The sequence below is a fragment of the Tachypleus tridentatus genome, chromosome 4 (genome assembly GCF_004210375.1).
Source record: "Tachypleus tridentatus isolate NWPU-2018 chromosome 4, ASM421037v1, whole genome shotgun sequence".
NCBI lineage: Eukaryota > Metazoa > Arthropoda > Merostomata > Xiphosura > Limulidae > Tachypleus > Tachypleus tridentatus.
In genome coordinates, this window is record NC_134828.1 from 82,699,657 (window position 1) to 82,813,123 (window position 113,467).

At 33.6% G+C, this 113,467-nt stretch overlaps 2 protein-coding genes and 1 pseudogene across 6 annotated transcripts; 2 read left to right on the forward strand and 1 right to left on the reverse strand.

The window, feature by feature from the left end:
• Nucleotides 1-2,288: 2,288 nt before the first annotated feature.
• On the reverse strand, nucleotides 2,289-38,898 carry LOC143249570 (uncharacterized; annotated as a pseudogene). The gene is made up of 13 exons (XR_013027839.1): nucleotides 38,762-38,898; nucleotides 20,620-20,776; nucleotides 18,543-18,950; nucleotides 17,255-17,546; nucleotides 16,763-16,828; nucleotides 13,235-13,321; nucleotides 11,945-11,995; nucleotides 9,926-10,088; nucleotides 8,159-8,324; nucleotides 7,546-7,730; nucleotides 3,613-3,724; nucleotides 3,117-3,183; nucleotides 2,289-2,549 (listed from the first exon to the last, which is right to left on the reverse strand). The product of XR_013027839.1 is annotated as an uncharacterized LOC143249570 (transcript).
• Nucleotides 38,899-42,201: 3,303 nt separating this feature from the next.
• RpL15 (ribosomal protein L15) lies at nucleotides 42,202-69,124 on the forward strand. 3 transcript variants are annotated; one of them, XM_076499670.1, is made up of 5 exons: nucleotides 42,322-42,346; nucleotides 53,384-53,490; nucleotides 61,250-61,439; nucleotides 68,107-68,243; nucleotides 68,775-69,124. In XM_076499670.1, the coding sequence occupies exons 3-5, from the start codon at nucleotides 61,268-61,270 to the stop codon at nucleotides 69,078-69,080; spliced, it is 615 nt and encodes a 204-aa protein (XP_076355785.1). In that variant the 5' UTR covers nucleotides 42,322-42,346; nucleotides 53,384-53,490; nucleotides 61,250-61,267; the 3' UTR covers nucleotides 69,081-69,124. The 3 variants fall into 3 exon arrangements, with proteins under 3 accessions (XP_076355784.1, XP_076355785.1, XP_076355786.1); XM_076499671.1 differs by having other exon boundaries at nucleotides 42,330-42,506; XM_076499669.1 differs by lacking the exon at nucleotides 53,384-53,490 and having other exon boundaries at nucleotides 42,202-42,346.
• An 8,391-nt stretch (nucleotides 69,125-77,515) lies between these two features.
• Nucleotides 77,516-108,898, forward strand: LOC143249572 (metal cation symporter ZIP8-like). 2 transcript variants are annotated; one of them, XM_076499672.1, is made up of 8 exons: nucleotides 77,533-78,334; nucleotides 96,315-96,471; nucleotides 96,822-96,991; nucleotides 97,318-97,443; nucleotides 97,974-98,180; nucleotides 100,185-100,380; nucleotides 101,213-101,400; nucleotides 105,036-108,898. In XM_076499672.1, the coding sequence occupies exons 1-8, from the start codon at nucleotides 78,050-78,052 to the stop codon at nucleotides 105,195-105,197; spliced, it is 1,491 nt and encodes a 496-aa protein (XP_076355787.1). In that variant the 5' UTR covers nucleotides 77,533-78,049; the 3' UTR covers nucleotides 105,198-108,898. The 2 variants fall into 2 exon arrangements, with proteins under 2 accessions (XP_076355788.1, XP_076355787.1); XM_076499673.1 differs by lacking the exon at nucleotides 105,036-108,898 and having other exon boundaries at nucleotides 77,516-78,334; nucleotides 101,200-101,400.
• The last annotated feature ends 4,569 nt before the right edge of the window (nucleotides 108,899-113,467 follow it).

The window sequence follows — 113,467 nt, forward strand, 5'->3', positions numbered from 1 at the left end:
AAGTTCTAGTGCACGTAAATTACATGCTACTTTCTACAAAGATCAATTCTAAACCAGGCAATGTCTTCATTTTCAGTGCTCATCATTGATTTCTGGTTACTGCACCAGGATCACACTAAGTCTATTATTTGCCTTGGAAATCCTATATCATTAAGCAAACATCATAACCTGTCATGTACTCAATCTAGCTTTGTAGTAGTTCATGAATAAAACACAGTAATTTCTATCACCTTCTTGAATATCTATCTAATGTTTGCAATCTCTTGGGTAGAGTTGGGCAATTAATTTGATTACTCATGTACAATAATTAATCAAAAGTAGTCTTTCTTATTATTCTAACTATCCAAGACATCAAAATATTGCTATTGTGATTTGTCATTAACTGATTAATGAATTACATTAATTTCCCAGCTCTGCTCTAGGATTTCTCCCTTCTCAAATCTTTCTTGTTCTCTTTTTCCATATCTTGTCATATCCTCTCAATCTACATGCATAAAACAATCTTAGTTGGATGTGATACGAGATCTATTGTTCTTTCTTTTTTGTTGCCTTTCTTCAGAAGTGTAATAAAAACTATTATCATTCACTCAGTAAATCACTTTTTCTTTACTTTTCTAAAACTTGTTTCAGAGTTTATGTAATGGTTGGATGGTTTCTTGCCTAGTTGCCTTTTGCTAATTCAGTAGAACTTCTTGCCTCACTTCTTTCTTCTCGTATAAATTATAATTTCTAACAATACTCTCTTTTGGTTTCTCCTCCTTCCATTTAGAGGTTACATCATGATCTTTAACTATATTTAGTTTTCGTGAAACCTTTTTTTTTTTCAGATCATTTACAATTCTAAACAAATGTTTTAACATAAGACTATTTTCATTTAACTGCTTGCATTTTTCATTAATGAAGGCCTGCCTACCTACTCTGGTTTGTTTTTGAATTATTTTATTCAGATATCACATGTCCTTTTTTTCAATAGCATAAACACCTGAATATTTTAGCTTTCTTTTCACATTTGCTATCTTAACTACTGTATAGAAAGTTATCCTATTGATTTATTGACTCTTTGTTTAGGTATTTCATTTTGAGAGTATTCTTAATCATCCATAGCTTTTCTAGGGTTTGTTTTTGATACTTTTTCAGAATCTCTTATATGCTTTACTTAAGTTCAAAACTACAGATCGCATTAAAAATATAAGTTCTATAACTAAATCTCTCAGTGTGCATTATAAATTAATATACCACCACATGGACCATAGAAATCAAACATATCTCTAGCAATGTGGTTTAGTTTCCTTTATACATCATTTTATAATGGTTAATTCCATTACAAGCTTAGTCATTTGTTTGCGTAAGAGTTTCTGAGGGCATCAATGAATAGGAAAGTGTTTTTAATTCAAGTTTCTAAAGATTTCTTCCAATTTTAAAATTCAAATGCATAATTACTCTGAAAAAAACCTGAAACTTCAGCAATCTATAAATCTTAAATTAAAATATTCATTTTGAAAATGGAGTCCTACGTTACTAAGTAAGAAAAGACACTACTTCGATACAATATTGACAACTTCCTAACAAGGACATTACCAATCTCAACAATACTGAAAATTTTGACTAAAACATTACTTATCTCCATAATACTGACAAGATCTTGACTAAAACATTACTTATCTCCATAACACTAGCAACATTCTGATAAAAAAATTACTTATCTTCATGATACTAGCAACATCCTGACTAAGAAATTACTTATCTCCATAGTCCTAACACCTTAACTGAGACATTACTGATCTCCATAATACTAACATCTTGAATAAGACACTACTTATCTCCATAATACTGACATCCTGACTAAGACATTACTTATCTCCATAATACTGACAACATCCTGACTAAGACATTACTGATCTCCATAATACTGACAAAGGTTTGACTAGGATATCACTTATCTTCACAATACTAACAACTTCTTGAAAGTTAGAATGTATTCTATAAATATCATAAAGTTTTTTGAAAGCATTTAACCATAAAGTACCATCCTGAATGAAGGCCATAATATCATTAGTTCAAAAAGTATTTTGCAGTTTATTTTTAAAATTAGTACATACACAAAATTTTTACCACTAGGAAAAGGAAGTATATCATAATACAGGTTACAAGATATTACTCGAAAGATGTATATATATAACTCACAGTCCTACATCTAAATATTTGAGATGTTTTGATATTGTGTTTCACAAAATGGATGAACAAAACTGTTCAATGCCAAGTGTAGGATAAATTAGACCTGAAATATCTATAGCTTTAATTTTTTTATTTGAAGAATAAAAAAAAGATTGACAGTGCTCTTTTGTTATATTTTGAAATCATGATTTATAAGGTATGAATAATGCTGTAAGAACACAATCAAAATTAGTTGATACATTTAAAACATATAGAAAAAACAACATAGGGCTATTCTTCCTATCATCAGTCTTACATCCTGAAGGACTTATCTTGATCTCTTCTTTCCATTTCAGAAATTTTTCCAATTTCTTCAATCTTTCTTTGAACAATTCCTGGAAACAGAATATCAAACATTTATTAAATATGTTGGTATTAGTCGTGTGAGTTCATATATCAATAATCTTATTTAAACAACAGTGGTGAAAGTGATTTTAATTACTTATCAGTATAGTAGTATTGTTTCACCCACACATTCTTATTAATTTACTTGGACAGAAGTTTCAAGATTTGAATATACAGTTAATATTATCAGCTAGTACAATCAGTAAAAGGAAAAATGTAGTTCCAATAAGTTTGATTTTAAGACATTTTTCATGTTAGAATGGAATCAAAAATAGGACCAAAATCATGTATGATGAGGCGTACAGCCTCATGTGTAGCATTTTTTTTTTCAGTAATGTACATAACACCTAATGATACTGGTAGAAAGTGTTTTGACAAGTTTAACATAAAATGGTTCTGCTAATACTGTGTCTTAGTACTGCATTTCTTATTGGTATGCTGTATTGGACCGCTTCATGTCTTTGGAATATTCATTATATGCATCAGACAGCCAAATTTTTAAATTTAACCACATTATAAATTAGGTGTAATTAGTGAGAGAGATAACATCTGATTACCTGAGTTCTGTTCAATCCACTGCAGAGCATCCATATGAACACTAAGAATCTTTGATATCTGTTGCATCTAAAAACAAAGATAAACATTTGCACAGCAAAATTCTTGTATTTATTCAGTAGTTCACTTTTTAGTATGTCTCATATTTATACCTATAATCTGTTTACATATAGTTTTCAAAACCCAATCGGAACACTGAAAATGAGGAAAAATGATTCAGAAAAAGCAAATGTAAAAACAACAAAAGTATATTATAAATTACCTAAAATGTTCAATTTCTTGATGCATACAAAACCTGCTAAAAAATTCAACCATTATTAAGCATAATAGATGTGTTACATAATCTGATTCTTAATTTACAGTTTAAACATAAATTATGTTGAGCAGTCTAACATTTCAAAGTTCTTTACATTCATCTATAGAGGCACTGAAAACACAAGAGATCAAGTTTATTTACAGCATTTATTTATCAATTAAAATGTATCAGGAACTACTTACAGGATCAACTTCTTCCTGGCTTTTATTGGAAGTGTTCAATCGTTCAATTATTTCTTTAATATCCTCAGCCATTCTCTTTAGTTGACCATCAATGTTTTCAGCAAGATGGTATCTGTGAAATAACACAAGTCTATTGGTTTGTATCTAAAGTTAAAACCATTGAAATCAAAGACTAAAATTAACGTTTTACAGTTTCATGGTACCAAATGGTTTATAAATAACTTATTAGTTTAAATTTTTTAAATATAATTTTGTACATGTTCATTATTACACACTTAGCAACACTGTTTAACAGGTTATTTTTTAATAATGTCTTGAAAGAAAGAAAGAACTTCTTGGAATGATTACCTGATGCATAAGATGATTCACAATTTTGTCATTGTACATGCATGTACATATGCAAGCACACACACACACACACACACACACACACAAAATGATAACAAATAAATATAGAAGGAAGTGCTCTGTCTATCATGGGTATTGAAAACCAATTTCTAGAGTTGCAAATCTTCAGACATACAGCTGTGTCAGTGGGGAGAATAAAGGTTAGTAAACAATGACATTAAATGTAAGATTAAAATATAAAATCAAGTGTTTTTTGGTGATGACAGTAGAAAAACACATGACTAACGATTTAGTTATAAAACTTTAATATCTGATGTGACAATATAGTGTGAATTCAAAAGTTTTAAGCTTTTCTTACATATCACCTTATAGACTTTCAAGCAGGCATAAACATAAAGGCTCTTTAGTGTTTAAGTAGAATCTGTGAAGACTGTACAAGGATTTTTCAGATCCCTATAACTGTGCATTGATAGAATACTTATGGAATAAAAAAAACTATCATACATTATAGCATACAAGGTCTACAAAATGCTAATTCTTTCATTGTTATTGACCTATCATGAAATTTTTCAGAGTGAGGGACAGTCAAATCTTGGTTTGAAAAGTGATTCAGAATATGATGGTTTCTTTTTGTGGCCAAGTTCCTTATTGCCTTTTTTATTGTTCATTTTTATATAATCATTTCCCCTGTCTCTTTGCTGAAACTAGCTTGTCAACTGTACTTGTGTTACTGTACTATTCATTCCTTCCTGTTTTCTAACCATTGGCTATCCATTTATCTTGTGGCTATTCACCTCCAATGTGGTTGTTTCTGTTCTAAAGACAATTATTTTTGTGAAACTTAGGCCAAATATTCTTTCTTTTCAACTTTTCTGTTCTGCCATCATATTATAACTTTGCATGAATAAAATATAAGAACTGAGAGCTTTATTTTTAGAGACAGCTCATAGACATTGTATTTAGTTTTACTGTTTGTGAGGGTCATTTCTGTATTATTCAATGTTGGTGAGGAAAATGGACAATGCTTGGTATTGGCTAACAAATTAGTAACACAAGCAACAGTGACCAATTTTCCCTAATCTTGTACATTACCAGCAGGTAAAAAGACATTTCACTGTGACAGTTTGTCACATATTGGAAATGCAACTAAAATAAAAGGAAAATTTCCCAGTAAAAAACAAAGTAATTATAAGTGTATTAAAAAAAATTACAAAAACAAAACAAAGGTAGATGAGCTGCAAAACTTTTATAAAAGTATTACAGAAGAAAGCATATTGTCAGATGTAGCAGAGGATTTTAATTTACAAATAAACCTGATTATCCACAAAGATCAGACTTCACTTCAGAAAAGCATGTTTAGGTAAATCAATGTGTAAATTAATGCATGTATACAAATATACATCAACGTAAAGTTGTTTATTACTAAGGTAACCTCATTATATATATATATATTTCTTTATTACTTCTTAGTTTGAATGATACCCAAAAACTAATATATGTGACATAAAGACAATCATAATATGGCATCAATGATCCTGGTGTAGAGAGACTCGTGGAAAGACAGATTGTTAAAATTGCACATTTCAGTATAAAAGTGACAAGGTTATCATATTATTTATTCAGCTGCCCATAAAACAGTGCTCTTTAATTTCACCATCAGCTTCATAGAGGACCCAAAAGTGTTTTAGTAGCACGTGTATGCAGTGAGAATGTGACAATTCAAAGAGATAATAGACAAAAAGAAGGACATTATAATGTCAATGTTTTTGCTGTTTAGGGTATCACTGCTATAGGTATTGAAGATTCAAATATGAAAACGTTTGCTTTATTATAAATGTACCCTATTTGAGGTATAACACTTTTCAGAAGTGTGAAGAAAAAGTTGGGAAGGTTAATATCCAGCATGTAAGTGTATGCAACTTTATTGCAATTTAATAAAGTTTATATATGTCAAACCATAGAAGTTCTATTTCAATATTTACAGCTTTTATTTACCCATAAGCCAAATATTGTAATTTCCATGCTGATTTAATGAAGTTGGTTGCACAATATGAGCTTTTACTTTTGACTTTTTTGAGCAACATTGAATATTTTAATATTCATTTTAGTCTTCAAACCAATATTTATTTATTTATTTTCAAAATAATACACACTACATAGATACATTTATAAAACAACCCAATCTTACACTTCAGGCAATACAGATTATATTGTTATGAAATTAAGAATCTTTCTGTGTTGTTTATTAACAGCAATTAATTTGTACTGTTACTAATTTATGTTTCCACCGGTGCAATGGTTGGCTTGTATGCATTTCTAAATACTAGCATGACCAATTGTTAAGAAACATTTGCAACAGCATACAAGTTCTAATACAAAGTATTATTATGTGCATGTCATGTGAAACATTACTGATGTGTCATCTACTAGTTGCAATATGACATATTCATGCATTGATGCCATCTACTGGTGAAAATTAATAATAATTGACTGTGAAGAAAGTCCTTAAGCATCACTTTCATACCAAATCACAAGTAGTGACAACTATCATATACTTAGGGTTTGATGCAAACATATACACATGTACATATACGTTTAACAATAATAAAATCCTGTTAACTGTAGGTAATTTTCAACTTCTATACATATTAAAAAATTACTTGAAACCCACACATACAAACATATATATATAACAAACTTCAAACCAGAGGTAGTTCTACAGGGTCCCCAAAAGTATTCTGTTTCAAGAGTAATTAAAACCAAAATTAAGAGTAACAAATATTTTTATTATTGTTTTTGAATTTTACATGTCATGCTGTGTTGTAGCTTACAGAGTGCACAATTATTCTTGTGACTGATGAAATGCGCTCATTTTACTGACATCATGACAGCACAAATGGTAATGTTAAGTGTCCCTTTTGTGATGCCATTTTAATGGCTACTGACTGATCGACAGACAACACACTGCTGTATAATGGTATGAGTGGTTAAAACAGGTGGCCCCCTCCATGTAGCTTCTGGCTCCATTTTAAGGGAACAATACTTTATTAGAAATCCTAATATAAAAAAATTCATCACTAATTTTTTTTTCACTGATAACTTCATTAAACCAACCAGAACCGAAAGAATAAGATAGAGAGAATTCCATATCTCCTCCAAACAAAATATGGATTTCTTAGTAAACTTAGACCACAATCATTCCTGAACATTGAGGAAAATGTTGCATCATTGATGAAGTTTGCTGCAGTGTGCACATACCTGACTATCAATCATCCAGCTGTAGATGATTAAAAGACTATTTGATCCAAGACAAAAAGAAATCAGTCAATGAGAGCATGGAATTTACAGAATATCAAAAACAACATGGCATTTTCTCAAGATTCTATTATAATTCCAACTAAAAATGCTCATTGTTAGTAACTATTACATCTGTTTATAAATGATAACCATGAAACCTTTTGTTTAGTACCAGATTCTGGCAGTTTTAGTGAAATCATCATAGATAGGAGTATTACATGATAAACATGACTACAAACTTCACTTTTCTAGCATAAAACAGCTGAACAGATACATCTACCAACTCACGTGTGTTCTCTTTCCAGGTCTGCATGCTGTTGAACTGAGAGATGTGGGGAAGACTCTACACTTTTCTCAAGTGGCACCAACAACTCTTCCAATTCTCTTTGTTGGGCTACAATGAAATCTAACTCATGGTCCAACCTTTGTTGATCTAGCTTTACCTTTTCCACTGCTTCATTCAAAGCAGTTATCTGTTGAAATATCAAAATGTTTTATTAGAGCCTGAGCTTATATTGTGGAAAGCTTTTCTTACAAAGTTGAAACCATTACAATTATTACTTCAAAATAAAAGTTATGAGTTTTTAAATGTTTAAACATTTGGTAAAAAGCTTCAATTTTCATTGGTTTTCAGCTTTTAGCAACATCAATCATCCATACAGTAACAATGTCAAGCACTAATACAGTGCAGATTATAATCATCATTTCTAATGACATGCAGATGAATAGCTTATAAATAACTGCTACTTTAGAATATCACTAAAAAAGTATCGCACAACACTGTATACAAGGTACTTCATAATGTTACAACATAAATGTTGTCAGGAAGGAACACTAGAAATTGACTGTCCACAATGCTAAAAACACTTATTAATATAATATTAAACAATCAACTGCTAACCTTTTGACCATTTGAAATAAGTAAACGATCCCATGCATTAACTTGGGTAGCTTGGTTAAGAAATGTTCTTTCAAGTTCTTCAAGTTCCAATGTCCATTTATTGATGGATTCTTCTAATTGCCTGAAGTTCATTGTAGTAGCAGGTGTAGCAGTAGGAACTGCACTTCTGTACATAAAGATTCATCAAAATTATAAATCTTTTTAAATATGTCGACTGGGTAGTATTTGTTTTTTATATATAAGCAATACCTTACACCACTACACCTATTACACATACTTTAGCACAAATGAAACACAGCTCTACAATACACTATTTAAGTAATACTTCACAGAAACAAGGTTATTTCCTGCTGCTTTCACATTTTAAGTCAACCCTATTTATATCAATCATGGTATAGAGATAGTTAAGGTTTCAGAAGTTAGCTTTCACGTGTAAAGGTACTCAACTTACTCTCTCTTGACTTTCATTTTCTTCTGATTAATCAAGGCTCTCAGATTTCACCAGTCCTTATGCATCTCAAGATACCATTGCCTGAGCTTATTTATTATAACTGAAGCACAAGTACTTATACTTTAACCAATGCAGTTTATAACTATCGTGCGACTAAACTTTTGCATTTTTGACTATTTAGTTTATTGATGAGAGAAATAAAACAGTTTTGCAGATTAATTATTACATACCACTTTCTTAGATTCTTCTTTTGATTTGCTGGAAAATAGCTATTTTTATTTAGACCATCATTTTAAGAAGTGTGTGCATGTTTGTGGCCACCTGTAAATGGTGAACTGCTGGCATGTACCTTTAGAGCCTCACAGAGAGTGACATGGGGTGTGTGTGTGTGTGTGTGTGTGTGTGTTTAGATCCAACTCCCCTATATTCCCTATGCATTGAATGGGTATGCCAGCTAGTTATCTTTAAATTATACAAATATTTAAAACAAAAATGTGTCAATTCAACATACCTTTTACAAGCTGGTGATTGCTATTTGACTGTCTGTGCTCAATTATGTAGAAAAGCTTAAGACCTGCAGAGCATCAATATTTTATAAACCAGAATAACTGAAAGCTATAGGATCATGATTTCATTTTCTTAGTGTGCAAATTACAAAAAAATATTTAAATACAAGTACGTACAGCTGCTAATTAAGGTTGGATTATTAAATGTAACAGAAAATCACAGAGAAATAGAAATTATAATATATTCCCCATGCATGTACTTATGAAAAGCAAGACTACACTAGTTCTAAATGTTATATATAACTATGGAGAGTTGTGAATGATTTCCAGAATGACACAAGTACTCTTGTGAGCTGGCATTGGAAAGACCAAAACTGATCAATGCTTGCTCACGTAACACTGCTGGATCCATGTTTTAGAGATTATGAAAATAAAATACGATATTTTTAATCTTAAAATGAAAATCACCTAACACTTGAAATAGCCAAAAAAGACTCAAGATATTCATGAACAAATCTTTTTTTTTAGATGATTAAAAATACCTCACTAAAAACTTGTTTGCATATAAAAGATTTAATGTTTATTGAAAGTCTGCTAAATTTTGTGAAAATACACATACTATACTAAAAGTTAAGGTATCAATACTATAATGACTTTCAACATGTACAAAGTGGCCATATGATTAGTCAACTGACTGAGCCCATGTTGAAAGAATGAACTGTGACTTGCCGATACAAACCTTCTGTTACCAATAGGCCCGTTGAGAAAATACATCTCTGAAATAATTCTACAAGACATAAGAAAACTCACCCTACTGATGTGGAAGTCGTAGCTGTTAGAAGCGAGGAAAAGCCAGATGCTGAGGTTACTGTGCTAGAAGGCTTACTGACTGCTACATTGAAACCATCAGAAGTACTGGTTGTAGTTGTTGAAGTACTACTGAGTAACAAAGGTACTGCACCAAATGAAAAACCTGGAATACACATAAAATCATTGATTAGTATTGAACATAAATCAAGATCACATATGTAACTTTGTGCAATAAGAAAACTGAAAATAAAGTTGGACCACATAATTCAAGTTTAGCATGAGAAAGGAACTGAAAAAAAATAATTTTTATCACCATGCAAAATTTTAGTGGAAATCACTGAAGAAACACAGGAAATCTTAATCACACAACAGTCATATCATAAAGATTTATGGAACTTAGATAACAAACACATCACTGTGGGTTGCATCATGAACAAACCAACATGCTCACAACACACGGTGCTATACCATGAAAAAGTATTAAGTTTCTGAAACTGTAATATGTACTTCAACACGTTTTATAGGGTAGAAAAACCAATTATTTATTTATTATCCTTTCTGCTCTAAAATGCACACAAACAAAAATTTTACACTAATGAAAAACTAAATGTAAAGAAAACATGAAACTGAGCAAATTTACACCAACAACATTCTCATATTTTCAATATATTATCATTGAGCTACTGTTAGTCAAAATGTTTTATATCATTTTGACTAACAGTAGCTCAATGATAATATATTGAAAATATGAGAAAATTGTAATTGCTCATTTCATTTCATTTAGTTTCAAAACATAAAATCATTTTAATGAATACTTAAAAAACCAGCACAGCCATACATATACTAATTACAAATGATACACACACACGTTACACAACTGACAAAACCCATACATTTTTTCAGCTCTCTGAACATGCCTATTTTGTTAAGAAATATCTAATTCAATTAATATTAAGCCCCAAAAAACAATGCTGTAACAAATAAAAGACTCTACTGTCACCAAAATGCTCAATTTTCATAATTGTTTCATGCAAATAGAAGATATTTTTTCTTACTTCTGTAGCTCCACAATGAACATTAATAAACATAAAATACATGAAATTGGTGAACTTCTCAGGAATGTTTTAAAATATTACCTGCTTGATATTATTTCTGCTGTTAATTTATTTCAGCAACAGCATCCAGAAAAAAAACAAAAAAACCTGACTAGTGATTTCCTTTTATTTTCAAGTTTCTAGAACCTCTATTATATCAAAAGCACTTAACTACAAACTAATGTTAGAAAAATATTTTCAGGTGTACATTTTGCACATCGGAATATCATAGATCCAGCTTTTTTTCTCCCCAGTTTTAATCTTCTTATGGTTCCAGAAATTCTCTGCAAACATTTAGATACTTCAATATTCTTTATCTGCAGACCCCTTGCAATAAGAAGCAGAAAGGGATATTGAACTTTTTTATAATCAACTCTTTCTACTTCCTGTTCCCTAGGTTCCTTATATCTATTTCATACTGAGAAATACTTTATTTTGTTACTTGAATTATTATGGTGTACTAATGATGTGAACATTCTATTATGATAGTCTTATTAATATTATAGGAATCTGGTTGATTTGTCTAGCAATCTTCATTTTCTTTCCATAAAGAATCTTATACAAAATAAAAAACAAAACAAAAATTGTCACCTCACAAGAGGTGACAATGATGTTTTTTTTGTATTATGTGGCAAACCACACATCATGTTTAAGGAATATGGATGATTATAAAATCTTTTCTCAGGCTAAACATTTAACTAAAGACAACCTAATTTTGAACTTGAAAGAGCAACTATCATCAAAATTTGGGCTACTCTATTTCAACAGTGGGATCTGTTCATCACTCTTATATAATTCTACTGAAAAAAGGTCAAAAGAACGTTTTCTTAGATGTTTCCTATTGTTAAACAAGTTTATAAATATGTATGTGCATGTTCAACATTGCTGCATATAAACAGGAAACAAATGATTAAAATGTACTTACCTGTACTAGTTGTCTTAGTAACTGAAGTTGTTGCAGGTTGACCAGTAACTCCTGCATGTAAAAAAAACCAAAAAACTTCCTTTTTATATTTCTAGTACAAAATATTACAAAAAACTAAACAAGTAGAAGTGATACACAACAGTAATTAAAAGTATCACAATCAAGATTTTCCTGCATCACATGTTAATTCCCTCCTGTGTGTGAGACATGAAAATGAAAAATAATTTCCTACAAACTTTTTGTATACCAAACGTATACACTTAACTTTACTAGAGGACAATGTACTTTTTCTTCCCTTTTGTTGATCATATGAAATTCTGAAAAAGTTTCCACTGATTTTCAAGCACTTTAAGAGAAACCTCTAACCTTTCAACATATGCTGAAATTTGATAGAATACCAACAGCCATGCTTTTATAGTTGTAGCAACAAAACATCACTGTAATCTTGTATATAATTTTAAATATCAACTAAGTTTCCAAATTAATAATTAGATTATCTCCCAAATGAAATAAGTATGATAATCAGGAGCAGTGATACCCCATTGGGTGCTTGCTCTAATAAGCTAGAGTACTTTTTGGACACTCTAACCCAGCTCTATAAAACACTTACTGCAATATTTCCACAAAATAAACAAACATACATACCAATACACTTGCTAAAAGTCATTCCTACTCTCACAACACTACCGAGCCAGAATCTTTTTTACTGCATGTATAATTCTGTAATAAGTCAACAATCACACTGCACATGTGCCTGACCATTACTAAATGATGCACATTTGGGTCACTTTCAGATAAAACAATTTTTTAAAAAATTAGTAAAATATTAGAACAGGCAACAGTCAAAGTTATGTTGAAAAAAAATCCCTAATTCAAGGGGTCTGTTTGGAGTCTCAAGCTATTGTTTAAGTTTTTCATGCCTACCACAAACACTGACAATTTTCTTGTATCTGCTTATAAAATCTATAAATTCTATAAAATCTATAAATTCTATCTTAAAATGGATAGAAAACTTATTATCTATCCATTCATCTAAATTTCAATTTCAAACAGTCACATTATAGTTTCAGCCTCCCTATTTATAGAAGCATATTCTAGCATTAATAAAAGGGATAACATAAATAAAATAAATTAGAATAACATAGAAAAAATTGAATTGCAAACTATACAATGAATGTTTATTTTTCAAAGCTACTTAAATGTTTTAAAATTTTCAATTTAAGTTTAGAAATAAACCAAAAAACAATGAAATAGGACTAAATTAGATAAATAGTAGAAGGTAAATCCTACCTGATGCAGATGTTTGTATAATCCCAAATCCTGAAGTAGAAGATGCGGTGGTACCAGCAGCCTTTCCAGTTACTCCAAACTGAAGAACTATTTAATTATAAAATTATGTAATACTAGCAAAATTACAAACTCCCTGAACAGGTGTCCAAAGTACTTGAAATAAATATTTAAAGACACAATGAAATTACTTTTAAGAACATTTGTCTAAAGAATTCAACTTTCATAATATTTTAATTTTTATCTAAAACTTTTATTTTCAAAACTACACAATCTTAATATAAACTTAATTTTCCACAATGTAAACAAGATTTTGTTGAGATCTAACCTTTGAACATCATACATAGAATTGACCACATGAAAGATAATGGTGTTTTAAGAATAATCCAGCACCCTTTAATTTCTGACCTGATGTCTTATTAACTGACAGTGCAAAACAAATTGCAACTGGGAATTGTAGTCTTCTAAATTCAAAGGGATAATCACTTGGTAGCAAAAGAACTATGGGAAATGAAGACATTTTCACCTTTGGCATGACCAGTTGTATTTTTTGTTTCAATAACATGTATCAATAACGTTTTAACAACTAAATATGTACCATAATTTTGGAGGATCAAGATTTCTAAACAATATTAGTGGTGAACCAACCTTTAACTACACAATGTGACCTGAGATAATACCTTATAGTTCGAGTGAATTTAAGAATTAATTTGGGTAGTTTACAGCATCAAATGTAACTGGAACACCAATAACTGTGTAAGTGAATTCTTGTCCAAGAACCTTTTGCAATAATTGATCATTTATGTCATGAACAGCATCATTTCAAGGTGCAAAAACTGTTCTTTTACACAACCATTAATAACTTTGACAAATATTAGAGAACATCTTTTCATTTAGCTCTTTTGCATCTTTAACCAAGTTACCACATTCGTCTGGAATAGTAAGGTATTTGATTGATTGGGAACTTTTCAATATTAACTTAAGAAGTTTATGAATTACATTGTTTACTTTTACATCAGAAAAACTACTAAAAACAGAAAAAATAAAACTAAATCACAAACTAACATGCACATGTTTAATATTAAAAACACTGTCAGTCTATCAACAACATTGTGATAGTTTTGTTCCTAAGCAAAGAATATTATCAAAATGGGACATGACATGCAGACAGAAACTGAATTAAAAGACAAAAATTAGATTTTATGAGAAATGAGGTGGGAATTTCACCCTTTTCTGTTACTTTTGGAGAATAGGAGTCATCATATCAAGTTTTGTAGCAATTGATCAAATAGTGTGAGAAAAGTTAGTAAACAGGCAAATGTTCAATTTTGCTTTCATATATATGTATAGATTAAACTACAACAACTAATGTTAAACTTCCTGAATGACAAAGAGGAAGGTTTACTGACATTTCTCCAAGAATAAATTTATAGCATGATGCTGTTATAACAGTTTCAGAACAAGTGTTGAGGTTACACCACAGGAACATAACATGAAACATTTCTAATTTATATATTAACACAATATTTCATAATGTTTAAAGAGTAATCTCCCAATTCTCAAATAATTTTTGTATGACACACTTATTTCAGAAATAGTGTTAGATTAGTACAAACAGGTATAAATGCTTTCCTTCAGAAATAAATTTCACACTAAGCTACACTGTGTATAAAAAAGTTATCTTAAGCAGCATAGTTAACCTGTACAAAAGAAAATATTCAATCCACAAAGAAAAAAATATACTCACAGCTGTTCTTCCACATTTTTAAGAATACTTCAAAGTTGAAATTTATTCAGTTAAAAAGTTTTACCTTTTAATTTTAGAAAAAATTCCAAATTTTGGTTTTTAATTGATTTCAGCATGCTATAAACAAAAACATTAGTGTTTGTAAATTTCTTGCATTTTTCTGAGTATTTGTAGTTTCCTGGGAAGGAAGTGAAAATAGCTTTAATTAAAACTGTCAATTTGAATATATTCAAATATATTCATAAATGAAACGCTTTCACAAAATATTTCATGTCATTTGGTAGATAATTTTTTGCTCTAATAGATGGTGTGTTTGATTTTCATATGTCTTTAATTTTTGCTTTCATTTTCAGCTCAATAAATGGACTGTCAAGTGGACAAAATCGAGCATTTTCGACACCATCTGCTTTTCGCATTTAATTTCTTGCAATTTCGTTTAAAACAATGCATACTATATACCTAGGTATTACATGAAATAAAGTATCATAATAAATGTTTTGGGTGTAATGTGTTCATGCATTGAAGTATTGTATAGTCTTGCATGTAATGCTTGAATGAAATTATTTAAAAACGCTCACAAATTATTCCTCAACCTAATAGTTTCAATACTAGTAGTTTTTATTTTAGCCTATTATTGTTTTTCAACCTGAACTTTCATGGTGTAGATTTCTTAAATATTTGCTTTTGGAAAGTCTTGTTACTGGTCTAAGCATGTAATAAACTGTCTTTTTTGTTCTTTTTAGTGTCAAATGCCAACGACTTTCAATTCAGCAAAGACTCACACAGAGATTAGAACAGTGATAAAACTTAAATTGATAATATACTGCTGCATAAACAGATGTTAAAGAGCTTCTACCACAAGTACAACCAATATATTTTTTTGAAACTTCATTTGATGTATGATATTGCAGTATGACAGGAAATCTGTGTGTAGAAAGATTAGATTGAGAATTTTAGGTTTAATCAGATCATTTTGCACTTGATCATATGTTCTGTTTTATAAACAAGGCTGCTGTATGTTAGGTTCAATGTTTACATTAGACCTTACTGACTTAATACTAGCTTGACTGTACAAAGAAAATGACTGAAAAGAAATTCAAAACATAAATAAATTAATACATAACAGGTTTAAAGCTTAAATATGTTAACAGAGATCTGATTAGGAAATAAACATTATCAGCTTGCTTATCATTTTGTTAAAGTAAAAAAATCAATTGTACACAATCATGAATACAATGATATGTGGGGTTTTGCAAATTAAAACAAAGAATATTTAGCTGTATTGCAATGCTTTACAACAATGGACGAAGACATAAAAGCAAATCATTAAAATGTACAACAATGGTGTTTCTTACTAAAAAACTTTTTTGAATGAGAAAGCTGACAATTTGTACAAAAATCATATATAAAATCAAGATATCTTATTTTACACTAACTAAAGATTATGTCAAAAAGTTATATCAAATTTCAAAGAGTTTCATTCATGTTTTTTTATTGCAATGCAATAAAACAAACCATATGATGTGCAGGAAATTGACACCAGTCAATATTTATGGGTTTTAATAGAAACAAACTGATATACTGGTACTGAAATCTATTACTACTCTATTAAGAAAGAGTGTTGTCATCAGGTTGTTCTGCACTAGTATATTAAAGCATTAAAATTATGTCTGTTAAAAAGTTCATTAATTGCACCTATGCAATCTTTCCCTCTTTATTTACATATAAATCTTTCAAAACAAAAAAAAACCAACAAAAAGAGTAAATTAGTATAGTATGATTACCTGGTGCAGCAGATGTTGTAACTGATGGTGCTGGTCCAGATGAAAGAGGAATCCTAAATGTTAAACCTTTAACAAGAGGAAATGTTCTTGTTTAAATTTTAGGGCATAGATCACAAAACTTGATTCTAGCTTCCACAGCATTTACAATCAACTAATGAATTGTAAGAAGATAAATAATATCTACACTAAAAAAATCCCACAAACCATCAAGATTTAACTTTCAATGTACAGAACGAAATGTAACAACATTTTTTATGACATTACTGAATATTTTTAAAATTTACACTTCATCAGTAAAATTTGTAACACCTACTTCTAAGTCTGAACAAAAAAGCAACTAAAATCAATATAAGAATAAACTAACTTTATATTAAAATGTAACAAAACACACAGTCTGTAATTAAATATACTTGTAATACATTACTGTTACAATACCATAGTTATTAACCAATGATGGCACATTTTGAAACACTCATAATATACAACCTCTACCTGTTGGTTTTGTAGTAGTTGTCACTGTAGTTCCTACTGTTGTAGTTCCTATTTGGGAAGGTGTAGCTCCAAATGTTATTCCTGATGTTCCTCCAAAAATCCCTCCACTAGCAGTAGTAGTTGAAGTGGTTCCAAAAGACAGCCCCAGATGTGGTAGTAGTGGGAAACCCAAAACTAAAACCTCCAGATGGTGTTGATAATGGCAACCCAACTGAAGCAGATGTAACAGCAGTTGTTCCTAAAGAAGCTGTACTAGATGTGGTAGTTGTGTTGGTTCCAAAACTGAAGCCTCCTTGAAGGTATGCAGAAATATGCAAAAAAATAAATAAATCACAATTTAATTTTTTTTCTTACCTTCCATCATTACTTGAAACAAATGTTGATTTACTTAAAAAATAGTTTAGAACTTTTTTTAATATTACAATACTTCTTACACGATATTATAGATTTAAAATGTAGTAGTTTAGTATTACTCCACATTTTTAAGAACAAGTTAGATAAAATTACATTTCAATTATAAATGTTACATTTGCACAAGCGAAACATTTATTTGATTAACATATAAAGCCTGCCAATTAAAACATGTCAACAGCGACATTCAGGTTATTCAGATATATAAGACTGACTTAATGTCACATATAATGACTGTAGGTTGTGCAGAATACACTTGTAAACTTTTAATAATCAACAAAAAGAATCCTCCAAAAAAATTTCCAAACAACCATTTTGCTGACAAACTACAACAGCTTATTGCTTCAAAATATGCAGTTAAAAGTTTTTGAACATTGCTTAAATGATTTTGCATATTATATTTACTAGTTGAATCCACTGTTATTATAAACAAATTGAATCTCAACATGTTTGACTACAAAAAAACCCTGAAAATAAATTGCGTTCTCATTAGAGGCTTCTTCCCATATACTAACAATGCTTTCCAATGCTCTTTGTTCCCCTGTAATTTCATATAACAAGTTATAATTTTCCTGTGCTCTTGTCTACATGGGAAGAGTATCCCATCAAATGCTTATTGTAATTTTTGAGTCTAAGCATGATTACTTACATTTGTTAATTTATATAATTCAAAACTTCTCAGTATTATGTGGACTATTTCTTTTTACATCACTAAACCAAACAATTTTCACAAATATGCAACTAATAATGAACATTGTCATGTTATTGTTAAACATACAAAACTAAAACAACTTACATTTGTATTTTACAAATTTCCACTATTTCTAATCCCCATCAATGACAATACTTGTCAAAATAACACTATTAGGAAAGCTACCTAACATACCACCCCCTGAAGAAGTTGTCTGACTTAAGCTAGTTCCAAAGGTGGGCTGTGCTCCTGAAGTAGCAGGGTTGCTACCAAATGTAAATGTGCTAGCTCCACTTGCTGGAACTCCAGCAACCCTTCCAGTTCCTGAGGCATTCGGAGTTCCTAGGCCAAAAAATCCACTAGCTGCACCAGTGTTTCCAGGTGTAGCACCTGTTCCAAAGGAAAAACCTGTTGATCCACCTGAAGATGGATTAGAGCTTCCAAAACTGAAGCCACCTGAAGTTGGATTAGAGCTTCCAAAGCTGAAGCCACCCGAAGTTGGGTTACTTCCTAAACTAAAGGCAGTCGAGGTTGGATTCCCAAAAGAGAACCCTGAAGAAGGCTGAGATGCTGGTGTGTTTCCAAAGGAGAATCCTACAACAGGGAAAATTGAATAAAAGAGTAATAAGTTACTTAGTCAAACTTAGCAAATGTTGTCTAAAGTTATCAACTATTGATTCATGTAGTCTACAATTCTATGAAATAAAAACAGTGCATTAGAACAGAAAGATTTAGCTGTAAAAAGTCAAAAACCACAGTGAAAGGGAGTTATAAAAGGTTACCAGCACTAAGTATTTGTACAAATTCAACAATAACAGTACTTATAATAATGTATCCATCCAAACCTGCTTGAGCAAAAAATTCAAAATTCTGCTTAATCTTAAGCAGTAGGTGATATCAAATAAATAAAACAATTTGGCATTACATACATTGCATTTTAGCTCCTAATTCACATCTCATTTTGTTCAGTGTATATGATTAATGATTCTTAAGTGAGTTAGGAACCAAATTAAATGAAATTTCTGTTTTACATCACATAAATAACATTATACAATGTGAGTAATGCAAAGTTAATTATTCTGTTATGTTTATGAGGTGCCATCTACTATTTAAGCTAAAGCATAATTTGGACTTTTTTCAGTTCTGAAGAGTTTTTGGATGGATTTCATATAGTTTGTGCATTAAATTGTAATCATTATTTTAAAATAACTGAAACAATGCAGTAATCACATGAATCACGATATTGCTAATATTACACACAATACCAAGTATACTACATGTCACTGGAAACTGTGCTATCTTTATTGATAAGTATGAGAAAGAGCTGGAAGCAGCAGTAACACCAGATGACACTCTCATTTAAAGTTGAGCTACATGAAATGAGTGCTTGGATAAAGCAATCAGATGAAGAAAATGAGTGTATTTTTCATTTTTATCAAACAAGGTTCTTTCTATTTCTCTACTGATGCTGCATACTTTCAAGAATAAATACTTACAACTAAAAGAGAACTAGACAACAGCTTCAGCCAAACAGATGAAGATTCAATTCATTGCTTCATGCACTAGCGCTAGGATTAGGGTGTGTGTGTGTGTGTAAAATAAAATAAACATGAAACAAGAATAATTCTCTGGCTGTGAAGACTAGATGCTCATATGTAATTACTCCATCTCATGTTCAGTACTGCACTTTGTATGCTTATTTTTTTGGAGTTGCTTTCCTTAGTGGCAAGTAACAGTAAAATATTCTTTTGATATCCATTTTATATCAGACATTACATTTTAATAACTAAGCTTTGGAAAAGTGTGCACAATAAACTACCCTCTTCACATTTACATTACTAAAAAAAAAACTTGCACACTTTTTTTATTGTTGGACAATGATTATGGATACTGAAAGTTTTGAAATTTTCTGGAAACCTTTACCTGACACTGGAATGAAAAGTAGGTAAACGAAATTTTTCATTTTTGTTGCAGAGGTGCATAATGTTTGATATAAAACTATACAATTAGCATTTACTCTGAAGAAGTAAAGTGATGATGCATATCTTAAGCCTATTGAGCAAAACATGTAGAAAGAAAACATTATGGTAGTAGTTCTTTTCCTTTTGGCAAGAAAACTGCCATTTTGTTAAATATTACCATAGAAATAAAATGTTTCTAACTTCAAAAAAATATTTGACTTTATTGAAATCAATCTTAAAATAAGTTGAAACAAAAATTATTATGCGAGCCACCAGAAAAATTTCTAGGATGATAACCATACCTGAACTTGTGGTAGTTGCATTAGTTCCAAAAGTGAAACCTGTAGATTGTTGTTGCTGAGGTTGTCCAAAGGTAAATCCTGATGGTGCTTGTGTGGTTTGTTGACCAGATCCAAAAGAAAATGACATTTTTTTTTCTTTTCAGATGAGCAATTCAACCTGGTTTAAAATAAACTCTAAAGGTGAATTAACAGCTGCTTGTTTTTTCTTTAACATAAACAAATTAAATTTTTTATTGTGAATATATTATGCAAGTTACCTTAAACACTGATATGTATAACATCAGTAACCAATTTCAAAATACTTTTAATCAAGGTTAAAGTTTTAGATATATTCATATTCTTAACAGACAAACTCAAGTTATTAGTTGTTTTATTATATACTTCTTCTCATTAATAGATAAAACAGTAACATTTCTTCATTTTGACCTCTGTCCAAATCTAATAGACGTAGTCAACCATCTCTTTAATGTATAACACTATGTAACAAAATGTTTACTTATTCTTGTTCCTGGGCAGAAATTTCCCAATTGCTTATGGTTAAAGTAAATGGAAAAGACTTATTTTTCTCTTAAAACTTTGCTTTTGTGACCTGAATAATGAAATTTTCAAATTACCCATTTTTCCAAAACATTCCAGGTAGATTCAGTGCTGAGTAGCTGAAACAGAATTTTCTCGAACTTACAAAAAGTTTCTAGAATGTTGTACAACCTACAAGAATTTTCAAGAACTGTTTAGAATTTTCTTGAACTTTCCATAGTAATGTATATACAGGGGCTCACCACTTCAGTTTAGTTCTAGCTGCCTAATTGAACACATAAACCAATCTAATTTTATCAGAAATGGCATCAAGAAGCTGCAAGCATTCTCTAGATGCATTCTGCTATGTACATGGCCAATTTATCAAAACAAGAGCGAAAAAGTAACCTATGACAGCATCTGCTAATGTGTGTGAAGCCCACAAGACATATTTCGCCAAGCCTGTCGGGGATCAAGACAAACTCTGGACACATCATTTTATCTGTGAGCATTGCAAAAACAACTCTAGAAGGTAAGATAAACAATTTTTGCTTCCTTGAATAGCAAGATTTTATATTATACAAATTTTAGACCTTTTAAAATTTAATATCTTTCAGTGCACCTTAAAGAGGAATACAACAACATCAAGACCTTGCTAGAAGCCTTGAAGTATGATGAAAATGGCTGGGAGGTTTTTTTTTAATTTCCAATAGTATAGAAAAAATATCTCAAAATATTTTGCATGAACCTCTTACACATAAGTTATGGATGAAATAAATTTATTCTTCATAATATCAATTTTATTTTGCTCTTTTGCAGGATGGTACAGAGAGGAAAAGAGAGCCATGAAGTTTACTGTTCCAAGAATTTGGCATGAATCCCACTGACCACTCAAGCAATTGCTACTTCTGTTGGGCTAGCAAGAATGCATCTGCTATCATGTATTCAGACCTTCTATCATTCATCTTCCCAGTGCCATACTGCCCTGAGCTCTCTGTACTCACTCCGCCAGAGAGAAAGCAGCCATCCTCGAAAGAGAGCAGCAAATCAGAAGAAGAGGTAGATGTTGAAGATCCAGGCTACAATTTCAGAAGTGCAGCTGGTGAGAGAAACCCATACTACCCCAACCAATGAGACCTCAATGACTTGATCAAAGATCTTGGTCTAACAAAGTCGACTGTTGAGCTTTTGACATTCAGGCTTAAGGATTGGGATTTGTTAGATGAAATTATGCAAGTTTCAAGTCAGAGGAGGCATCGCCAATATTTTTCAATCTTTTTCACATGTCAAGATGGGCTCTGCATCTGCCACAATGTATCTGGTCTGTGCGAGGCAAATGGAATTGCCTGTAACCCAAACGAGTGGTACCTCTTCATTTATAGCCCATCCAGAAGTTTCAAAGCTGTGCTGCTTCATAATGGGAATAAATATCTGTCTCTTCCCCTGGCTCATTTGGTGCACCTCAAAGAGGAATAAAACAGCATCAAGACCCTGCTAGAAGCCTTGAAGTATGATGGGTCTCCAAGGAGGCTTTACCAAGTTTCCTTGCTATCTTTGCCTTTGGGACAGTAGGGACACTGCAGCACACTACTACAGGAAGCACTGGCCACAACATACTGAGTTCTCTGTGGGGAGGCACAATATCAAGTTTGACCACTAGTTGACCCCCAGAAGGTGTTGTTCTCACCATTGAACATAAAATTAGGTCTTATGAAACAATTTATCACAGCTCTTGATAAGGAGTCTGTAGCTTCAAGTACCTTTGAGACTTCTTCCCTAAGCTGTCTGAGGCAAAGGTCAAAGCTGGTGTCTTCTTTAAATCACAAATAAAGAAGATCCTGGAGTGCACAGAATTCCCCAAGGAGCTCAATAGGAAGGGGAAAAAAGCTTGGGGGAGCTTTGTCGCAGTGGTTCAATGCTTCTTGGGCAATCACAAGGCAGAAAATTATGTGGAACTGGTTAAGGCTCTGGTGAAGAACTATAGCAAATTGGGCTGCATGATGTCCCTGAAAGTCCATATCCTTGATGCTACTCTTGATAAATTCAAGGAGAATATGGGAACATACTCAGAGAAGCAAAGTGAGCTCTTCCACCGAGATATACTGGACTTTGAATGCCACTACCAAGGAGCGTATAACAAAAACATGATGGGAGACTATGTTTGTAAGCTAATACATGAAAGTGATTTATATTACAGCTGCAAATCTCAAAAAACTACTCACTCCTAAACATTTTTGTTCATTTTTTTTTATAACTTTAGTATAAATACATGTAAATCTTGATTCATATGTTGTTTTTTATATGCAAAAACGGCTCATTTGGGTTGAGAAAATATTTTACATAGAAGAGCGAACAACGTTTTGACCTTCTTCAATCATCGTCAGGTTCACAAAACCTTATTATTTTTTTTTAAACAGAAATTAAACTAGTACTTCTATAGTTTCTTAGGTCCTCAGATCTCATCAGGGATAGCAGTTTAATTCTATGTAAATTTTAACTTTTTGGAAGTTGACTACTTTACAAAAACAAAATTTTAACTTTCAAAGAAACTGGTAAGAAATAGGGATAACTTTAAAACAATCAGGAAACTTTAGTATAATAATTACATCCATACCAATATCATTAATGTAGATATAAAAAACAAAGGTCAAAGCACTGAACACTAAGGTGCACCCACTAATAAGAAAGGTCAAATTTGACTGAACTCCATTAATAAGAACCTTTTGTTTGTTTATATCCAACCACTCAATTTACCGGTCTTTCCCTAACCCAATATAGTGTCATTTTCTTAGTCTTCTGTGTAGCATCTTATTGATTTAATCAAAAGACATTTGAAAATATAATTGGACCAAGTACACATCTTTCTTTCATTAATATTAACAATTAACACCTTAAAGAAAAAAGTTAAAACACCAGTAAGACAAGATATCCTTTTGATTGAATCAATATTTGCTTTAATTTTTAATCTCTCAATCTTTCTAGGAATGTTGACTATGATTCCAAATTTACTATGTATATCTACATCAAATGTGACAAGATTTGAGTAAAATAATGTTTGTTGTACACATAAAATCTTGTGTTACAGAAGCATTTTGTACTCAATATGTGTCTGAAATTGAAAGTGCAAGTCTAACTCAGACTATTGACAAGGGATGCAAGGTAATATTCATGAAAAGAATGAAAATACTTCCATCATAACAGTTTATATAACCTCTGGGACCTTTAATATGCATACTTCCACTTTTTTGTCAAATCAGTATCTATATTCTATTTGATATTTTTTTCCTCTACCATAGACTGTCACTAAATAAGCAACATAAAATCAAGTAAATAATTGATAACTGACATAAAATACAAAATACCATGTTGGATGACACTTTGTGAAAGGTCATGGCATGCAGACTGACATCTATTTGTATATAAAAGCTTAATTAAAGTTTGTTCAGCTTTATCAATTAGTGACATGACTTATGAAAATAACCAACTGATAAAATTAGGCTTTCCAATTATTAGTAATTTTGATTATTCCAACTTTCAAAGTAATTGAAATACTGTCTAAGAACATAGCTACACAATGAGATATCTGTGCTCTACCCACCGTAACTAAACCTGATTTGTAACATAACACTTTTTTGGCCATTTTGAAATAATAAGAGAATGTAACTGAGTGATCCATTAATGATAATAAAAACTTGTATACACAAGTGTATCACAATACAAAAGGTGTGTACAAAAAAAGCATTTAAATTGTAAGTCCTTGTCAAAAATAAATTATATCTGTTGTTAGAACAAAAATAATATGAGTGACATGGTCCTGGAAGTAAACAGACACATTCATAGACAAGGGTAGAAATATTCTAAATTTTCAGCAGGACACGTCCTGCTGGACAGTGAAACTTGCTGGACATTTGAAATTTTAGCAGGATACCTCAAAACTGTCACCGGACATTACCAAAAACAAGAAATCAAGTAGCAACAATTATTATATAAAACAGAATCATTTTATTTATGGCACTGAAACATTATTTCAAAGCAAGTGGCAGCAAGCCTTGTATCCAATAAAAATGACACATTAATCAAACTGGTAGATTCAGTCATCCAGCACTAAGACATCAGCTGATGTAGACTCAGTATCTCTATTGTCTCTACGTGTGTGAGTTCTATGTGAACTCGCAAATTGTCTGGTTTTTTTACTGTCCTTCCACCAGGATTCTACAGACTTGCACAGTAATTCTGTGCTTGCAAGATCACAGGTTTTATTCTTAGCTAATTTTATTGTCATCAAGTCATTAAGAGAATCATTTATTAGTCTGGACTGCCAGTCAACCTTAACAACTACCACCTGGGAAAATCCACATTCTGGTTCAGCAGATGATACGGAAATCACCTGCATGAGGCATACAAAGGCCAACACTGTTGATCCAGGGAAAGATTTACCGTCCTCAACAGTAATTTGACTTAACATGTGGGCCCACAATCCACTTGCACAACTAGCCAGGGACTCATCTGATTTGGAAAATCTTGTGGCTTTGAGCAGTGTCTTGTGAAAGTCAACTTAGCAAATATCAGCTGCAATGTTGAAACCCTTAGCTTCTAGCAGAGCACCAAAGTGGTCTAATAGTGTCTGGAGTTCATTATGGCCATAAGATGACAATGCTTCCTTGCTTTCAGGCCAGTTGCTTGGTTCAAAAATTTGAAAGGCACCAATAAAATCCTTATCAAATTCTTCAAATCTCTCATTCAGATATGTGACAATTTTACCTATGAAGATGGCAGTTTCTTCAGCCATGGATTGAGCAACTGTCTCTTTTGCAGCACTTTTTGAGCCTCTGGCCCTTGTCTGACCACTAATGGCAATCACCTTTCCTCTAAGTAACCACTTGCCAGTTTGTTCACACGTTGTGAGCTCTTTAACAATTTTCTGGGATCTCTCAACATGATTCAGATTACCCAGCTTCTCTTTGCAACTAGCGAGTTTGTCAGAAACAATGTTCACAGTAGCAGAATTGTCTTGCATTTTGAGACTAAGAGATGTCAAAACAGGCAGAACTACCAAGAGTATGTCCATGTACAGGATGAATTTAAGGTTTGTCAAAGTACTGTATAATCCTGCAGCTTTCTGTCCATGTTCCCCTTTGTCATGCAGCTTTACTCGATACAAATGATCTGCTGAAGCTGGCCAGTTATGAGAAACTGACTCCAGAGTGCACTATTTGTAGAACCACCCACTGGGTTCCTGTCCCTTTTGTTGGCTTTCTAACAACAATGTTGTTGGCTTTACCAGCTTCTTTGAGGCCAGCCCAGTTCTGTGGCAAATTGTCATAAAAATTCCATAGGTTTTCTAAAAAGGTTTGGATACTATCAAGGTAAGGGATGTCCTTGATGGTCTTCTTAATTGCAAGTTCCAATCTGTGACTAACACAGTGGATCTCTATCAAATAAGGTTTTTGTGCCTTCAATCTGTTGACAAGTCCTTTATTTGTGCCAAAATTGACAGCTGCCCCATCGGCTATCAGGCGTACAATTGATTCAAGCCAGTTGGGAAACTTGCCATATTTGGACAATGCTGCAAGTACAAAAAAATTAGTACCCAATATTAGTTACTTTTTGTAAAAAAAAAAACAATGTAAATTTGTACTTTGGAAAATTCAATTGCTCCATTATCTATTATGCTAGCTGTGCTAGGTTAAGCTCCAATTCTGTCAGTGGTAAATACATGGTTCTTGGTTTAAATCAACTGAAAATGCTAAAGTTTTCACTAATGTATATTAATAATGGAATGACTATGTAAACCTTAATTAAAACACAAGTGTATGTGAAATATTGTCCATTTTAGTTTTTCTTAATTAGGAATTCAGGATAAATCCAAAAAAATTTTCATCCCAGGTAATTAAGAAACCTTTACCTGAACTAAGTGCCTGTAGCAAGTGTTCAGAATCAGTCTCCTCAACTGACTGCAGACAGGAAGTAACAGTTACTGTCCAAGTATCTTACATAGACTATCTCCTGCTCAATGTTGGCAGTGTCTGTTGAGCCATCAGTTATAATGCCAAAGAATAATGAGGTGTGCAGATGAGATCTGACATTAATTCTAATTGTTTCTGCAATATACTTCGTAAAGATAACTGCTTGTTTGTCATTGGCATAATGTTCTGTTAAGTTGTGCTCCTGCAGCAACAGAAGCTCTTGAAAATCGCTGAATGATTTGGCATTCAAAGCCATATAAAGGGCAGTCCTGAACAGCACAAGCAAACGATCTTTCTCAGTCTGGTTAAGTTTGCTCAATTCTTTCATCATGGGAGTTAAATCAGGTGTTTCTTTTGCTGTTTTCATGCTCCTTAACAGCACTTGCTCTCAGGTTGTAAGATCCTGTTATGAAGGTGTTCTTCTGCCTTCCACTACTTAGGTCATATTCCTGACAAATTGAGCAAAACATCAGTCTGGCAGCATTATTATACTCCAGCCATGGTCGGCTTCTATTCCCTTCATCCTGGAAATGATGAGTAGGCTTAGTGCCAGTACTAGCAGTAACAGTTTTTGCTTTAACACTTGGGCTTGGGTCAACAAGCTTCAGTTTTTTCACTCAAGGTTCTATATTATTGTCTTGTGATTCATTAGTCTTGCTCATGAAGCCAAACTGAAATCATGAGACTTTCCCATTTTTTTACTATCAGACACCATGGTCAAACTGTCGTGAATGTTTGGCAGTCATGTGACTATCAGGGATGGCACGGATAACGCAACCTAAAAAGCGCATTTTGTGAGCATTCACAACCATTTTTTTAAAAATTTCTTTTTTTTTTCTTAAATCTTAAATTTTGCAAGTTATTTTCCACTCATTATAACATATACTTTTTAGCAAAATCTTTGGGCTGTGCATACACATCTTTTGCCTCACTTATTTTATGAGGGGATGATGTATTTATGTCTGATATGTTAGGAATATGACCACCTGTCACAATGTCAGGTGATAGATGGGAAAGTGCTGGTCAAATTTGATTTTTTAATGGACATGTCTGGCTTTAAATAGAAAATTTCGAACCCTATTAGAGGTCTATGTCACTTATTTTTTGAAATTAATAAAAATTATATTTATACCTACTAACCCTTAACATTGCAACAAAATGCTATTCTGTATAAATAATGAAATTAGGCCAAAGCAAAATTCCACAAGTATAACCTCAAGAGCAAATGTGTTGAGGTAACAATAATTACATATTATAGAACCTAAGCCTTTACAAAATGTAAGAAAAATTTGTATATTCATGAGCACAAAGGTGGATTGTTTTAAATACTCTTTTTAGATACTGCTTTTAGGCATTAAGTTGGATTTCAGAGAGTAAGTACTCATTGACCAAAAATCTTATCTAGAGCTCTGAGAATGGGAAAGTTGTAGACTGATCCAGATGAGGAACAAAGTAAAAGACAAGGTCCAGAAAGAAGAAAAACCTTGGAGGATAATGAGAAATAAAACTGTGAAACATCTGTTCAGGCCTCCAGAGAGAAATAAATACTACAGAAGAAGGAAAGCCAAACATTGAACAAGTAGGAGGGAGGTGTACAGTAGAAAAGAACATAACCTGACAAAATGAATTACAACATCAGGGAAACAAAGTCAGAGATGGGATAGAGAAGAAAAAAGCAGAACAGGCTAAGCTGGCAAAGAGAAGGAAACAAACTTCTATAGAAAGTTGGTTGGTTTGATGTTTTGTGGTGCAAAGCAACTAGGCTATCTGCACTAAACATCTGGTAAAAAGTTAAAATTAAAGTAAAATTATTAAAATTCATAAAAAGAAATTAAGGTAAAGCAAAACAAAGTTTAATTTTTGAATTAAAACCACAAATAGCATTAAATCCAATTTTTATATCTAGTCTACAGCACCAAGACAAAAACTACAGTAATATAAGTTGTAAAGGACTTTCTGTAGCATAATTCTGATTATCATAACATGCCAGGATGACTAATGGGTAAGTTGAAAATGCGTTAGTCATCTGAAGTTAGCCTTTCCAGTCCTAGTTTTGAGTTATTTGACTTTAAGGCCATTTTCTAATTTCAAATCAAACTAGATGTACTTAAATTCTTAAAAGGAAATCACATTGAAAAAAGTTCTAATTTGTAAACTAAAAATTTAAATAGCATTAAAATGATTAGTGGCCTTTAAATCACTATCTCCAATAACACTGTTTAACCTTATATCTGTAAAAACGGCTCGTTTGGGTTGAGAAAATATATTACATAGAGGAACCTGACGATGACCAAAGAAGGTTCAAATGTTGTTCGCTCCTCTATGTAAAATATTTTCTCAACCCAAACGAGCCGTTTTTACATATATATTTTTCTCTACAAGTGGGTTTTCTCGACATCACTGATTACTGTCTAACCTTGGGACAAAACATTTAAAATGGTACTGTCGTAATGACAACAAGACAGTAAAATGTGGCTTATTGTGACCTGAGTGTTACACAGACAACACATTGGTGCATCATCCCCAGATAAAAAAAAAACGAGTTAAAAAACTGTGACCAATGTATAGTCTAGTCAGGTCAACTTTCTCTTTCCAATCCTAATGGAAGCAAGATGGCCAAAGTCCAATATAGGGTTTTATTTGGAAAAGCTTGTTTTCACATTGCTCACTCCAAGTTGACTGCCAACTGGCACAGAGCCGAGCCTTGAATACAGGACTGTAGTCCATGTATGAAATGGCACAGCAGTTATAGTGCCAGAGCAGACAGATTTAGCTGTGATGTGGCAAGCCCATTCCCACGAATACCAATGTGGTCTGATATGCAGAAAAACTGGATAGAAGTAGATGTTAAAGAGAAATGGGCCAGTTGGTTTTGAATATCGGCGAGAACAGGGTGTGAACTAACGTGAAGTGATTTCAGGGCTAGTAGAGAACTAAGCGAGTCAATATAAATAGTTCAATTTGAGTACTGCTTAGCTTCTATGTAATCTTGGGCAAGAGAAATGGCATACAGTTGAGCTGTGAACACAGAAGCTATAGAGGGGATTCTGTGTGCAACCACTGAACCACAACATACCATGGCAGAGACCACAAATTCACCTGATTTCGAACCATCTGTACAAACAGGAATGGAAGGATGGTTTGAAAGATGTTCAGCAAATGTTCAATGACTGACATGAGATGTGAATGTGGTTGACAGAGAGCCTGTTTGCAACAGTAAGAGGGAGTTGTTCAGTGATAGCATTAATCTTTATACTGAAAAGTGTGACACTCAAAATACAGCATTGAGGGACTCAAGTTCCTGTAGAAAAGAATGAGAAAGTGTCGAACCCACATGAACTTGGAATTGCCCATCAATTAAAAATTGTTTAATAAAAATGGGCAAATGATCATGTAACCCACATAAATGGAGGTCTTGCAAAATGCCATACCTCAATGTGGTATCAGAAGCCTTCTCAATATCAAAGAATATTGATACAAGATGTTATCGTGTGAGAAAGGCTTCTTTGATTAACTTTTCAAGTCAAGTCAGGTGGTCCATGGTGGGGCTCTGTCACTGGAACCCACACTGGGTGGATGAGAGGAGTTGTTTGATTCCAGAAACCAAACAAAATGAGCATTAACCATCCTCTCTAAGGTCTTACAGAGACAGCTTGTCAAAGCAATTGAATGGTAGTTTGAAGGAATCTTGGAATCCTACCCAAGCTTAGAAAAAAATAGGACAATAGCCCAGCATTAGGCATAAGGAAAAACATTCTCCTGCCAGGTACAGTTAAAAGCAATCAGAAGCAGAAGATAGGTGGAACAACATCTCGTACTGTACATCATTAGGTCCGACCAATGTACTGCCAGATTGATAAAGGGCCAGTTTGAGTTCCATCAGTGTAAAGGGACAATTATAGTCATAGAAACAATCAGCTCGAAAGGAAAGAGGTGATCACTCTGCCCAAGTATTGATGGCTAAGAAGGTGGAGGAAGAATCAGAAGTGCTAGGTGGTATCTGGCAAAAGCGTTCATATACAGTATCAGCAATGCTCCAGGTATCAGTTACTTCCTGGCTGTCAGAGTGCAAGATTGAGAAATGGACAGAATTATATTGCCCACTGACCTTTCAAAACTTGTTCCATATGACTTTGGAACTGGTGGTAGGAGATATGCTGGTTGTGAACTTAATACAAAATTCCTTCTGGCTTTCATGTCTTAGCCACTGAGCATGTGCATGGGCCTGCTGGAAAGCAATGCAGTTTGAGAGTGTGGGATACCTACGGAAAGTATCCCAGGCCCAGTTTTGAGCATTCTATGACATGTGGCAAGCAGAATTCCACCATATACGAGGATATCGTGGAAAACGTCAAGATTTTAAGAATACATTAAGCAGCTGCCTGTATAATACAGTCAGTTACTGCTGCCACACAGTCGTCTATTGATGGCAGGATAAAGTTCTGTAAGAGCAGTGAAAGAGCGCCAGTTGGCTTGATCCAGCTTCCACCAGGGCACATAGGACAGGTGGCATCGATTACTGCCAGTCTCTCTCGAAATTATAGGAAAATGATTACTGCCTCGTGGATTACTGTCAACCCTCCATGAAAAGTGGGAGAATAGTGAAGGGGAGCAAACTGAGAGGTCAATAGCAGTAAAGGACAGACTAGGTGCATGAAAATAAGTGTAAAAACCAATATTAAAAAAGAAATAGATTGTGATCGGAGAGCACATTCTCTACACACATACCCCTCCCATCAATATCAGCACTTCCCCAGAGGAGATGATGTCTATTAAAGTGCCCCAGGATTAGAAAGGGAGACAGCAACTGTTCAACAAGAACATCAAGATCTGATTGATCATAGGTCTCTTCAGTTGACAGTAGAGAGAACAAACAGTGATGGTATGACCCATGGAAACACAGATGGCTATGGCTTCCAATGTTGTGTGTCAAGTGGCAAAGACAGGGTGAGCACATGCTAATCAACCAACAGTGCCACCCCTCCATGCACTCATCCATCACACAGACTTTCATTTCTGTACAAAGAAAACTACCAAAAGGTTACTGTATCAGCAGGTTTCAGAAATGTTTCTTGTGAGGAAAGACATACAGGATGGTATGAAGCAATCAGTGCTTTGATGTTATCCAGATTAGAACAAACCTCAACAGTTTCATTGAATCAAGGTGGCCAATTTTACTTATGTGTAGGCAAATTGGGTGGAGAGCCCTTATGTTTATGACCATGTCTTTTTTCTTTGTTCGAGGAAGGTCTGATGAACTCCATGGATCCTTCCCTGGGTCGATTGGGCATGTCTTTGTTGTTGGAAGAGAACTACAATAACCAAGGACATGAATGGATGATTGTTTTGCATCTTGAGGCAGGAGAAGAAAATGTATCAGAGGAAGTGCCCATATCTGAAACCAAAGGTAGTGGATTTTAGGGTGGGCTGGAATGAATATTAGAAACAGAGATGGGTGTTGACATTGATTCATCAACTTTTTCAACCATGGAAGTCAAAAGACTTTTCATTTGGTTTGAGAATGATTCTTTTGGAGGCACAGAGAGATCTGTCTGCATTCCCACTGTGGTGGTGGAATGAAGTGCAATAGCATATGTCTCAGATGAAGTAGTGAACAGTAACTTTTGAGCCTAAGGGTAAGTGATGGTTTGATTCGTCTTCAAACGCTGCACCTCTTTTTCTTTCAACCGTTTAGGGTAAGAGCCATTGTAACTGACACAATGAGGGTCTGTTTCACACTCATAAGCATCGTAGTTCTTGCCACTGCAACAAGCATAAGTCAAGGAATCATGAGATGATGTCTTCAAGTTACCGAACCGCTGACACTGGAAACATTTGAGAATGTTTGAAACATATGACCATACCTTGCAATTAACATAACCTGTCTTGATGGTGGCAGGTGGACACGATGATGTAAATGTTAAAATAAAGACACTGGTCGGCATCATAAGCCCATCTTTGCGAGTGGAGATTTGCCTCATTGCAGAAACTCCCTGGGTGGAAAAACTAGCTAGAATCTCTAACTCAAGGATGTTCTTCAAATCCCTCTCAACAATAACTCCTCATGACAAATTCAAAGTAGCATGGGGCTTAATCTCAATAGGTATATCCCCAAATCACCTTTGAATGTAAGAAGAGTTCACTGTGTTTAGATGTGGATGTTTCCACCAATATGTCACCAAAGTAAAGTTTTTTGACTGACTTTGGAAAGCCACCAAGTTCCTTCTGAATAAAAAAAAGGGAGATATTTGCCCTAAAGGTTTGTCTGAGAGAGAATGTAATGTAAGAAAATAAGGTACAGGTGTTAGAGATTTTGAAGATTGCTGCTCAGAATCTTCAAGATATGGTCATTTACCCATGGACTGTTTTTCACTATTTTATTTATGTTTTTATTTGGAAGATCCATAATAACAAAAAAGAATTTTTTGTGCCCACTGACCCCACCCATCATGGAGCTCTATGAGAGGACACACTACAATGCCAAACAAGGACACTGCAGCAATGCCAGGGTTTCATAAGCACTATAACCAAACACCAGCATCAGATACAATGTGCATAACACCTGTTGAGAACATCCAACACTGGTACTTGGCTGCCCTAGCCCAACTGGACCAGCCAATTGACAAAGGAATTCAAGGCCAAAGTGATGTGTTAGGGTTGTACCCCTCAAACACCAAGATCCTTTCCTCCCATTCATGGCTCACCACTCACGGCAAACACGTGGTTGGATGTTTAGATCCCAGAGAAGGTAAACTGAAAGAACAGAACCTTCCCTGGGAGGTCCCCTCACCATGTGCAGTAATCCATACCAAGGGGTCTATAAAAAGCCCCTCTAGAGCATGGAGAGGTGCTTCAGACAAATTTTGAGGATAGGAGAAAAAATACCAGAGGGTGGCAATAAAAACTGAAGTTATGAAAATGAAGAATCTACGAGCAAAATAAAAGACAAGGAGCCTAACCTCCATGAAATCTAGGTGACAATGACAAGGAATCAAGAAAGGAAATGAAAGGAAGATAACAAGTCAGGATATAAAGGATCATAAATATGACATGGGTCAAAGCATTCAGGTGTGAGGAACTATAGAGGATGGAAACAGTACAACTCTGATAACAAGCAAAGGAGGAAAATTGAGATAAATCCCAAGAGTGATGATCAAAGAGTAAACAACAAGCAACAATAGAGGGCACAGACAAAAGATAAGGAGAGAAACATACCTGAGAATGAAATTCAGAACAAGGTTGGAAGGTTAAGGTAATTCCTCAAAAGTTAAAGTGCTATCCAAAGCAATTCATTTATAGTCCAACAGATCATTCCCAACTGAGAAAAAAGAGCTTTGAACAAAAAAAAAACAGGAGTAGGAGATGTGGTAATTCATTATTACAATTACAAGAAATTATTATGAGAACAAGTGCACAGGGGGAGTGGGGGAGTTACTGTATATGGAGGTGGAGTCTCCCTCCTTCTGCTATATGGCTTTTGCTGAGTGATAACATTATCATGTTTTAGTGCAGTTCATATCAAATGTGAATTTATGTGCAAGTTACCTCAAACCTAGTGGCATGCAAATCTCAGACAGATAAGCAAGGAGATCAGTTATTGTCTGGGAAGGAAATATTCAAAGCCACTCCTCTAAGAAATTTAGTTAAGTTATAATACTTATAGGACATTATTTGCTTTATGTATATTGTTGTTCTGTTTTCTCAGACACCTTACTTAAGTAATTAAAAATTTAATGTACTAGTACCACCACTGTAAACAAGTAGGCTTTAATTTTATTGGTAAACCACAACAAAAAGACAAGAGATCACACATAAGTGCTGTACTTCTTGTTTTGATTTATATTTTTAATTTAGTGTTATACAAGTAACCAAAATATATAAATTAAGGTTAGATAATGAAAATTAATAAATATTCTTCATGAGGTATGCTTACAAGCAGCTCATGCATTACACCATTCAATATGTTAACCTGTATACTGGGATTATTAATTAGATATGGTTCAAGATTAAAGACCAATAAAAGTAAATAAAAACAGACATAGAAGGTTACAAGCCTTAAGCTATTTAAAACAAACAATTCCATATTTCTGTTACAATCTGTGATAATTCTAGAGAGAGAAAAAGGCTATTTAGATTTATTTCATATTTTTTATGGAGTACAAGGTCAGTCAAATCTGTATAGGGGATATAACAGATCATATGTAAAGTTTTATTACATAATGATGTTTGAGATTTATTTAGGAGGGCTTAAGAAGTTACAAAAAGGAAATTTGAAAATATTTAGATGAAGTATCTTGCACTTGCAAAAGTCAATATTCTGATTCATTTTTCACTGCTGGCCAGAATCTTAAGGCCAATGAACATAAAGAAAAAATATGCTAACAGTTCTTTATTTTTATTTTCCCTTTTCTTATTTTCATCTTTCGAAGCTCTACTCAAATAAGTGGTTGAGTCTGACAATGCAAAATGCATATTTTTTTTTTTTATGTTCATTTGCCTTAAGATTTTGGCCAGCAGTGAATTCATAAAGAAATATTTTATAGATATATTTAAATATAATTGTGTGTGAAACACTTGTGATATTTACTGAAGGGTTTCCACATTTTGCAAAGATGCACTAAACATATTAAAAGTAATAGTATAGAAACTGTGTTTTTGTGGTTACAATGCTTGTCACATCAACTGGCTCTGTTTGGAAAAACGTTAAGCATCCAATCCCAAATTTAGAATTTTGTTTACCTTTAACATTCTTAAAAAAAACCTGACAGTTAATTCTAATATTTTTAGCCAGTTTCTTGTAAGCAATTTTGAATGCTATAATTTTCTTATTCTGAAATGTGTTAACAATAACCCCTCTTACATATATAGTTATTCTTATTCAGTTCTGCCCTCTATATGCAGAAATGTTTAGCACATGCCACAAGCCTTGAAGCTCCCATTTATCTGTAATTGACTGATTCCTATGCATCTCACATGAAAATCAACATCCAACAACTCTCCACATACCCTCTTAATCCATGTTACTCCCTCTATTCAATTCTACCAAACTATCATACTGAGTTTCAGGAGAAAATGCAAGCACTGGTTTACAAGGGGAAAAAAGGGTGGAAAATGTGATGAAAAGGTAAGTTCTTATCAAAAATATATTTTCAGTATGGGAAACTTATAGCTTCCGATACAGTACATTACCTCTTCTCACATAAATAGCTAAAATCCCACATTGAACAGGAAATCTTCAAAGATGATATGTGGGAGACTATACTTCTGTACTAGACATATTTTTTACCCAGTGTAGAACAAGATAAAGGTAGACATAGGGGAGACCTATGGTTAGACAGAGATCCAAACCACGCAATATATAAATTTCAGTGACATAATACATAAATGCTGGTGAGAGTAGAGGTTAGGGCACAACAGACCATAAACAGCAAGCCAACTACGTCCCAAATCTAGAAACTGACATCCACATGAGGGTAGGATGAGGATCATATCTTAAGTAAGTCAAATACAATCCAAAAACTGTCCACCAGGAGCTGATGTCCACACTGAGGTAGGAAAGAGGAGCATACCAGTAGCAAATCTACTACAATCCAAAACTTAGCAATGTGGTGTGGGTAGGAAAGAGAATCATATCATCTTAACCCCAAGTTCATGAGACTAGAGAGAGTCTCATACACCATGACCAAGGAAAGGAACACATAACAATGTGAGAAATCAACTGATTGAGTTAGGAACCTCACATATGGCATTAAAAAAGATTTCCATGTAATGTAAACCATCTCACTGAAAAATGTAGTGAAAGTAACAGTTCCAACCATAGTAACATCCTCAGAATAAGAAAGTCAAGGAATAGTGGAAGAACCATGGTAGTGTACAAGCACCTCCACTGTGACCCACAACGTGAATAGAATGACATGAATAGAAATGAGTAAGGGAATAAATATCTGTAATACATGTACGACAACTTGTGTTGATTGGTTCAACTCTAAACCCAAAACTCAGACACTGAGAACCAATATCAAAGTAGGGGTAGGATGAAGAATCTCAAATGAAAGGGGAAATTCAATTTTGATGAATCATTCCAATGTTATATAGTACAAGACATCTTGTCATCTACACTAGCAGAATATGACAGCTATACCCTCAACTTTAAGGCTTTATCATCATTTATGTATAGATGATATATATTATTTGTATTAACACATTGAGAAGGAAACCTCTGTCGTCTACCATCCCAGTAACTTGGAACTAGAAAGTGGTAAGTGCTCAATCTCCACTAGAAGAAATGTGGTAATAAAGCATGGTAGAGAGTCTGAAGGAACAACACTTGAGACAGTGCAACGAGTGACCAAGAAATCCTATTTTGAAAAGCAGATCATGTTGATTTTTTCAATAAAAGGCATGGCAGGGATGGACAGCTACCCCCTTCTGATTTACCTAATGAAGTCCGTGGGTGAGTGCACTTTGGGATGAATATATTAGTGAAGCAAATATATCCTGAAGATAAACTTACAAGTGATCTTGTAGAACATTCTATCTTAGCAATCTGCATATAGTGGCCATGATATTACGAGTATCAGGTCATCATGATTTTACAGTGTGGATATTACTTGCTAAAGTATACCTGGACAAGCAACATTCACCACAGAGAAAGATTCACATAGAAAAGGAGGAACATACTGCTGAAAAATAAGAGAAATACATACTAAAAGGTAATTCACCCTGTCACAGTCTTATTAAAGAATGAAGGATGTAAACTAGTAGACAATCATATCTTGGCACGGAAGAAACAGCTACTCAAACAGAGAATAGGAGACAAATGTATAGAGGTGTAGTCCTAGTGCTCGAAAGTTGAAGTACTTCCAATGGATGACAGGATTAATGTGCAGGAAAAAGGGAAGGTGCATGATTGAAGACACCAGGAATTGATGGTGGGAAAAAGGATACAAGGAATAAGAGGCCAATTAAATCAACTCAGGGAAGCACATTAAAAACCACAGACAAAGAAGTGAAGTAAGAGAAGAAAACTGAGAGAATGGATTCCACGACAATAAGCTATAAAAACAATTCTTATATTCTCAGGTTCTACTCTGTAGCTAGATTCTTTTTAATAGAATAATAATTAAACTTGATACAAAATATGAAAAAGACAAAACACTTGTAGTCTAAAACTTACAAATACGAACACATAAAACAGAAGCTTTAATACCTAATATTTAGGTTTTATCTAACAAATAATCGTCAAACGTTCTCTTTAACTTAGGACTGGTGGGAGAGCCAAAGATTCTCACGCTGTCGGCTAACTTGCACAGGTTAAATTTCAAACAATTCATTATGACATCAATTTAAGGAGTAAACTAAAGTTCGTTACTCATCACAAGTTCATTGTTCCAACCTGTGTAAGAAATAATAACAGTGTTAGTAATGGAACGATAAGCCTAATTTTAGTTTAGTAGTACTCGTAGTATATTATTATTATTATTTTTATGGATACTTAAGTCGTTGAAGTAGTAGCATAGGCATTTGTTTGAATGTTAAGACCCATTCAGGTTATTATATTCATCATTTTCACTCAAACAACCCAGTTTCATTTGGAAATTCCTTACCGTACATGTAATCCATTTACATTTTAATAATTTCATTTCAAAATATATACTAACCTCCTTTATCAGCAAATAATACCTTACGAAATCATACATTCAACACACTGAAACATATTAAGGCGGCCTCTGGTTAAGTGAGTACTGAATACATGCACAAAATAATTTTAAAATTAATTTGTTTGGTTCACTATTTCATACAATAATCAAATAAAGACATATTCAGTACACAAAAACAGCATGTATTATTTAAACTTATTTATTTTAGTGTTGAGGAAACAGACTGCTATTAAGTATTGAGATGGAACGTAAATTATGGAAATTCGACCTCTTAATTTTTTATTACAAAACATTAACTGAACTAAATGCTTGAAAAACAGTTATAAAACTTTTGTTAAATGAACTGGTATATGAATAACTGAGTTATGCGCAATTACGTTATCATCATTTCTTCCTTCAGATGCATGATTCTGTTAGCAAATAATCCAAACATTACACGGTTTCTAGACCCGGCATGGCCTGGTGGTAAAGGCACTCGACTCGTAATCTGAGGGTCGCGGGTGTGAATCCCCGCCACACCAGACATGCTCGCCTTTTCAGCCGTGAAGGCGTTATAATGTGACGATCAATCCTACTATTCGTTAGTAAAAGAGTAGTTCAAGAGTTGGCAGTGGGTGGCGATGACTAGTTACTTTCTCTCTACTCTTACACTGCTAACTTAGGGACGACTAGCGCACGTGTAGCTTTGCGCGAAATTCATAAAACAAACAAACACACTTTCTTCATCACTCACACACACACACACCTTTTATTGGTAATTACAAGTTTCCTTTTTACCTATTACATTTTGTCAATTTCCTTGTCTAAGGTTTTCCTTCATACAGATTTTGAAAGAATGTTCCATGTGTGTTTTTAGAGATTGATAAATGAAATATTCTAAAAATAACTTCTTGGAAAGTAAAGACGTTAAAGATTTAATTACAGGTTGAAATTAGGCAATGATTAGTTTAGACTAGTTTTATATTAAATGAATTTTTAAAATTCCTTTCCTATCATATAATTCAGTTCTATATAAAAATCACGTGGTTAAAGTGTTAAGCCTTTTGTACATAGTTACTCACCATCATATCTCAGTTGGTTAATCTTTATTGATTTTGGTTTTACAGTGTAATGTTTTTAAATATAATTTTTAATATAAACACGCAGTTTTGTTGTAATTTTAAGATATAAAATAAAATCAGCTGTAAGTAAACTCAAATTATAAAAGATTATCCACTTCAATTACATTTATGATTTACTTTTAAAACGATAAATCTTGTTGAAGATATACATTTTATTTTTGTAAGAGAGATGAACCAAGAAATGCCCATAGAAGATGCACTGAGGCTTAGTTCACATAAAATATCATCGATGGCTACTAGCTCGAGTTTATCAGGTTCTCAATTACAATAATGGTGTTTGGATGTTTTTACTTACAAAGAGTTCTGCACTTCTACCTAGTATTATTAGAGCGATAAATAACTTATGAGTTTGTATTTTAACATAATTTTCTATGCGTTCATAATTATACATTTAGATCAGTATGATGCGATACTGTCTAACAGGTTATTGTTTTACAAGGTCTTGAAAGAAAAATTATTGTAATGATTACTTGATGCTTAAGACGATTAAACAGATTTGTCATTATATATAAGTGTGTATAAGTGTTATATCTTAATTCTTGCCTTTACTATTATAAACGAATGATCGAAATTCCATTCCAAGATTTACTTCCTTTTTGAAAAGCTTTTTCTTTAATTAGTAGCTTTATTCTTATGCCACAGAAAAACCAACGAGGGGAGCACATATCTCCAAATATATAAGAACTTAATTGAAAATATAAAATCAGGCTTCTAAGTGTATTTTAGTTTATCTTTATTGATGAGAGTGAAAGAACAAAGACTAATATTTAGTTATAAAACTTTAATATCCGATACAACACAATAACCTTAATTCAGATTTTCCTAAATATTTGTTATATATCACTTTATACACGTTCATTTGGGCATAAACATAAAGGTTCTTTAGTGTTTATGTAGAATTTGTGGAGACTCTAGAATATTTTCGTTGGATAATTTGATAAAGCTCATCAACGGAAGAACTTTGTAACAACAGCCATATGCCTTGCGCACGGTGTTTATTGTTGACAAGCTTATGACATAGTGTTATGTTAATAAGTGTAAACGTGTGGCATCAGCATATGTTGAGCTGTGGTATATATAAATACTTAACTAGCAAGACAAAAATTGGAGTATTGGTAGTTTCCATCTGTAGGTCTAACACTTACAAATATAATCTACTCACATCTCTCGATATTCTTTGAATTTACTACATTCTTGAAGTTATATTTATTATCTCTAGGTATGCAATACTTAACCTCTTTCAAAATTCTTCGGTAAATATTATCTCGTCTAGATACTTTTTGATGCCCTAAGTCTCCCATGTTTTTCTTAAACTTGGAATCAATGTGATAATTTTGTTCAATCTTGTTTCTTCTTACAAACTATTCAGGTTAAAACATATTGCTTAGAATTAATAACATTTGTCACAAAATTTTATAATAGGTTTATTACACCTTTGTTAAATATAAATGCATTCTAGTCGTTTAATGCAACCCATTATCATAACCGATCTGAAGAGTGTATATTTTTTCTGATACCAAAGCCATATCGGGCTATCTGCAGTGTGCATAGATGAGAATCGAAACCCTGAATATGGCATTGTAAATCCGTAAACTTGCCGCTGTTACAGCGGGAGATCGGTCTGAAGAGCTTTGGTTTGAGTGAAACGTGTCTTCGGTATTGGGTATGACAATATAGTGAGTTTGAAATATTACTATTGAGAACATTGTTCTAATTCTTGGTCCCCTGTTGGGACAGCGGGAATCATACGGATTAACAACGCTACAATCAGGGATTTGATTCCCCTCGGTGGACATAACAGTTAGCCTATGTGACTTTTTTTTATAAGAAATATACACACACTAATTGTTGAAAATCCTTAGAGAAGTAGATTAAGAATGTACTATATTTAAAAATGATACTCCTAACATAATGTCTTATGACAAATATAATGAATTATAATTATTCTTTGCCAGCTTGTTAATGATGTTTATGCCACAATAAATATTATGTAATTTTTATAACCCTTAACGTTATGTTTGAACAAACTATTGTTTTCTTACTATTGACTCTTATTTTTAAATAAACCTTTTTTTCACCCGTATGTTTGTATTTTAAGCTGTATGTGTTTTTACCACTAGTAGGTATCAAAATTTGATTTTTAGCAAGTTTTAATTAATTTAAATAACTAAATGGTAACTTGTAAAGTGGACAAAAAATCTCAAAAATTGTTATGAATATTGCAGTGGTAAATTATCAAGAAAATTATTATGGACAAATAACATTGTTATATGTACTTTGTTACATTTGAACACTTATTCATTGTTTAATTATTTTAAAATATTGATTAAGTAAAATAATTAAATACATAAAAAGACGCAAAAATATTTTATAAAAATAGTTCGAATGTTACATTTCTTCGTTACTCTCTCGTTATGAACGTGATTACACGCGATTATTTCCTTTTAGTTGTGGCGAAAAGGAGGTATGGTGGTTTCAATTTTCTCTCCATAAGTATATCGGTTTGCATCAAAAATTGCAAGCATATATGTACTTTTTAAAAGTTTTTATTTTCCAAATTTAATACTTATTATAGTTAGAATTTTAACTTTTAGAAGGTTTGAATGAGGAATCGTTACTTTTCAGTAAGATAAGTTCATCTCCAATGCAGTTTATATAGTGCTAAGGAACTGATATATATTATTACTACTAATATAGAAATAACAAAGCTTGAAGCTGTTGTTTTTGAGAAACCACACTGATTGTATTAATAGAGGATTATAGGTTTGCGTGTGTAATTATTACTATATTAGTAGTGTATTTGATGTCTATTGCGGAAATGCATTTAGGCAAACTACTGTATATATTGTTAGGCTTAACTAGCATGTGTAACTTGGAAGTAAAACGTAAAAATTAATAAAAATTAACAGTTTTAATTTTCTAAGCAACAGGTGAAATACACAGTGTAATTTTTGTGTAAAACAGTTTGTCGTATGAAAGTGTTATTCATTACTAAACTAACTGCGTGTAACGTGTGTGCTGTTAAAATGCAAAACTTCGATTTCAGTATCTATAATTTAAATTAATATCATTAGGTAAGAAGTTTGAGGCATCTTCGTCACCAAAGAATTTCTATCATGTTCATAGTGTGCTTTTATTAAATTCTTGTACATAGGTGAATATGAATATCTTTGATGTATTTTTCACACCAGAGTAGGTTTTAAGATTTTAGTTAAGGCAGATTACCCAGCAGCAAGATTTCAAATGAGCAATTGGTCCATGTAGAATAGGTTCAAGGATTTTGATTAATAACGATATTTTACTAAAGAATTAAATATTATTGATTGATTCACAGTTACCTTGTCTTTGTAACTGATAAAAGTTGGTGTGTAAATGGTATTATTAGTCTTCCAGAAATTTTCCTTTCATGGCCACCTTGACAAACATTTCTTCAGGGATGGAGAGTTTATCTTCAATGTAAGAAGATTAGTTTACCCTCCATATCAATGTTCTTAAACTTGTTGCAGTACATTGGACAATGATTCAAGGTCTGTTTCTCTTATGGTAAAAAATTTTCATGATACTTGCTGACAGTTCTGCGGTTGAATTTGAGATTTCTTGATAAGGAGGCACAAATTTTTAAGACCTTTGTTTTTGTACCTTTGATGTTCTCATTTTGGATCCCCTCGGTGTGGATTCCTGTACGTGGTGAGGGGACCTCCCAGGGAAGGTTCTGTTCTGTCTGGTTACCTTCTCTGGGATCTAAACATCCACCCACGTGTTTGCCATGTGTGGCGACCCGTGAAGGGGAGGAGAGGATCCTGGTGGTTGAGGGGTCCAACCCTAACACACCACTTTGGCCTCGAATTCCTGTAGACGGGCGGCCTTTGGGTGGCCCCCCCCTTGGGTCAGTCGGCTGGTCCACTTGGGCTAGGGTCAACCAAGTACCAGTGTTGGAAGTTCTCAACGGGTGTTGTGGACATTGTACCTGATGCTGGTGTTTGGGTATAGTGCTCACGAAACCCTGGTGTTGCTGCATTGTCCTTGCATGACTTTGTAGTGCGTCCCCTTGTAGGGCTCCATGGTGGGTGGGGTCAGTGGGTACCAAAATTTTCCTTTTCCTATGGATCCTCCAAAAAATTTAAATAAAATTGTGAAAAAACAATCAATAGGTAAGCGACCTCTTCTTGAAGACTCTGGGCACAATCTGTAACACATGTACCTCATTTTCTTATATTACATTCTCTTTCGGAAAAACCTTTAGGGCAAATGTCCCCTTTTTTTTATTCAGAAGGGACTAGAGGGACTTGCTGGCTCTCCAAAGTCAGTAAAGAAGCTTCGATCTGGTGACATATTGGTTGAAACATTCACATCCCAACACAGTGAACTCCTTGAATTCAAAGGCAATTGGGGATATACCTATTGAAGTTACACCTCATGCTACTTTGAATTCTTCAGGAGGAGTTATTGTTGAAAGGGATTTGAAGAATGTTCTCAAGTCAGAGATTCTTGCTGGTCTCTCCACTCAAGGAGTTTCTGCAGTGAGGCGCATCTCCACTCACAAAGATGGAGTTACACTGCCAACAAATACCCTCGTTTTAACATTTACATCACCACATGCACCTGCCACCATCAAGGCAGATTATCTCATTTGCAGGGTTTGGCCATACATTCCAAACCCTCTTTGATGTTTCCAGTGTCAGAGATTCGGCCACTCAAAGACATTTTGTCGTGGTTCCCTGACATGTGCTCGTTGTGGAGGCAAGGACCACGATGCATATGGATGTGACATGAACCCACATTGCATCAACTGCAATGGTTCTCACCCCTCTTACTTTCATTCTTGCCCACAGTGGTTGGAGGAAAAAAGAGGTGCAGCGTTTGAAAATGATACATAACATTAATTATCCTGAGGCTCGGAAATTTCTGCCCGCCACTCCATCTCGGACATATGCTGCTGCACTTCATTCCACAACTACAATGGGAGTGCAGACAGATTTGTCTGTGTCTCCAAGAGAATCGTTTTCAAAACAAATGAAAAGCCTTTTGACCTCCGTGGTTAAAAAGGTTGATGAATCGACTTCCACACCCATCTCTGTTCCTTCCATACCTTCCAACAAATCTCAATATCCACGTCCTTCAGTTTCAAATACAGGCATTTCTTCTGATACATCTTTTTCTCCCACCACAAGAGACAAAACAATTATTCGTTTGCGTCCTCAGTCACTGGATTCCCCTTCCAATAACAAAAACTGCTCACTCGACCCAGGACAGGATCCATGGAGGTTGATAGACCTCCTCCGACTAAAGACAGTAAAGAAAAAGACGTGGTCGTAAACCGAAGGGTTCTCCAGCCACTTCACCTACCCGTTCTTAAAAATGGCCACGTTGATACAATGGAACTGTCAAGGTTTACGTTCTAATCTGGATGATATCAAAACGCTGATTGCTTCCTACCATCCTGTTTGTCTTTCTTTACAAGAAACATTTCTCAAAACTGCTGATACTGTCTCCATTCGGCAGTTTTCTCTGTACAGAAATGACAGGTTGTGTGATGGTCGAGTACATGGAGGGGTGGCACTATTGGTTGATCAGCATGTGCCCACCCTGTCTTTGTCACTCAACACACCCTTGGAAGCCGTAGCCATTCGTGTTTCCTTGGGTCATACCATCACTATTTGTTCTCTGTACCTGTCCCCTGGAGAGACATATGATCAATCAGACCTTGATGCTCTCGTTGAACAGTTGCCGTCTCCATTTCTAATTCTGGGGGATTTTAATGGACATCATCCCCTCTGGGGAAGTGCTATTATTGATGGGAGGGTTCGATCTGTAGAGCGGATGCTCTCTGATCACAATCTTTCTCTTTTCAATACTGGTTCTTCCACTTACTTTCATGCACCTAGTCAGTCCTTTACCGCTATTGATCTCTCGGTTTGCTCCCCTTCATTATTCTCCCATTTTTCATGGAGGGTTGACAGTAATCCACTAGGCAGTGATCATTTTTTGATCCTTTTGAGAGAGATTGGCCGTGGTCGATGCCACCCTATCTGAGTGCCCCGATGGAAAATAAATCAGACAGACTGGTCCACTTTCACTGCTCTCGTAGAATTTGATCCTGCCATCGTAAATCAGCCATCAATAGACGACTGTGTAGCAGCGGTAACTGGCTGTATTATACAAGCAGCTGCTCAGTGTATTCCTAAAACCTCTACACGTTTTCCACGATATCCTTGTCCGTGGTGGAATCCTGCTTGCCACTTAGCACGGAAGGCTCAAAAACGGGCCTGGGATACTTTTCGTAGATATCCCACACTTTCAAATCGTGTTGCTTTCCAACGGGCCCGTGCACATGCTAGGTGGGTAAGACGTCAAAGCCAGAAGGAATCTTGGATTAAGTTCACAACTAGCATATCTTCTACCACCAGTTCCAAGTTCATATGGGACAGGATTCAAAAGGTTAATGGGCACTACAATTCTGTCCCCCTCTCGATTTTACTCTCTGATGGTCAGGAGGTAACTGATGTCCGGAGCATCTCTGACACTCTAGGTGAAAGCTTTTGCCAGGTATCTAGCACTTCTGCTTGTTCCTTTAACTTTCTGGCCATCAAGACTCGGGCAGAGCAATCACCTCTTTCCTTTTGAACTGACTGTCTCTTTGACTATAATTATCCCTTTACACTGGTGGAACTGAAAATGGCCCTTCATTGGTCTAGCAGTGCATCTGTTGGACCTGATGATACTCATTATGACATGGTGCACCATCTATCTCCTGCTTCTCTTGATGTCCTTCTGATTGTCTTCAACCAGATCTGCCAGGAGAATGTTTTTCCAGATGCCTGAGGCTATTATTTTACCTTTCTCTAAGTTAGGAAAGATCCCAAGATTCCTTCAAACTTCCGTCCAATTGCTTTGACGAGCTGTCTCTGTAAGACCTCAGAAAGGATGGTTAATGCTCGTCTTGTTTGGTTCCTTGAATCAAACAACCTCCTCTCGGCCACCCAGTGTGGGTTCTGTCGACAGCACTCCACCACAGACCACCTGATTCGTCTTGAAACATCTATCAGAGAAGTGTTTTTTTTCAACTGCCAACATCTTGTATCAATATTCTTTGACATAGAGAAGGCTTATGACACAACATGGAGGTATGGCGTTTTGTGAGACCTCCATACATATGGGTTACGTGGTCATTTACCCATGTTTATTAACTTTTTAATGGACAGGAGATCCTAAGTTCGTGTGGGTTCGACACTTTCTCGTTCTTTTGTACAGGAACTTGGAGTCCCTCAAGGCTGTGTATTGAGTGTCAGTTTTAGTATAAAGATAAATGCCATCACTGAACAACTCCCTCTCACTGTTGCGAATGGGCTGAATGTCGACGACTTTCACATCTCATGTAAGTCGTCAAACATGAGATATATTGAGGGGCAACTACACACTGCCCTCAATCGTGTATGGAAGTGGACTCTGGTGAACGGCTTTAATTTCTCTCTCTCTAAAACCGTATGCATGCACTTTTGCCGTCGACAGGGTATTCACCCTGATCCTGAACTTCATATCGGTGAAGTTTTGCTGCTAGTGGTCCCGGAGACCAAGTTCTTGGGGCTTATCTTTGATCGTAAACTGACCTTTATACCACAGCTAAAGCAGCTATGGGTCAAATGCACAAGAGCACTGGACATCCTTTGTGTCCTCTCTACTACCAGTTGGGGAGCAGATCGATGTTCTATGTTAAAGGTATATTGTGCTCTTATTTGATCTAAACTCGACTATGGATTAATGGTCTATGGCTCTGCCGGACCCTCGGCCTTAAAGATGCTGGACCCCATTCATCACCAAGGACTTCGACTCTGCACTGGGGCTTTCCGTACCTCTCCAGTTTAAAGCATATACATTGAATCTTATGAACCTTCTCTACACCTTCGCTGTTTGCAACTATCTTTACAATATACTTCGAAATTTCGTTCCTTACCAAAACATCCCACCTGGGAAAGTGTGTTCCTTCCTCGGTGGGCAGTACTTTTTCAGAACAGACGATCTGTCATTGCTCTGTTTGGCCTTCGCATCCGGGCGCAATTGGATGAATTGGGTTTGTCCTTGGATGACATTGCAGATTCTACAGGTCGTTCCATCCCACCATGGCTTATTACAGCCCCCAAATGTGACTTTTCTTTCAGTCACCTAAAAAAGGCAGATACTCCAGATTGGGAGTACCGTCATTTATTTAATGAACATCTTTCAAACACTCATTCAGTTCCCATTGATACAGATGGTTCCAAATCAGGTAATTCAGTGGGCTCTGCTGTGGTTCAGTAGTTGCGCGCAGAATCCCTTCTACAGCTTCTGTGTTCTTTGCTGAACTGTATGCCATATCTCTTGCTCTGGATCATATTGCAGCTGAGCAGTACTCCAACTGCACTATTTATACTGATTTGCTTAGTTCTATACTTGCCTTGGAATCGCTACATGTTGGCTCACACCCTGTTCTCGCTGATATTCAAAACCGACTGGCCCATTTCTCATTAACAGCTACTTCAATCCAGTTTTTCTGGATACCAGGCCATGTTGGTATTCGCGGGAACGAGCTTGCAGACATGGCAGCTAAATCTGTCTGCTCCAGCACCATCACCCCTGTTCCTATTCCGTACATGGACTATGGTCTTCTTGTCTTCAAGGCTCGGCTTCGTGCCAGCTGGCAGTCCACTTGGCGTGAGCAACGCGACAACAAACCTTTTCAAATCAAACCCTATATTGGACTTTGGCCATCTAGCTTTTGTAAAGTTCGGAAGGAGGAAGTTGTTCTCACTAGGCTACACATTGGTCAGTCACAGTTTTTTTAACTCATCATTTTCTTTTATCTGGAACTGATGCACCAGTGTGTAGCTTGTGTAACACTCAAATCACTCTCAGCCACGTTTTACTTTCTTGCCATCGTTACAATTCTCAACGACGGCAATATTTTAAACATATTTTTTCCCAGGGTCAATCTGTAACATTGGACAGTGTTATTGGTAATGGTGACTCTGTCCACCTTGATACGGTTTTTAATTTTTTTAATGGCCATTAATCTTTTTAATCTCATATAAGTGTTGCATATTTATTCATTACACCTTTTTAATTGTGGTTCCTTTTTTACAGTTTTAATCTCTCATTCAATTTGACATTGGACAATGGCCAGAACATTAAATAACTCGACACCAGGACTGGAAAGGCCAACTTCAGGTGACTAACGCTACTGTTTGAACTACTCGTTAGTCATCCTGGTGAGTTGTTATTATACTTTTGCTGCATATCATTTCACACTTTTACTACTTAACTTTTTAGTACTGGCCATATTGACTCATAACCTGGAACCAGGACTGGAAAGACCAACTTCAGGTGACTGACGGTGGTTTTTATACTTACCTGTTAGTCTTCCTGGCGGGTTATGATCATTACCATTCTGCTACAGGTAGTCCTTTACAACTTTGTTGACTGGATGCCAACATTGGTTTTTGCACCATTTTCTGTTTTAATTGCTGTTTTGTTTTTATCTTCAATTACTTTTACTAATTTTACTCCATTTACATGACTTTATCTTTTTACTGGCCATTTGGCTACTCATTGTTACAATTTTGCTATGTATCTTTTAAAACTTCTATTCCTTTACATTTTGATAATAGCTGCTATGACACATAACCCAGAACCAGGACTGGAAAGGCCAACTTCAGGTGATTGACGGTGTTTGAAACTTACCTGTTAGTCTTCCTGGCGGGTTATGATCATTACCATTTCGCTAGAGTAAATACTTTACAACCTTGTACACTGGATGTCACCATTGGTTTTTACGCCATTTTCTGTTTTAATTGCTGTTTTGTTTTTATCTTCAATTACTTTTACAAACTTTACTCCATTTACTTTTATCTTTTTACTGGACATTTGTCTACTCATTATTGCGATTTTGCTATGTGTCTTTTAAAACTTCTATTCTTTTACATTTTGACAATAGCTGCTATGACACATAACCCAGAACCAGGACTGGAAAGGCCAACTTCAGGTGACTGACGGTGGTTCTTGAACTTATCTGTTTGTCTTCCTGGCGATTTATGATCATTACCATTTTGCTAGAGTAAATACCTTACAACTTCTTATACTCTGCTTTCTCTCTTAATGTTGTAGACTCGGTGTCAACATTGGTTTTATACTTTTTCGTTTTACCTTCATTTCCTTTTATGTCTTTTACTACTTTATTTTTACATTTTTACCGGATGTTTGGCGCAGATAGCCTCGCTGCTTTGTGCCATAAAACACTAAATCAATCAATCATTTTGGATCATTCCAATTGTTTCAGTCTTTTAGCATGTCATGTTCCAAGAGTGATGAATTTCATTGCAGATCACTTGTACTGATCCATCATGAGGTTTTTCAGTGGATTTGCTTTTGGTTCAGGTCTCCAGCAATTAACCAGTTTGCCACATGTAATGGGTCAGAGGCCATGTCATTGCATTTGTTGACATGCATTCAAAATTTTTATTGAACTACTATTTTCTGAATTTATTTTTGTAAATTTGTAATCAAATTGGAGATTATAGTTCAAACTTTAGTATTGTATGAGTTAGTATTTTAATATAAAAGTAAGTATTAAAATAATATCTAAATATAGATTTTAGTGAGTCATGGTTTGTTGAATGCAGCACTGGTTAAAATTAAATTTTTGATATCAAAATACTACATCTATAATTTTGTGGAAATTAGGATTTAAAATTTACTAATATTGGAAAACTGGATTATTGAATAAAAATCATGTATAGTTTTATTTTGCTGAGATATGACTACTGTAGTGTATCAAACACAATGGCTCTGTTCACCTCTTTCATTTTTTTGAAGTGGTTCCTTATACACTTGCTACAGTATATAGCCAGAATAACTAGCAAAAGCTTTGCATGGCCTTGGAGTAGTATGCAGGCAGGTATGTCTTCTTTTTTCAATTCTACACTAGCAGCCACTTTCACTATGATTACTACAGATTAAAACAGTCTCTGTAAGATAAGATGTTCCATAAGACCATGTAGGTGCCTGCCAGATGGTATTATCTTATTATAGACTGCCACTTTTGGACAATCAGGATTAAAACTAATAGGGATCCTGCCTATATCAGCCAATCTTCTGGTTAAATAAAGTGAAATTTGTTTGCCTTTTTTTAAAAAAGGTAACTTGGTTCACCTGTTTAGTTTCCAGAGCACTTACTCAGGGCTATCCTGCTCATTTCCTCACCTTCCCAAACTACTAGTGGAGCTTGGAAGTCCTTACAACCTCTAGTTCCTGGCGTGGCAAGCAGAGGCTTTTCCTTCTAAGTGTTAAAATGTGTTCCTTCGCTCTTGGAAAAGAGGGTGACCTCCTATTAGGGTCCCTAGGTGTTTTTCCAAGATGCCAGTTGGTGGGACACCAGACTTTGCAGGAGCCTTCTTGTAATTCTGGTTCAGATTTGACACAAAACTATCTGGTTGGAGAGTGCATGGCCCTTCTCTTTGACCAGTGTTGGTTTTATATATTTATGAAAGATGGTTCCTTCTCTCCTCATAATTCTGAGTGCAAAGTGGTCCCATCCTAGGTTCTTTGTTGGGGAGTGAAGATGAATGTTTATGATTCCAAACTGGATGAGTTCTGTTTCTTTGGTTGAATGTGGCATACAAGATCTCATCATTTTGAGCTTGAGGTGTTCAGCTGAATGAGAAAATTTGTCTACTTAGGTGTTGCTTGCTTTCTCATCTGTGGTATCCAGAGTGTAGACACACACACACACACACACACACACACAATATTGTGGTCCAATAATCCTAGCCTCAAATGTAGGATATAGGCACCACATCCTTTTAATATCAACCCCCCAGCTGTGGAATATTAGCTGTCTAGTTGGGGGTGACCTGTACTGATGATTTCTCTATTCCACCTTTGATACTGGAACTAAGTTCCAAGTGAAGAGCATACCTGTTTTGGATATAGTGTGGTTCACTTTGTACCATTTTTATCCTGATACTCTTATGCAGCCACTTACTGTATAGATCTTGCCTGCACTGGTCTCTCCACCTTTTTAGGGTGTGACTCTAGCTATATTATCAGCACATGGTAAATATGTTTTGGAAATTAACGTTGTCATAAACTGAAAATGTATTTCCATTAATACCCCTGCTGACATTCTTCTGCCGTACTTTTCCATTAAAAGCCAGTTTGTGTTTCGAAAAAGTGATTACATTATTGGGATGAGGTTTTTACATTATGTAGAGTAACCAGATAGAGAGTGCATTGAAGTTGGTGGAGAAATTTGACAATTAGAATGCACTTAAGGCATTTGAGTGGGAGTATAAAGGACTGGAGCAAGTGTTCTCAAAGATTAATGGGCAAAAAGTGAAAACCTTGATTGATAAACAGCTATATTGTCAATGGATATATGTATTGGAAATACATTTTATTGATATACGTGATTAATAAAATCAGTCTGAATATAACTGTAAAATGTGATGTGAAGAGGAGCCAGTGCTGTATGTAGAGGGTTACTTTATTAGTGTTATGAATCATAAAAATAAAGTGTAGTGAGTTTTTGATTATTTCAAGTAGCCAATAATCAATATACTTTTGTTTTTATTATTAAGCAGAAAGATACACAAGGGGCTGTATTTGCTCTTTGTAGCATAGGTATCAAACACTAATCTCTAGTGTTGTACATGTTTATATTTTATTTTTTGCTATCTTATGAGAATACAGTTGTATAAGCTTCTGTTTTTAAGTATCAGAAATTGAAATTGGACTGAGTGCCTTAATTTTGGAACATTGTTGTGAACAATTGCAGTAGACTGGAGCTCAGTTTCTAGTTTACACTTTAAGATTTTTGCCTCTTTGTATTTTAGTAAATTTCAAGACAATCAGTTCCTTAATTTAATAAAAAAGAATTGTGCAAAAATACAGTGGAGTAAGACAGTTGTTAAACATTGGTTAATCCCTTTGTTTGTTGACATGCATTCAAAATTTAATTGAACTATTTTTATGAATTTATTTCAGTAAGTTTGGAGTGAAGTTATAGATTATAATTCAAGTTTTAATACTATATGCGAGTTAATTTAAAAGTAAATATTAATTACCAATATTGATAAGCTACAATATAAAATATGAACCTTGCATCTTTTGATGTGATATGGCTTGTGTACTGGATTAAACACAATGGCTAAGTTCACCTCTTTCCATTTTTAGTAATGGTCCTTTTATATATTACTATAATGTATGATGTGAATATCAAATTAGTAGCTCAGAATTTCTAACTGGTGATTTTTTTTAAGCTATTTTAATCTGTAAAAAGGCTATTGCATTCTTTTGATCCAAAATTTGAGGACGTAGTCTGCTCAAACCTTCATACCTTTTTTTTTTTTTTTTTTAAACCTAAATACAGCTTAGTTACTAAGCTTATTACATTATAGTGAAATTCTGTGGTATCAGTATAATTTTTTTGGTTTATGGTTATTTAACTGTTTGTGTGTGTATATATATTTAGCAACTTGTGTCCAGCAGTATCTGAGTTTAAAGGTCTTAGCAAGAAGAGAATTTTGCTTTGCTGTTCTGCATTTTAAGAAAAATAAGTTTCATGACTTATGTCTAAAGGTAATTATATACGTATATAATGTATAATAATTTAAATGTTTAACACAAAATATGAACAGGTCTATTAAAACACAGCTAAGACCAGGCCAATTTTATATTGGATATGGGTGCACATGCACTGTATTGGTGCAAATTGTTAGCTAGGTATGACTAGAAGGTCAATATAATAAATATATAATGTTATGAGACTTAAGCTACTTAACTAAACATTTGTATTTTTGTTTTATAATATGTAGTCATTCTAGCATGAAAAAAAAGTTCCTTTTGTGATGGTTACAAGGTTGATCAGTTGGCATACCCCATATTAGGGTATAGATAATAACATGAAATATGAAGTCTTACTGGGAAAAAATATCTGAAATGTACTTAAGTGATGAGATTACACAATATTTGAGATTTTTGGTAAAAGTCTTTTTTTTTTAATCATAACATGAAATTTCTTTGCATTCAGACTAGTAACCAAACAAATCTGAAGTAAAAAATATTTAATTAAAAACATCTGAATTTTTTATGCACAAAAGTGTAATTTTTACTAGTAGTCTGATAAATTTTGTGAGATGTACACCCTGTATCAAAAGTTAACTCATGCAAATATGTATATAAACTCCTGTATATTTTTATGAGCTCATTGTGAAAGGGTTAAACCTAACAAAAAAATCTTCAAATTACTTGTTTGGAAATATAGTACAAATAATTATTACAAGTTAAATGAAACTAGCACACAATACTTTACACAAGTGATGTCACTTTCTGAAAAGATTTGTGGCTTGTTCTGGACATATTTCTATTCAACATTTAAAATATTTATAATGAAAATTTCAGTTTGGTACTTTCTTTTCATTCATACAAAAAAATTGTACTTTCTTTTCAAAAGGTTTTTTTTTTATTATTGAAGAGTTAGGTGAAAGAAGTTGCTGTTTTGTAAAAACCGTTTAGGAATGGTTTTAATATCTTGCATAATGCTTAAAATTTAATCATATATGTTTGTTTTCTTAGATCTATGGAAAGGCTTTTCCAACACATTTTAACTCGTTAATCTATTGTCAAAAAAGATTTAACTCTGAAAAACTTAACAGATAGTATAATTGTGTAAAAAATGTGTAAATAAAAATCAAATGCAAAATTCTATATAGTTTTTAGTTTATAAATACAGTACATTTTTTCAAAATTGGGGCATTCAAGTATATGAAAAAATTATGGTAAATGAGGCAGTTCAGTATTATTGTTCAAAATTGTTTAATATTTGTTATGACAGATGTTACAATGATGAGAACATCAAGTTGAGTGCTTGAAGCACACTGATTTTTATTTCCTTGAATGTCTGAGGAATTTGTTATAAGGGAATGTGGTATTATGAGATACTATTCTTTCTTACATTGATGATCTAAATTGCCAGTGGGTCTTATGGATGTAGTTTAAAAACTTGAGATTATAATCAAGTTTTAATGTCCCACAAATATGTTTGTAGAAAAGAAAAAAATCATGGTTCCATTATCTTTGTTTTGTAATTTTTGTTATAATGTAATTTGTGCTGAATACTTCTGAATTTTAGATCTTGGAAACTACCACACCTATCATAACTGTAATATTTTTATAATTAAGTAGTATTTTAATAGCTGAGGAATAAATAAAACAATTGAAATTTTCATAGATGTTTTGGATTTAATCGGTATTTATCAACAAAAAGAGTAAGTTTCACATTGAAACCATCAAAAACAAACTTAATTGTTTTGGTTTAGTGAAATTCTCATGAATGCTACAACAGAAAAGCAAGGCATTTTTATTGACAACTGCATCTACAAAGAAATAATCCAGTAACATATACTGCATTATGTTATGTTGTGATGAAATCTTATTTTGAATTAAAAAATTCAATAAAATCCTTTTTTTAATAGATGGTAAATATTATTGAATGTCAAGTATGAGTACATTGAACTTTACAATTCCAGAAAAGGCTGCAGGCCCAATAACCTTGTGTTTGAACTACCAGTTATACCCAGGCCTGCAGGGCAGATTTCCCAACTGGGGTATTAGTACCCTGACCATTGAAAAAAGCTAACATACCTTTGTTATCAAGAATTAAAAAAACATTTAGTAACCTGATTGCTCTGAAAAAGTAATAACATATACTTGCTTTTAAGAATCAAAAGCAGTAAACAAATTTTTCATTGCAGGTAGTTTTTTTACTTTTGTAATGCATATAACATAAAACCAAATAAAATTCAAATAAGCAGTAAGATTTCATGATTCTAATGATGAGCAACAGCATTGATCATCTCTTCCTCTTTTTTTGCTCGATCACAAAGTTTATTTTCCTGTTCAACATTCAAAATGGTGACATGAGACAGTCTTTTCTTGTTCAGTCATAGAATGTAAGTTTTGATTCGACATAAAGCAGAGAATAATCTTTCAGCAGAACAGGGTATGGCTGGAACAGTACTGAATATTTGTGCCAACTGAGAAAAAGTTGGAAGGAGCTGATAAGTGCCTTTCTCATAAATCCGTTTTGTCCAATTATATCCTGAAGACAAATATTGGATTTTGTTTTTTTTTTATTGAGAAGACCAACTACAGCCTTTCTTTCTGAAGATTTCTTATTCAGTCCGTAAAAGTCGCAAAGTAATGAGACATCATCTGTAGTATCTTTTTTCTGGTTGCATTATGACAGAAGAGAGACTGAGAAGAATATTTTGATCATTTTCATCAAAACAAAAGTAAATTTTCTCTTTTAAAAGCTTCAGCAGCAGGAAAGATGGCATATCTTGTATAAGAGGTTGGGCTATCAAAATCTGCAGTAGCAGGTGCAAATCCAGCTTCTAAGACATGTTCTGTCAGTATTCAGCAGTTAGGAATGGTCTTTTTTTTTTTTTCTAACTGATATTTAGTTGTTACTTAATTTTCTTTTTATGTCTTTCATTAAATTTATGATTTTGTCCAATAGCTTCAAAAATTTTCATTTGTATCTAGTGATTTAAGGTTGTTGATTGTTGCACCAGCAGGTTTTATCATCAAAAAGACATACTTTTTTTTCTAATTGAGGGTAAGTTGACAATGATGAAGTTTCACTTGTTTTCCAAGGCTAGGAGAGTGAAGATGAAATCTAAGTCACAGATTGAAACAACAAGGCCTTTACCTATGGCCAAGGTGCTGGGATTGTTTAAAACAGTTTTAAGAAGGGTGAGAATTGTAGCTTCAGTGCATTTCTTTAAAGCTGCTACTGCAGCATATCTTGAGGCTCAGTAGACCTCACTCCGAGATGTTTTGTACTGACGTACAATATTTTCTTTGCAACTTTTTTGAATTTCCTGAAAAATTTGGCGATGCTTGGAACTCCCCTTGACAAAAGAATAAATTGATTTTATTGTTTCCAGAGTGTTCCTTGGTGATTGAGTTTTCTAAGAGGGATTGGATTGGACTTTCATTGATTTCATCAAGGTGTCTAAAAACGTTAATGACAACTTCTGAAATGTACAAAGTTAGAGAAAGTTGCTCTTTGTGACTGACATCCATGGTTTTATCTGCAATGATGGAATAAAAACTACTGGATTTTTCTTCATAGGTTATTAATTTTCTTACGTCCATTGCACCCAGATTCAAAATTTATGAATATCCTAACTCAACCATTGTTTATGTCTGCCAACAATCTCTGAACTTTTCATTACCTCTATGGAAGATTCTAACTCTGCAAGTGCAAAAGTTCAAGAAAATTCCCTCAATTTGCATCAGAAGAATCACACAGATTAAGACAATCTTAATTGCCACCCCTAATGGTAATGTTTTGCTTAGCAAAAAAAATGAGATTATTACTTTTGAAAGATAGTCTGTACAGTTGTACTTTATTCTCCCTTTGTGTTTTGGCTTGAACTAGTACAAAGCTCTGAGTTTTTTATTACTTTTGAAAGGATCCTCCCTATCATTTAATTTTGATGGATTAGACCAGGGATGGGCAACTTCATGGCCAGTGGATAGTACAGTTGTGGCCAGCTCAAGTTCAGGAATCAACATTTTCCATGATTTATTTTTTTATTGCAAATTTGGTAATCAGCAACTACAATGTCTCATGCCATTGCTAATGTCATACACTTCATCACTGGCATAGACTCTGCTCATTTTGTAATGTCAGTCTGGTTTAGATGTTTGTTATTGAGTGTGTGTTGTGTTGCATGTGCTTGCAGACATGTTCTTAGTGTGTAACTTTCAAGTGTTTAAATATTTTTTGTTTTTAATCCCATAATATGGATAAGTGAATAATTAGAAAGTGAAAGAATCCAGATGATGTTGAACACTCAGAAAATGGACAATTTAATTGATTCTGGCATTACTGTTGAAAAGAGAATGGTGTGTGACTGGAAAAACATGAAATGAGAATTTAATGAAATTTGGGAGTTGAAATTTGCAGTGATTGAGCAAATATTAAGCTAGTGTGTCTTTTGTGTAACAAAAGTTTTAGGAATAATAAAGTATACAACTTTAAGCAACAGATGGTTTGAAATCAGGTGACTGTGTAGACTCTGTCATGGTTTATTGTGGTTCAGTGGTTGTGCACAGAATCTCCTCTACAACTTCTGTGTTAACTGCTGAACTGTATGCCATTTCTCTTTCCCTGAATCATATAGAAGCTAAGCAGTACTCGAACTGCACGATTTATACTGACTCTTTTAGTTCTCTACTGGCCCTAGAATTGCTTCACGTTGGTTCACACCCTTTTCTCGTCGATATTCAAAACCGGCTGTCCCATTTCTTTTTAACATCTACTTCTACCCAGTTTTTCTGGATACTGGGCCACATTGGTATTTGCAGGAATGAGCTTGCTGACACTGCAGCTAAGTCTATCTGCTCTTGCACTATCACCACTGTGCCTGTTCCATACATGGACTATGGTCCTGTATTCAAAGCTCGGCTCTGTGCCAGCTGGCAGTCAACTTGGAGTGTGCAACGTGAAAACAAGCTTTTCCAAATAAAACCTTATATTAGACTTTGGCCGTCTTGCTTTCGGAAAGAGGAAGTTGTTCAAACTAGACTTTGCATTAGTCATAGTTTTCTTTTATCCGGGATTGATGCACCAATGTGTTGTCTGTGTTACGATTCTCAATGACAGCACCATTGTAAATGTGTTCTGTCTCAAGATTTATCCACAACGTTATACACTATCCACCTTGGAAATGTTTTTAGTTTTTTAAAGGCTATAAATCTTTTTAATGCTATTAGTGTTTTTAATTTGTACATTAGACCTTTTAAATGTGATTCCCTTTAAGAATCACAGTCCATCTAGTTTGATTTAAAATTAGAGAATACTTGTAACATCAAATAACTCAACCAGAAATGGAAAGGCCAACTTTAGGTGAGTGACAGTGTTTTTGAACTTACCTGTTAGTCATCCTGGTGAGTTATGATAATTACAGTTATGCTGCAGAAAGTCCTTTACAACTTGTTACTGTAGATTTTTTCTTACTGCTGTAGAGTAGATATAAACATTGGTTTTAATGCTATTTACATTAACTTTTTGTTTTACCTTAAGTTTCTTTTATGAATTTTAAATTTAACTTTTTACTGGATGTTTGGTGTGGATAACCTAGCAGCTTTGTGCCATAAAAGATCCAACCAACCAACCAATTTATCTCAAAACTTTGAATCACATTTCTCTGAATTTAAAAATATGAAATTGATATTTGAATTTTTGATGATCTCTTTCAATTTGACTTTGGAAATTTCGGTAAGGAAATTACATCTTTTTTGTCTTTGGATAAGTGTGGATCTGAAGATGAGATGCTTACCCTGCAAACTGTAGAACACACAAAAGGTAAACAAAAATTGTTCTATCAGAGAGATGTGGCTCACTATTCTGATAAACAAGTCTTCAAAATTGTTTTTGATGTTTGGATCCACATGGGTGTGTGAGTCAACATTTTATGTGCTAGATTTTCTCAAGGCTAGATACAGATCTCGATTTACTGACAAATGTAGAGCCAGAGCATAGATATTAGGCCAAATTTCAAGAAACGTTGATGAAAACCCCAATCAATTTTCACATTGAAGGTTAGTTGAAATGCAATTATTTTGATTAAACTAACATCTTTCAATTTTTTTTGATAGTGTGGCCAACATGGTTTTCATTAGCCACAATTTTGGCTACTATGAAAGATATGTTTCCCACTTCTGGCTTAGACTTTTAGTGTTTTTACAGTCATTCTGGTTTTTATCATTTAACAAATGTGAATGTCTTACAAGATATTGGAGCAAACTTTTCACAAGAATCAGAATTTTGACAAGATAACCAAGGGAATTCTTTGTCACTTAGCTTGAAATGATTGGTGAATCCTGTAGATAATCTGAGATGGGAATTTGGAAAGTTGTGGTTGTTGTGGACTAGCAAACTCAAAACCAGTAACATTTTCTGCTGACTGCTCTTTCTGAATAATTTTATTTTGATCATTTTTTGAATTGTTACTGGACGAATCAGAATTGACTGTGAGAGGTTCGACATCTTCCAAATGTTTCTTCCTGAAAATCGTGTGCCTTTTTTGAAACAGTTTTCAACTTTTATCAAAATTGAGTCTGTCAAACTGATTTCTTGGGAGTTTGAATCAATCTCTACTACTACTACTACTGATTATTCATTAGTTTTGATTTCATTTGGAAGTGATGGTGTTGATGGAGTGGAACAAAAAAAACTTCTTTTGGGATTGTGATTTCAGCAAACATTGGACTTCTAGCAGTCTTCAACATATAACTGTGGCAGCTTTAAATGTTTCTAGTGATTATTCATGACTTTTTCACATTCTAAGCATTTGATTTTGTGATGATCACTTGCATGTTTGTTCACAGCATCTTTGTACTTGTTATGAAAAAGACCTATTACAAAAATAGGGTAAAACTGATTAGTTCAAAAATGGTGAAAAAAAATTGAAAATAATTAGTGTAATATTAAACAAATTTATTCCATATATTCCGAATAAAATATGCTAGATATTAATGTTTTAAATTTTATTCACAACATATAAATACATTTTAGATCAAAAGGAGCATTTAATGACACAGTTAAAGAACATTTTTTATTGTCTAATTAAAATACAAAAATTAAATTCTTTTTGTACTTGATATTCTTATGATGATTTTTCTGTCTATCTGATCCATATTTCTTCCCTTACTTTTTTTTTTTCCTCTTTTCTATTTTCAATTTGCCTCTGAGCATATGATTTTTCCAAAAGTGGGATCAAATGTGACCCTTTATTCCTTGTCCTGCAGGCATGGTTATACCTGCCTGATGGTACAACATAATACTTGCTTATTTGTATACTTCATATTATAAAATTGCTTCTGATGTCTTTATAGTAGTATTTATAAAATTCATTTTAAAGCAAGTGCACAACATATTTTTTCCAGTGAGGAAATGTCATTGGTCTAGTGAGAGACAATTTGTTGTGGTATAAAACTTTAGAATTGGAGGTTTGAATTCTTCATGGTGAAGGAATGTGTTGTGTGAGTGTAAGTAACCAATTAAAATTATTTTTAAGTTGTTTTTTTTATATAAGACTGAGTTAGCTGATCTCTGGAAGATGACCATTGCTAAAATAATCACTTTCTATACTGGCATGAATTGAGTGTTTCAGTTAATGTCATAGATAATTAATGAATATATCCATTGATAGAAGAAATTAATAGTAGCTAAAATAATTGTTTGTTGTAACTGTGTGAAACTATATAGCTAGTTATTGTAATATTGACTGAAATTTTGGTATAAAACATGTAATTTTTTCAGTGAGTGGCCTTATACAAAATGGGGGCCTACAAGTATATGCAGGAATTATGGAGAAAGAAGCAATCTGATGTTATGCGTTTTCTTTTGCGACTACGTTGCTGGCATTATAGACAGTTGACGAGTGTACATCGTGCTCCTCGACCAACACGTCCCGATAAGGCTCGTCGTCTGGGCTACAGGGCCAAACAAGGTAAAAGATGATTGTTGAACTGTTAATTTGTTAATAGACCATTCCTTGTATGACAGATATTACCAATGATGATAACATCAAGTTGAGTGCTTGAAGCACACTGATTTTTTCCTTGGATGTCTGAGTGATCTGTCATAAATTATGCATATTGTCAACCTATTTGTGTTAATATGTGCTCTGTTTTTTTAATGTGCAATTTTATTTAAGCAAGTATGATAAATTTTAATTTAATTTATTCTAATGTTTTTGTATGTGAGGAAGTTTTGATATGAATTTATTCAGAATAATTAGATTATTTTGTTTTTGGTGGTTTCCATTTGTTTTCAGTCTGAAAACCAACTTTTAGAATATTTTTTCTTTTGAACAGTTAGTGATTTAGTATTTTGCCAATGTACATGTGCCCTGCTCTGATAGTTCTAGACCAAATGAACAGTAACTAGGTTATGCAGGAGTATAAGGTCATGCTGTTTTAGTAACATTTTTGAATAATAATTCAGTAAGAAACATTAAAATAAAGACTAAATATGTTAGTCTCTGCATAGAGGTACTAATTCCTTGTTAAAATATAAATGATGTAATCTGATCTTCTAAATGTTGTGTTTTGGTTATTTTTGTTGTCACTTTTGTGCTCATCTGTCTGAAATATAGTTTTTGTACTTCGTGTTACATTGTAGGCTTACTGTAGTTCCCTTTTGTTAACTTTCTACAGCTATTTAAAACTGTTCAGCAAGAATAACTTGCATATTTTAAGCTAGCAGGATGTTTCACAAATATGATCAGAGGAAAGGGTGAACTTCAAGAAAAATGTGGAGAGAGAGCCATAGTGGAGTAACTGTGCTGTTCATAAATATATTCAGCAGGATGTCCTTAATGAAGCCATTAAAGGAATTTTTTGTTCGTTTGCATTATAATGGTATTTGAAAGTTATTTTGTTTGGAAGGGGGTATTCTTTTTACATTTTAAATTTTTTTAATTAATGTACATATCAGAAATTTAACTTAATACTGTTAAGTAAAAAAAGAATACTCCATCCTCTAGCAAAATAACTTTTTCTGTCCAATGCCAATATAAATTTGTTAGGGGTTTCATTAAGCAGTATTTTGAGTTTGACATATTTTCTTTGAAGCTAATTCCTATTATCTGTAGTAATAAGAGTTGTAATGTTAATGACAAACTTCTTTGTAACTAGGCTAGTAATATATTCTAGTTTTGCAACTAGACTTGTGTAAATTGTAAAATTAGACAAATCTCGATTAGTAACTGTTAGTGTTCTAAAAACAAAATGAAGAGAAAGTCGAACTTTTTAATAAGTACTTTGTTAAATGTAATTGTCAGTGTTTGTACAAGGTTATGTTTGGAACAAACAACTAGAAGGTTAATTTGTGTTAACCTTAAATGGACTAGTGGGCATTGTGAGGGCACTGAGGTTACAGTTCTAAGACAACTTCTACAACTTAGATATTCTAATGTTATTACAGTATTTTTAGTTAAATATCTAAATTTATATTTTGTAAGTGAAAAAGTTGTATAGTTTGTAAAGAAAAATCAGTGCTTGGACTTCAGATATCATGTGAACCTCCAGAGAGATTAATATATAAACAAAACTTTCAAAGTTTTTATATTAAGAAGCTTTCATGATGCCATAGCAAGCAGGTTAGATAGTAATAAATTAGTTTCCAAACAAGATAAGAACCATACTGTTAAACATGATTGGGAAGAAAAGGGTTGTATGTATGTCAGTGCCATATAAATACTTGGGTGAACCATAAGATGCTTGAGAAATAACTAAGTATTTTATAGTAAAGGACAAAGGATTTTAAATTAATGCAAACTTAATTCTAATTTTTTTATTATTTTTTATGATTTCAATTTGATAATTTTTTATACGTTTGTAACTAGGAGTATTTTTTATGTGAAAAGACAAGGTAAAGATTTTTAGTTAGTGAGTGAGTGAGGTGAGTTAAGAGTTCTGTGATGACACAGTTCAAGTGACAGAAGTATTTTTGTGTGTATTAGTAAATTAGGAGTAGTTTTCAGATGAACTGACGACTGTTTTGTTAGAAAGCCACAAAAGTACTTGCTTATATGGATTGTTGGATGATGAAATATCTTTTTTTGAACAGCATGAATTTGAGATCCAGTTGCATACTATGAAAATTAGTGTTTAATGAAACATGTCTTAAGGAAGCAAAACCTACCCAGTTATAACATTCTCTGCTCATGTTAGACTTTCACTAAAAATTGTTTCATGAAAAACTGACATGCAATGGACCAATATTATATGCATTGTACTTGTGTAAAGTAGCTTACTGTGGAATGTAAATATGTGAATGACATAGCTTTGCTGTAAATGTGGAGTTTGAGTTTTAAATTTGTATTGGATAGCACATGATTATATGCAGGTACTTCAAGATTATTTTAAAATTGCTAAAACTTCATGTATTTCACTTGTAAACGAAGGATGAACTAAGTCTACATGACAGCCTCAGAAGTTCTGGAATCTAAGAAGGATCAGACCTGACTGAAAACGTAAAACCTAAAACAAAAGGTTGTGTAGGCTCATTAAGCAGGACATTAAAAACTATCAAGTAGTATACAAGGCAGTCAGATTGGTAAAATTGTGTCAGTTTCACTTGCACACTAAGGATGAGCCACTAAGCCTAAACCATAGTTTTAGAAAACCAAAAACTAGGAAAAAGGATCAGTCTTGACTGAAAATATAAAAACTCAAAAAGAACTACGTAGGATTCTTAAGTAGGACATTATTAAAATCTGTCAAATAGTTTATAAAGCACTTCACATTTATAATTATTTTGGCCAGTAGTAGTGTAACAAGGTGTGAATGTGAACCCAACATAAAACATTTTCCAGGAACCTAGTCCCACAGTTTATTGCCTATTTATAATAAGCTTGGCCAAAAATGTTAACTTATTTATAAAAGTAAAACATGGAGGATGGAAACTTTTTTATAAGCTGCAACTTGTAGTGACAATTAGCAATTTATACATGAAGATACCAACTTTTAGTACTTTTGTTTAGATGCGAGCCTGAGTTGAATGATAAAATTTTTGTTTTAATTCATATTCTGCTTGAGGCTTTATCATGTGTTTACATGCTTTTACTGTCAAGCTAAAATGTATTGAATTGCATTTTAACTCTTTCATGGCAGGCTTGTGTGCAGTGTGCAGAAACTTGGTCAGAAATTTCACTTGTACAGTAATATGTGCAATAACTCTGATTTAATGTATTTTTCAAAACCTGGTAGAATTTTGTTAAAGATAAGTATCTTTTACACACAATGATGGTTTTATAATTTAGTTTTTATTTAAAATGTTTCTGTATTTTTATTTCAACTATTAACAAGTCAAGTATAGTGATTTTCATTTACGTATAAAAAAACAACAAAAAACTTTTTATAGTTTTATAGCTCATTTGCTTAAAAATATCTAGAACTTCCTAAAATGATTTTTTAAGGTCATTGTTTATATTTTTTGTTCCATTCTTTTCCATATCACTAACTATCTATCATCAATGTCCAGTGCAATGAAATAATTAAAAATAGGAAATGGTAAAAACTTGTATATTTTACTTTTTTTTTTGTAGAGTATCTTTAAATATATTTTGCTTATTAGTAACTTCAAAACTTTTCCTTTTCACATATAGTTAATTTTTAATGTTTTTATGTTCCTGTCCTTTACCACTTAGAATTCATCTCGATGCAAGTCAGTGGTGTCATCAAGAATATTTATTTTTTTGGGAAGCACATACAAATCTTTGACAACTTTTGTTTAGTTTTTAATATCATAAACTTTTGAGAAAGGATATAAGGTATGATATATATTTTGAAGACGTTTTATAATGCATTTTAAAACATAATTCATTAAAATATAATTCTTGAAGTTGAATCTTTGTGATCTTTGCCCCCTCACAGTGTGGCATCTGTGTAGCAACTGGAGGCATAGGATCAAACAAATACCATGACAAAGGGGAAAATTTGTCCTTCTGTATACCTTCCTGATGTCTAAGTTTGCATTTGTAACAGCTGTTTGTGTTTGTGATGATTGTTTGTTTCAAACCTGGAAGTAAAATAAGTTTGTGTCACTTGGCTCACCAATAACAAGTTGAAAAAAAACTGAACTTTCCTTCTGTTTTATATCCAGTCCTTCAGCTTAATAGTAAGCATAAAGCAAACATTTGAGGGATTCTGATTCTAACCTGGAATAATCTTAAGGCAGTTAGTCAATAATTGCTCTAAAAACTAGTTCAACCTAGTAGTTTACTTTTTAGTGTGTTTTCCCACAAAAAAACAAGCAACTGAGGAGATAATATCTTGGCTGAAAGTTATCAACACTAGAACACAGGAAGCAACATGAAGGTGTGGGATCCAAAGTTTGCCTATAATAGTGTGGATTTAGCAGATTTTATATTGTAAATACTTCCAATTTTTTAATGCAAAATAATTGTACATGTATGGGTACTGGACACTTGGCCATTCTGTTGGGTTGTTGATCTGCAAGTAAGCAGTGTTAGTTGGGACAAGAATCATGCTAAATAAATTGTAGCTGTATTTGATATCTCCCTGCTGCATCAGCTGACATCTCCATGTATTGATAACACATTGTAATTGATAATTTGATTATAAAATAATATGCAAATGGTAATTGCACAACAGTTTCAGCATTAACACTTGCATGTGACAGATGTATATAAATTACATGTAGCTGTACTTGCTTCAGTGTTTGCCCCATTACTAGACAAAATCACATGACTGTGATGTCATACTGTCCTCAATTGTAAGACACAAGTACAATTTAAATTGTATTTCTAACTATCACATATTTAGGTGAGAAACAAAATGTAAGTGCCATACTCGATTAAACAGCAAGTTGGTGCCAATTTCAAAATAACTTTCTGGATTATATTGTAAAACAATATTTTTCTAACTTATGTACATGTATGTATTGTCAATATGATAACTATAAAGCTGAAACAAATCTTTTGAAGGTGGGCATGGCATTTGTTGGGTTTTAAAAAATGTATTGCTTGTTTGAACTGTTCATTTGGAGAACTTTGAAATGAAAGAGTTTAAAGGTAATTGAGCTTCTCATTGTCTAGATGTATCTACAATTCTACTGTAGTTAAGTGGTTTTTAAAGTTTTTTTTTTTTAATAAAGGATTTAAAACTTAGATAAAATAAAACTGAATTGTAACATGCACTAATATTAAATTTTGAATGTAACACTGACTTGCTCAAAAAAGTGTTAAGGGTATTTCTGGTGCAAAAGGGTTAAATGTTTGAAGTTTGTAGACTACAAGATTATTTAACTAAGGTTTAAAATTCACATATCAACTCAGTAAACAGTTGCAAAATTCAAATCTGGTTTTGTAGAGAAAATTCTAAAGACTATGGATTTTTTTAAGTGCTATGACTGAGCATGATTTAATTTCTAAAACATGTTACTTACATTGTCTTCTTGTAACCCACTAATGTTTTCAGCATTTGTAGATATTAGGTTAATATGTTTGTGTCTGAGAAGTATCTCAGTCAAAATCTTTGAGGTTAATTCTATTAAAATTAAGGCTTATTTTAACAAACATTTTCAGAAATTTAAAACTGTATATTAAATACATGTATTGAATAGGATGTGGTCATTTTTATGTGAAGAAAAAAATGCTTTCTTGGATGCTGTAGGTTACTGATTTTTAAATAGCATTTCTTATGCCTGTTTAAATTGTATCAGGTAAGTTTTTATTTCTTAAAACCATACTTAATTCAGAAAGACCTGGAAAGTGAGTGTTTGAACCTTTTGAAAGCGTACTGACTTTATGAACCAGGTATTTAGGTATGGTTAAAAGGGTTCAGAGGTTGAATATGAAATTGTATAGGGTTTGATTCTTTATGAATATTGTATTAGTTTTAGTCCTTGAGTTTTAATAAAATTGTTCATATTCTTGATTCTGGAAAGCTGAACTATTAACATTTGATTTAATTTTTTAATTATTCAGTTTCCATGTGCAATGACAACATAGTGAAGAAAGTCATAAAGGTTATTTTTCTCGTTGCTTTGTTTCTTTATCTATAGCAGGTGATGTCTATTCTGTTTGACAGGATATTGCAGTAAATTAAGCATCCAGGTTAAAAGGACTTGATATATCTTTTGGAAAAAGCATGATATCAACTAAATGTAACATTTGACTAATGCTATGGAAGAAGTAATGTCACCAGGTGGCTGTGGACTAAAAAATTGTGAATCTAAGGTTTTAATTTGGGCACACTATTTGTATTTTTTAGTTTTCATTATCATTTTTTTGGCAGATATTAATCTTAAGGAGTGAAAAGCTGACAAATTCAGTAGAGGAAGTTGTGTGCATTAGTGTGCCCAGTTTTGTCAAATGCTGTTTTGTCCTTAATGTGTGTTCTTATGCAGATTAAAATTGGATTATCAACTACAGAATATCCACCATATTGTTGAAGAAATTTGTTTTACAAGCAAATTGCCACAATATTATCTGTTTCATGTTCATTTTTGAGAAGAATGTTAGTGAGCTCTTATCTAAGCTACAAACCAGTTTTTTAGCATATCTTTTGAAATAGGTATTTTTCTTATTCAGATATTACTTTCTATTACATTAATGTATTTTACTACTAATATTTATTTGTGTTTAGGTTATGTTATTTACCGTGTAAGAATCCGTCGTGGTGGTCGCAAGAAACAGGTGCCTAAGGGCTGTACTTACGGAAAACCTAAAAATCATGGAGTGAACCAACTGAAACCAGTCCGAAACAAACAATCAGTTGCTGAAGTAAGATGTTTCTTATGTTGATATATGTGTGTGGAAAGATTAAGCATATTTTTGGGTGTAGAGCTAATGGTGCTCATTAGCTTCTTTATTTTAAACTAGAAACAGTATTTAAATAAAAATTAAAATATAGCATTAGAAAATTCTTAAAGCACATTAGGTCAAGAAGCTTTTTTAGAGTTTAAAAATTTGGGATTTTATTTTATTTATAGTTGTCAAAAAAGCTCAAATGAAGGCAGAAATAAGTGGGTTGCTATTGAAAGTTTGTAAATATTTTGTTGCTTACTCTTTTGTGATGTCACAGGATTGGTCTATTGCAGTCAGTAATAACACAAATTAACCTGAGAAATTTTTTTTCCCATGTAAGTTCACGTGATTTTATTTAAGTATTAGGTAACATATTGATTGTAAATAATTTCTATCACTAGTTCACAGTGATGAAAACATTACATTTCTTTTATGTTTAAAGTAGCTTATTATTCCTTAACTATTAATTATAAAACATAAAAATTGTGGATATTTTAATACTTTCAGGAACGTGTTGGTAGACGCTGTGGGGCTCTTCGAGTTCTGAATTCATATTGGATAGCTCAGGATTCTACCTATAAATATTTCGAAGTTATTCTGGTTGATCCATTTCACAAGGCTGTTCGTCGTGACCCTAAAGCCAACTGGATAGCTAATGCTGTTCATAAACATCGTGAACTACGTGGCTTAACCTCAGCTGGTCGCAAGTCTCGTGGTTTGGGTAAAGGTCATAGATACTCCAAAACTATTGGTGGCTCTCGACGTGCATGCTGGAAGAGAAGGAACACCTTGCAGCTGCGCAGAAAACGCTAATTTTTTTTTCTCTGTGTGAAATAGAAATAAAAGTATTAAGTGGATGAAGTGTTATGTTTTATTGTAGTGAAAAGGCAAACAAAACAAAATGGTTAATATCAACCTTTGAACAGAGCAAGCTTTCTACTTAGATCAATCCGGTAACGAGTATAGTTAATTAAATATAATGTTCTTATAAAACATCAAATGCATTGTTTCATCTGTAAGATACCGTTGCTGTTAAAGATGTTTTTGGGTATAAACTTAGTAATACATAGTGAGACTTGGATATTAAAGGACACTTAGGTGACAGTATAAAAGTATAAGAAATACTAAATGTATTAGATATTTTAATCATTATTAAAGTAACAAGAGAAAGCGTTGCGTAACACACGGACTTTTAGCTTCAAGTATTGTCATAATGTTTATCATTTGGAGAATGTAATGTATATAAGCTAAATTACTTCCAGTTGTACGCAACGTCTTGTGACCAATGAAAACCCATTAGACGGCTCAGGCTTCGATACTAACTTTAAAAGCAGCTTAACATTCGAGTTAAAATACAAGAAGACATTAATGTTTAGCTGCAGACTCGAGTAGAAGGACATTATAAATAATTTGTTGGAGTGAAAGATTTATGACCCTAAAAGTGTTACAATGGAGAAAATAAACAATGTGTTATAATTCATTACGAATAAGTAGCAGACAATATAATGATTACTCTGTAGTGAGGAGATATCCTGAAAATCTAAGGTATTAACCTTTTTTTCACATCCAATGTATTAATATTGTTCGTAATCAGATACCATGCAACTTTGACTATTTGATTAGTTTCTGAATACTAAAAACGCAAAGGGTAATGAACTGTCTACTAAGACACACAAAATATATAAGGTTTTTAATATATTTTTGTATATCTTACAAGCTTTTTAGATTCAAGGTTCTAGTTAATTCCGTGTTGTTACTTCTACTTGGTAGAAAGAAATTAACACGAGGATACAAGAATTTGTAACTCGGGAACAATTTCGAAAGGTGGAGCTTTCTTCAGTTTAGGTTCACGAAGGTTGAAATATGCTTCACGTGATATTTTTTAAACTTACGGTTAAGTATGTAAAGTACAAAGAAGTACATATACCAAACTATATATGTAGTGTAAATGATCACCCTTAACATATTGTCACACATTTAAAGATACGTTGTAGCTGTGTGATGATAGAGGAAAGGTTATTATGTGGTTTTTATTCTCTTTGTACCTTTCTGCAATTCGCCCCCCCGCTAGTACAGCGGTATGTCTCCGGATTTACAACGCTAAAATCAGGGGTTCGATTCCCCTCTGTGGACTGAGCAGATAGCCCGATGTGGCTTTGCTATAAGAAAAAAAACACTGCAATTCGTATTTTTCAAGTGAAAAATTCACTTGATTAAGGAGTGCATATCTCGGTGATGTCCTAAGGATTTCCTGCAAGTCTCGTGAAAAGAGAAGGTTCTCGGATTTCTGACGGGAACCTGTTTCAACTGGGGAATCGTAGAAAAATTTAACGGTTTTTAAAGTTAAGCTAAACATAGTACGAAAAATTTAGTATACTCCATTATTACATTTCTTTCAGTTCGGGTATTGTAATGGAAAAATGAAGACGACAAATTTTGAAAAATTATTTGTGATGTAATCCTGCAAAATAAAATTGAAACTGATAGGTAGAGGCTTTAAATTTTCTCTTGTTATTACAGTTATGAACATTTATGGATGAAGTACTTAAAAAAAACAAAAAACTTATCTAATTATTCAGGCCTGCGACAGTTTTAAATGTCTTGAAATATTTATGTTCCTCAGTTTTTCCCGTACGATGAATCCGAAAATGATACCCATTTTTCTCCATTACATATAGAATTTTCACAAAACTATTTGTACTTTTACATCGAAATCGAGTCACGTTTTGTTATGCTTGAAATGTTGACAACCTCTGGCTATAAATTTCCATATACCAATCGTGATATAAAAGTCTTGCAGATTGTTCTAAAACACACCGCTAGAACATTAATAGGCCGCATGACCTGTCATTTCTGGATAGTACGTGTATGCGCATGTACTTTGATATTATTTTTTTCTTTTCAATATTATTTTTTCGTCACTTTGGCAGCAGAATGCTGTGTAAATAACATCAACATATTCTCTTGTATTTGTTGTAAAGAAACAGGCTAAAGATCACACAATTCGTCAAAAAGCGCATTAGGTGTCTTTTTGTAATGAACTTTTGAGACCAGGACAAGATATGGCACTACACAAAGTTTGTCTTGAAGAATTGAGACCGTGAACAAAAGGTAGGTATAACACTAAAATTAGGGGTTCCTCTTCTCTCAGTGGACTCTGCAGATAGCCCGATATGGCTTTGCTATATGAAAACACACACTAAAGGTAAGAAAAAGTCTGTCTTTTAAAATTACATTGGTCTGGTGTGAGCCTAAGAACCACGGATATGACTGCTATTTCTGCTCATGTAACTCCCAAGGAAGGCTACAACGATCGAAATGTTTCAGTGATGTTGAGAAATATATATGCAAAAATGGCTCGTTTGGGTTGAGAAAATATTTTGCATAGGAGAGCGAACAACGTTTCGACCTTCTTCGGTCATCGTCAGGTTCATAAAGAAAGAGGAAGCTGACCACATGTTTCAAAGGGGTTGTGTAACTGAGTGTTAGAATGTAGAGGGCGTGCTTAGATGTTTAAATATATAATTTTTTATTATTTTATTATTATTATTTATTATATTATTTTTAATATAGGTATAAAGGCGTTCCTTTGTATCGGTTTATTTTGGCCTTGAGTTGTATAAGTAAGGCTTCTTTATGTTTGTTACTGTATTTAGTATTTGTGTGTTTTCTATAGTTATATTGTGTTTATTTTACTTGCAGTGTTCGTAAACGTGTGAAAGTGAGTTTTTATGTTCTTTGAATCTGGTTTCCATTTTTCTACTTGTTTCTCCAATATAGGAGTCGTGGCAGTTATCACATTGTATTTATAAATAATATTGGTGTGGTGTTTGTCAGTGTAGTTTTTACATAATATAGATCTTAGTTTTGTGCCTGGTTTTTGAATAAATTTGGTATTAAGTGGAATGTCATATTTTGTTACTAGTTTTTGCCAAATGTTGGTTATTTTTCTGCTGATGCCGGGAATATATGGTATGCAGCAGTATATGGTTTCGTGATTTTTTTATTCGTGAGATATATTTACTTTTGTTGGTTGATTTTGCTTTCTGTCTAGGTGTGTGCGTATAATGTTTTCTACGGTCTCTCGGATTACGAGTCGAGTGCCTTAACCACCTAACCATGCCAAGCCGTTCGAGGTTTGGAGATGCTACGTAAGATTCGCGCTATCATTCCTTATAATGTAGTCTTTTACTTAATTTTTAGCTTTTCTAAATAATAATAATAATATAAAAACTAAAAAGAAACAAACAAACTGAAAGCAAATAGCACTTAAATACAATTAGTCCGTATGTGTTCTATCAACTCAGACATGTTACCTTGTATATTATTAAAGAACATATTATTTAATTAATTGTAATATCCACGAAAACGTAGAACATATTTAAATTTTGTTATATATTTGTAAATATTGAGAAATCACAACTGATGGAGATGCTAGGGATCGTATTGCAACACTCGAAATTCTAGATTTCCATTGAATGTCTGAGCTCGTTGTTAATCCTTTTGGGTTTGTGTAAATAAGGGGAATACATTCGCAAGATGACTTCATTAACTTGCATGAATACACTTTCATTTATTAACACCAAGGAAATATGTTACTTCAAATAAAAAGTGCAGTTTTTTTAATTATTGAAGCTCTCTGTTCACAATTTAATTTCAAAAAGGCCCCTGCTAGTACAGCGGTAAGTCTACGAATTTACAACGCTAAAATCAGGAGCTCGATTCCCTTCGGTGGGCTCAGCAGATAACCCGATGTGGCTTTGCTATAAGAAAACACAAACAAACAAACATAATAATTTCAAAAGTGAAATGTTTATAGTGTTATCTGTTGAAGTACATTAAAATAAAAGAAATTTTATCGATTACAAAATCGTTTCATACTTTAGCGTGTTATGTGACGGATTAGTGAAACTAAATTTACTATGTACCTTTAGTTTTTAAATTATTATTATAAGTTTTATAATTACGGAAAAACTGAAGCAAATAGATATGCTATTATAAAAGTATTACATTCTGAATCGTAATATTGCAAAGTATATTTGTGTTGATGCGGTTTGTATACATATGTATTTAAGCCTTCTTATTTTAATGTAGCAATTTTTCGGAATTTGTCAGTTATTCTATATATATATATATATATGCAGGTTTTACAAAACTTGTGGTCAAGAAAGCCAATAAGTTATATTGGTTCTAACTACCTTTGTTCTTTGTCACTCTCTTGAGATAGTACCCATTTTTCCCACAGGTAATACATAAAACTTCACATTGTTCAAAATGTAGACAACACTGTCTTCCAATGGTAGGTTAAGTGTTTTTATGAGTGTGAACAGTCAAATGGATAGATCTGATGTTAATTTTTAAACTAAGTAACGCAAGGTGTAGTCAGTTTTGACAGAAGTAGTCCATAATTCAGTAAAATAGATCATTCATTATCCATAAACATATATCCATAGTTTTTGTACGTTTAAATTAAAGATTGTTTATCGTTTTTTTATGTTATATCTGGTCTCTTTACTTTCTTTTTAAGAACTCGGAAAATTTAAAATAACTCTGTAAGACAAATCCTGACTGAATATTCAACTATTGCGTGAATCTATTTTACATTACGTGTTTTCGTCTGTCAAAAACTCACGTATGAGAAGCGAAAGATAAGTTACTCATCAAGTGAACTGAACCAATACCAACATAGATTAAGTCGTTGATCGTGAACCGTAGATAAAGTATTCAGTTTCAGACTAGATAGAAAATTCAGTATTGTTTGTAAAACTTTTGTATATAAATTATTATCAGTGGTGACGAAAAAACCCACTTGTAAAGAAATATGGATGTAAAAACGGCTGGTTTGGGTTAAGAACATTTGTATGTAGAGGAACAAACAACGTTTAGACCTTCTTGGGTCATCGTCAGGTTCACAAAGAAAGAGGTAACTGACGGATAGCTGACCATATGTTTCAAAGGGGTTATGTAACTGAGTATAGAAATGTAAAGGGCGTGCTTAGATGTTTGACTATATTTATTAATATAGGTATAAAGGTGTTCCTTTGTATCGGTTTATTTTGGGCTTGAGTTGTTTTATAAGTAAGGCTTCTTAAATTTGCGTTTGTTCATGCTTATTTCAATATTTAGTATTTGTGTGTTTTCTATGATTATGTTGTGTTTATTTGATTTGCAGTGTTCGAAAACGTGTGAAGGTGAGTTTTTATGTTCTTTGAATCTGGTTTCCATTTTTCTACTTGTTTCTCCAATATAGATGTCGTGGCAGTTATCACATTGTATTTTATAAATAATGTTGGCGCGGTGATACATCTACGAGACGATATACACCTACTTAACAAAGGACTCAACTTCGCAATAGCTCCTAGGTACATTCCAATTTTAGAAATAACAACATGTTTAGAAGAACCAGCCAGGAGAATTGTGAAACTTTCCACAGAAAACAAAAACAAGAAAACAACCAACAGAAAGAAGACAACTTCGACGATTTTATTGACATCCAACAGCCAAACTTCCCAGGAAAAATTAAAAAATTATATTTTCCAGAAACACCTAAAAACAACATCTTAAACGATTTTTTAAAGAATTTTCTCACAAAACCATCAACATAATTTCACAACAGAAAGCTAAAAGACAATCTTACAAAAAGAGACATTAATTCCATTAAAATCCTGAAACAAGACAAAAACATAAAAATTCCAAAATCAAATAAAGGAAACGCTATAGTCATAATGACACGAAAGAATTGAACCAAAAAAAAAGAAGAACATCCTGTCATACACAAACAAATTTAAACCAATAAACACAAACCTAACAAAGACACACGAAACGCAACTAAACAAAATACTACTAAAAATGAAAAAAGCCAACACAATTTCAAAAACACTTTATTCTTTACCTACGCAAAACCGACTCACGCACCACAAATATACGGCATTTCCAAACCTCAGAAACCAGATTGTCCATTACGACCGATAACGTCCACATACGAATCGTTTAATTACAATCTAGGTAAATGCATAGCATGGACATTCTCCAAATATGTAACATCAGCCAACTCATTGATCAAAGACTCTTTTAATTTCAAGTCTAACCTTAATCAACTTAATCATAAAGCCTTAGTGGCCAATTTCGATGTCATATTCTTCTCCACAGAAGTCTCAATCGCTGAAGCCTGCAAGATAGCCTTAGAACTCTATATCCCAGACCCTAATCCATCAATAGACATTCCCAGCAATCAGTTAGCAACTCTCAAAGAATTCACCACGATGAAGACAAACTTCATGTTCAACAACCACAAAAAACAAATGGCATAAGCATGGGCAACCCAGTATCGCCAGTTCTAGCCAATATTTTTATGACACAAGTTGAAACACAAGCAATTAACACAGTATTACATCCATCACTATACTGGTACAAATATGTAGACAACACGGTTGCGGAATTCACATCTACAGAACACACACTTAATTTTTTCAATCACATTAACGCTTTTCATCCCAGCATTAACTTCACATGTAAACAGGAAAAAAGCAATCAAATATCATTTCTTAACCTCAAAATTACGAGAACCGACACACAATTTACAACACAAATCCACCGAAAAATCCCCCCATACTGGACTATACATTCCTTGGGACTCAGCACATGAAACAAAACGAAAACACAACAGACTAAGAAACCAAATAAACAGAGCCATAAAACTATACTCACCAGATAAAATTAACGACGAATTAGACAAAATAAAACAATAATTCATCAACATCAATAAGTTTCCACACAAATCGTAGAAAACATCATGCGCACACGCCTAGACAGAAAGCAAAATCAACCAACAAAAGTAAATATACCCCACGATTTTAAAAAAACCACGAACCTATATTATGCTGTATATCATATATTCCCGGCATCAGCAGAAAAATAACGAACATTTGGCAAAAACTAGTAACAAAACATCACATTCCAGTTAATACCAAATTTATTCAAAAACCAGGCACAAAACTAAGATCTATATTATGTAAAAACTACACTGACAAACACCACACCAATATTATTTATAAAATACAATGTGATAACTACCACGACTTCTATATTGGAGAAACAAGTAGAAAATGGAAAACAGATTCAAAGAACACAAAAATTTACCTTTACACGTTTTCGAACACTGCAAATCAAATAAACACAACATAACCATAGAAAACACCCAAATACTAAATAAAGAAACAAACGTAAACAAACGCAAAATTAAAGAAACCTTATTTATACAACAACTCAAGCCCAAAATAAACCGATACAAAGGAACACCTTTATACCTATATTAAAAATAATATAATAAATAATAATTACAAAAAAAATAATATAAAATTATATATTTAAACATCTAAGCACGCCCTCTACATTCTAAAACTCAGTTACACAACCCCTTTGAAACATGTGGTCAGCTTCCGGTCAGCTACCTCTTCCTTTCTTTGTGAACTTGATGATGACCGGTATCAAAACATAAAATTATTTCAGTGTATTGCATATTTTAGTCCAATATTTATTTGCAGACGTAAATAAACAGGAGTATTATGAAAACTGTATAATAGTTCTTAGTGTGTTTATTAAGTTTATCTCCAGTACAAAAATCAGAAATGAAATCATCGCATTTCATAGCAAAGTAGTTTTACGCCTGAGATTCTAACTTATATTGTCAACCGTTTATTACAAGATTTTAAAACTGAACAGTAATGAAGTATTTTTAACATTAATGACGCGACTAAATCACGAAATGAATTTAAAGTCTGAACAGTATTTTTCTCAAATCTTTAAGTAATTACATGTTTTCCTGAGTAGTCTCCTGAATATTTTTCTCTTTAAAAAGCGCGTTTTCAAGAACAAGTCAAAATATCATCGTGTATGTGTGTGAAGTGTAAAAAAAATATTATATATTTATTGCACAAAATCGCTGAATGATGACATAACATGTAAACCATAATCGTGAATCACTCATAAGTTTTAAAGTCAATTAAAAGGATTAAAACTAAGAACAACATATATTCAGTAGTTTTATTTTTCCGAAACATAAGACTCGTTTTACACGTGTGAGATTACACTGATATTATTATAAACATGTATTAAACGTTGGTGAGAGACACAGTATTTTGATGAGACTTCCTTATAATTAAATGGATGTAAGCTGTTTATTGGCACGATTGTGTAAGCAACCAAAAGGCAAAGAGGACGAAGAAGTAGAATAGAAGAAGTAAAAGAAGCTACGAGAATTGCAAGAAATGTTTTGACAGAATAGCTCACTTCAGAACGTGACGTCTAGAAGAGAGTTCTGATGATTGGTTATTTCACCAACTACGAAATGAGCTGATGTTACTCCGGCACAATTTATTGGTGACGTGACCTCGATCGCGTGGAGTTCAGAGTCAGCAAACTACACTACGTTATAAATGAAGTAATAAAATTCTCGGTTTCCCATGTTTCGAGGAGCCCTAAATGATCAAAATATTTAAAACAGAATTAAGAGAAAAAAAGAATGATGGTAAATAAATGCTGTTCTGAGTGGTTGTTTGTTTTCCTTTTATCAAATAAAAGTGAGTAAATCGGTTCATCAGTTGTTCGAAAATATCTCGTTCTATTCAGCCATTCCACAATCGGTTGTCTAGTGCATTGTAACTCTTGATAGAAGTTCTTTCACATGAGTTGACGACAAGGCTTTTGTGTTATCTGGCGTACCCAATAAAGCCTGGTACTGCAAACAAATCAGTCGCTGTCAAATCACAGAACAATTCATTAATATGGCTTTTTCCTTGAAAATAATGCTAACCTTTCTATTAGGAGCTTTATTTAGTAGGATGGTCGTAGCTGAACTTGAAAACGGACGTGCTGCCTTTTACAAGTATATGTCTTTGATTTCGAGACCGTCACAGGGCCCGACCAACAAATTCGATTTTCAGCAAGAATTCCTGCACTTTATTCAAGATCTACAAGATGGTGTTTTGTTTGAAAATTTAAACAAGGAAGGGAAGACGAACTGTACTGAATTTTTGGGGTCAGATGTTTTATGTGAAGCGTTCGATCAGGTTAGTTCTTATTTGTCTTTGATCACTTTCGTACGAAATGGAAAAGTATTTCTGTTTTTAACATGCTAAGACTTTGAAAAAGTTTTCGAAATATAATCAATCAAATGTATAATAAAAAATAAAATGTTAAACATTGTCGCTTCAAACGTAGTTAAAACGTTAATTTAGGAAAAAGAAACGTACATTCTAAAAAAGTTGCTGGAGTGACGAAAGCTTGCCGAAGCTATGACTAAAACGAATGACCTATCAGTCATAAAATAAGTCATATTAGTTTATCCGATTCATCTGAAATTAAGGAACAACGTAAGCATCGTTCGATTAATTTAGGTTTGATAACTTTTTCTTATTTGTCTTTAAGGCTATCAGGTATGATTTTGATTTTTAACGATCTGTCCATGTATTTTTCATTCTACATATTCCAGTTTGAGATAACATATTTTCGTATTCTGCATTAGGAAATAAAGCTTTGTAGATTAATCTACCATTTAAACCGGTACTTTGTGAATTTACGTTTACGTAATTTACTTTTTCTAAGTGAACGTACAACCTACCACTTCCAAGTGATATGAGATTATATTGCACCGAAAGTTAGTAAGAGTTTCCGTAAGTTTTTATTTACGTAGCTTTTATCTTAGGTTTGAGTTGAGAATAGATGAATAGCCCTTAACAGCAGTCATGCCAGCAAGTCTCACCTTCCAGGTGTCAAAAGATATACAGTAAGGTCCTCCATAACCACCCAGTCTTCCTCTTCTAGGTTTCAATGATATACAGTCAATTTTTCAACGATTCTCCAGGTTTCTTCTTCTAAGTGCCAAATAACATACAATTAAGCCCTCTACGATTATCGAAACATTCTCTTCTAGGTGCCGCATGATATACAACGGCCTGGCATGGCCAGGTTCGTTAGGGCAGACACTCGATTTGCAATCTGAGGGTCGCGGATTCAAATCCCTGTCACACCAAACAGGTTAGCCCTTTCACCCGTAGGAGCGTTATACTATGCCGTCAATTACACTATTTGTTGGTAAAAAAATAATCCAAGAGTTGGCGGGTGGTGGTGATGACTAGCTCCTTTTCTTATAGTTTAAATTAGGGACGGCTAGCGAAGATAGCTCTCGTGTAGCTTTGTACAAAATTCAAAACAAGCAGACAATGATATACAACTGCATGTAGGACTTCCTCTTCCGTGTGCAACTGATATACGACTGTATGTAAGATTTTCTCTTTCATGTGCAAATGATATACAACTGTATGTAAGACTCTTCCATGGGCAAATCATATAAAACTGTAGGTAAAACTTTGTCTTTCGTGTGCAAATGATGTAAAACTGTATGTAAGACTTCCTATTCCATGTGCAAACGATATAAAACAGTATGCAAGACTTCCTCTTCCATGTGTAAATCATATACAACCAAGTCTCCTAATTAGTTTGACTAATCTTCCCACAACAGACTGTGTTCAACTGCACACGGATACATTAATGCGCAATTCTCAACACACAAATATTTTTTTCGTCTCTACTTTAGATTTTCACATGCTTAATATGATTCATACACCACGAAGTTTGTACATAACAGCTACACTGATATTATACTTGTGAAACATTGTTTTTAAAACCGAATTTTTATTTGCGTTAAACAATCTATTAATTGAAGTTAGTGTTGTTATCTATACCATTTAACTTTCAGACTTCACCCATAACTGTCGATGAAATGAACTACAGTTACAAATTACTTACAATTTAAGAAACTCATATAAAAGATTTAACCTGTATATCCATAATATGAAACAAGTGTACGTGATGAATATTTTTCAGTTCTTCGACTTCTGATTACCATGACACTTTTAGCGCTTTTTGAATATAATTTTCGGAATTCTAAAACCGTTATTGTATTCATTTTCTCATTTCTTACGAGTTTTACAGCCGTTACAACTTTTCTTTAGCCACTGTATTAGTGTAGGCCAACGTCACTAACGCACGCTTTTCCGCCATTCACGAAATAAATGATGCAATTTACACGTGTACCTTTGCTAGTTAACTGCAAACTAAGTACAAGTTGTACATGTTCTTGCTATTACTGACACATAGTATTTATGTGTTATATGTCACGTTATTAACAACGTATTTTTTACAATATTACATGGTGGAAAATCTTTAAGCCTCTTAGGAAAGATGTGAGTAAACATTGAAGAAAGATACTTTTTTACTTCATTACTAGTTTTGAATAGAAGAATATAATACTAACAAGACAACAAAATTGTTTTGAGTCACTGGTGAGTTTCTTAGCAGTACGTGTTTTTTTATTGTTCTCGTTCTTGTAGTTGTTATTGTTTTTAACCACAAAGCTAAACAATGAGCTATCTGTGCTTTGCCCACCCACGGGTATCTAAATACTCTATAGCTTTGTAAGCAAGCTCCATATTCATTACACTCGTTAAACGTTATGTAAATACGTACGTTTTGATTCACTTGGACTAATCATTTTGCTAGTATAGATAATTGTTCATGGGAACTGAGTAAAAGTAAAAACAAGAATTTCACAAGAATATGTCAACCATACTAAGTGCTATATTGAGAGTCGAGGAGGCCCTATCAATAATACCATGGCCCTTCAGACCGGATGAGATACGACAGACATAGTACTGATTGAGACGTTATTTATGATAGCAGTTTACTTAGCGTCAACTGTTACTGTGTGAACTGAGTTCAGTGTAATTTTTCACTAATTTTATTAATGTCACGACAAACTTGGAATTAGGATAAGTAATTGGTAATATTATGTTATTTGTTTGTTGTAACACCATATATTTTTAATTGTTAGTTTTCTTAAACTAATCTGCTCATTAATTCACAATAACTGGCGAGCCTATAAGTTAGCCTTTTTGATCCAGGCGTGGGTCAAGCAACTACAGCGTTAATAAAAGAAGATAACACCAATTTGTTTATTATTATATACAAAGCTGTACAGTGAGCTCTTTGAGCTGTACCTACCACAAGTATCAAACGTCAGAACCTCTCACACTTATCGCCGAATCTGTTGGAAGAGACGATATTAGTAATTACAGATAAGAGCTTCAACATGTTCAAAACTGAAACCTGTAGAAGAAAAGCGACAGGTAATTCAGCGATATGTCTACAGAGAGAGGGTTGCTTTTTGCAGTTCGTTATTAATTGTCGAATATTTCATCTGTTACTGGTCAGTACGCGTGTTGTTATAATAAAGTATATACAGTCTTCAGTAAGGACAAAATACACGAAATGTAACGTGTCGTATATCACTTTGTAAGTTCCAACGAATCGTTTTCGTAATAGTGAAATGCCATGCGTCGACACTTCATTACAAACATAAATGTTGATTACGAAGCTCAATCTTTCGTCAAAATCTCGCATTACAGAAATAAAATTATTGAAGAAAAAGGTTCATTCACTATTAAGCCACGGAATTATAATTTGTTTAACTTGTATCCGCCTGAAAAGTATTTGCAAGCTAATATTTTCTACAGAAGTGAATTAAATTTTATAAAATAGTTGAAAGTCATGCAGATATTAAAAATATTTTACTGACAATATCGAAAAGCTGTTTCTAAAAAAAAAGAAGAAAAAAGAAATGTTTGAAAAAAGTGTCATATCAATATGCTTACAAAGATATGAAACATTTATCGTATTGCACAAGCTTGTGTCTAAAAATCAAGGTCGCATGAAACGGGGATTTACTGGATGTCTTATAAATTTAAACTGGCCGAGCGTAATTCCAAGATGAAAATGGTTATTAAAACAGCTACCGATTTTATTGCAAAAAAACAAACAAACTGGAAAACAATCTAATCACATCAGTTAGTGAAATAAAACATGTCAGGAGAACTTTCAAACAATACCTGACGTGGCATGGTTTTCAGCACGAAAAACTTTATCGACTTCTGCGATACGAATATGCCTCACTCAATGAATTGTCAGACTAAACTCACTGACGTTATTCACAATATGCTCCCAAAATTTAAAATAGTGGATGTGCAGAACTGTTTGGACGGTATTGCTGAAAGATCCTTTACAATTGGCATTACTAATTAAATTTTAATTATTTCCATTGTTGTGATGGCTGTTATTTTGGTTAATGATGTTTTTGAATAGCCACGAAATATTGCTGTTTGTTTAGAATCTGATGAAAAAGCACTTAATGCTGTATGTTATATGAAAAGTTTACCCAAGTTGACTAGGACAGTATTTTAACTTTATATCTGCGTTACTTGAACAGGACACTATAATATATATATATGCACCACTTCTTGTTCTCATATAATTGTTTTCATCTACAGTCTCGCCATGCATATAAACATATGTGATTCTAAAGAGTTAGCTTGATATTAGTTGTTAATAAGCTAACAGGAAGTTATTTGTTGACAGATGTCGCTGTCTCCAATCTAAACTGTACGTAACCTTATTCAGTTTAGGATAATTTATTAAAGAATTGAACGAATGCCATATACTCTCCATCACAGACTGGTATCGCTCATCTCGTGTCTTCATGTGTACGTTGGAAAAATAATTTATTATTATATTATATTTGATGTCGCATAATTATGGAGACGCTGTAATACAAACACCAAAATGATAATCAAAATTAGGAAATCAGCAAATAATATGATGTGTGAAAACATTTCCTTTATCATAACTATAGGATACAGAATATCTTATAACTCTGGAGCTAAAGGTTCGATCTTTGCATTGGATGCAGCGCAGATAATCTTTTGTTTAAATATATTCTGAAACAACGTACAATAATAAACACACGAACTAGAAAAAAGTTCAATGGAACAATGTGGCACGTCATATGGGGTATAAACCATATTTACGAAACATCATTAGTAAAGATGACAACCATCACTATAGAGAAAATTATTTTTTATTTACAGCTTGTTCGTTCGTTTCGGAATACACCTATTTCAGCTTCAGCGAAATTTGAAAATAATGCTATAGTAACATAATATTTAAAACAACCGTCTAAAAGTCAAAAAGAATAAATTACAGATTATGTTATCTGTCGTGTGTTTATAATCGTGTGAGGGTTGAAGGTTAGATTTCAAAATCACGAGTCATACTTAACGTCAACTTGTCCCCATGTTTCCCAGTATTTAGGGATTTAAATAGTTACTAAGGTGAAACGATTAACTATTTTTACATATTGCTGGATGTACAAGACTGTTTAGAGTAAAGTTATCATTTAGTTATTTAATATTTAATAATTATTTAGCTTTCACGACAAGAGTGTTGAAGTTTGGTTGTTTTAAATGCGATATTTATGACAATTTTCGTTACTCAACATAGTAAGAAATTTGCGTTCCGTATGCACTTTAATCATTGTACTAGACTTTATTAGTACGGTGACGAAATCTTACTCGATAATTCCAAGTTTTTCTAGTTTTGTGTAACATTGTTGCTACTAAAGGGCTAGACATTTTTAGATTATTTTGTCTCGTGTTTTAAATACGCACAGATAGAGCGAGCAACTAAAGAAAGCATGTTAAGTTAGAGATAATTAAACAAATTTAGACTGAATGAATGGCAGTTTAGCTGTGACGGGCAATGTCTGAAGAAGTTAAATCATAAAACATTAAGTTAGTGAAGATGAAGTTAGATTGCATGTTAGTTTAGATGTAACGGACGATATTTTAAAGTGGGTTTCACAGTGCTATTGTAATAACAGAGAAAAGGAAAACAACTTGTCTTGTCAAAGAGTGTTCTAAAGTAATTGAAGTAGTCTGTGTGGACATTTGACAAGAGAAGGAAATTATTTAAAGCTTTAGATACAACTTTGATAACGAATAGTGAAGCAAATTTTTTGTGCATACGTTTGACTTGTTTTGAATATATTATTTTAAAACGAGTGGATTGTGTGTTGTCCATTTATTGTAGATACTTATCGGGAGCAAATCACAGACACCTACTGTAAAAAATTCCGGCTCTTCATACTCAAAATCTGACACGCATACCTATATTTTTTCATTCGTCAAAAAGCAAGACACTACACAAATTGGGCTAAGTAGCTCACGACAACATTCCGTAGCGGTATTTTAGGTTAAAGTTAAAGTTCATTCCCTGAAATAGAACGAAATATAATCAGAGGCTGTCAGAAACGTCTATTTCTCTTAAACTTCACTGATTGGAATACCAGACTTAAATTATCTTGATTTACTGTGATCGAGATATGAACTTGCATTAGTTGATTAGGGGTATTGCGGGAAGTCAGGAAAAGCCAAAGAGGAAAAGGAGACGGAAGCGAAGGAAGAAGAGTTCCATTGGGCGTTTTTTGACTGCTGGGGAGAACTAAGTAGCCTACAGTTCTTTACAGTTAGGGGCTAAATAACACTAGGTTCTTTACACGATAGGTTACGTTAAATATGATTTTTCACGTCTGGGACTTTGCTACACACTGTTTTTCACAGATTGTGCTAAGCAACGCACTATTCTTCACAGACTAAGTTACACAACACAATTCTTCACAGGTTGAGCTACATAGCTCACGATACTTCACAGACTAGGCTATGCAGTACTACGTAATACATAATACTTCCCAGGCTAAAGTAGCGTGCAAAAGTGTTAGGACAAAGTCAAAAATTAGGTTTCAGGCTTCTTTCAAAGAACAATGCAATGTAAATCACAGGTAAAACATCAAAATTTGATTAATCTTCATATTTAGTACAACAGAAACTCAATGATAGTACTTGACTTCAGCGAACAGTTAATATTTTATGACCCACTTTTGCTTTAATAACTGCAGACAGTCTTTTAGGAATAGTTGCAACATATACTTAGTCAAAGTATTCTTTGGGATTTGACTTCAAATGTTTCTAATACACTTCTATAATTTGTCAATATTTTGATCTATAAAGTCCCAGATCTGCTCAATTGCATTGCGATAGGGGTTATGTGGGGGCTGTTGCATCATTTTAATGACTCTAGCAACTTTTTCGTGGCTAAATAATTTCTGCATAGGTTGGATAAGTGCTTAGGGTCATTATCTTCTTAGTAGTAAAATAATTTATCAATAATACACAAACCACTCAGTGTACCATGACAGATCAGTATCTGATGGTACTTGTGCTGGTCCATTATTTCATCTATTTTGGAAACACCTACTGTTGCCTCAGAAAAACAAACAAACAAAAACATCCACCCAAACTACACTGCCTTCCCATGTTTCATGGTAGGTGTTATGCATTGAGGTAAGTATCTTCCACATTTCTTTCAATCTATGGTTTCAACTAAAGATTTTAATCTTAGACTGATCTGTCGATAACACAATTTTCCAATCATAAAAAGTCTAGTTTTTGTACTTCTTACTAAAGTTTAGTCTCTTGACTATATTTAGAGATAAAAGTAAAGTTTTTTTTTAAACTGCTACACGACCAAATATTCCATTCTCGTTTAGTTTCCTTTTCCGTTCTTTGGTACTTGGTTATTTATCTCATGGTCGAGATCAGTATCAGTCTTCCTTCTATCGTGAAGGCTACATAAACGAAGACACTTAATATCAATATCATTGAGTTTAGGTGTTCTGCGTTTTTAATTCATATTTTCAGACTTACTTGTTTCTGCCTCACGACCTAGGGTGCACTAGACAGAGTTTGGGGAGCATTTCAAGTCTGCAGCAATTTGTCGGAGATTCCAGTCATCACCACGTAAAGTTTTTATGGGAACTCGCTACTCTACTGACAATTCTCTACGCTTTATGAGCCGTGATACGACAACAAAACTTAATATATAGTATTAAACACTTATTTTATCAAGGTTTTTTTGTAGAGTGCTATTAAATTGATTTCTTTCAGGATATACCGATGCCGTTACGTGGCTCCTTGCTAGTTTATTTCTATATAGTTAAAATACTGCATGTTGAACCACGACAGTTATTTCAGACCCCAAATTTGATCAGTATGTTCATACAAGCATGACCTTTGTGACATGCCCTCTGTACAAGTATATTGAATTTCTAAAGAAAGATAAGTATTTTCATCCTGGTTCAGTCAGTTGTCAACAGGGATCAGTGAAGCATTACCTCAGTGTTGAAATTTACATTCTGTAATGGCATGAAAGAATTAATCCCATAAAGTGGAAAAAATGACAAAATATTATCTTGCTCTAACACTCTTGCACAGTGGTGAATACAGGATTTTTTGGTGGGGGGGATGATCGACTAAGTAACAGTGACTTAAACCCGACCCCAAGTAAACTTTTCCTTGTTACTGTAACGTAAATTTCATGGAATTAATTTAGAAACAAAGAAAAGAAACATATATGACTATTAACTCTCATTTATTGATTTTATTCTAAAATATCAAGTTACAAGTAATCGCACAGCACTATAGTGAATCACACAACATAGTGCATGTGACAATGAGCTTTCATATATTCCTAAATAACATGTTACAAGTAAACATACAGCAAAAATATTCTAATTGAGATGATCAGTACTTTATATTTCTGATTTCCCATTAACCTACACAATTTTGGTATAGCCAGTGGGGGGGATGTACCCCCCATCGCCCCTCTGTATCCATCTCTGTTCTTGCACAGTACTTTAAGCGATTATTCATAATTGTGCTGCGTTAGGCACGGTCCTCTTACACTTGACAATACAATTCTTAATATAATGGTTAAACTACACAAAACCATTAGGTAGTAATGTGTATAGCTGCACACCCTCTACGATCCGTGAGAAATTTTATAAAGCAGTCACCTCACGCTTTCCTATCGATATCTTGTTTGTATTCAAATGCAAAAAGATGTTCATATTCTTGCTGATATAAACAAATTAATCATAAATATAAAGTGTTCTTCATGTATGAAAAATTTACTAGTAGTTAATGTAAACGAACGACGTTTATATTGGGTAGGCTAATGACAGATACCGTAAGAAAACTTCACGTTCTTTATCAAGAGTGAGGTTAATTTGGATGTGACAACCGAGGGGAGGACGGTTTGTAATGTGATGAAAACTAAAGTCACCTTATGTTACAAACACTTTGGGGTTGTTATTTATAGTCAATGATTCGTATTTACGTAAACTGTTCTTCTAATATTATAATACTAGTTGTCCCTAATTTTCTTATGAGGTAAAGGTTTGTTATTTTGATATAAAACGTTTTTCTGTTCTATCACGTAACAAAAACTTTATACAGCTATATTGTGCTCAGGTTACGCACAATATGGCGCCTGGAAGAGGCCAACTGAGAGAAAGGGGAGGCTATGGGTATTCCCTCTTGGTCTACAGCCTGTCAAAGAGCCCAAAAGGGCGTCGAAAATGTATCAATTCACTAGGGAATGTTTACACAAACATTAACCCTCATCTTCAGTTACTTGTGTATATATGGCGTTATTCCAAAAACTATTTGGAGGGGAACATCCTTTCCTGGGCCTCACAATGGCTATTGGGGGTTCATCATTGATTATGCAAGTAAGGAAGAAAAGAACCAGTATACGTATGAGGTATTAACACCAACTTTGGAAAGAGTTCCTAGTTTTAACCCCTTTAGACCTTTAGGTAAAGAAAGTTTGTTTGTTTCTCTTTGAATTTCACGCAAAGCTACACGAGGGATATCTGTGCTAGCCGTCCCTAATTTAGCAGTGTAAGGCTAGAGGGAAGGCAACTAGTCATCACTATCCACCACAAACTCTTGAGCTACTGTTTTATCAACGAATAGTGGGATTGACTGTAACACATTACGCCTTCACGACTGAAAGGGTGAGCATGCTTGGTGTAACGGGGATTCAAACCAGCGGCTCTCACATTGCGACCCGAATGCTTTAACCACCTGGCCACACAGTTGAATAAAGATGTTTACAAGACACTCACTAAAATTTATATTGGCTAGGTCAAACTGTTTAAAATGAATCAGTTAAAAAAGCCAAGTTAACAATAAGTTAACTTATTGCTTTACTTAAAAGAAAATACACTTGTCTTGTATACAGTATTGTAAATTCCCCCTGGCCTGTTAATTTTTCCAGTTAATCTCACTGCATTAGACCATCGCTTATTGCAGCTTCTGTTTTTGTGAGTCTCAAGTGTAGTTGCTTGGATCTGTTTCCTTGTCATGAAGTCCTCGTTTCCTGGGTTGATCGAAGACACTTATAGAAGTCGGTAACAGTTGAAGGTCAATGTCTCTCGAATATTTAAAATTGAGATGGCCGTTAAAGTAAATAATCGAAGGATTGCGAAATACTGAACTAGATCTTTGGTCTGACCGAAAAAGCGTTATATCAATATTTCTCTGATTCCGGTCTTCGCTCTTGCTGCAGCTGGATAATGTTTTTTTTTTTTTTGTCTTTATTAGTGTTAGATATATAAGACATTTTAATGTAGGTTTGTTAGTTAATTTATTTTATGAGTTAATATTTAATGGTTCTTTAGATTTTCATAACAAGAGAGTTAAAAGTTAAAGGCGATAGTTGTGACAGGTTTGGTTGTGTAACTCGGTAAGAGTTGTAGTTTGTGTTTACAATTTCATTGTTGCCTAGATTTTATTAGTATTTACGTCACGTTACTCAAATCTTCAGTATTTTTCTCGTTACCTCAAGTTCGCGCATTTTACAGAAAGTTCGAGGCCTCAGTGATCAACTTATAATTAGAGGCGACCAAGGGAGCGCAAATTAAGAACTAAAGAAACAAAGTTCAGTCAGAAAATGTGAAGTTAGCTAACGTGTGAGTGATCAGCTTTAACAGATGATATTTGATAGTGAGCTTCACAGTTTGATAGAGGTAAAAATAGTAATTTGTCTTGTCAAAGGGTGTTTTAAATTAATTGAACCCGTCTGTGGACTTTGACAAAAAGAAAACAATTATTTGAAGCTGAGGATACGACTGTGGTATAAGTCACTGATACTATCGTGATAAGAATAAAGAAAAATAGTTTGTCTTGTCAATTGGTTTCTAAAGTAATTGAATCATCCGAAGTGGTTTGTTTGTTTGAAATTAAGCACAAAGCTGCACAATGGGCTATTTGTGCTCTGCCCACCATGAGTATCGAAACCCGGATTCTAGCGGTTTGAGTGCGCAGACATACCGCTGTGCCTTTGGGGGATCTGCCTATGTGGACTTTTGACAAGCAAAATAGAACTATTTAGAGTTTGAGATACAACTGTGATACCAATATAACAGTGTAAGGAATACTTGTACACACGTTTAACTGGTTTTTAAAATATTATTTTAAAACAAGTAGAGTGTGTGTTGTTCGGTGATTGTTCAAATTTATCGCCAGCAAGCCAAAAATATCAACTGTAGAAGACTTTTTAGTTTACATGTACATAAAATCCCGATAATTAGGTGTAAAGTTATAAGAACTAGAAATTTTACTTCACAACATCAGAAACTAATTTTTCTAATGACAAAAGAAATAGGTTGCAAATAATTTTTTTAACTCTAAGTTGGACTAATACGACGATATTTAACCAAGTAGTCTAGAAAATCAACAAAGGACTATGCAAAATGAATGTTTTCATACATACATGTCAAAGCAGCTACCCAGTAAGAGTAACCAGGGAGTGTTACAACCTGAAAACCCAATGAAGAGATAAAGGCTATAATCCACACACTTAGACTATATGGATTAACCTGCTGAAGATCACACATTGAAGATTTTCTTCCCCTCTTAGTTACAATGATTATAGTGGGGGATAAAATGAGAAACTAGATGACTCCTGTTCTTAAAGCAACTCATACTTGTATTGATGATTTGTGTTAAGTAAACCTTTAATGTAACGTCCCATTGGCTCTGATGTCCACAAATAAATCCATTACATATATATGTAAAAACAGCTCGTTTGGGTTGGGAAAATTTTTTACGTAGAGGATCGAACAACGTTTCTACCTTTTTCAATCATCGTCAGGTTCACAAAGAAAGGAAGAGGTAACTGACCGAAAGCTGACCACATGTTTCAAAGGGGTTGTGTAACTGAGTGTCGCAATGTAGATGGTGTGCTTAGATGTTTAAATATATAATTATATATTATTTATTTTAATATTATTATTTATTATATTATTTTTAATATAGGTATAAAGGTGTTCCTTTGTATTGGTTTATTTTAGGCTTGAGTTGTTGTATAAGTGAGGCTTCTTTAATTTTGCGTTTGTTTATGTTTGTTTCTTTATTCAGTATTTGGGTGTTTTCTATGGTTATGTTGTGTTTATTTGATTTGCAGTGTTCGAAAACGTGTAAAGGTGAATTTTTATGTTCTTTGAATCTGTTTTCTATTTTCTACTTGTTTCTCCAATATAGAAGTCGTGGTAGTTATCACATTGTATTTTATAAATAATATTGGTGTGGTGTTTGTCAGTGTAGTTTTTACATAATATAGATCTTAGTTTTGTGCCTGGTTTTTGAATAAATTTGGTATTAACTGGAATGTCATGTTTTGTTACTAGTTTTTGCCAAATGTTCGTTATTTTTCTGCTGATGCCGGGAATATATGATATACAGCATAATATAGGTTCGTGATTTTTTAAAATCGTGGGGTATATTTACTTTTGTTGGTTGATTTTGCTTTCTGTCTAGGTGTGTGCGCATAATGTTTTCTACGATTTGTGTGGAAACTTATTGATGTTGATGAATTATTGTTTTATTTTGTCTAATTCGTCGTTAATTTTATCTGGTGAGTATAGTTTTATGGCTCTGTTTATTTGGTTTCTTAGTCTGTTGTGTTTTCGTTTTGTTTCATGTGCTGAGTCCCAAGGAATGTATAGTCCAGTATGGGGGATTTTTCGGTGGATTTGTGTTTTAAATTGTGTGTCGGTTCTCGTAATTTTGAGCTTACGAAATGATATATCATTGCTTTCTTCCTGTTCACACGTGAAGTTAATGCTGGGATGAAAAGCGTTAATGTGATTGAAAAAATTAAGTGTGTGTTCTGTAGATGTGAATCCCGCAATCGTGTTATCTACATATCTGTACCAGTATAGTGGTGGATGTAATACTGTGTTAATTGCTTGTGTTTCAACTTGTGTCATAAAAATATTGGCTAGAACTGGTGATACTGGATTGCCCATGCTTAGGCAATTTGTTTGTATATAGTTGTGGTTGTTGAACATGAAGTTTGTCTTCATCGTGGTGAATTCTATGAGAGTTGCTAACTGATTGCTGGGAATGTCTATTGATGGATTAGGGTCTCGGATATAGAGTTCTAAGGCTATCTTGCAGGCTTCAGCGGTTGAAACTTCTGTAAAGATGGATAGAACATCGAAACTGGCTATTAAGGCTTTATGATTAAGTTGATTAAGATTAGACTTGAAATTAAAAGAGTCTTTGATGAATGAGCTGGCTGATGTTACATATTTGGAAAATGCCCATGCTATGTATTTACCAAGATTGTAATTAAACGATTCATATGTGGACGTTATTGGTCGTAATGGACAGTTTAGTTTTTGAGGTTTGGGGATGCCGTATATTTGTGGTGTGCGTGAGTCAGTTTTGCGTGTGTAGGAATAAAGTGTTTGTGAAATTGTGTTGGCTTTTTTCATTTTTAGTAGTATTTTGTTTAGTTGCGTTTCGTGTGTCTTTGTTAGGTTTGTGTTTATTGGTTTAAATTTGTTTGTGTCTGATAGAATGTTCTTCATTTTTTAGATGCATTCAATCGTGTCATTATGACTATAGTGTTTCCTTTACCTGCTTTTAGAATTTTTATGTTTTTGTCTTGTGTTAGGTTTTGTGAAATTATGTTGATGGTTTTGTGAGAAAATTCTTTGAAAAAATCGTTTAAGATGTTGTTTTTAGGTGTTTCTGGAAAATATAAATTTTTAATTTTTCCTGGGAAGTTTGGCTGTTGGATGTCAATAAAATTGTCTTCTTTCTGTTGGTTGTTTTCGGTTTTTTTCTTGTTTTTTTTTTTTGTGTGGAAAGTATAACAAGTTTCCGGGCTAGATCTTCTAAACATGTTTTGATTTCTAAGGTTGGAATGTACGTAGTTGCTCTTGCGAAATTGAGTCCTTTGCTTTCTCAACCCAAACGAGCCGTTTTTACATATATATTTTTCTCTACAAGTGGGTTTTCTCGACATCACTGTTTATTAAATCAATTTACAGTCCATATTTTTTAACCAAAGCGTAGTAAACTTGTTGAGTTAATGTTTTAGATTGAGCCTTCCGAGAGATTCTCCTGACCAAACTGGGAGGATAGGCAGTCTTAAATCTTTCTGGAATGAAGTGTCTACACTTATATTAATTTGTTTCGCTATAAACTTGACAATTATATGTAAGCTAATATTCTCAATTTTCAATTTCACACGTTAGGTCTATATTCGACACAATTAGGATTGTGTGTGTGTGTGTTTTTCTTATAGCAAAGCCACAGCAGGCTATCTGCTTAGCCCACCGAGGGAATCGAACCCGTAATTTTAGCGTTGTAAATCCGGAGACATACCGCTGTACTAGCGGGGGGCAATTAGGATAGTAATACAGATCCACCATTTTTATAGTTTCTGTGTTTTTACTCAAAACAGACACATAGTTGTTCGTGAAATGGACTTCATGAAAAAAGAAGCTTACGAAAACGTAATATTTGGTGTTTAAATTGGTTAAACATCCAAATAACTACTGAAGCGTGTAAATCAGACCTTTTAGATATAAATGTGTTATAAATTGTTTTTTTTTTGTGATACTTTTCATGCTATACTTCGGATATTGTGTATTGATGTGATTGACTCAGCCTTCTCACAGATCCTCTCGTCCAAACCAAGAGGACAGGCAGTTAAAAGGTTCTTGAACAAAACTACGTACTTAAAAGACCACTGCTTATTTTATTTATTTACCATATACATTTTTTTTTCCGCCAATGAACATCAAACTACTTCCTCCGACTTAGATAGCTAAACTTGTGTAACCTGTAAACCATCTTATTTGTTTTAATTAACATCTTCGTGCATGTAGTGAATACTGTTCTAAATTAATTAACACATTTAACTGTGGGATGCACAGAGGTTTATTTTTAACCTCATCTCTTGAAAAATATTGCTTTTAAACACATGAAAATACGTCAATAGCTTATGTATAAAATTATATGGATTCACTGTATATTCGATTTTAGTTTCATATGTTTATCACAGAGAGATAACATGCGCACACATATTGTTTCAGGAAAAATAGTTTATAAGGTTTAGAAAACTTCTATTTACAAGTTAGTAAATTGGAGGTGAAATAAATATCTTATTGTTTTTTTTTCCCTACACAGATAATGTATATGTTTTATATACAGAATTTAATTGCAATTTAGAAGAATGATATTTCAGTTCCGATACCGCCCTTGAGGCTTTTCATAAACCCTCTACTGCAAGTGAACATTGTCTTACATGACAACATTACACAGTTAACTAAACCAGAAATACACAGAACCTCATTTGGAGAACTTGACAGGTTTTGTAGTTGGACGATACGGTTTTATTTTATTTATTTTTTGGTGTCTTTTTCAAGGAAACCGTTGTTTCCTTAAGTTGACCGTGATGGTATTGTGATATAAACTAGCATATTAGTGGTAAAAGTATTGCTACAGTTCGCATCTGTGGCGACATGCCAACTGAAGAAGAAAGTACAAACCATACAGATGAAGAGCGATCAACCTTCTGTAATTATCACTGTTTTGTCTTGCTCACATTATTTATTATAACTTTGCTAACAAACTTACACCTCAAATTATGTAATATTGTTGACACACGATAAACATACTGGATGTATTTACTTAATTAACACACACAACACACATGCTGGCTCAAGCAAATTTGTCAATATATACGCCACACACGCAGAGCTTCGGGAAGAGAATATAGAAAATACGGAGTAAGTCCCTGGCTAGGAATAAATATTTGCAATATGTTCTATAGAAAATAAAAGTCCATTTCTATGAAGTTTGTGACTCAGTTTAAAAACTGCTACCCCAACCTCTGTGTAATTTATTTACGTGTTATACTGTATGAGTTTTGTGGTTCGTTGGCTTATTGTTGTTAGGCGCAAAGCAACACACTTGACTATCTTTAACTTGTACCCCACGGGTATCAAAACTAAATTTTTAGCGTAGTAAGCCTGAAGATTCACCGTTGAGCTACTTGGGGAGAACAGGCTTTTGTGTTTTTTTTTTTTTTTTATTTCGCGCAAAGCTACGCTAGCCGTCCCTAATTTAGTAGTATAAGACTAGAGGGAAAGCAGCTAGTCATCACCACCAACTCCTGAGTTTCTCCTTTACTGACCAATAGTCGGACTGACCGTCATATTACAACACTCCCACGACTGAAAGGGCGAGCATGTTTGGATTGACGGGGATTCGAACCCGTGACCCTCTAATGACGAGTTGAGCGCCTAAACCACCTGGCCATGTCGGGCCAGTGTTTTGTGTATTAAAGGTGAGATATTTCATATACTTTTCACTTTCTGGGTCAAAATCTTATCCACCAGGAAGCTTACAACATATGGCTGCATAATTTATATAATACACATTTTCTAACTCACTGTCTCATCCATCAGTACACTTGCAGTAAAAATCTGCATTTATTATATAATCTTCATTTTCTAACTCAACGTTTTATTAATCAGGATAGTTATTCGCAGTAAACATTTTTATATTTTTTATAATCATCTTTCTAACTTAATATCGTATTCTTCACGATAATTACATTACATACTGATATGTTTTATACAATCCTCTCTTTTTAACTCAAATTCTTAGTCGTCAGGCCTCCCGCTAGTACAGCGGTATGTCTCCGGATTTACAACGCTAAAATCAGGGGTTCGATTCCCCTCGGTGGGCTGAGCAGCCAGCCTTATGTGGCTTTGCTATAAGAAAAACACACACACTTATTCGTCAGAATATTTACTCGCATTAAATATCAATATTTTTTAAAAATATAATTCGCACCTTCTAACGCAGTCTTTTCTCTTTGGAAGTAGATAGGGTATACAGCTTTACTGACCGCATGACGCACATTACTTATCTTGTATTCTTGTATGTTAATTGGTGAAAATCAATACAGTTTGTTTTGTACAACCCTAATATTTCATCATTTTCATCTAAGTGAGCGTGTTTTCTTATAGGAAAGCCACATCAGACTGTCTGGTGTGTTCATCGAGGGGAATCGAACCCCTGATCTTAGCGTTGTAAGACTCATCTGAGTGAATCCATAAAAGCGGACCGGAAGGGCTAGGTGGTAAGCAGTCTGAAGATTTTAGGCTTGAATCCCCGTCACACTCAATATGCTCGCCCTTTCAGCCGTAAGAGCGTTATAATATGACGGTTAATCCCACTTTTCGTTGGTAAAAGAGTAGCCCAAGAGTTTGCGCTGGTAAATTTGGGACGGCTAGCACAGGCAACCCTCGTGTAACTTCGCGCGAAATTCAAAACAAACCGCAATCTATAAAGTGATAATTTTAAAGAATAACGTGTTAAAATACACCTTTGATTTACTGTTTGCAGTTGTTTTTGGATAGAAGTATAACAACGTTTAATTGCCTCTATAATAAAAAAAATCCATAATCTTTTTATATCTTGGAACCCAAGGTTTCACAAATTAAAACATACTTTTTAAATTATATTTTACGAGTAAATTACTTAGTTTATCTGAGCTTCAAAAAGTATAAATTGAACCTAAATAATTAATACTCCGAGCTTCAAAGCAATAAATGTGTAGACTGATTTATCGATATATGTTTTATAAACCGGTAACTTGAGTGCTCCAGATGGTTAATGAAGATCTTAGTTTCAGAAAGTGTCAAAGTTATTGAGGTTTCTTATACTGTAAGTAATTTTATTTATTTATTTTTGTCATACGTGGTTTATTAGTATCATAATTGCGTTTAAAGCAGTAGTAAGTATACATTGTAATAGAAATAGCAACGTTCAATTTGTTAATCCGTGGTAATTTTTCCATGGTGTTAATTTTAATTGTCGTTCGACCTGTTAGCTATTTTACATAAAATATTACCCTTTAGTTGATGTTACAGCATTATTTCCACAGTGCATCAGCGCAACAGAACTCTTCAAAATGGTGCCCAACTCCACACAGTCCATGAGCGAGGCCATAATTCAGTTGTGTCCAGTCCTCCTTTTGCAGCAACGAACTAAAGAATGTGAGGTTCAAAATGTCAAGTCTTCCCGACCTTCGACTGCAGCTAGTAAGTCAGAAAATTCATTTGATTTTTAGGATTCCATTCAGAGTATGAAAATGTCGTTCACATTTCTCCATATTTAAGAGCCATCATTAGTTTATGTTTGTGTATTAAATTTCCGAAACGACCAGAAGGTTAATGTTTCATTTTAAATATATATTTAAATGCGATAGGTGGTATTTTTTCATTAGTTTGGAAACATTATTTATTTCTGAAACAAAAGTTTACAAACTTTAGTATTTATGTCGTCACTGTTACAAATTTATACCAGCTTATAAACTTTATTCTTTATGTTTCCATAATTACTGTTGGTTATCGATTTACACATCTTGTTTCTTTTGTTATTCGCATTGCAGTTTGGGGCTTTGGAATCCTTTTCGTTACCCTCATTAGTTGCTGTGCGCTCGGAGGGGTGATCCTTCTGCCTCTAATGAACAAACACGTATACCATAAGTTTATCACACTGTTTGAAGGGTTAGCAGTGGGAAGTTTAGTAAGCAGCGCCGTCTTTCATCTCATTCCGCAGGTAATGTTTAATGTTTTATTGTGGAGTATATTAGTTTCATATTTCCTCTCTCAGATATAAATTATCTATTTTTCTTTACCAATATCTATCTGACTCCAGTAGATGAGATAAGGTTTCACCAAGTAATGGTTAACAACGTTATTATGAGTTTATGAAAAAAGAACAGTGTGTTTTAATAAATGCTTAAACTCCTTTATCAAATTATCAGTCTTCAATACATAAGTGAACAAAGTTACATAAGGGACGTTTTTGTCAGTTAACGGACAAGATATTTAGTATTGTATTAAGTTAATGAGATTTTAATGTCGTTTGTATCTGTTATTTAGTCCTTCGGAATTCTTAAAAACGATCCGCACCATTCCTACCTGTGGAGAGCCTTGATCATTTTCTGTGGAATTTATGTTTTTTTTCTTACTGAAAGATTCATGAAGTTCATCAACAAAGCCAAAACAGTAAGAAACAGTAATCTAACTTATCTGAAACGGTAGAATATATATATATATGTATAACATGTAATATAGAAATGGGAAGTTTAGTAAGTGACGCCCTCTTTCATCTTATTCCGTAGATGATATTTAACATTTTACTATGGAATATTTTATTTTCTTGTTTCACTTCTTTGAAACATATTATTTAGTTTTCGTTAGAAATATTTATTTGATTATATATTACGTAATATATAGTATGTATACATGTACAAAGACATATAACTGACTGCCCTTTATTCAATTCATTCTAATATATTCTATCATTTAATTTATCTGAAAATAATTCGATTAAATGTTTTAAAGTGTTCACGGGAAATTAAAAAAAAGGTTAATGAAATGAAAATATGTTTATTTATTGTAAATGCTGAGCCACAATAATTTAATGTGGTTTTATTACTGACTAGTACATTACTTTGAACAAAATAACATTGAAGTAAATAATGATAATTTATGATGATTTTTAATTTGTAATTATATAAAATCTTGCTTTAAAGAAACGCAAACTGAAGATCTCATCGACTCTTGGGATGGAATCTAATATAAGTACATCAGTGATGACGTCAGACAGTGTTACAACTTTCGCTGGTGATACAACGACGGTTGCGGTCTCTGACATCAATATCAACTCTGTGAAGGCTGAAAACGCCAAAGTTGTTATTAAAGAAAAAAACAATGGAATTTTGGAAAATCAAAACATATTGGTAAGTTTTGGTGGTTATTGAGACATTCTAAGTTATTTTTCATGCTAAAATGATTCGTTCTTATGTTAATTTCTGTTAAATAATGGATCAATTTCGTCTTTCTCTCGCACCAGTTTGTTGGTTTATGTTACTAGATGACAACACCTCTGGATGATTTCTTTAATCTCAGTTTTATTACAACAAAAAAGGATTGCTATGGCAACATTAGTTAGTATTTATACGTTTGTCACTAGATTGCAGCGCTGGTGAAATATTGGCTTTACAAACTTATTAATTGTTTTGTGAAAGTTCTGCTGGTGTACTAACTATACTCAAACATTTTTGTAACTGATTTAGAATCTTGCGGTTATAAGATATACATTTTTTGTTAATCATCTATCGTGATATTTTAGTGTTTTTATACCTTATGTTTTATGCACTTCTATTTGTAACTTTAATTTAAATGTTATTCCTTCTTATCTTACTTCAGTTCAAAGCTCTTTTGTGCGATATTAGAATTCATTACTTAACGGAATGGTTCAGTAAAATCCTTTTGTGTTACTATGATAAAAAACTCACTCTAAAAGATTCAGCAAAGTTTAGCAACTAAAAAGTATGTCGTTGATTTTTACTTAACGATAGGATCCTGTACAGTTTCATGGAAATATATATCTGGTGAATGGTTTGCATTCGAAATAAAGTACGGTTACGATTTCACGTTATGAAATATGAACATATTTCTTTCTTTTTAACACTTCTCACTTAGTCAGCATTTACTAACTAGTATAAAAGCCCGTCAGAAGTAACGGAAAATCAAAGTCTACCAAATCTGAACCATGCAATATGCATTTGCAAATCTGTTATCCGTAAACTGGCATTAAAAATAAATAAGAGACTCCTAGCTTCAGGAAACCAAAGCTTATCATGAGAAATATCTCCTTTTACCTAATGAGTATAAACATGATACATGTTGATACCTTTGGATAATAGATTAAGACATTCGGTGACCATGTGATTACATACACACCTGTTCTTTTTCTGAGGAAAATTGTCTTCTTCCCTTCTTATAATTCATATTTTCAGTCTGTTTTAACAAAGGCTTTTTCTTAGCAATTCCCAAGCATAGATTTGCACTAATCTGCGACTTATTTTTCACAGGAGTCTTCCCGACTTTCTTATTCGGATCCTACTTAACATGACGTCATAATTATGTGGATGATGTTGTGTCACACACATAACGCTATGCGTGATCTGGTCTCGTGAGCTCTCTCCTTGACAGGCTTTTATATCGCAGAAAAAGTGCCAACATTTAGGAGCTACTTACCTATGTTAGTGGCTAAATTCAACTAAAATGGGAATTGGAAATCAAAAGAGGAAGTATTATGGGAGCAAAAGTGAAAATGGACTCTTGTGACTCACGAAGTTTGGAGAAATAGGGCGTGACTGACTGATTGACAGATCAGAACTTGGCTTTCTTTTATATATATATTGATATGTTACAAGTTTCTGTTTTGCAGTAAGGCAATTTTTTAAAACAATATTTTAGCGTTAGAGCTTTTTCTAATTTTAAATTCATCTAATAAGTCGTGATTTTGACTATCATCACCATGATAATCAAATTTGTCACCTTTACCGATTTGTGACTTTTTTTAAGATCATCATCACCACAGAGAGATTTTCATTACTAACGTTGCTGTATAATGCCTGTTTGAATCTCACTTATTACTGTCGTGTACAATTATTCACATGTGTTATAAGAGTTTTTGCATTAACTTCCCAAATGCCACATAAAAAAAACATAATTATTTTTTTAATTATCTTCACCATTTTAAGTTTTACATTCCTTATATATTTATTTTGCGTGTTTTAATTTTATTAGGATTATTCATATAGCTTCTGGCTTCAAGTGCTTCATACGTGTTCTAATCCACTCAGATTACCATATCCAGATTCCATACGTATAATTACCGTGATAAGCAAATTTATGGTCCTTATAAATATATATAATTTCAAGCAAATTTTCAGGATCGTCACCACGATCATCATATCCAGACTGAGGAGGGTAGAGTTATCGGAACCATAGCCTGGATGATCATTTTTGGGGATGGATTACATAACTTTATAGACGGACTTTCTATTGGAGCAGCTTTCACTGACAGTGTCCTTTCAGGCATTAGTATATCTGTAGCAGTATTCTGCGAAGAGCTGCCCCATGAACTAGGTGAGAATACGTCCTGGTGAATAACATTATCAATTATAACGTGTTATCAGAATTTGTTAAACATTTGGCGAACAAATTAATAAGACTGGATTTTCCCTTTTCTACCAGCTTTAAAACCTCTGTTTACTCCTTGTTGGTAGAAATGTTCATACTGATGAAGGAGAAAAGTTCGTGCGCCTTTTGGTTATTATTTGCAAGTAATATGCTAAACCAAGTATTTGTAGATATATTCATTACCTTTACTTTAAAGGAATATAAGAGTTTATTAAATATTATAAGCAAGTTTGTTTTATTACCTGATAAATCACCCAAATGAAAATAGCACAGTCAACAAATCAGTGAAAGTTCTAATTCAGATATTCAAAATAAGACTCCACTACAAGGATGTTAAAGAAATAATAGACGCTCTCTTCTTTTCATAAAACTGGTGATCGACTCCTATTTAATGAACCTCAATCGCGTTTTAAAGCGAAATGAGTTTCGTATCGAATATAAGGCAAAACGTTTTGCAGATTTTTAAATGTGTTCTCCATAACGTTTCTGTACAACACACTGCATATTGTAAAGAGTATTTATTTTTTCAGGAGATTTTGCACATATACCGATTACGTCATTACGTTAACTTTGTGTAGATTTTATCAAAATCCGTGCTTTTAAAGAATTAGACCATTCTAATGAGACTATAAGTTCACTGAATTTTGCATAAATTTCAACATACTATCTTTAGACGTTCGTGTTAAATCTCAGAACAAAACGTGTTTTTTTTTTTCAAAACATTTAGCAAACTTCTGAATGTTTGAATGTTATTTTCATATTAAGATTTATTTCAAAGGAGATTTTGCCATTCTTCTGAGTGCGGGAATGACTATGCGTCAGGCTGTGTTTTATAATTTTCTCTCCGCGTGCACCTGTTATCTCGGACTTCTCTTTGGAATTCTCTTGGGTGATTTCACGGAAGGAACACCTCACATCTTTGCTCTTGCTGGAGGAATGTTTTTATATATCTCTTTAGTAGACATGGTAAGTGAGTTTGGTACAATACTTCAAGTTGCTATTATTATGGTAGTTGAATGGAGCAATGATGTTACGTATATATACCTCCCCCCACTAGTACAGCGGTAAGTCTACGGATTTACAACGCTAAAATCAGGGCTTCGATTCCCCTCAGTGGGCACAGCAGATAGCCCGATGTGGCTTTGCTATAAGAAACACACACACACGTTACGTATATTATAAAGTGGCTTGAGACCATAAGTCTGTTTCTTTGTCTATTTCATGTCTAATGCACATGATTGAATTACGCTACGCTGGCTCAAAGTGTTTTTTTTTTAGCTTTACTTATAACGTTGGTAATAGCAATTACCATTTTGCAACACCACAAACGAGCTAACAATACACTAGTAGCCATATTCTATGATTGCGAGCACTCTCTGTGAGTTACTATGTAATAACCTTCTATCATATAAAGTGGAACGATGACCACACCCACTTTGAGGTTGCACCACGTCACAAACCACCAAATGATGTAATGTTATCTAGTCCATTAGTTCTTTATTTCCTCACTTTTGGCGCTCCCATTCCTAATTTTTAATTTGTTCACTCAAAATTTTATACGTGTATTGTTAGTACACTATACTCTTCAAAACAAGAAACGCAAAAGGGATATTTTTTTATTTTAAAGAGAAATATATGTAATAACGTTACAAGCTCAGAGTATGTGATGTTACCCGTGTTAAGGCACTGATTGTCAGACCAAAATGACAATAAAAGTTGTGCACTTTGAAAACGGAGGAAAACATCGGATTTTTCGCCAAAACGCATTCGTGTCCAATAAATTTGTTTGAGAGATCTGCATGTTCTGCAAGTGCAACATGTGCAAAATCCCTATAAAAGTGACGGGTTCTCGGTTTCCATAGCTCAGTGTTAAGCCACCGACACGCAATACAGTTACGCCAAGACTGACTGAAGCAGAACGCAACAACGCCATTGGTCTCTTGGAAGCAGGCGAATCTCGATCAGATGTTGCCAGAGCTGTGAATGTTCACACAAGCACCATCAGAATGCTTTGGAATCGTCACCAACAACAAGGATCAACTCGTAACCGTCCACAATCTGGCAGACCTCGTGTGATCACGCCTGCACAAGATCGCTACATCCGGTTACGTCACCTTCGGGATAGGACCACCACTGCGACGTCTACTGCCTCAACCATACCAGGGCTGCGTAGGATTTCCGATCAGACCGTACGCAACCGTTTACGAGATTCTTAGGCCCCATGTGCAACCCATCATGGTGAACGTTAATGATGCTTTTCAACATGACAACGCCCGTCCTCACACAGCCCGACTCATCACTGTCTTCTTGAGACACCACAACATCAACGTTCTTCCCTGGCCCACAAGATCACCAGATTTAAACCCCATCGAACATCTTTGGGACGAGTTGGACCGACGTCTGAGACGGCAACAACCTCAACCGCAGACTCTACCTCAGCTTGCAGCAGCTTTGCAGGCTGAGTGGACAGCCATTCCACAGGATGTGATTCGTCATCTCATCGCTTCCATGGGCAGGAGATGCCAAGCAGTTATTGATGCTCACGGGGAGCATACTCGTTATTGACGTTTAGTGACGTTAAACTTCAACTAGTGAGCGAGGACTTCGCCTTTGCAGACTTTGGATGTTTAGCAGTGAATGTGCAAAGTTTCACACATGCCATACAGAACTACCCGGAATAAACTTGTTAACAATTTGTCTCAAATTTTGCCTTTTGCGTTTCTTTTTTTGAAGAGTATATTTGATTAACCGTTGTTTTTATATGTTCAGTATAAAACTACTGGGAGAAGTGGATATTATCATGACTAGAAGGAAGGCAGCTGGTCATCACCACCCAACGCCAACTCTTGGGCTACTCTTTTACCAACGAATAGTGGGATTGGCCGTTACATTATAACGCGCCCAGGGTTGAAAGGGCGAGCATGTTTAGTGTGACCGGGATTCGAACCCGCAACCCTCGGATTACTAGTCGAATGCCTTAACCAGGTGGTATCAGTTTCACTAAGATGACGGTGATTCTTTTCGTAACTATAGCCTTTTGGATGAGGATGTTATTTGCCCAAACGTTTTGGTGTTCAAATTTTCTCGCTTAGGTGAAGATAATTTAAGACTTACCCTTTCTAAATGTTTTTCCGTTTAGTCTCACATTATTCAACAGTCTTGTTATGTCAGTATCCTTGGCGGGAAAGAGCAGTGCCAATTTCCTCCATCCATAAGTTTATTTGTAGCGGAATTACATTATCAGATGATAGGAAGTTCTCTCTGAGTTAAAAAAAAAAGGTTACATAAGTCGCCCGTGGCTTCACAGCCTTAACCTATCCCAATCGTTCTTATAAGTTTTTTTTTTGTTTGCTTTGGAATTTCGCACAAAGCTACTCGAGGGCTATCTGTGCTAGCCGTCCCTAATTTAGCAGTGTAAGACTATAGGGAAGTCAGCTAGTTATCACCACCCACCGCCAACTCTTGGGCTACTCTTTTACCAACGAATAGTGGGATTGACCGTCACATTATAACGCGCCCACGGCTGAAAGGGAGAGCATGTTTGGTGCGACTGGGATTTGAACCCGCGACGCTCGGATTATGAGTCGAACGCCTTAACCCACCTGACCATGTCGGACATTATAAGAAGATGTAATTAAATATCTGTATATGTAATTTAGTAAAAAAAAATTCAGTTTTATTGGTAGTTATGAAATAAGTGAACGTAATATAAAGGTAAAAAGCTTCTATTTCTCTCTTAAATATATGTATAATTATATACATTTGTGTTTATGTATGTATCTATAGAATATTAATACTCAACAGTTTAAGTAAAATCAAAAGAAAGAACTGTGTTAAAAAATGTAAATCCAAACTCTGACTGATGATAATTTGTAATAAACGAAAACAAGCCCAAACAAAAATAAAAATGTTGCAACAGTCAAAAGGATCCCCAAGATACGGACTATAATGTGGGTATCTTTTTTATTAGTGCAGTATTTTTTATTTTTGTTATTACAAAATAAATGTATGCATATTATAACCATAACATTTTCAAGCCATAAACCAAAATAAATTAACATGAAATAAAATATGCTGCACATTTTAAAAAAAGAACCCTATGAAGCGTATTTTATTTCATGGTAATGTATTTTGGTTTATGACTTATTTGGGACTTGCTGTTTTTAACGCAGTCCTTCCTCATGATTTTGTTTATTCATTTAGCTTCATTTGAATGTAATTATTTAATTTCATTATATATATATTTATACACACACACACACATATACATATATACACCTACATAAATTGACAAATCGAATTTTACTTTCTGTGGATATTATATTTTATATCACATTTCATGTACCAAATTGTGTTTTCTTCTTTTAAGTTTTAGAATAATTAAAGATTACTCTGAAAATAGGCAGGAAATAATAGTTTGTAAGCACCCTCTTTAATTTATTATTAACTATTATTCAAGGAGGCTTTTCATTTTTAATAAATGTTTTTCACATACTAACCTTTCCACCACAGTGACGAACGAAGACAAAAATAATAAATGCTTTACCAACAACCACATTGAATCCAAAATATTTGTATTTTAATTTATTTCTATTTTTCAGATAGGTGAACTGAACGAGGCTTTGGAGAATGTCGAAAAAGAGGGCGTAAAAGCGTCTTTGAAAGTTTTTCTTCTACAGAACATTGGAATTCTAATAGGAGTCGTCGCTTTGTTTGTCATGGCATTGTATAGTGAAAAAATAAGTTTCGATAACGCTGAATAATCCAAGTGTCAAGTGATACTAGAAATTTTCGGACTAAGTTTCCATGAAAAATATAAAAGGATAATCTATATTTAATTACTGAAGTCAAAAAATTTTATCAGCAAAAATTAAAATATTCTGAGAACATGGGTGTCAAAATTACTTGAATTCATTCTATTTGTCTTCCTTTGTTCTTATATTAAATATCCAGATCTATTTATCGTCTTGATTCCATTCTTAGTATGGTAATCGTATTGACTATTGTACAAGTAACTTACAGTTCTTCACATAGAATAGATAATTTGAAGTTTCTATTCCATTTATATTGTAGTCTTGTTTATGTATTTTTAAGGAGAGTAAATAGCTAAACAAACACAGAATTTTTTATGTTTATGTTTAAACTTAACTAGGTATACAAGAGGGTCAAATGTTTATTGAATGTTTATAAGAGTAACTGTTTATGCTAATGAAGAAATAGTAGGTAATTGTCTCTGAAACCTTCCATTTTTAAAAGACAACGGTATGTTTCTTCTCTGTTGACGAAAATAAACAGATATATTATTGTTATTGTTTTAGCACAAATCTGCACAATGAGATATTTACAATCTGTCCTTCGTGGGAAATCGAACTTAAGATTGTAAGTCCATAAATTTACTGCTGACCCAGAGGGAACAAATGGATAGTAACTCATAGACTAATCATTAATTCTAATAGACGTGAAAAGATAAAATGTTTTTATAGTGTTGACGAGAATGAAGGAACATGTAACTTAGAGACAATTGTCTATAAAATCTGAGTTGTCTGACATGATGAAAAAGGTTTGCGTATTATTGAGAAGAGCTGATGACTACAGAAATGGTAGGAAGAAAGCTGGTTTTTACTGACTTTTTCATCACGATAGAGAATTTTCATTGATTTTGAAAGTAAAATATTCATACAATTATACTTAGTCGGTATGGTAATCTGTTGTCATGTGGTTGTTTATATCTGTGCCGTTCAAAAACTTAGAACCATACAAATATACAACTTTAATATTACTTGTTGCAACTTTTTGTAACAAATTACAAACTAATTTTTTCTTTTGTTTTTGACGTAGAGTGAAATAGAAAACAACAACTAACAGCACGTTTTTCTTTGTTTGATATTTCAAAAAAAAAAGTATAAACTTATATTAACTTAGTTAATTATAAAAACATGTTAGTTGGCTATATTTTATGACCTAAGTAACTCATGCATGGTCATATATTATTTTTTGATGTAGTTTATAACGTTTGTTGTTTGATTACTCTTTAAGAAATATGCTGTCGGTTTAATTATTATTTAGCGGCGATATCAAATAAGATAATGTTAATACTATTTTCTTGTCTTACGGTAGGTGAAAGAATGAACAAATTGATGCCACGGATTCCCGATCTTTCTCTTCCTTCCATATTCCAGTCACAATCATCCCTCTACACCCGCTTTTTTTGCCTTCTCTGTGACTACTTTCTATCTTCCACCCCCGTAATTTTGTTACAGTGTATTGTCCTTATGTTATGAACTACGTTTCAATTATCTATTTTTTTTATCTTGACCTTTGCAAAAAAACAAACAAAAAACACTTGACTTCATGTCGCTGATGTTTTTAGTCCCCATACTGGAACTCATCCGAAATTTTAAAGATATTTTACCAGATTTCTTATATAACAAAAACATTTTAAAATATGCAAGTATTACATGACGTGATAAAAAATGCAGCCCAAACGATGTTAAATTTGATTTTGTGATCTGGATACTAATTGTGATTTTAGAAAGTTTGTGTGGAGTAAATAATTAATAAATATTTAAATTATCTGAATAACATTTTTGTGTTGTTTAAAATTTATAACGTAGGTAACATAACTTGTAATTTTGTACACAAATCTTTTTATACTTTAAACTAATTTTCTTTTATTTATTTATAAGCTTTCGGCCCTCTTACGGGAGCTTTTACCAGGCATCAATGTACTGCTTGCTGACACTTCGCAAATGCAATAAAGTATTTTAACGTAGAGAAACGTCTGTGTATAACTCTGCATAATAACATTTTTTACTGATTCAATATTCAGGGCATTGTGTTAAGATATTATGATATTCCTTCGACTGGTAAAAAAATTGATATAGCTCGAAAATATAACACACATTCGGTCATGTTGTGAGTGTAATTACTTGACACGTGTTTGTGTGTGTGTGTTTTCTTCTAGCAAAGCCACTTTGGGCTATCTGCTGTGTCCACCGAGGGGAATCGAACCACTAATTTTATCGTTGTAAGTCCGTATACTTACCGCTGGCTCAGCGTGGAACATTACTTAAGATGAATTAATGTTTTACCTTTGTTTAGCGTCGTTTTTATATTACTAGTACTATGTGAATTAATGAAGGTTTTGATTGTCTATATAACATGCAATATTGTTCAATGTAGTTTATTGTTATTTCATTTTCCTTTGTATCATTTAATTTTTATTTTTGTACATTTAAACTTTATATATATACCTTAATTCACAGTGTCTTACACGTTAGTAAGTTTTGGTGAAGATGTATTATATTTGCTTACAGTTTATTTTTTATTGTTTGACATATTGCTTTGGAGTTATGTTAGCTAACTGGATATGGTAATCTGAAAGGATTAGAACACGTATGAAGGACTTGAAGCCAGAAGCTATATGAATAATCCTGGTGAAGTTAAAACACAGAAAATAAATATGTGAGGAACGTGGAACTTAAAGTGGTGAAATAATTAAAAAATAATTATGTTTTTTTAACGTGGCGTTCAACCTCTCTCCTTTGAAGAATTCCGCTTTGTTGATCAATTAGGACTTTAGATACCTAAAACTGTCGATAAAAAATTCTCCATAATAATACTGTTAAAGATGTTCGATTTTTGTGTGAAGACGTTGTAACATTATGAACGTTTGGCAATAATACAGTTGTAATTTATTTCGGCGTTTATATCTGGAAGTATTTTTTGTTAAAATAAAATAGTTTCATAAAAGCCAATCAATTAACTTTTTACAAGGTTTTATTAAACTTATGATTTTTTTAAAATATTTATTTCGTACCGAAGTTGAAACAATAAAAATAATTAATTCCACCTTTAAAATAATTAGTACATTAATATAGGTTTTGTTTCACTAGCGCTAGTAAAGACACGTTACATTAATTTTGCTTCTAAAATACTTTATTAGTTTAATTTGAATTGTATGTATCTAATAATATGCCAGAATAATTTGAGGAAATAGTAAAGGCACTGAAGCAAATTATCATTCAAATGTTAGACAGGAAGTTAAATCTTGTACTATTTCAGTTTCTATTTATCCGAGAATTCAGTTTACCTAGACCCATGTTACCAAAGAAACACGTTTATTGAACGTTAAATATATAATTACATACATAGTTAGTTACGAGTTAGTACAGAAATACCTTTTATAAATGATTAAAAACTTAGAGAAAGTTTTAAATATTTTAATAATCTATTTATATTACAACTTGCTTTAAAAACAGAGAACTATTAACTGTTCTTGGTGACGTCAAGGAAGGCAGGTCTATATCTATTATAGTTGTAGTTAGCAGTGATTCATGCCTTTGAACATTTCAATATGCTTTCAATAGTAATTGTGTTTAAATGGATGATGTTACTTGAAGCACCTAGTATATCACTGAATAAATATTACTGTACAAATAAAACTGAGCATTTTTATCTTTTATACCACTATCTTTTATTACTACTACCTATGAGACTAATACAGTAATACTGTGGTATGCAGAAATACCGTGCATTTTCTACTTTATTATTTTAAAGTAGGAATTTTAAGAAAAAATGTTTGTTTGTAATTAAGCACAAAGATACCTGCACACTCACCACAATTTCCGAAAACCGGTTTCTACCGTTGTAAGTAAACAGATAAACCGTTATGCCACTAGATGACAAGAAAAAAACAAAAAACGACATAACTCTGATTCAGTGTAGTTTTCGCATAAAACGTGGTACAGAAAACCATTGAGTTAATTTCGTTCTAGTTACTTGTACTATTTTGTTTTTCTCTCTGCTTTTTCTGCCCATAAAGAAATTGCTGCAACCTGACGCACGTTATGCAAGCAAGTCGACAACAGCGTTGCCTTCCACTGGCTAAGCAAATGATGTTTAGAAATTACAGGGGTAGTCTTAATTGTTATGGGGAGATCAGTCATTTCCTGTTAAATAATTATCATTGGAATGAGAGAGTTCTACATGAATCAGTTGATCGAAAGATATCTTGAGAGGTTACAACTGTTATCTGATTAAGCCTGATAGAAGGCAACTGTCCAGTGTCCTGATACAAGTTTACACACCCACTGTGTTTGATTTTAGACATAAATGAACAGTTTTACACCTTACATCATAAGTCCGATCTACTAATTCTTTTAGCTTTAACTCAATTAACTAGTCAAACTCTGATTTACTATGCCATTAAATATTCTTTTATTGAGCAGACTAGCCTGATACTCTTTGATGAAATAAATTAATATGAGAATACTACAGAGTAGGTACGAAAGATTTAGTGCTGAGTATTCTGTTTTTGCTAAAATGTGTATTGGCTAATGTTTGATCTCTTGAGTTGAACAAGTTTAAGGAATACTTATTCTGAAAGAATGCTTTATTCTTAAAGTAAAAATACTCACAAGAAAGATGCAAAGTTCAGGAAAAACCCTTTCCTTGACATAGGACTTTAAAGATGCTGCAAAGATAGTCGACATTGACTAGCTTACGACCGTAGAATGAGGAAGATTGAGTGATATCTGGTGCACACAGAACGACAGATAAAACCTAACCCCTAATGAACAGTCTTGATCTAAGAACGATTGAGAGTCATCTCCTGTGCAGAATAGAATCTGGTGAGTTTTAAAGCATTTGGAAAGGTCTTTATAGGATTTTTATACTGTTGTTAGTCAGAATGTTACAGTCCCAGCTTTGATCAAGTGCAATCACAACCAAATGAGAAGGACTGGAAACGATTCTGGTGGACGATCTTTGATAGTCATGTCTGTTTCCTTAACAGGTGAGATAGAGGGCATCAATGGGTAAAGAGAGTAATTCATGGTGCAGTAGTAAGTCTCTCCATTTCAGGAGTGATACTGCAATGGCGATTATGGCTCACAATTAAACCTGGAGCTGTACAGGGGAATATACGAGTATGATGAACTGTTCCTAGTAATTTGTTTTCCTGTTACCCTGAAACAGGAACTGACTACTCATGTCTGGGTCTCCGAGTATTTCTACAATCCAGCAGTGGCATACTGAGCAGTATTTCAACCAAGTATTAGCCACGATCCTGCAGGGGAGAGGCTTTGACCAACACTCTTTGTAAGAAGCAAAGCAGATGTCATTCCATTGTTCAAGTGAGCAACAAAAAAAGATCTGGATCATTTCTTGAACTTTTCACGTAGATAATTGCCAGCAACAGTTGAACACAATAGAAATCAAGTTTTGCTGTTAATTTGACTCTTTAGAGTATTAGGTAATACAATGGGCTGAGTTTAAGGCTAAGAAAGAACCAGCACAGAGGGTCTGGACATTTACAAGGATGATCTACTTTGATTGCATAGTAAACTATGCCCTGCAATGGCAACAGCAGGTTTAGAGGATATGCTCATGGATAAGTTCATTAAGAAAAGCTGTAAGGCACCATTTGGGTGTGAGGGACATTCTCGTCTTGATTAGGGCAATTTTCATCATGACCTTGAATGAAGTTGTAATATTAGAAAAAGGCCTATAGTAACTGTTTTAGCAGCTATAACTCAGAAGAACTAACCTTTACAAGTACATATACCATATTAAGCTAGATTATATTAAGGCATAGCCAGACGCACATATGTAGTTATGCTTGAGGTGCAATCACAAAGTTTCCAGTGAATGGGAAGGACTGTTAAGATCCATCCATGGGGTAAATACCACAGCCAATATCAATAAGGTACCTATTTGGGTTTCATATGGAGGAAAGAAGTAAAGTGTCTGCTTTATTTGCAGTGTTATGGGACACTGTTGCAGCAACTGCTCATTATTTGCGAATAAATAAAGGCTGAAAAGCTATCAGTTCCAGTTGATGTCTCAACAGATATTGGTCAAACAGTAGTGCCTTTATTTTGTAGAGCAGTAAAGATTACTAGGTAATCCATACTATCTGATGGTCCAGCCAGTACAGGTCAGCTAACAAGTGGTTGATGCTGTTACAAACGTTTTAAAACTGACAAAGCCCAGGCTAGTTTGGGCCATAGGCTTGGGGAATAAAACATATTGATTGCAATAAAGAGTATAGTGGTCAGTTCAACTGGCTGGAGCTTGATATTTACATATGAAGGTAGAAGGTTGAAGGGATGAGTTCTTGGTTGATACAGAAGTAGTGATAATAGTGTCATACCTTGCTATCTAGCAAACCCTTCAAGTGAGACTAACACTCTCATAGAATAAAAATGGTTCACTCCGACATTGAATTTGGCATTTGCATCCTCAAGGTGTACATTAAATACTGCAAAAAGTATTAATTAGTTTTGCTAATGCAACTTAAGAACTGATGTTCTTTGAGAAACTTATCCAATGTCAACCAGAACGAGCTCAGGAACGGTTGAATTGTATGAGAGTATGTAGCAGATGGAATAACAGTACCTCTTTATATACAAGTGGTGTTTGTGGTTGCGTATGGATGAAGTCTAGTCAGTAGTACCATGAAAAAGAAATTATAGAAGTCACACACAAACCAATTTATTTCCTGTCTAGAAACTAGTAAATGTTAAGTAAACAAAAAAGTCTCAATGTTTTATAATTATGGGTAATTATCCGACTGTATACTGGATTGGGTATAGCTGTAATAAGCAAAATAAAAGTAACCAATGCTAGTGAGCTGTGAGAAGAATCATGTATGGAAGTACCAACACATTCTGGACTGGTTGAATAAAGGTTCCACAAATAATTTAGACTTCATTGCAACAACAAAAAAAAAAAACTCAGTGACTTGTTGGTTGAATATACTGACGTATTTACGGACCAGATGGCCAGTTGGTTTAAGCACTGATATAACATAGATATAAAGCAACCACTCCAATTACGTTTTAGCATTATGTAAATAGCTAGCACATAAATACAGACAGAGCCGTATAATTTTTGGATAATTCTTGGTCATCTCTATTGGTGCTTGTCAGGAATAAAAACAGGTATATAATGAGTAAGTAAAACAACTCATGTTGACACTTTCCCTTTATCACATACAGATGAATATATATATGTAGTTGAATGTTCCCTTAATTTAGCATTCATAACTGGCTTATAGATACTGGTAAGTCAAGTTGGGTAGTAAGAGCAAACCTGAAATTGATTTTAACTGGAGTGATGAATTGTATGAGTTTTGGATACAGCCATATAGTTTGTTTAATGTTGAGGAGTGATGGAGTTTATACTGAGTGTCTGAATTGGGAGGTATGTCTGACATATTTGAATGATGTTTTGGTATTTGGCCACATATTTGAATCTGTGGCTTAGAATATGATAATGGTATTCAAATTCATAAATAAAACAGATTTGAAACTGAAAATAGGGAAGTGTGTGTTTATTCACAGGAAAGTGGAGCTTCTTGGAAACATTATTGAGAGAAATGGCATCTAGAACCTTACTGAGATAGCGCTACCTCAGCCTGTGACTAAGAAGGATGTTCACAGTTTCTTTGGTTTTTACATTATATTACTGATGACTTGTGGCCAACATCTTCAAGATAACCGTATATTTATATATTCTTAATAAAATTGGGGTGTACTTTGGATGAAGTGAGAAATTTTACCAAGTATTCAGATCCATAAAGTGAACTATCCATTGCTGGCATATTCCTGACAAGAGAGCAAGTTCTCTCTGAACACCAGTGTCAGTGATAATATGCCATTATCTTTCTCAACCTATGTACTTAATTGAACTTTTGACAAATTGATATTCACCCAACTATGCATTATGAATCAGGCTTTTAGTGTTTAACCATAGTCTCTGTGTGTGTTTTCTGATAGCAAAGCCACATCGGGCTATCTGCAGAGCCCACCGAGAGGAATCGAACCTCTGATTTTAGCGTTGTAAATCCGTAGACATACTGCTGTACTAGCGGGGGGCGTTAACTATAGTTAGTATTTCCACTTGACTACCTAGTCGTAATCCTGTTTTTCGTGTTATTTCTGAAATATGATCTTTTTCAAAGTATTTCATTTACAATTTACTCCAAATTTGAATTCAATGAGTTCTCTCAGGATGTTCCAAATATTTA

Bases quoted from the DNA above. Each gene is read 5' to 3' on its own strand.
- RpL15 (XM_076499669.1), top strand. From the start codon at position 61,268: ATGGGGGCCTACAAGTATATGCAGGAATTATGGAGAAAGAAGCAATCT. The intron at 61,440-68,106 runs GTAAAAGATGAT...ATTTGTGTTTAG, and splicing joins GGGCTACAGGGCCAAACAAG to GTTATGTTATTTACCGTGTA. The intron at 68,244-68,774 runs GTAAGATGTTTC...TAATACTTTCAG, and splicing joins ACAAACAATCAGTTGCTGAA to GAACGTGTTGGTAGACGCTG.
- LOC143249572 (XM_076499672.1), top strand. From the start codon at position 78,050: ATGGCTTTTTCCTTGAAAATAATGCTAACCTTTCTATTAGGAGCTTTA. The intron at 96,472-96,821 runs GTAAGTCAGAAA...TTCGCATTGCAG, and splicing joins CCGACCTTCGACTGCAGCTA to TTTGGGGCTTTGGAATCCTT. The intron at 96,992-97,317 runs GTAATGTTTAAT...TCTGTTATTTAG, and splicing joins TCTTTCATCTCATTCCGCAG to TCCTTCGGAATTCTTAAAAA.